This window comes from Talpa europaea (genome assembly GCF_964194135.1).
Source record: "Talpa europaea genome assembly, chromosome: 1".
Classification (NCBI taxonomy): Eukaryota; Metazoa; Chordata; class Mammalia; order Eulipotyphla; family Talpidae; genus Talpa; species Talpa europaea.
This window is the reverse complement of record NC_140073.1, coordinates 116,811,370-116,955,548: the sequence shown is the minus strand read 5'-3', so window position 1 is coordinate 116,955,548 and position 144,179 is coordinate 116,811,370. Positions and strand designations below refer to the sequence as shown.

Below are 144,179 nucleotides of genomic sequence, written 5' to 3'. Positions count from 1 at the left end.
GGCACTAACAATGCTTTGCAAGCAAGCAAAAACAAATCATTTTCTTTCCTATCTTCCAACCATGTCACCCAAGCCCGCATTCCTCAGTCTCAGTGTGTCATTGGGTTTGCTTTTACGTAATAACTAATTTGTACTACAAAATTTCAAATATGAAACACAGAGGTTTAACTCTATTTTAGGAATGGTTTCCAGATCCACTGTGAGTTGGTGTGTTGGGGGAGGGGCAGGCACACAGGAGGATAATGAATCCTAAGACTGCAAAGCTTTGTCTCCGAAAAACTCATAAATACACTACCAAAATTTGACAGTTTTTCAATGGATAAAAATTATTAGTTCATACATGACATTGATATCGCTAGAAAAACTCTTTCATTTTGTATTTAAACAAGGGCAATGAAAGATAATGCCCCCTTCAGTTCAAAAGAAAGTGATAACAGAATCCTATAACAAAGCAAACTCTACTGTCATAGATATACATGATCCTGCACTACAAATCAGTGAGTTTTGATCCCCCCTTTTTTTTTTTCAATTTGAAATGGTTACTTCACTTGGAGGCAAGTTCCACTGTGTAATATCTTGCAAAGAAATGTCTATCTTTCCCACAAAGGTAGAAATGAGAAAATAGCACCCAGATTGATCTTAACTTGAATGTATATTGAAGGAAGAAGTAATTCAGCCAGCTCAAGAAGGATAAATGACAAGATTTGCAAATGTTTTCACATTATGGGAATCTACATGAGTGAGGAAAGGAAGAACATTCGATTAGAATGATGATAGGTATAGAAGTTCTATATCCATATTCTATCAAAAGAATGATGTTTATTATCTCAGTAGGCAATTTCAAGCTATATTACTTTCACAATGAATTCTAAAATTTATAATTCACATTAAATGGAGACAAAAATTCTTCTCTCACAATAAAATGCATGCCCATAATAGGCCAATTTACTTGCATGGTGCAAAAATTTACCTTACATGTTCCTATATACATAAGCATGACCGCTAATCTTAAATTATTTTTTGAAGATTTATTTATTTTTATACAAGAGCTGGGGTACAGGCCAGAGGCATGAAAGGGTGAGAGGATTCACCAGAGCCAGAGCAGGGAACAGAACAGCCAGAGGACCGAAGACACTGATGAGGCAAGCAAAGGGCAAGGCAGTAGATGTTGGCCGCACCATGTGCGAATCTCCCTGGCCGGCCGGAAATCGATCCCGTGTTGTAGAGGCTGTGGACATCTTCACAATGCTGCGTTCAACCCGCTGCACCACTGGGGAGGCCCTATTCTTAAATTCTTTAAACCAAATTTTAAGGGAAAAAATGGCAATCATTTAGTCATTTAAAAACAAAGCGCAGGGCCTCCCCGGTGGTGCAGCAGTTGAGCGCTGCGTTGAAAAGCTGCCCACAGCCTCTGAAGCACCAGTTCGATCCCTGGCTGCTCCCAGGCCACCAGAGGAGGGTCCCACATGGTGGGCAGACCTCTCCTGCCGCCCGCTGCTCCCCTCAGCAGTGTACTTCGGTCCTTCTGCCTGCTCTGCTCCCCGCTCTGGCTCTGGTGAATTCTCTCACCCTCCAGTGCTTCTGACTGTACCCAGTGCTTGTATAAATAAATTAATAAAAATCTTAAAAAAACAAAACAAAACAAAAAACTAAGCACATAAACAACTTACTGTTGAAAAATTCTATTCTTGATTAAAGTAATAAGGCCATAAAGAAATAAAATACAGATGGTTCTCAACTATAGGAAGCAAAACATTTAATCGTCTCCTCTAGGGATTCTGTTACATTTATGGTAGATTCAACCATATTTCTATCCCACTGAACTCCTGGTGAATATATTTTAAAGAATAAAGAGATTACACTGTGGAGACAAATTCATTCATTTATTCATTTGACAAATATTTTTCAGACACCCTATTTTATGCCAAGCATCCAGTTATCTAGGCACTGGGCACCCATCTGTGATCAAGATATTCTCTAGTCTCATGGGGAAGCAAACTCTAAATGGAAAAATGAACAAAATAAAAGATAATTAGAAACTCTGCTAAGAACTATAAAGAAAATCAACAGGTAATGTAATCGAGAATAACTAGCTGAGGAGACCCATTTTTAATAGCTGAAGAGGTTTCTTTCCTGGTGTGAAAAGCATAATATCATTTACTTATGACATATTTAAAGACATACAAAGTCAGAAAAACAAACCTTTTCAAGCTAAAAAGGGCCTTAAAGATTATTCAATATTACTCCATCATTTCATATAATAAAAGCAAAGTTAAGATAGATTAAGTGGTTTACTCTCTCAGATTTAGCTTAACAATTACCATTCAGTGATAGATGTAAAGGAAAAAGTTTTGTTAGTATATATTCATTCACTAATTATTCCATGTTGGAGAGACATAAATCTGAATGGCATAACCAAATATGGTTACCAATCTACTTACATTGGGAAGAAACTAATGTTCTTCATCATATTAGATTATTTCATAATTCTTACATGGCATGTGAATCTGAATATATAACATCAATTTTCCACTTTCCTTTATGATTTTTTTTCTTTCTAGAATGATCTGGGATGACTTCAGAATGGTAATGAGAAGATTGTATTCCTTGGATTCTAAATACATAGCAGAAAATATTAGTAACAAACCATCCACTTGCCTGAACTTTGTGAGAAAAACCATCATAATATTAAAATCTATAGGGTTAGATCAAACTATAAAAGTTATTTAGTAACAATAAAAAGGAAGAGGAGGAGGAGGAGGAGGAGGAGATAAAACTATCAGGTTCCTAAAAAGCAATTTATTATTTTCATAATATAATTTGATTCTCAAACAAGCAAGAATGACACACGTAGAATGGATATTTTAATTCTTTTAGAGGCGATAAACTGAGATTTAGAAAGGATAAGTGTTTTATCCAAGTCACACAGTGAATAACAATCAAAGAGATCTGAAACCTAAACTTATGATCTCAAACTTCATATATTTTCACTTGAAGATCTAGTGCAAATATGCATTACAGAGTCATTGGGAACTTAACACATGCCAAGACACAGGCAAGAAACATAAAGCTTTTGCCCTTTAGCAACTTATAGTGTGTAAACACACACACACACACATGCACACACTCACACACACTGAAATGAATCAGCTTGCTAGAAGAATGAAAGTTTCAATGGTCCTAAGCAGCCAGCTCTTTCTGCAAGGTGTCTCATTCAAAAGCATTTTCCTTTTAAAATGTCCTATTTGTAAATTCCCAGGCATGAAGAAGATATTAATAGTTCCCAATGTTGAAGTACCATCCAGCTAGCTTGTTTTTTGCTTTTTAAGGGTCATTTTAAAGAATACACCAAAGAAGTATATGTAAATAATTATAATAAACACGTTTCCTTTTACCATTACCCTCAACACAGTATATTTACACTTTAATGGGCAAACAGAGGCAGCCTGAGTTAGGGAAGTGCCACAGGCATCAAAATGGTTTCATTAACTAGGAAATTTGTCCCACCAGACTAAAGAAATCCAGTACAGAAAGATCAATTATTCCATCATCTTGTGGCCAATATTGCTATTATGTGAGTCAACTAGGTACAACATCCCCTAACTGCAGTAGTTAGCCATTGGTATTTTTTTTTTTTAATAGAGGCATGTTTATTTATTATTTATTTGTTTGTTTGTTTTTTGGTTTTTGTTTTATACATGCACTGGGTACAGTCAGAAGCGCGGGAGGGTGAGAGAATTCACCAGAGCCAGAGCGGGGAGCAGAGCAGGCAGAAGGACCGAAGTACACTGCTGAGGGGAGCAGCGGGCGGCAGGAGAGGTCTGCGCGCCATGTGGGACCCTCCTCTGGTGGCCGGGGAGCAGCCGGGGATCGAACCGGCGCCGCAGAGGCTGCGGGCAGCTTCGCAACCCAGCGCTCAACCGCTGCGCCACCGGGGAGGCCCATAGCCATTGGTATTTTCAATGGCTCTCTTCAAGACTTGCAAGTAAAGCTCTAAAATAGCCCATTACATTAGGTGGTTTGGAGACATTTCATGATCCTGACTTCTAGAACAAGCACAGATAATTAATAACGCTGACAGAGCCTATTATTTTTACACTCAAGTGCATCACATTAAATGAACAGACAGAGGCCACATGATGTGTGACTTTTTTCCCACCAATAATCATTTCTGTGGTGCCACTATTGCTACTACATTTTTCTCTGTCAGGGGCTGAACTCCAATAGCCAGTTACTACACAGCCATTCCATCAGCACCCAATTTTTTATTTGGTTTTGTTTTTCCTTAACTGGAAAAGCTATTTTGAGTCATTCTCACTTATCAGATTCTGACATGGTAGTAAAAAAATATGAAAATAAAATATTAGCATAAAGAGAGACAAAATATAGAGCTGACACTGAGTCAATGGACATTCAAAGAAGACTGGGAAAATATGGCAGCAGGGTGTCTTTTAAAAAGTAATTTTGAAATGGTATTGTTGATCCTAATGAATTATCTCATAAAATACAGCTATCCTTTGAAGAATTACAGAAAATATTCTTGCCTACTCTGTGCTTTCCAATGATGTAATTTTATAAATTCTTTCTCCTATACATAAAAAAAAATCAAACTTAGAACTTCTACCATCAGTAATGATACAAATAGTGCACTTGTGTATTTAATGTGACTTTCATTACAGAAATCATTTTTGAAAAAGGTTGCTAAAACTAAGTAACCATAAACGTTAAATCTGCGGAACAATGAAACCTGACTAAACACAATGGAACATGTAAAGTCAAATGTTTGTTTCTGTCAAGGTCTCCTTGGAAGGAACTGTAAAGCCAACATGGTAGTAGTTGGAACTAAGGAGAGAATTTTCAATACATGTATGTAAAGTTGTTCCTACTTCATAGATACACGTTGTTTCTTCCTTTCCATCCTTTTCTTCTTTCCATCAATCCTTCCTTCCAACTATATTTTCACCTAAAACAGTTTCCTAGAAATTAACCATTTGACTTAACAAAAATGGCTCCAAATGATCTTCATAAGTAAACAACAAAAGCTACCCCCTTATAATTAAAGATTTGCAACCAGCTCTTTCCGCCATTTTTCCGTGCCGCCATAATGGTGCGCATGAATGTCCTGGCTGATGCCCTCAAGAGCATCAACAATGCCGAAAAGAGAGGCAAACGCCAGGTTCTTATTAGACCGTGCTCCAAAGTTATCGTCCGGTTTCTAACTGTGATGATGAAACATGGTTACATTGGCGAATTTGAAATCATTGATGATCACAGAGCTGAGAAATTGTTGTGAACCTCACAGGCAGGTTAAACAAGTGTGGAGTGATCAGCCCCAGATTTGATGTGCAACTCAAAGATCTAGAAAAATGGCAGAATAATTTGCTTCCATCTAGTCAGTTTGGTTTCATTGTACTGACAACCTCAGCTGGCATCATGGACCATGAAGAAGCAAGACGAAAACACAAAGGAGGGAAAATCCTGGGATTCTTTTTCTAGGGGTGTAAAACATATGTGGAAATAAAATGCCTCAATGGACAAAAAAAAAAATTTGCCACCAATAAAATATTCATCTGCCATATAACTCTTGCATGTATAACAGCTCTACCTTTGGAACTCAATCATGAGAAGTATTATACTTTAAACATGTACAAGTACTAGTATTCAAAAAATTACTAATTTGATAGATAAAAGGGCATTCTGTGGCTCTGTAGAAAAGGTTTATCCCAAAACATTGTCTAATTATAATTAAATAACTTAGTTTTGGAAATGCCTTTCCAAATTATTAGGTTAATTAATCTCCTCAGTCTGCTATTAAAATTTCACCTATAACCCTACTTCCAACTAGCAAACTCTTCCACAGCCCTACACATAGCCACACTTATGTCTCCAGCTTCCCATACTTACTAAGAAAATGAAATCCTGGATATATCAATCAAGTTTTTTTGAGATACTAAATTCAGAGAAAATAACACCCTCTCATGATCATGATAATACATTTGAAACTTTAGCATTGAAAGTTATCAGATGGTGTTCTCTGAGCTTTGTAAGGTAGGCTTGTCCTAGGCACTGCTCTAGGCCCCATGTCTCACTGATTAATTCTGTCACTTATTAGAGAGCTGCAGGCTTCTCCCTGTCAGCTCAGGTTTGTGTGCAGATAAGTCATGTGTGTAAACCACACAGAATGCCACACTAACAGATGCCCATTAGATATGAGATATAGATGTCATTTTTAAAAGCATCTCAGAAACTAAATCATTTGCTAAGGAAGTCTTAACGGTCTAATAAGCAGATGCAAATTTTGTATGATTGTCATAAGGTTGATTGGGTTACAGAGGACTGCCCCCTCCCACCCAAAGTTTTCAAACTTGAGAGTGGAAGTGTCCCTGTGTAGAGTACAGAACTCATAAGGGGACAGAAACTACTAGACACAGTGATTGAAAAAAACATATTTGAAGTTACAGTCCCACAACATTATCCTTATTGACTTTTACCATAATGGCATGTTAATTTGCGTGTTAAAGACTGCAAAAACAGAGGAGGGCAACAGAAGGATGAATGAAGTAGATAAAGGAACCACAGATAAAATTGATTTTCTCCTAATTTTATGTAGGGCCTCACTTGATTATAAAGACTTAACTCTGTAGATAAGATATAAACAGATTTTTCCCTCTATACTACATTCTCCTTTAATTTTGAAACAAGACTACTGATCCAGATTATGGGATTAGTCCTCTTCCCCCAAGTCTAAAGCTGATTAAATGTGTGTTGGAAAAATTGGTTTATATAAAATGCTATATTTGATTTGTATCCACTTGTTAACTTTGGCTCTTTTCCAAGAAGATTAAAAAAATATGAGTACTAAAAATTAATTTAAAAATCACTTTTGAGAATTTTAATATTATCTCCACACGCTCTAGATGAAACATTTCCACCTCCAGTCACTGCACTCTACCATTAGCACCCCATCCCTTCTAGCCTGGAGTCTAGCCTTTTCCTTCCTCAAACCTTTAAAATTCATATTATCATACTTTACCCATCATTACTCCTCCCTGTGGACCATCAACCAATTACTGGGTCATTTTCCATCATTTCTTAAAGAATCATACCCAAACTAATTTCCGTAAGCTTTACATCCTGGATCAGATTTCAAATAATATATAATCCTTGCTTACTATTAGATATAAATTATCTCTAATCCTTCCTACTAGATGTTTGTCTTTCCAAAAATTTCAAATGTCAAAACCTAACTCCCAGCGTGATGGAATTTGGAGGTGGTGTGGGTGCAGGTGATTAGGTCATGAGGGAGGAGTCCTCATGAATGGAATTAAGCACTTGGTAAGAGAGGCCCTAGGGATTCCTTTGCTCCTTCTGTCATGGGAGGTTATAGCAAGAAGACAGTCATCCATGAACCGTCTATGAACCAGGAATGGAAGACACCAAATCTGGTGGGCCTAGCCTCCAGAACACTAATATATTTCTGTTGTTTATGTCACACAGTCTATGAGATTCTGTTACAGCAGCCCAAACAGACTAAGAAAAGCCATTTAGCTTGCCCAAATTTGCCTTCCTTCATCTTTTAATGAAACTTGGCAACTCCTACTTATTTTATCTTCTCTATTAAACATTACATTATCCTTCTACTCCAATGCTTTTCAAACTTTGTTTTGAGTCACTTGGTGATCTTTTCAAAATGCAGATTCTGGTTCAAAAAATCTAGATGGGACCTGAGATTATGCATTTCTAACAAGTTCCTAGGTGAAATCTATTCAGATACATTTTGAATAACATGGTTTTGGCCTATGAGGAAACCTACACTACTAAATACATGTAAAGGAGGGACAAGCACCACAAACGAATAATTTACATTAGTTTTTAATATCTCCAGTAAATTTCAGAGTAGTTAATGCATTGCAACACTCAATATATATTTGTTGAGCAAATGACTGAGTGAATAAATGGATAATATTCACCCTGGCACTTAGAAAGTTCTGCTTAAAATAGAATTTTTATGAGCACTTTTTTCTTTGACTAAAGTTTAGTTGAGAGCAGGTATCATGCTGTACATCTTTGTATCCTTAAGGACTTTAAGGAAAATAGGCACTCAATATAAATATTATCTAAGCAATCAATTGACAAAAGAATTAAGTAAATGGAAAAGGAGGGACCTGCATATGATGTATCTAGAATGAAAAGGTCATTTGACAAACTGACCGTAGTTATAGATAGAAAGTTTCAAGTTCAGCTAAAGGTAGGATAAGGGGGGCAGCACTATTAAAATAAGCAACCAGGAAAAATGGTCCTTTGTAGACACACACATTCTAATGAGCAAAGTGCTTCAGTTAGTTAAAATGCCAAGCCAGTGGTTGATATGCTTGGGAATAAAACCAAGAATTATTACACAGGTAGGCAGATGGTGTCGTTTTTTTTTTCTTAATTCAAAGCTTCACTTTTGTAAATAACAATGGAAATTGAACAACTGGCACATACCAAGCTTTGCAGACAATGTTAAGTGTTTTCAAAAGTGAATTTCCTCAACAATCTCTGCCTTTGAAGACTTAAATATATGTATACCAACTGCAATTTTATTCAATATTTCACATCCCTGAGCTGTCTTCCTAACCAGACTGCAATCTCACATGGGTAGGAACCTATTAATGAACATGGTGGGCACCAGCCATAATTGCTGAATAAAATACATTGGCAAACTTGGATAGTACACCACTCTGGTTCCAGATACAGATTTGGCATAAAGCAGAGAAGAACAAGGAAGGATCAGGAAATGGAATTTGAGGTATGTAACTTGAGTGGATCCCCAGACTGGAGAGGGACTTCATATGTATTACATAGGAATTTTTTTTTCTTTTTAGTTAAATGCCCAAAAGCTAAACTAGCCTAGATTTCTGCCAATGACTAGTTCTTTTAAAATATCATGTCATATAAACAAATGAAAACAGTAGAGCTCTGAAGATTTCAGAATCACTTTATCAAACATTGACTCTGCCACCAGGATTTAAGTAAGCCAGATACAAATAACTTGTCAGTAGGAGTAAAGTAGTAATATCTTCTGCCTACATTAAATTTGTCAGAAAAGCAATAAAGGTGTTAATTCTTAGAAATATAGGGTCTATATATATATATATACACACATATATCTAATATATGTGTGTCTGTGTATATATCTATATGTGCATGTACATATATAAATGCAAGCATAGGTATGGTTTAGATAACTATATGGTTAAAATATACCTACAATGCCTAGCTAATCTATTATCTATTCTATAATTACTTAGACAAAATTCTACTTAAAAGAGAATTTTGTAAGAACGTAGGGACTTTTCGGGCCTCCCTGGTAGCGCAGGGAGTTGAGCACAGGGCTGTGAAGCTCTTCTTAGCCTCTGCAGTGTGGGTTCCATCCCTGGCAGTCGCGGAGCAAACCACATGGCACCACAGACCTCCCCTGTCTCCCCACTGCTCCCCTCAGCAGTGTATTTTGGTTATTCTGCCTGTTCTGTTCTCTGCTCTGTCTCTGGTGAATCCTCTCACCCTCCTGCATATCTGGCCTATACCCCGGTTCTTGTACAAATAAATCTTAAAAAAAAAAAAAAAGAAAGACCATAGGGACTTTTCATACATACAGTATTTAAAATAGAATAGAATTAGCAGTCTATAACTTAAAATTATACATAACATTTAGCTTCATTTACAATTAGAGCACCAGAAGAAGCAGATTTCCATGGCATTTTCATTATGCAGAGAGGTAAACAACAAATAAATAAGCCATACATGAATATGAAATTAACAGCATGATAATTGCTTTACTCCTAGAGTGTGTGCAATATTAAATCCTCAAATAAACACTTACTTAACCTCATTCTCACGTATGCCTATTGCTTTTATCAAAAGCAGCATACCTGGAACACTCAAGCTAAGACAGCTTCCACAGTGAGGTACAAAGTCCACAGAAATCACTGCCATCCCCCCAAAATTTCAGTGATTTGTTTGCCAGTTCTAGCATTTCAGGTATATTCAAACGTCAGTGAAGTGAGAGGAAATTTAGATGTCAATAAGAAATGCATTCTGCATATTATGATTATTTTGCATATGGCTTCATACTTCATTCCTCAGCTGGTTCTTTATAAACCCTCCTCAAGGTCATTATCACATCCATTCCAGGGAAGTGCAACCTCCCTGGTGAGTCCAAGTCCAAGCTCTTCCTCTCTCATATACAACCCTGCTGACTTATTTTACAACATTTGTGCAGGAAACTGTTAAACCTTATTTCTGCTGAATTCTTCCTTTTCTGCTGTGAGCAGAAATTCTCTTTTATAGATTTCTTATGGGTCTTAATGACAGCTAAGGTCTATCTTGTGCTCTGGCCCAACTTTGCCCTAAATTTAACCCCAAGTAATGGCTTCTCCATCTTACTCAAGCCTGAAACTGACTCATTTGTAGAGGTTTCTGGTACCAATGGAATATTCCAGTAAGCAAGGGTTAAAAGGTCAGTAATAATGTTATCTCTCTCCTTATGAGTATGAAACTGGTAGAGTTCAAGATTATTTACTATAACCTGTTAGAAATACCTTGAGTACATTGTGGGCAGTAAGGTAAGATTTTAAAGACATGCATGGCTTATATACACATGGCACTGTCTTCCCTAGCAGGAAATAGCAACTACTTCATTGGAAGCCAGTGACTAAAAATTAATTAATTAGATTAAAAGGAAAAAAAAAACATAATTATGAAGTCCAAAGGAAAGAAAATCTTGTCTCAAATCGGCATCTTTAAAAATTAAGTTCTATTGTTCCAGTGATGAAATTAGTATGTCTTTGTTGATCTAAACTTAAATTTGACACAATGGGTAAATTTAAGCCTCAGGCTTTTATGCCATTATCAGAAGCTCTGTCAGTGAGTGCTTTAACCTAATTACATTTGATGCAGCAAATCAACAAAACCACTGCTGGTTATGACCTCTGCCAAGAGCACTAGCAAGCTAGACAAATGGAGCTTAAGATGCTATTAGTTGTTCTGTTGCAAAGTTCCAGATACAACCCGACAGGAGGCTGTTGCATGACTTGGGCATGCATCCTCCAGATGGCATTCTGCATTGGCTTGTGGCAAAGCTCACAGGGATACTGGCACATTTTCTCTGTCAAAATGAAAGTTTTCCAATTACAAGGAGATAATGTGAGGAGATGCAAACTTAATCTCTTGAACAAAAGGTTGCAAGCTGTGTAATAGCTATTTCAGGGGAGAGATTTCACTATCGTTCAATTGATTTAAACGTTGCGGATCACAAAGTGGGCCCTTTTTCCTAATAAAACCAAGGAGTCAGTTGCTGTTTATTTGCATTCCTGGAGCAGCATTGTAATGGTATCATCATCAAAGGGAGGCTTCTTTTAAATTAGTCCTCTTGCACTGAGTTGAATCCTGTGATTATTTTGATTAGTAATGTGTGAACATTTACAAAGAAGCCTTTTCATTATTATTGTTTAAACAATAAGTGTCTTAAATGAAGGTTTCACGTGTGATACCACCATTAGACACCAAATCATAGAATTTCATTTGGAAGACTGCCTTTACACATTGAATGGTGAAAAAAGCACTATTATCATCAAAACCTATAAGACAATTTAGATGATGTTTGCTTCTTCATGTTCTAATTCAGTGAGCACTCATAGAGATGATGAAAATGAGGTGATATGCTTCAACACTTGTCCAAAAATAACTGACCCATCAAAGTGAGTTGGTGGGTGCTTTGTTGTTCAGAGACTTCTCAGGAAGATGTGGATTTGCACTTGACAAAAACATGCTGTGACAAAGTGGGAGAGCCAATGTATCTACTTCTACAGACCCAATAGGGCTAATACAAAGGGTGACAGCCTACACAGGCTGACTTTAAGCAGAATATTTCACAGGTAAATTATAACCATACCCTTGTACTGTCCATGATGTACAGAATTTTAGATAGGATTCAATGCAAACAATAATATTTGCATTTGCAAAAAAAAATCAATTCTAACGTAAGCAAAGATCTTTCCATATTTATGCTATGTTCCTTTCGGATGTCTGTGGCTGGAGAAGAATTAACCACACCTAAAAATCTAGGCACACATTTGGAGTATTGAAAAGGAAAAGAGAGACTTTTAAAATCTAATAAGTTACCCTAAAAACAGAAAATACTTTTACATCAAAGGCAAAATCATCTAAAATACATATTTCAGTCAGATGGCAATCACTGTGGCAAGATGCGTGAATTGCTGCAACGCAATCGACAGGGTAAAACCATACAAAGCAGAAGCCTTTTGTCATTTCCATAGGAAGTAGCTAGGAAACTGTCATTCCTTTACTGAAAATTCAGTCAGCTAAATAAAGCCGGATTATAAATTCTAAGTAGTCTCAGCTGTAACATTGTAAGATCTGTAAATCAGTCAGATATATAAGCAAGCCCTTCAAATCACTCAGAAAACTTAACAGATTCCTACTGAAGAGTTAACATTTTCAAGCAATGAGCATTTGGAAAAAGTCTCAACATCAACATACAGTGGTCTATAACAGCTGTGGTAAAGCTCAACATCAATTTTATGTCGGCTCAACTGCTAAACAGCAATCACAATGACATCCCTTAGGAGGCATTTAAGGGCCCAAGTGTATAGCAATTTAAAAACTGAGCAGGAAATCAAAACTAATTCCTAGTCTGTTTATGAAAATACTTCTCCTTATGTTCTTGTACCACCACCTAGTGGTTACATAGTTCTCAATTGGCCTACCAATAGAAACCAAACAGTAGCTATTGTGATATTTAAAAATGGAAAGGAGAAAGAAAGGAAGAAGAAAGAAGGGGATAAAGGGAGAATAAGTCAGAGAAGACAGAAAGGAAAAAAGAAAATGGGAAAAGAAAAAGAAAAGGAAGAAGGTGAAAACAAATACACATAATTTCCAGATCTTAAGATCTATTTTCTGATAAAACTCATTTATCCACGAAAACTAAAACATTATTTGAAACCATTTTGCCTGTGTTCTTATCAAATTTGAAAATTTGATAGCTGATATAATAAATTGCCTGTTTTAAAAATATATAAGGCTAAAAAATATATATAGGCATTTATCTTATGTAGACAGCTACCAGGAATTCTCCGGACAGGTCCTGCCCAGTCTGTGTGCCAATCTCCCAAGTGTTCCCATTTGTTCATTACTGCCTCTACTTTGCTGCCAATTGAACTGTATGCTGATATTATTGTTCTGTGGGTTCTCCCCAATAAATTTATATCTGCTTATCTACTTTGGCTTGCATTGTGAGTAAAACCTTCCCGCTTTGTGAAAGTTAGCACTGTAGAGGTCCAGATCTGATGAAAACACTGAACTAGAGGGTTTGGTTATTTAAAAGAATCTACCCCTTTCTTCATGTTTCTTACACACTTAGTACACACAAGTCAATTGGCTCTGCTCCTAAAAACCTCACCACCTGCCATCTACCCCATCAGGCCTTTATGCTTGATCAGGAAGGTCCTGTCCCTTCCATTCACCGATGGGTGACAAAGCGATGTCTCATACTCTCAAAATGTCACAATGTCTTTTATCATTCATTGTTGCACAGGCTTCCCCAGCTGAGTGACACATGGTGCTACAGTCAAAACTACAAAGCAATGCAGCTGGATTGCGCGCGATGACTGGAATGCCTTCCACATCTTAATCCTGCTGCAGGAGTTAATGTGTGACACAAACTCAGGGTAGAGTCCTGAAGATGGTTGCCATTCTCTGTGTCTATAGTGAAAACCTGCCCCTGCCTTTCTTGAGCCTCCTATGACCACCTGACCAAGAAAATCCCCACTGTCAGCTTGTGCCCCAGGGATATTACCCTCAGGAAAGCAAAGTGGATCACCTTTTACAGATAAATTAGGCCAGGTAAAGTGAAGCCAGTTGCAATTTGCCTAAAAGCTGTTGTGTGTTTTAACAAAGACAGTCAAGACACAAAGGACACCTATGCTCATTAGAAATGTAAAGGCCTAGAATAAAAGAAATCGAGACATTTTCAGAGAACAGTATTTCTCTATTAAGTAGAAAAACCTGATTTATGTAAATAAATTAAAAAATTCAAAATGACTAATCCTGAAGCATAACTACCCACTTCCCTATTCCTCCAAATCATTTCTGAAAGCTAAACAAGGATTAGAAAACCAATAAATATTAAATGATTTTCTGAAGTCAATATATCTATTGTAAATGATGGCCATAACTATTAACAAATAAAATTAGGAAAATAAAATGCAATGATCGAAGCGACAAAGAGTTTTGTAGACTTATTACTGCTGGTGCCAATTCCTAGGTCCAAGTTTTGAAGGCGTGAATATTTATCAATCATTGTGAGCACAGTTATAAACCCAGCAGTGGCAGAAAAAGAAATATGCTTTTTTTTTTTTTTTTTTTCAGTGCCAGGGACTGGTCCCTCATCCACACTCCAAGTAATCTATCCTCAATAGGATTAGACACATTTAAGAACTAAAAATGATTAAGAGATTAATTCCAACACTTGCATATATAAGTTTCTTAGGGTTAATACAAGTGTTCTCTAGGTTTGGGGCAGAGATCTTGGTCCTTCTGCAACAATATGAGCATGGAGGCTTCCCCATGACACAGTTACCTGCCACTTTATTCTTCTATAATCAATAGATGTTCCTTTATGATTAGAAATGCTCATGCCAAATAAATAAGACAGTGATCAGAAGGTAGAACAGGTGCAATTAACCATGAGATTAGAATTAGAAAAGGAATCAGGTTAGATTGTTTAGGAAATAGGATTCCTTTTCTGAATATAAAGACTGAAAGGGGCTGTTTAATATTGTGTACCTCAGAAAAATATATGGCTAACATTGATGAAATTCCTAATACGTGTCAGGCTACACTCTTTATAATCCTTATCTCATTTGAACCTTACAGCAACCCCATGAAATAAGGGCCATTGCTATTTATATTTTAAAGATGAAAACTTTAAATCCCAGAGAGGTTAAGTAACTTACCCTAGGTTAAACAGTTAGCATGAGGTAGAGATTCCTTGCTGTTAACTGCCACACTCTACCCATTGGTTGTTACACCTGATCATATTTTGTCTTTCTCATAAATTGGAAAAACAAAACAACACTTTGTTAAAAATTCTAAGTAATTATCAAATCATTCTTCCTCTTTACTGAGCACAAAACTAAAAATTTCATTAATCGGTAAATGGATTATACTGTAAATAGAGATAGAAATATGCCATAAAACATAAAGGAATAAGAGGAAGGAAAGGTGTTTTCTTGATGAAAATCAAGGTGGGGAAAAGTCAACAATGTTCTTAAGGTCTGAAAGTTGTCCTATTAAAAACAAAAATAGACACTGCACAGATAGCCCAAGATAATATGAATGCAAGAACTAGTTAACATAGTTCTTCAAAACATAAAGCTCTTTACACATTTAATATCTTCAATACCCCTCCAAACAGCAGGAATAGTAAAGGCAGAAATAAACCTGTCGATCATTTGCTTCTACATCTTTCCTTGATGACATATTTTAAGATATGAATGAACACTGTCATAGTAAAAAATTCCCTTCCTATCCCAAGGAAATATCAAAAAGTGGGAACAGTGGCAGAGATGGGCAAAGAGGATTTGCAACATAGTTAGATAGGCATGGTCCTTGTGCTCATGTGCCTCGGAAGTCCAGGTAGGGAAGAAACACAATCAAATAGAACACAGAGGAGAAAATAACCTAATTACAGTAGAAATCATTTCTACTAAGAAATCTACTGTTCAGTAGATTTCACAGTATGTGATGTAACTCAACTATTAACTTTAAAAGTTATCAAAGATAGCAGTCCACAATGGTAGATGACCTAGAGTTTTCTATAAAGAAGGAAAAGAAATATGCTTTGGGTAGATCTGTTCAGATTAGCATTGCTAAGCAGACCAGCCTCTAACACGCAGTATTTGATTATTAAAATTTTCACAGAGTACGTCATGAAACCAAAAAAAAATTTTTTTCAACTAATTCCAGTGTGCTATCCAGCTGTTCCAAAGGGCACTTTATTAGTTGTTAGTCTCTCACAAATCCCCAATATAAGAAGCCATTGTTATTTAGCACATGCCCACTGGGAGATATGTTATAAATCACAGAACACTATTGGTCATTAGGATAGCTACTATTAATGAAAGGAATAAAGTGTATTAAAAACAAAAAAACTATATTCCATGTCCTAAAATATATTTTTAAACATAAGATTTAACATTTTTATTCTTTGAAACAAATGTGTCATTTTCAAGTACAACTTACTGTGTGAAGATCAAGAAACTGTAATCATTTTTTTATAATATAATGATAACAACATATTCAATGTATTGAATTCTTAAATTCAAAAAAAATTAAGAATTTCCAAGTTCTTAAATATTTCTGCCAAAGTCCTGAAGAGATTTTGCCAAGAAAAGCCTACATTTAAAACAGTATCGTTTTAACTCTCAAGCAATTTAATCCACCACAATCAGGAATTGCTCTAAATGATTTTAAAGTCTCATACTAAATTTCTAATCTGTATCCTCATGCTAACTTAGTATGTAAGCCATCAAAACACCATCTTGACCTTCCTGTGCATGGCTAAGATGATGAAGATAAGAAAACACCACCTTGGAAGTGCAAACAGGGAGATATTTTTTGGCAAAAATGAGGATTCTGGGCTCACCTTTGCAGCTTGCCAGGAAGCGCAAGTACAACCTTGAACTTCACCATTTGTTGGGACTTCAGGTAGCAAGAGTTGCAGATAGGGCCTGGGGACATGCTGTCTAAAACAATGATACTGTGTCGCAGGCATTCTGCACTTAGAAATGCAAATTTGTGGCCCTCTTCTACGTGATCAGAATCTCTGAGCCAAGGCCCAGGAATGCTTTTACAAGCTCTCCAGCTGATTCCTAAGTCTCACAGCAGTAATTTCTGGTAGGAAGGTCCTCTAGGTGCTGAATTGTAAGACATTCTATAAGACGGGTGAAAGAGATTACATTCCTCATACCATTACATTAGCACGACATCACCTGGGAGCTTATTAGAAATGCACAATCTCCTGCCCAAACCCTATGGAATTAAAATCTGCGTTTTGGTTGGAAATGGATCACATCTATTCTAGTGGCGGGTACCCTTAGGCAGTCTGCCCCTGCCCTCTCCAACCTCATCCTCTCAAACTCTAACTAGAGTGCTCCAGAATTCTTTATTTTTTTCCCGCATATCTGGCCTGTACCAGTTTTTTTTTAATATTTTATATAATTCTTACATTATTTTTCATCTTTGCACAATGTATGCATTTTCATTTTGATTATATTCCCCATACAATTGCAGCCCTCCCCACATTATTTTCACTCTAGTTTTCCTCTCCCCAACCCACCCTCTTCCCCTACCCCCCCCCTCCCCGTAGTGTGTCTCTGGTTTATAGTTGCTTGTTGATTTTGATTATTAGTTTGTATTGATTAGTCTTTTTCCTGGTCTCTTATTTAGGTTTTCTAAATTCCTGCTATGAGTGAGACCCCTGTCAAAATTCTGACTTCTGCAACAACTTGTTTCAGATAGGTTGGGGGATGGGGATGGGAAAGGAGAGTGACTTTTCTGAGCTAATAAGCTTTAGACTATAGTCACTGATAAAACTCAATGTATTACTGATTTCTATAATATCAGCATTAATAGGATTTCTGGAAAGGACTATATTTTAAGCCAAAGGAATGAGTATCTAATAATGAGATTCCCTGGACAGTGAGAAACTGGTAGAGGAAAATAAAGGCTTTATGGGAGCTGTAGTTTTTGATGGCTACAAATCAGACATGAGGTAGCTCAGCTGATCTTGGTCTCCCAACTAGGACTCGTTTCTCTATTTAGCAAGGATTGATTGAACAAACCTATCAGAGGAACTTGTTTCAACTATCTGGTAACTTGGTAACTCTCAAACAGGGTGAATCCAGTGTTCGAGGTGTTTCAGGTCAGCAACGTGTCAGTGGTTCCAGGAATCCAAGTAGCAGTTGAAATCGTGTATACAGATGGGGGTGGGGTGATTCTGAAGGTCCTGTATGTGCCAATACTTTGCAGCATCCTGAAAAATCCTGGAATCACACTCTTGCCTCCTCTGTCCACCCACCCCACTGCCAAACCTGGAAATGCAACTTTCCAATTATGATTATATCACGGGAATGGTGGAAACATGCATGGCTTTAAAGATTTTTAGGGAATTTTGATACGTGTCCAATTTCTCAGATGATAATCACTGATCACAAAACCACTATCCATGAAGTTTACTTCATAATTCAGTGGTAGCTAATTATTACCTGGAATGAGAGGTTATACAATTTTTCTTTCATCTGTGAATGTTATTTTATACCTCAATTTTATCCATGCACGATTTATACAAGTTCTGAATCAAAACCTAAGTCCAAGCATGTAAAACCAAGAGCTGATTTAATTTTTAACTTTGAAAATCTCTTGAACTTTGCTAACTCTTTTAATCTCGCACCATTTAAAATAAAAACACAAATTGAAGAGGGTTACATTTATTAAACACTTCATCAATATTTATTCAACATCAACAATGCACTAAACACTACAGCAAAGAGCCTGCTGGGACTTGAGCAATCATTTATCTCACTAAAAAATTCACAGTAAAGTTGTAAAATACAACCCTGCATGCTTCTGCTAGTATAACCTTGATTTCTGTGATTTAACCGAAACACTTGAAGCAAACAAACCAAACCAAATCATCCATTTCAATTGTTTTCCATGTACTTGTATCTCATTGATGTATGAACAGGTCTTTCCAAAATTGAGATTGTGACATCTTTTTACAAGATAGACAATAAAGAAACCTTTTTTCCATTTTTATAATAAAAACATAACAATTTTTCCACAGAGGAAAATTAAACTTACCCATCTCACCACCTACCATCTTTGTTTTTTAATCTTTATCCACAAACATAATTTCTACATAGTTGTCACCTATGCATTAAACAATTTAAAGAAAATAATTATTTAAATCCTTATACAAGGTTACATAGACTCTTTAAGAAAATTAGTGTAAAAGCCTACAGTGTATAACATGCCTTATGACCCCCAAATATCCAGAGCATCAACCTTCCAGATCAAATTACAAATGCCCTTTTTTGCTTTTATACTTGAGTACATGAATTAAGATGAGGATCACCTTAGTCTGAGTTCACCATCTCCAAAATATTATGTAAAATAGTTCGTCTTGTTTAGCACATTGTCCTTGTCATTTCAATAATTTTTATAAAATATTAAAATTGCATCTAAAACATCCCCATACTAAGTTAACCAGTTACTTCAGTCCCTCTTATCATTTTGCTCAGGTGTTTGATTTATAGGAAAAGTTAATAAAAATGACCAAAAGAAAGACACCACATCTAAATATACTGAGGACACTAACAGCATATTTAGGCTGTTCTGTGATTGCAAAAATATCAGCCTGGAGCAATCAAATATAGATTGTGTAATCTTGTGCCAATTTGTCCACTTAAAAATTCAGTTTACTTTATTGTAAAATGTAAAATGAATATTTTCATTCTAGGTCTTTGGGTGTATTATAGCAAAAATCAAGAATACAGGTATTTTTAAATTTCAGATGAAATGAACTTCATTTTTTAATAGTACATTTCATTTTTTTATTAATATCCATAAGGACAAGTACAACTTGTTACTAATCTGTGCAACTGAAACTTTTCTATCTCATTCGATTATTTCATGAGTTCACCTTCCCTGTGTTTTAAGAACCGGTCTGGAGAGCATGCTGAATGGGTCTCATTTAGTGACACACTGACACCTAGTGGAGATTTATGGTGTGCTATGGGATACAGTACACCCAAAAAATTAAAACCACAGTTCTGATGGGGGCAAAGTCGCAAAAGCTCCTTTTCCTCTTTATGTACAGCATCAAGGTAGATATAAATGATTTCTAAAGTGTACACTTCCTGTATATTTAAGTTCTTCTTGTTCAATTAAAAAATACTGGACAATTCTCAAGACATTTAATCAAATGTTATGCCAGTGGGGTGACATAAGCTGTTTAGGTATTACAGTTGCAGGAAACCTGAGATTCAGAATTTAAAGGAGTGGTGGCTCTTTTATTTCTCCAGGAACAGCAGCAGGCCTAGGGAGAGGGTGGTGGGGAGAGAATGAGGAGGGGAGCTAAAGGATAGATAGGAAAAGTAAGAGAGACTTTCCAGATTTCTTATTACATTTTTTGAATTAATTTACCTTTTATTGTAGTTAGAATTTTATTAAAATTTAGAAATTTCCTTTGAATAAATGTACACTTGAAAAGCTTTTATTTAATGAGCTTTTATGCTCATTTAATAAACTGCATTTACTTTGGAATAAAAGTAACCAAATGTTTCTATCACCCTTGGTTTTCACGAATGCCTAGCAATATCAGTATGTGGCTTTAGGTTTTCTCTCATCCCTTCCAAGATTACAAGAAGAAATAGAGAGTGACCTTGGGAGGAAGTTAGCTTGACACCTGCATTCTTTAACATGTGAATATTTAAGTTTCTCATTGGAGGACTGTCACAATTACATTACATTTGCTGTAGTACAAATTAAATTGTGGTCCCCTCTTCCCCATTTTAGTGAAAATGGGGAGGGCTGAGTGAGTACAGATGGTCTATTTGATCTACCCCAGTGCACTTCCTTTTTCTACTAGATGGGGCTGTTTAATGGCTTCATTATTCCAATGAACAGGATAGGTTGAAGAGAAGGAATTCTGGAGGCTGGAATAAAGAACTCTTTTATGCTGCTATGTGCTTATTAGCCTCCAGTTAGAAGACCCTTCACCACACTTCTGGAACAAAAGAAAAAAAAGGAAAAGACAGAAAAGTAAAAACATCTTACTGTTGTTCTGGAGGAAACATGTTTTTCCCTTGAGAAAAATGTGCATGAGTTTGTCCCCACCACAACCAGAATGCTTCTAAATTCTTTAATTCCTCACTCCTTCATTGATGTCTGGGAATCAAAAGAATCATCTAGAAGTGCTTAGACCAGACCAGTTCTCAAGTATAAAATACTAGAAAAATTTTATGGCAGTTACAATGATTAACAATAACCAAATGAGTTAAATATGTATCCATTGTTGAGGTTAAATTCAAAAAAAGAAATATACTCACTTATGTCCTTCTTGGTAATTAATAGTAAACTTCAATCTTCAGAGCCCAGAGACAAAAAAAAACAAACAAACAAAAAACAACGAAAAAAGATGCAACACAACCTATTAGCACAAGCAAAAAACAACGTTCTCAAAGAGTGAAGTTTCATGCTGCACTCAAACATATAATTACCTATATAATTCACAATTGCATCATCTTACTGATTAAGAAGTCTTTCGAGATACTTTATACACTGCCCAGTATTTTATCTCCCATAATTTTTCCCATCTCTACATTTCTGCATTGTTGCTATTTTTGTTCAATTATACAATTGAGAAAATTCAGGCCCGTAGAATTTTAAAAAAGAATCTTATAGAACAAGACAGTAAAAAAGAAATTTGAAAGTTTACTCTTTTACAGGCTGATGGTCAAATTAATTGAGCTACTTTGGCTCAGAATTCGCTATCCTAAAGACCAAGAAGTCAGAGCTAAAATGTCAATTAATGGAATGTTTAACTCACCAAAAATACTGTCATAAATCAATGATCCCGAATTATTCTAGATGATAACACAACTAAAATTTGAAAGTTGTGATCTTTATATTCATGTCTTTCAAGAGAAAGTGTCAGAATGTCAGGCCATAACCCTTCATAATGAGTTTTCATATATATGTAATATATTATTTGACGAAATGTTCTGTTTTAGAAATGGTGATTTTAAAGATTCCTGGGCAGGGCCCTGCCTGTGGAGTTATAGTACTACCCCTATTATAGAAAATATGCAAAATCATGTGACAGTCAGAAAAGCATTCCGTTATTTTGGTGTATACATGTGTTACGTAGCTTCCTAAAACATTCTTCTATGTATTCAGTAGGCAGGAACTGAGTCTGTCATACACACTCAAAGTTGTAAATGATAAAGAAGAGGTGACTATTAAAAAATCAGTGATGGATATGTTATATGAATTTACAGTGTATCTGTGGACAATGTATTTAATGTCAAAGAATATACATACATGATAGAATCAATACTATATTCCCACCACCAGAATCCACCAGCCTTTGCAATCTTGGCTTCCCTGGAAATGTAGAGAAAATAGAGACAACACTGACTTACAGAATCTGAGGAAACTTTATTGATCTCTTTATCCTTCCAGCATTATGAGAGCGTCAATACAATATTTTTAACCCAAGCTCAAAGGAGTAAATCTTTTCCCAAAGTTTAAATGGGTTAGATGTTTTCTCCACATTATAGTATCCTCTCCTAAATTAACCATCATCATCATCATCATTCAAAGAACATCATAATCCACAACTAGTTTCTCTTCAGAGAAATGATCTTATCTTCTTGTGGGCTTTTGACATCCTATTTAACAATAAGTGTTCCCAAAATGACAACCACAGAGTTACACAAATTCCACTTTGAAAATACATCAAGAGAAAAAAATACATTTCTAATCACTAAGAAAGCTCTAACAAGTTGCAAGTCAAAAGGAAAATGAAATGATTTCTGATTTTTAGTAACAAAATACAGGGCTTTAGAGATGCTACTTATTGTAATCTTCCAGTCAAACCTTAAATAAAAAAATGTTGCTTTAGCAAGGTACCTGAAAAGAGTTGTTAACCATGGCAATAAAATGAAAGTAAGCAGGGATAAACATTTTATTTAAAAACCTCTGCTTTTTAAGTTCACTTCAATAACATCTGAAGAGACTCTCCCTTTTGATCTTAACCAACATTAGCCTAGCTTAGCAGTTAACTTTAAACCCAAGAAGTTTTTGTGGCCAAGTTTAAATGTGGCCAAATACTTGTTAATCTTCCTAGAAACATATCACTATAGTGAAAATAAAAACAATGCCATATGCCAAAATGATATATGGTGCTTATCCACTGATTATGTACTTGACTGTGCCTGTAATGCCATTTTATGAAGGCACTTACATATAGTTAATATGTAAGCCAAATTACTTCCAAATATTCAAATCCAGCAAAAGAAAAAAAGTGTACAAAGTTGCCCACTCATCACTGAATTATTCTGAACAGAAGGCTCAATTTCAGCATTGCCAAATGCTCTTAGGCACAGAAGCAATGCACCATCTGTCTTGAAGTACCGAGTATATCAATTCAGATTTCAAATACTGGTGTGCCTAGCAAAGCATATTAAGTAATTCATTTTCTGCTACTTGAAACTTAACATGGCCAGCAACATGGTTACATGCATCAATATTTTGAACTGCTGGTAGTAAAAGAAATTATTAAAATGTCAGAGCATCAAAGGGTTGTAGTCCTGAGCAGGAAGCCTTGAGGAAGAGTCCAAGGATTAAGGAAGAATTCTCAGTGAGTCACTATTGCTATTTCTCTGAGAAAATATTTTTAAGTGATAGATGGAACTGCTGTCATTGGCAAGAATCACTGGTATTTCACTAAAAAACAAGTGCTTTTGAACTTGCTACTGAAATAGATGCTGCTTCGTCTTGGGCGCACACTGATGTCATGACAGAAATCTAGGCTTCCAAGGAGTTTGGACTTCATTCTGCAAACAATGGGCAACCACTCAAATCTTCTGAGCAAGAACTTACTCTGGGAAGATTAATGTGTTTGACAGTGGTGTGAAGAGACTGGAGTCTTTTGTATAGACAAGGAGAAAATCCTGTAGGTAAGGGGATAACCAAGGGCCAGAATAAAACCAGGACCAGAAAAGAGAGAAAAGAATCAAAACATGAAGGCCTTCCCAACTATCAGCCTATGTGCGCAAAATATTCTAAATAATACTGTGATTAAGAAGAGACATACCTTATTTAAGTTTAGATAGTAAGTATAGTTGGTTTTAAACATGTAATAATTTCAGCAAAGTTCAATAAGACTCAATCAGAAAAGTTACTCTAGGTATTAGTTAATGCTGAACTCTCTAAGCAAAATTGAACAATTAAATCAACTATGATTTTGGTCTGTCTCTGTGTAGGTTTTCACAGAAAGTAAGCTAAGAAGTTACATCCTATTTCTTATGTATGAGCTTTGGGAAGCAGAAGGAAAGTAGCAGGAAAAAGGAAACACAGTAGAACTAGGAGCCCTCGTCATAAGCTGACTGTTTCATGGGTTCTCTGGAAATGAAACCTAGTTTTCAAATTCTTTAATTCCTCAGTAAGGTCCAATAAGTCCAATGGGACCAGGGGCCTGGAACTGATTATCATGGGTATCAGGCTAGAAGTCAAGGTAAAAGAAACTGGTGTCACCATGTCCTCTTCTGACCACCAATGCAGGCTCAATATTGTAGAATCATCCAAGTGGCAAGAAAGGATATTCGATGAGCCATATTCTTTAGACGAAGGAGAGAACTCATCTGCCTGATAGCATCTAATAGGTATTTCCTAAGATATCTCTTTTAGTGACTATGATGAGAGATTTTGGAAAAAAGTCTAAGTTTATTCTGTTTCCAGCATTTAAGCAGTATTAGCTCTTCAGAAATTATTAAATTCAGTACCAAGGTAGATTCTTCAGTGACATAAGGAAAACCATTTGAGAAGGAAAGAAAATACTAAGGTGTTTAAGATTCAAACCAACTAACAGTTGCTAATGATAGCCGAAAAAGAAGTCATTCCTTCCTTACTACTCAGCTATAAAAAAAAAAAAAAAAAAGAAAACTCTTGCCATTTCAACCTGGATGGAACTAGAGAGTAGGCTAAGTGAAGCCAGAAGGAGAAAGATAAGTACCTGATGATTTCACTCATGTGGAATATAAACAAACAAAACAAAGATACAGACAAAACAAATCCAAGAATTATCACTGCAGAACTGTGCTTCAGAGAGGCAGGGGAACTAATGGGGGAGAGGGCCCAAAGGACTAAGGTGGAGATCATTGGAGCTTTAATGATGAGTGGGTTGTGGTAATAACTGCAGAGGTATGAACCTATACCCCTAAATCACAGTGTTGTAAATCAACTTTACCTCAATTAAAAAAAAAAATCAGAAAAAGTTCCAGATGCAAAGGGAATTCTAATTATTTGTTCATTAAGATGTAACTGTGATATTAAAGGCCCATCTAAATAGATAATCCCCTTAATTTCTTCTCTGAACAACAAATGACTATTAAGTACGGGGAAGTTACAGGCACAGGAGCGTTGGTCCCTTTAGCCCTTAAAGGGCTTCTCTTTCAGCCAATAACTACTTTCTATTTCACAGAGAAGCAGCAGTTTCCCACTACCACATCTACCTCCCTGTCTGGACTTTTCCCCATTATTTTCTGCCTCTTCTCCAGTTAACTGTGGATGGAATGATATGTCTGAGGTCCCAGCAAAGATCAACCACTTCACTTGTCTACTACATCTTCTATCTGTTCCTGTCTAACTAGGAGAATTCAAGAATTTGATGTAGAACAACTGCTTCAAGTGCTATATACTTCATTTCCAAAGTTCCTAGTCTAGTCACAAAGACACAAATGTCCAAAGTGCATGCAGAGAGATTTGAAAACACCCTCAGTAAATGGTGGAGCAGATGTCTTTCTCCAGGACATTCCTCTCTGCCCAGGACATTCATCTATTCCCCCATACTTTCCCACCACCATAAAAATACACTACTATTTTCCCCATCTTAAATAGCAGAACACATGCCAACTATTTCCCACTTCTCTACTGCAAAATTGTTAGGAGTCTCCAATTTCCTTGCATTGTTTGTGGCACCTAATTCAAGTGAGCTTTTGACTTCACCACTCCAACAAAACTGTGCTTATAAAAGTCACCAGTGACCACCATTCATTCCTTGCTTTAAAAAAAAGGACATTTTAGTCCTCATTTGATTTATCTATTCTAATAGCATTTGCCACCATTCCCACTACCTTTCCAGATCCCCGTACTCTCCTAGGGCTTCCCTTTGTATTCCTTTGACCATTCCTTCCTGGGTTCCTTTGCTAATTTCTCATCTCTTAGGCTTGTTAACAGTACTTCAACTCCTTTCTTTTTTAGCAGCATTCATTTCTTTGATAATCTCATAATGTCTCATAAGTCTAAATATCACATACATATATATATATATATATATATATATATATATATATATATATATATATATTACTCACGAGTCCCAAATGTACAAGGTTGGCCCTGAACTAATTCCTGAATTCTATCCACTGACATTTCCACTTGGATATTTAACAGGCACTTCAAACTTACTCTGTTCAAAACTAAGCTCTTCATCTTTCCTTACTCATTTAGCTCATCTTGGTTAATTGGCTAGTCCAGTCTTCTAATTCTACTTTGACTTCTTTTTTATATCACATAGTCAAAACTATCACTGAATTGTGTTAAAAAGAATCTGATCATTTCTGATAAACAGCTTTCATTTTACATCAAATGAAAGAGCTTCTGTATAGCAAAAGAGACAGTAACCAAAACAAAGAGACACCCCACAGATTGGGAGAAAATTTTTGCACACAACACTAATGATAAAGGACTCATCACAAAAATCTACAAAGAGCTGACGAGACTCAAAAAAACAAAGTAAACTACCCAGTCAAAAAATGGGCAGAAGAGTTAAAAAGAAAATTCTTCAAAGAGGAAATGCAAATGGCCAACAGGCATATGAAAAAATGTTGAACATCACTTGTAATCAGGGAAATGCAAATCAAAACTACAATGAGATAAAATCTTATACCAGTGAGAATGGCACATATTAAAAAAAACTAGCAACAACAAATGTTGGCAAGGATGTGAAGAAAAAGGAACTCTCCTGCACTGTTGGTGGGAGTGCAAGCTGGTCCAACCACTATGGAGAGCTGTGTGGAGATTCCTCAACCTGCTAAAGATGTAGCTTCCATATGATCCAGCAATTTCACTCCTAGGTATTTACCCAAAGGACACAGAAACATTAATTCAAAAGGGCACCTGCACCCCTATGTTTATAGCAGCACTATTTACAGTAGCTAAGCTTTGGAAACAACCCAAATGCCCAAAAATAGATGCCTGGATCAAGAAGATGTGGTACATATACACAACGGAATATTACTCAGCAATCAAAAAAGATAAATTCATGCAATTTGCAGCAACATGGATGTAGCTGGAAGGGATCATGCTCAGTGAAATAAGCCAGAAAGAAAAAGAAAAATACCAGATAGTCTCACTCATACCAGGAATTTAGAAAACCTAAATAAGGGACCAGGAAAAAGACTAATTATTATAAAGTAAAAATCAAAATCAACAAGCAACTATAAACCAGAGACACACTAAGGGGGGTGGGTACAGGAAAAGGGATTAGGGTCAAAACAAGGGTGGTGGGAATGATATGGAGACTATAAACAAGATGAAAATGCATACATTGTCAAAAATGAAAAATGATGTAAAAAATATATAAAATTTAAAAATGTATTAACAATTAAAAAAAAATCTGATCACTTCTTATACCAACACTGATGCCCACAGGCTGAAGTCACCAGCATTCCTTATTTGATTTATTATGCATTAGTCTCCTGACTGTCCTGCTCCCTATGTTTCTCCCCCCTCCAATACAAGTGTTTTCCCTAGCGGTAGAGAGTCTAATAAAACATGTCATATCCTATTGCTTTATTGCCAAAATACCCTCCAGTGGTCTCAAGTCTTCTTGAGACAATCACCCAAACTCCTTACAATGGACTACAAGATCCTATATGATCTTAGTTGTCATATTGTCTTACCTCCTTTTCTCCTCCTACCTGCTCTGCTTGTCTCTTCCCTGACCCCTCAATGTTTTTAGCATAATGGGGCATGCTCTTGCTATGACGTCTTTTTATTTGCCAATTCCTGATAAACTCTTCCCCCATGTCTCGTTTATTCATCATCTTCAGTTATTGACTCATCTTTTTGGAAAGTCTCCTCTGACCACCCTTTTTATAACTGTACTGCAAACTCATCTTTTTCCTTCCCAGCACACACCATTTTCCTTCCTTGTGGCACTTACCATCAGATAAATTTTTTTTTAGTTTTTTGGGTCTATCTTTCTATACTGGAAAGTAAATGCCATAAAGATTTGGATTTTCATGTGCTATGTTTACTGCCAGTCCTAAACCCTTAAAACAACATTTTCAGGGTTTAAACTAATAACTTATTTAGTAAAATGAATTGGATCCCTGGGTTCTAGGGTTTCAGTCAAGTAAGGAAGACATACAAAGTTAAAACGTATCTTTTTTTTTAAACTAAGACAAAAACACGGATTCACATGTAGATTTAAAATAGCCTTTTCTATTTGAAATCTAAGTGGCTAGAAAAAGACTAGCAGAGGACTAAAAGAGCCAAGAAGAACAATATAACAATCAGGCAAGGGGTGCCAGAGATACACTTACATAGAGCTCTGTCCCTCAATCTCTTGTGTTCCTCATAAATTATTACTTTTCATCATTTTATAGATGAAAAAATAAAACACCTGTGTAAAGCCTTGTCATAAATACTCCAGTTTCAGTCACTAAAGAATCTTCAATTTTCCTTACACGCTTGCCCTTTAATTGTCAGGACTTCTCTTGGTGCCCAACACAGAGTCTCAGTAAGGCATTCCTCTACAGATTCACACGTCTCCCATCTTGGTTTGAGGTGGGCCTGGAGCAACACACAGCCAACATCTTGAGCTTGCTTGTCTGACTTATAAAATATTTGTGTTACAATGAGTAACATTAAGTGAGAAAGTTGTTGTAATTAACACTCCTGGAACTAGGGAGTTCTACCTTGTCACTTTCCAGTTACACCTACAGGTACTGTTAGGACATGGGGCGATCAATAAAAAAAAGTGGCCCAGTTTGATTCTTCATCTTATGTCATTTCCCTGTTTCACAGAAGCCAGAAGTGGGAAAAGAGACTTAAATATTTCAGTAAACAACATTCATTACTCAAGGACTGATCCCTCTCCATACTATGTGGTGTACTAGTACCTTGTTCGTAAAATATCGCTCACAGAAGAAAAAAAATTGAAAGCCTTCACTTTTCATTTTTCCTAGTAGATTTCCTAATCTTATAATCAGATACATTATTCCTTTGTCATTTCCCCCACAGTATTGAGAAATAATTGATATATATCATTGTGTAAGCTGAAGGCATAAAACAGGATGGCTGATAAAACACATTGTGAAAATCACAATAGGTTCAGCTAAACATCTACCTTATAAAGATACAATAGAGAAAAAAGGGGAAAACATTCTCCTTGTGATGAGAATTCTTAGGATTTACTCTTAATAACTTTCCCATATATCACACAGCAGTGTTAACTATAGTTATCTTGTCATACATTTTTACATCTCTAATACTTATTTTTTGCCAAAAAGAGAGTATAGAAATTAAAGAAGAAAGTAATGATAAAAGTAAATCATGTAACTTCTGTAGGATAGTGATTTGGTATGTATTAAGGATGTTCAACATTATAAAACTAATTCAGTCTCCATTTTAAACAGTTAGCCATTAAGTAGATTATGGAAATAACTCACTGCTACATATCATATTTGAAGTTAAGAGGAATATATCCAACACCTACTACACAGATCAGATTGATGAGGAATTAGGTGACACGACTAATATGCTTCACAGGCTCTTGGGTCACTTATGGAGAAGACTTACACCCATGATACATTATTTACACATTCAGCAAATATCTATCATGTTAAAAACAGGCTGTAATGCAGACAGGGAATAATAGATATTATCTTCTAAAAAGCTCACTAGCCAGAAATATGTATAAGGTATTAAACAGAATATAATAAAATACCAAAATGTATGCCAGAGACATAGGGTACTAAGACTAGTTTGAAAGAGAAATCATTTGAAAAACATCAAATAGCATTTCTATGTTTCATATCATATAGCTTGGGTAAAACTTACCAAATTATTATACCAATATTTTCATAGCTTAATCAGCAAGGACAGTTGCTCAATTTCCCATTAAACAGAAAATGTATGTATGAGTAAATACAGTATTCCCCTTTGCTACAAAGAGGGAAAATTGTATCTGAAGAGGAAAAGAAACTATTTTAGGGATATGACAATCTATTCACCTCTGCATGCACTGTGCTGCCTCAAAGAATCTTTCAATTAGCAAGCACTTAATTAAAATTTGTAGAATAAACTTACAAATTAAAGGGTTATATAGTAAAACTACATTTCACCCTCTTCCGTGAAAGGAAAAAAAAAAAAAAAAAGGAATAAAGCTTCTAAAAAGGTTGTTGCCAAAGAGGGCACATTACTATTGTTGGCACTTGGAAATAGGTGCATGTTTGAAGTTTTTTTTCTTTTTATCATTTCTTAAGCTTTGCAGATGCTATATGAGACAAACTAAAAGATACATGAGAAATAAAATGGAAAAGTTTCATCACAGGAGTAGACTTGAGATAAACTTTAGAGACTGGAAATTTGGAGCCAAAATTGCTTTTAATGTTTTATGTTGGGTAAACTTGAATGATTGGCTTTAGCCTTACTGGATTTCAACAACGTAACCTATGGAGATAGAAGACTTAAGATAAATTTAAATTACTCTAAATATATTTCATTGGCATTATCTAGTTTTGGTAGATTAATAATACCTTTGGCTATTCCATAGTTCTATTTCCAACCACATCCTAGGCTAAGCCCAAGATCTGCTACCTAATCATGATCAAATCACTTTTTCCCCTATACATAATAACAACAGGTACTAAAGATTGTTTCCACTGTCTTTACATGCCCAAGTCCAGGTAATCTACTGCTCCCCTCCCTTTTTTTTTCCTTTTTCAAAACTTAGCTTCTTAATGTTTGGCCTTACAGAATACTGTCACTTAAAAATCACATTGGGCTTCTAGTCACATGAGCTACTAGAACCATATGAAGTTGGAAGCACAGAACGTGCTGCTGGAAATCTAGAACACTCACTTCAAAGAAGTACTTATCATTTTAATGGAGTCAGGTGAAAAAAGACAAAAAGTGAGGCAAGGTATGGACATATGCATGTCCTTAGACTGTCACTTCTTATTTCAATTAACAAGGCTGACTGTGACAAAGCATTAACACTATCTACCAGTGCTAGCTATGCTGTTTAAAGCCCACTCCCAGCAATTCATTTTATTACCATTTTAAAAGGATTATCAGTGGGGACTATCTCCCATTACACTGGAGTGGTACACATTTAAATCATTTAAAAAATTTACAGAAAAGTTGACAGTCACAAAAAATTAGTTTCAAATAATGCATATCTACCAAAATGTAATTACAAATTATATTTTATTTGGGAATTGCTTGAAAAATCCTAGTATAAATCCATGAAACAAATGCATTTATTTATATATTCTATTTCTCTAAAATAAGAAATATTAACTAAAATATAAATGGATAATGTAATAATTGTATTATCATTATCTCAGACTCTGAAAATAATTTCAGTGGTTTTATAAAAAATAATTAATGTTTGTATCATGCTATAATTCTGTCCAAAGACTACAATATAAATATCAACTAAAATTATGGTAATATATTAACATGACTACATATTAAGTTAATATATGAAATCATAGGACTAAAATTGAGTTAAACTTTATGGTACATTCTTGCAAGAATATATTTGGACAAGTTTGTGGGCTGATCCCAAGTACACAACATCTCAAAGTTCTATTAGAGTATATACATGAGTCAATCAAATGCAAATCGCAAAAGAATTTTATCCCTGTGATTACTCTCCTTGCTTAAAAAAAAAAAAGGTAATTTCTACATCTCATTATTTTGGAAAAGTAGTCAATTAAATGCTTGTCATATTTATCAATATATACTTCCTGTGATGGTTATGTGAGTTGTGGGTAAATGTGAAATAATATCATTTATCTCATTTTTAAGAAAAGGAAATCAGTAATGTGAAAAGTATTCCTAAGATACCTGCGTAAGGAAGAAGATAAATAAGTATATCCTGACATTCATGGGAAAAAATTAATAAAGCCTTGTCTTTGCAAAGTTCCATCTGAGACTTTAAAGTAAGGATTTACTAAAATGTAAATTTGTACTGTTACCATATAGAATACTTTTCAGAAGTTACCAATTAACCTATACAAAATCCACTTTCACATATACTTAGTCAGTATTAACTTATTATAAACAAAAACCCTTAGCCTACTGTAAAAAAAAAATGGCATTGTATCTCCATACCATATAGGTTGAATATCTGGGGCAAGCTATTTAACCTATTTATCAGTTTCACTCTGTCAACTGAGGATCACCAGGGTATTTCCTCTCCTATAGGTCTTTAGGGGTTATTACATGAAATAAGGCACATAAGTGATTAAACAGTGCCTGGCATGTATTGGTGCACTGTAGAGCTCCTTTGTGGACACATGATTATAATTACAATATTATGGGTTCATTTGAGTGCATGGTACCACAGTTACTCTTGAACACTTATCAAATTACATTTGGACTTTTAAAATTTGTTCTTTATAGGTGAGAAAAAGGGCTTTAAATCTCACAATTTACATCTAAAGCAGATTCATGGAGGAAAAAAAATCATATTTAAAGCATACAAAGATGAAACCTAGGTACCTGGGAAACAAACCTATAGATTTTTAGAAACAAAGAATGAGACTTTTTAAAAAATCAGAATTTAAGGAAATCTAATAATAGAAAATGATAATTGCTATTTTTCAGTCCATTTGAAATTACAGCATATTCCCTGAAAGAGAAAGCAGGACAAACAGAATAAAATTCTGCAACATTAGAATTACTGAGTTTGGTAATAGGGAAGTAATCAAATTCAACTCTTTTGTTTCATATATGAATAAACTGAAACTCAAAGTTTTGAAGTGTTATTATTCAAGGCCACAAAGGTAGTATTTAGAGAGCTGCAGCAGCCCCACATATCCTAATATTCAGTATGATGAATATTTTCTAGCACCAAGAGAAGTTTATTATTCTAGGATGTAGAAAACAATATTGGAAGGGAAAAACTACTTTGTATAGATGGCCTGCATAAAAATCCGTGTAGATTATGTAAGGGGCTGCCATTCTGATCACAATGACTTGAATTTCTTAAACAAATTATAAGTTACTGCTTAAAATGCTTAAAATAGTTAAGGCTCAGTTTATCAAAGGCCTAAGTCTGAATTCCTCAAGATACTACCTTGTTGTTTAGTGTTTCTTAGCAATATGGAAAGATTTTAGGGAGAGGAGTTTAAATGAAAACTAGATCTACAGATGTAATTTTATTTTTACCCTGATTTCAGACGTCTACTGACAGACTCAGTAGGAATCCACTATTATTTGTGATACTATATGCAAATATACATATTTTTCTTTTGTTATCGTGAAGCAATAAATGTTATGCTATTAATTCCACTCTATAAATTTTAAGATGGTACTCCATTTCCATACTTACAAATGGAAAAGACATTTGCCCCATATTCCACAACTGTGGCTACATAACTAGAGAATTACCTCAATAATTATTCAGCTCACAGGGAAAAAAAAATAACAATTTAATCTGTTTACCAAATATGAACATTACAAAGTAATTCTAACTCCTGTAAGAAATTTATTTTTAATAATTATAACAAGAAAAAAGGAATTGAACCTGTAAAGCATTAAAATTTTGTTATTCTTCCCATTGAGAAATAATAATCACATCTGCACACTATAGAACCAGAGTTCTATTCTACCTTCAGGGCAGAAAAGGGTTTCTGTACTCAGCTCTGTATTCTGACTCTGGCTGTATCTCTGGCCTAGTACCATAATAAGAATGGCAATGCACATCATGGAAATTCAAGATCTGGATTGAAGTAAAAATAAACGAAGTTTAAAAATAAATGCACCGAAGACAAAGAATAGCTACCAAATTAGTTACTGACAATGTTGTCCAATGCTGGACAGAATCACCAATTTTGAAAAAAAAAAGTGTTCCATAAGACACTATCAGACTCCTGAGTGAGCCAGGATTTTATATTGTTATTAGCGCAATATCATGTTATCAAAGTAAAGCTTTATGTGCTTTTGAGACCAATAGTTTAAAATTCAGCTTTGCATATTTAAGCTTATATTCATTTTCTCATTAAGTCTTAAAGGAAAAAAATCTACACATTTAATTATATTTGAAATGTTTTCAATTTAATAATTCATTTATTTGTACTAGTCCTTAGTAGTCAATCTTCATGGTCACATTTTTATTTCATCAACAATCATCTCAGACACACCTTATAACAAGATTGACTTAAAATATTACGACAGGAAACTATGCCTTCAGGAGCATGTTTATTGTGTTTGAGATGATACATCAGGTGCTCTCTGAGCTACAAAGGGTAAAAGGAAATCCGCTCATTACAAACTGACAAAGGTAAAAGGTAAAACATTTTTCACAACAGCATGAACCACATACTCAGAAATAGATCTGGTTTAATACAAATGACATAATTCCTAGTCATCTACGGCTACTTTTATAAGTTCATACAGATAATGAATTAGGCTAAAATGCACTATAATATTTGGTAGACCTCAGGACCAGTATCCTTAGTACATCATCACAAAATACATCTTGATATTCCAAAGAAGCAAGACTTGCAAGTAGGCATTTTGAACATAACTAATCTACAGCTACAAAGTTCTACTCTTGATAGCATTTACCTTTTTGGGGAGTCTCCCAGTCTCCAAAGGATAAAAGCAGAGAGTAGAATCAGTATAACATATACACAGAAGTCCGTATTGTAAAGGCTATAAAGATTTGCAGCACAGTGAGAAGATGCCTTCTGCTCCTTCACACTGCAAACAAATGATCTCAATTATGTTGCGTATCTCTTGGTCCACTGTCTGGCTATCCTGTCATGTTCTGCTCTGTTGGTCAAATACTGAGTGGCTATGCTTCCAACCAGAGGATCCGCTAAAAAAAGTGGAAAGAACATTAAAAGATATTATATGGTATCTTATAGGTAAATTTTTTATATTCTATTAAACTGAAATACTGATTTGTCAATAGCATCTTGATATATATGACTATATTTTCAAAAGAAAATGTCTAAAGTAACAATCATTTTAATATCCAAATTAGAAAGGTCCCATTTACTAAAAATATGACAGTTGAGTTAATAAATTTTATTTTTATAAAAGTTGCATGCCTTTAATACATCAGAACTATTTTTTACTTGGTTATTTTATTCCAAAAGAAAGTGTACTAGATGATTATATTTCTGCGTTTTAATGGATATTAAAAAAATTTTAATGAATTTTTAAATAACCCCAGATCTTACAATTCAATGCAACTGGGAAATGAATGACTTTCTTCAGCCTGTGAAACACATGATTCAAATTATCATCCTTACCTCCACTTGAAAACTTGTCATTTGTTTTCTATATCATTCCGAACTAGAAATTAAATCTGAAAAACTTTTATTTTTAATTTCTTTTTTAAAAAGGCAAAACAGGGCCTCCCTGGTGGCACAGCGGGTTGAGCGCAGCGCTGTGAAGCTGTGTGCAGTCTCTGTAGCACGGGTTTGATTTCCAGCGGGCCAGGGAGATTCCCACATGGCATGGCAGACCTCTCCGGTCGTGCCTGCTGCTTCCCTCAGCAGTGTATTTTGGTCTGTCTGCCTGTTCTGTTCCTGGCTCTGTCTCTGGAGAATCCTCTCACCCTCCCACACCTCTAGCCTATACCCCAGCTCTTGTATAAAAATAAATAAATCTTTAAAAAAATAAAATAAAAAAATAAAAAGGCAAAACATATACATGCTATGATACTGAAGTGCCCCAAATGATAGCCAGTGAAAAGTAAAGCTCTCTTCCTTCCCCACTCCCAACTACTCAGAAATTTCTCTGCCAATGGATTATTACCAAAGATATTAAACACATTTACAAACATTTAGAATATTAATGTTATGCATATTTACTTTTTTTTTGGCAGTACGTTGCCTTTTTACTTACTACATTAGAGGCCTTTCCCTATTAGTTCATTTAGAGCTACCATATCCTTTTTATTTTTCTTTTTAAGATTAATTTATTTATTCATACAAGTGCTGGGGTACAGGCCAGAGGTGTGGGGAGTGAGAGGATTCACCAGAGACAGAGTGGGGAACAGAACAGGCAGACTGATGGAAATACACTGCTGAGGGGAGCAGTGGGGGAGACAGGAGAGGTCTACTGTGCCATGTGGGTTGCTCCCTGGCCAGCTGGGGCTCAAACTCATGCTGCAGAGGCTGCGGATTGCTACACAGTGCTGTGCTTAACCCCTTGCACCACCAAGGAGGCCCCGACCTTATTCTTTTTAATAGCTGCAACAACAATTAGTGGACATTCAGGTCGTTTCCAATATTTTGTTTTAATAAATAACAGTACAGTGAATATTGTTCCATAAATAGATTTCTACACATCTGAATATATGTCTATATGTCTGCCTGTATCTATTCATCTATTAGCCTACCTATGTACATGCCTATCTACTGACTTTGGCACATTTGTACTGCTCAGCCTGAGATAATGCTAATAACTTTTATTGATTTATCAAATATTTTAAAAAGTTAACTTCTTTAAAAAATGACCACTGACCTCATAGTAAGATAACAAGTAAAATCCTAGGCCTAAACATCACTTTAAGTCAGCTACCCATGTTAAAGATCATTTTTGGTAGTTCTGTCCTTCTTAAAAATGTTATGAATTAATTATGCACTAGTGACTTACCTCAGTTTATCTAATCATAATCTAGTCCACTTTTCTCATCAGCTATCATTTTAATATCCATTACATCTAATATAAATAACTACAATCCATAAGTAAAGGAGAACAAGAAGTCCTTCATTATTAAGTAGCTGTTTTAAAGTACATGGCAGCATGCAAGGAGCAAGAAAAAAAGCAACTGGTGTTGGAGACTGCTCTACTCCTCTGCAAAGTGGTTTGTACAAATACATAGTTTAGAAGCAAGTCCACTGATGATACGAAGACAAAAATTACAAGGTAGAATGCTATCAATAAACAACAGGAAGTTTCTATGGAACTTTGAGTCTATTCTAACTGAAATGGCATGGATAATTTCCTAAAAAATGTTTTATGCATAACTATCAATTACATTTACTTCTCAATTCATTGTCAAATTTAACCAGGAAAATGCATTGGGTTTTTTAGCCTTACAGTATGTACTGATAAAGATTTACTTACCAGGGTTGCAGTCTGTCAAAAGAGAACAAATGGACAGCAAAACCTTTGAAATAGTCAAAGCAGGACTCCAGTTGTCTTTAAGGATGTCCAGACAGATGACTCCCTGACTATTGATGTTGCAATGATAGATTCTGGTGCGGAAAGTAACCTAAGAGAAGTTACATTAAAAAAGAAGAAAATGAACACTAATTTAATAATTAAAACTATTACCAGCAAAAATGAAGGTTACAGTAAAGAGCAAATAATTTAACTGAAGAACTAAAAATTTATTTAAATAACAAAATTAAGTGGTTCTGATTCAGTTGAAAGAAATTTTCATTTTACCAATATAGCCAAGAACTATATTGATTTAAAACCTCATGTGTGTAATTGCTTGGATTAGTTTAAGTGAATGGTAGTTACTTCTATGTATGCATGTGTGTACATGGGTACCTGCACATACAATCATATACACATGAATGCAACACACACATACCCTAAGTTTTAAAGGGGTACAACAGAAATGTTTGAAGCCAAACATCAGAGAAACTGGTGAAAATAAAATTTCTATACACTAAAGTAACATTATTGGTAAAATACTCCCTTTACTTTCAGTCTTCCATTTTCACAAGTGGCTCACTACTTTGTTAGACTGAGACAGTAAAATAAAAACAAGCGAAATCTTAAGCTACTGAAAATGGAATCTAATATACCCTTGAGATGTATGAAAAAAGAAGACAAGTAATAGAAACAAATACTGGCCAAGTTTCAAAACAATCATAGATACTAATTGGGCAGTTAACTATTAATTTGTAGTTGCAAAGGGGAAAAAAAAAGTTTCTGATCTCTTGGAACCATACACTGTTATCTTACAAATGGAGTTTAGGAAGTTTATATTAAAAATCCGCAGAGAGTGTACTTCTTTGAAGTAAGTCTAGCAGTCTAGCAGGGAAGGGGAAAGAGATTATATACCTCTAAACTGCTCTGTCCAGTGGAGTACATTCTAGTTAGATGTGAATACAGAGCTCTTAAAATGTGGCTAATAAAGCTGAGATGGGTTAAAAATGTAAAATACATACCAGATTTCAAAGGCTACTACCAAAAAGAAAATGTAAAAATCTCATTATTAATTCTCTAACATTGATTACATGTTGAAATGACAGTATGTTAGAGATACTGGTTTAAATTAATTACATTATTTAAAAATTTCACTTTTTCTTTCTACCTTTTTTAATGTAGCTACTAAAAAATTAAAATTACAAATGCATTCTATTTCTAATAGGCAGTTCTGCTTTGAATATGGAAATACTATATATTTAGATCACTGACAGCTAACCACTCAATGAGTGGTTTACAATCATAATAGAATATTTTGAATCCGTTCAAGCATTAGCAATCAGTGAACAGAATAAGAACAGAATTAAATTTTAATTATTCTTCAAGAAGTTCAACACCTTATCTAGACTGCAAAAAAAAAATCAGTACTCTAGATAAAGAATTATATCTAACACAAGATTAAAATAAAATTGTTTATTTTTCCACTTGTATGACTACAGAGCTAAAGGATACTTCACAATACCATATATAAGATCTCAAGCAAGAGGAATGACTCAAGAGAAATGGTTAAATATTAAAAATATTTCAACCAAAACAAAAAAATTAACATGAGAAATCATTATATTAATCAAACTTATGATAAATCACATGCAAAACTATCATTTGAAACCCTTATGTTAATCAATAATTTCCACTAAAAGATGCTAAGAAAAATGTAAAAATAATTTAAGAAATTTCCCCTTACATACAAATAATTTTTAAGAAATAAATCTTGTAAATGTTTTTTTCCCCGCAAATTTTGCACCCACATAAAAACTGATTACCACAATGTAAAACAAAGCATGGAGAAATACCATTACTTATAGTACAGTCATGAAATATTTTGCTAAGATTTCATGTGTTTTCTATAATATAGCAAACCTATTATTATAGACTAGCACTTAACATGTCATTTATAATGTGAATACAATCAGCTGCCCCTTTTTTTTATCTAACAAAATAGACTTGTACATACTTGGAAACATTAAATAAAATCATTTAAAGGTCACTAGGTTAGATTCTTACATTCTTAAGATTCTGATGGGACCATCCAGTAAAGCACTCAATATAATGACAGCTTATACACCTAAATAATATATAGTGTTATAAACTGTTACCTAACACTAAAAAATAATACAATTTGAAAAACAACAAAAACCTGATAGCTGTAGTTGAAGGCAAATACCTCCAAGGTCAGAAACCTCAGTATCTGCAATTTGAGGTAAATACCACTAGGTGGAACTCTTGCTAATTTATTAGATAATGGAGAATGGATCTTGTTTTTTTAAAAGAAACCCTTTCTTTATAAATGCATATGAACGGACAGTAAATCACTATATTAAACAGTATAAGGAACATAAGGAAGTATGCTAAAAAGATACATTTCATTAAAATTTAAGTCTATCATCTTGATAACACTTTTCCTTGACATGTCAGAACTTTGTAATTATAGCATAATTATGCTAGGTTTTACTGTTGGCTTGACTATTATAAAATGAAAAGTCAGAGGAAGAAACTATTCAAATAACTGTTACATTTAAGCTTTGCAAAATAACTGCCAGTCATTATAAGACACAACTTGTCCCTGTTTGTTATTTAATTCATATTCAGATGATAGAGGCAGAAGTAGCCTAGTTCCCATTACTACCAAGGGCCCAAAGTAAGTTAATTAAATAATGTTAGTTTCCTCCTACTTTATGGTTTTGCTCATCTTTAAATATAATGTATTTAGCACAAAACTGAAGTTATTTACCCTTATTTCTAAAAACTGTCAGGTTTCTTTTTTATCTCAATGATTCCAAAGGGAAGTTCATAGGATATTTTCTCTCATAAGTCTACAATTTATCTGGTTTTATTAATGTGAACATGGCATACTTCTACTTACATTTAACAACCCCTCTTATTATGTTATTTGTAGAAAATGAAGTAATTTCCATAGTTTTAAAATTCCCAGTTACATGGCAGTTTCCTTATCAATCCTTGGAAATCAAATAAAAATCATTTTATCAATACATATTTTGCCTCCAGAATAAACTGATGTCAGAGGAAGATAAATATTAAAGAATGCACTTCTAGGCTCTTACCTTTGGTGGCTTAAACGGATAATCGGATGAAAATGTGATATCCAGAAAAAACACACCACCTTCGTATACAGAACCTGGTGGACCAAGTATAGTCGACCTCCATTCATAAATGTTATCTCCTTTAGGCCCAGCACTATTTAAAAGAAATTTTAAAAAATCAGTGTGTGTATCTGTAAGCAATGCATGTTAACATCTTAAACCAATTAATTAGAGGTAAATTAGCAACCTAGTACAATAAGAGATAGTATAAAAGAAATCAGTCCCAATGTGTGCATACATGTCTGCATAAAATTATTTGAGGTTATCTTAATTTTTATAGAAAAATAGCAAAAACAAGGTACACCTGTATAATTTCATACAGAATCTCCCCCTGTTAATTTTGCCCCATTTACCTTATCACCTCTCTCTCTTCTTTACACATACAGAGTGCCTTTTCTGTGCCAGGTAAGAATAATTAGAATATGTTGTGGCCCTTCATAAAAACTTCAGCATACATTTCTAAAATAACCTCCAGTACAGACATCACAATATAACTACAATTTTAGTAAATATACTACCAATAAAATACTCTAACCTACAATCTGCAATACTGACCCAATAATGCCCTTTAAAATTTTCCTCCAGATATATGAAAAAACCTTACGATCATGTATGTCCTGTGGCTAATGTCCTATAACAGGATGACTTCCCAGCCTTTCTTTGGCTTTTACATTAATATTTTTAAAGAATATAGTTCTTTTCTTCTTTTAAAAATAGAACGCTTACTATTTTGAACTTGTCAGATGTTTCCTCGTGATTAGATGTTGGTGTTGCATCCCTGGTCAGAAAAGTATGTAAATTATGCTGTGTTCCTCTGAGGGTATCACATTAGGGGTACATAGGGTTCACCTGCTCCTAATTGGTGACGCAAATTTTCATTACTCAAAGGGCTATCCAATTTTCCTACTACTTAGTTACTATCTTTCCTACAACCAAGAAGCAAACTTTTAACACACCATGCAAATGCAAACTTTAAGATCATGCAAATACATGCTCCTCAAAATTTCTCCAGCCAGATTTAACACTCATTTGCGATTCTTGGTTAAACTGAACTATTACGATGGTGGTAAAATCATGACTTTCCAACTTCTTCCACATTTACCATGTGGCTGATGAGTCCTCTTCTTTCTTTATGTATGTGTATTACTGATGAGGTATCATGGATTTCTACTTTTTTCTCAAATAGTTATAATTCACTACTGCCTTTCATTATTTTGATGTTCAAATAATCCCAGATTTGGTCAGTGGAAGCCCCTTCAAAACAGTCCCTAGATATTCTTAAGAAGGGGCACTTTTTTTTTTTGCACATTTCCTTACTTTCTGCCATAACATGATTTTCCAGGCTCTCGGCCCTGGAATCAGTCAAAGAGCCCTGGTTTCTTCCAGTGGAAATTACAAGTCAAGGTCTAGGTGTTACTAAGTCCTATGTAGATTGCATTGTGCTCAACAACATACTTGTAAAATACAAAGAAGAGAGACAATTCAAATAAAATCTAAGCGTAATTCTTACTTGTGGGAAAGGCACATCCTATACTACTAAAAACTCTTCAAATCTGCCTTATGACTTCCATTTTACTTTAACTCTTACATCATAAATTATCTTGACAATCATGAATTAACAAATACATGTAACTTTTCTTCTCCTAAAGTTACTATTAGTTTAAAGATGAATGAACATTTGCACACCAGCAATGAAAATCAGCCATATTAATTACAGTAGGACATTGAGATGTAGCTAAGATGATTTATCTACATTTTATGAATTCTATAAAACTGACAACTAAACATCAGCTAAGTGATACTATCAATAATCAAATGTGTGCTCTGAAACAGTTCATACAGAAAGGGTGTATAAATTGGATGGTGTAATCAAAATGTTTAGAGGCTACTTCTCTATCACTATTAAGGCAGATATATAAGCACAATAACATCTTACTATTTATTTTGACCTAATTAGGGAAAGCTATCTTTGAAAATAAATACCATTTTATAAGTTTTAAGTATACATAGCAACTGGAACTAATTACAGCAAGAGCTCATTTGTTCTGTCATCATCTGAGAACCAAGTATATTCCCTAAGTTAACTTTTACTGTAACTCAAAACATACAAAATTGAGTACTGATTTTGTAAATGTGAAAATAGGGAAAAAGTGTTTAAAACTTGATTCAACAGCATTTCCTTTTCCAAGTTAATTTTCCCCTTGGTGATTCAAGGTTATTATAATATAGTGTCAGATTTTAGTAATAAAATTGTTCCTAAACTATGTCATACTCGTAATAATAACAATAATGTTAGCTAAGGTTTATTGCATCCTTACTATCAAGTCAGGAAGTATTCAAAGCACCACAGTGTGTAACTCATGTAAGTTTTCTTACAAATCTATGAAGTAGGTAATATTATTATTGCATTTCTATATTTAGGCGAGAAAACCAAGTCTCAGAGAACTAAATAACCTTCCACATATACCCACAGTGACAAAATGACACATAGAATTTCAACAGTTGATTAGTGTATACTGTCCACAATGGCTTTGATATCTTTACTCTCCTACTTTTTCTCTGCAAATATTCACTTCCTAATTTAAATGCCATTTTCCCCATGAACTATTAAATCTTTTATGACAAATAAATAAAGTAAAAAGCTGAGAGAATAATTACATAGTAGAGTGACAAACTTGAACCTGGGAATCTTCCATTACTAGCAGCTTTTCTGGTTAACAAGTGGCATTATTTTAAACATTAGCAGCATGAGAACTATTATTCTTAGCAAAATCCATTCTCTCGTTGTTTGAACATTAATTTATAATTACTGTTACTGCAAGAGTCATAACTATTCTTTTCCAGAAATGGAGTGACTTCCTATAAGAACTTCAAAAGCCTAACATTATACTTTTCTAAACACAATGTTTTTTATTCACCCAACTTTCCGATCCTATACTAAAAGTCAAATGCAAAAGTTTATACTAAATTCTACATAGTTTTATCCCAACAGTAAAATGTCTTAGCCTAAAATGAACTAAACTAAATTCAAGAAAACTTAGGTAATAATGATTTAAGATTTGATATAACTATGTAAACTGTGATGTAATGCAGAGTATCCCATTTAAACTGTCAAATTGTTAAGATGAATAACTCTATGTGTGTAATTTGCACCTGAAATGAAAAAATAATATTAATACAAAGTTATTTAAACATGGACTTGATTTTATAACTACAAAATCTAGAGTTTAAACTAGTATGTTGTACTGGTAACACTTCAACAGACTGCTACCTTCACCAAATTTTATAGCACTAGATAGTAGTAAAAAAAAATTCTATTAAGTCCCAATGGCACGCTGAGAGAAAAAAAAAAAAAAATTCTATTAAGATACAAATAAAATTAAAGATCTATACACATGTAAAGATACTCTGTGCTCACTGGTAAGAAGACTCAATATGTCCAAATGTCAGATCTTCTCAACAGATTTAGAGCAATCCCAAACAAAATTCCAGCGACTAATGTGAATATCAACAGATTGATCAAGTGTATATGAGAAGGCAAAAAACCTAATACAGCCAGTCAGTATTGAAGGAGAACAAAGTTGCAGAACTAAAACTACTCAACTTCAAGACTTACTAAAAAACAACAGTAATCATGACAGTGTGGGATTGACAAAGTAATATACAAACAGGCCTACAGAACAAAATAGAGTTTAGAAACAGACTCACAAAAAGTAAAGTCAAGTGACCGCTAACAAAGTAATACATGGAGCAAAAATAGACTTGTCAACAAACGATGCTAAAACCACTAGATAGCCACACATTAAAAAAATGAAATTTATACACAGATTATATACAATTCACAAACATTAACTCAAAATGAACCACACATCTAACAAAAATGCAAAACTATAGAACTCCTAGGCGATAACAAAGCAGAAAACTTAGATGACCTTGGACATTGCAATAACATTTTAATACAACACCAAAGGCATCTAATCTGTGAGGTAAATAATTCATAATCTGGCCTTAATTAAAATTAAAATCTTCTACTCTAAAAAATACAACGTCAAAAGAAAAAGACAGTCACACACTGAAAAAAATTTTGCAAAAGACACACGTGGTAAAAGGCTGTTTTCCAAGACATACAAAGAAATTCTTAAACTCAACAATAAGAAAATTAGTCACATTAAAAAACAGACAAAATACCTGAACAGATACTCATCAAAAATGATTTACAGATTGCAAATAAACAGAGATGTTTAGTATCATGTTGTTGTTACAGACTGAATATTTATATCCTCCCAAAATTCATGCTGAAGTCCTAACCCCCAGTGTAATGGAGTTAGGAGATGAGGGTCTTTGGAAGATGATTAGGTAATGAGGACACAGCCCTCATGAATGAGGTAATTGCTATTATTAAAAGAAAACCCCAAGCTCCCCTGCTTCCTTTCTGCTATGAAAGAACAACACTGGAGGGCCTCCCTGGTGGCGCAGGCGGTTGAGCGCCGCACTGTGAAGCTGTCTGCAGCCTCTGCAGCACGGGTTCGATCCCGGCCCGCCCGCAAGAATCCCACATGGTGAAGCAGACCTCTCCTGTCTCGCCTGCTGCTCCCCTCAGCAGTGTAGTTCTTCAGTCTGCCTGCTCTGTTCCACGCTCTGTCTCTGGTGAACCCTCTCACCCTCCTGTGCATCTGGCCTGTATAAAAATAAATAAATCTTAAAAAAAAAAAACACTGAAAAAGTTATTTATAACCCAGGAAATGGGTGCTCACCAGACCCAAATCTTCAACTTTCATCCTCCAGAACTGTGAGAAATAAATTTCTATTATTTATAAGCTACTCACTCTATGATATTCTGTTATAGCAACCCAAACAAACAGAAATGTAAATTAAAACAATAATGAGATACCATCGATTAGAGTGGCCAAAATCCAAAAACAAATGTTGGTGAGAATATACAGCAATAGAAACTCTCATTTACTTCTGATGGAAAAACTTACCTCCACATGAAACATGCATAGATATGTGTAACTAATTTGTTTATAATGGCCCAAATTTAGAAAGAACCAATATCATCAGTAAGTAAATAGAAAATAAAATTGTGGTACATTCAGACAATGGATATAGACACTTTAAGTGAATCAAAGAAATGAGCTATCAAAGCCATGAAAAGACAAGAAGGAAACTTAGATGCACATCACTAAGTTAAAGAAGTTAACACAGTCACACTACATTAATTCCATTATATGCCATTTCAGGCAGAACTATGGCAAGAGTGAAAAAACCAGAGGTTGCTAGGGTTTAGTGGGGAGGGAGGAATGTACAGAGGAGATTTAGGACAAAATCCATAGGATGCAGAAGACCAAAAGTGAACCTTAATGTAAACTATGGACTCTGAGTGATAATGATGTCAATGTAATTCATCGGTGATAACAAGTGTACTGGAGGACTGTGCATGTGGGGACAGCAGGCAAATGGGATCTCTGCACTTTCTGCTCAATTTTGCTGTGAACTTAAAACCACCCCACTCACCAAAGTTTATTAATTAGAATAAATATGAAAGTATAAAACACACGTTTCTGTATTAAAGCAAGTAGCGCATGACTCTTTAAATGACGATTCATAAAAATTCCCAACTTACGAGATGTTCCAAAATTTGTTTTTAAAATCAATTAATTTGGAACTTGGAGTACATGTTATCCAGTTGTATAAATGATTGTTTCAATGCAGGCTCAAAAATGTCAGTTAAAACCATCTCTATGCTGACTTTAACTGGGGCACTGTGTATTTGCAATAAAAAGTACTGAAAAGCAAGGATGTAATTTGGGTATCAGGTTAAACACTTTTAGAGCATATAATCTATAATTTTCTCAGTTTTACAGAGTGGCCCCAAGTTCATATAGTTAGCATTTATTAACTCTAGTCTCGGATGGTTTCCTAATCTTTCAAGTGGGGCAAAAATAAGGAGATTTTTCACACCAAACAAATGAAGGGCACAGAAAGATTATTTTGGAAAAATCAGAGAACTGAGATGACTGAATGATGGCATACAAAGGGAACAAGATTGTGAAAGTGAAGAACTGGTTATGCTGTGGATAGGGAGGCAAACAGATATCCACAAATTAACATAACAGGAGGAAGAAAGGAATAAAAAGGCAAAGTAGCAAAGTAAGAAGCAAGCATATTATAGAGGTTATTAAAATTAAAAAAGGGATTCTCCTGGTGCAGTATAGTCAGAAGGAAGAGGCAAAAGAACTGCGAGCCCAGAAGTAAACCCACATTAATATGGACAGTTAATCTATAGCAAAGGAGTCAAGAGTATACAACAGAAAAACGAAAGTCTCTTCAACAAATGGTTGTTGGGAAAACTAGACAGCCATATAGAAAAGAATGAAACTAGATCACTATTGCAAATCACAAACAAAAATTAATTCAAAATGGATCAAGACTTAGATATAAGTCATGAAACCATAAAATATATAGAAGAAAGCATAGGCAAGACACTTCCTTGATATTTGCTTCAGTGATGTGTTTGGGGATTGGACTTCAAATGACAAGGGAAACAAAAGCAAAATTAAACAGTACTACATCAAATGAAAAAGCTTCTGCACAATGAAAGAAATTATCATTAAAACAAAAGACACTCTACAGAATAGGAGAAAATCTATTTGCACATTTGACAAAAGCTAATATCAGAGCTCTACAAAGAATCATACAACTCAACAAAACGAAAACAATCCGATCAAAAGATGGGCAGCAGAGCTCAATAGACTTCTTCTCCAAAGATATACAGATTGTTAACAGGCGCAGAAGAAAATGCTCACAACACTTATGAGCAAATCAAAATAATGAGATACCAGCTCACACCTGTGAGAATGGCCCATCTCAAAAAGACCAAAACAACAAATATTGGCAAGGATTTGAGGAAAAAAAGAAACTTGTACACTGTCCGTGGGAATGTAGACTGGTCTAGTCCCTAGGAAAACAATATAGAGATTTTTCTCATCAAATTAAAAATAGAGCTACCATATAACTCTACAATCTCACTCCTAGGAAGAAGAATGCCAAAACACTAACTCAAAGTACTATATGCACTCTGATGTTCATTACAGCACTACTTACAACAGTCAAGATAAAGAAACAACCTAAGTGCCTAGTGACAGGTGGGTGGATAAACATATACAACAAAATGGAATATACTCAACCATAAAGAGAGATAAAATCTTGCTATTTATGACAGCATGGATCAAACTGAAGGAACTATGCTAAGTGAAATACATCAAGATAAAGACAAGTCATTTCACTCATATGCATGATAGAGAAACAAAGCAAAGGAACAGATAAAACCAAGCCAAAACTAACTGTAGAAATCTGATTGCAGAACTGAGGCTACTAGAAGTGAAGGGAGCAAAGTGTGGAGGCCCAGCCCAATGGACTATGTTAGAGGACTATGAGTGCATTGGTTATGGGTGTGGTGTGGTAACATACATCTGAAAAGGTATATGCTATATACCTCTGAATCACATATGGTATTGTATACTAATATTATCTTAATAAAAATAATACATTTTTAAAAAGAAAATTGTGTTCTTATCATCGAATGCTGACAATGTTAACTTTGAACACATGTCATTCCAAATGTTTTTTAAATTCTAAGTTAAAAAAAGCAATCAGCATATATAGTAAACAGTTGGTGAAATAAAAATTGCTATATGGAGTATACATGTCTTAATTAATTCTTGACACACCAAGAGTTTTACTAGTTATACTTAAAATCACATTTCTGCAAGGTAATTCAATTTAAAAAAAGTTACCTTAACAATTATTTTACAGTGTGAGCATTACATTAATATTCTTATGGGATGTGGCTGTGTCTGCTACCTTTATTTTCTATTTCAATCAGATTAACAAAACAGTGGATAAAACAAGAAATATTTTAGCACTACAGATTAGTCATAATTAAGTACATAATTTTCACAATATACCACCCTATATGGAAATCTCAGTGATTCACAAATATATTTAAGTGTCTGTGAGATTTATACAAAAAGTTTTCATTTGGAAAATGCACTCTTAACTTGAAAACAGTAACAGAAATTTTAGGTAAGGTACTAGTCCCACAACAAGCATTCTAAAAAACAAAAACTGTTTCTACAAAGCTTGCTATTCTCTACGAATATTTTTAACTCTACCTATTAAAGATTACTTCACAACGCTGCACTAATTATTGCAATATTTATAATTTTTACACACCTTTGGTTGTAAAAAGAATACTTCAAGAATTGGTGTATTTTATTTAAAAATGCCTAATAATGGAAATTAAGGCCAACCACGATTAATATCACTAAAATAAACAGTAACTGTGTGATCAACTCCAATATCCATGCAACCTAATGTTCATCATTGTCAGCGGGTGCTTCCAACTTAAGATCTCTCTTGGAGTACATCATTCAAGAAACCACCTCCATCTAGATGGAAAACAGAGTGCATCAAGAAAATGTGCTGTCTATACTCAAGTCATCAGTAATCCATGTCACCAAGAGCTTAGAATACCAGAGATACCGGAGATTTGACATTTTTCACAAACCCAAGTAACTCAATCCACAGGAAGGTGAGATATACAAAGTGTACTCTCTACTTTAAAATATTACAATTGGCCATCTATTAAATATTTTAGAGCTAACATTGTGGGTCAGACTTCTTAAGAGAATTGGTTTGGAGATTAGGAATACTTAGTCTTTCCACTGACTACCTATAGTCTTGGATAATGTACTTAACTTTTCTGAGTCTTAAAATTCCTCGACTATTAAACTGACTGAACATCATTGTTTCATGTGTTCAGAACATAAACACTCATTATATGTGCTCTACTGTGTAGTGATTGTTATTAGGGATAACAAAGAAAATATTTAGGAGAGAATAATAAGTAAAATAGCAGAAACTATTCCTAATGTTGATACGGCTCTTCCCACAATGAAGCTGTCATTTTAGAATCTTAGGATGAGTTTCATTTATTTGGGTGAAGGACGGAATGGTAAGAGCAAGACTTATTAGCCCAATCTTCAGGCAAGATTACAATTTGTTAGGCATACATTTAAGGGATTAAGATAGGACTCAATAGGCAGTTTCTAATGGGATCTAAGGAGAATATTAAAAATACTAAGATATTCAACTAATCATTGTTTTAAGATAATGATAAATGACCAACAACTTAGATGCCCATCAATAAGGAAATAAATATATCATATGCCAATTAAAATGAATTAGATTTTTCAGCAAGCGATCTCAAAAAGAATGCTAAGTGAAAAAGCTAAGTTGTAGGATTACCATTTGTGCAAGTTTTATTTTTTTTAAAAATGTGCTCAAAATATATGTGAAGATTATCAGGTTAATACTGAAATTGTTTTTACTTTTATGTTTTACATTAAAACAAACAAAATAGAGGAAGGAAAGCTTTGCGGGATAAACTGTTCTTGGTTGGCACTTGTTGCCTTAGAATTTGTTGACCTGCATACCCCCAATGTTTATAGCAGCACTATTTATAACAGGTAAGCTATGCAAACAAACCAAATGCACCAAAACGGATGACTGGATCAAGAAGATGTGGTACATATACACAATGGAGTATTACTCAGCAATCAAAAAATAGATAAACTCATGCAATTTGCAGCAACATGGATGGAGCACAAAGGGACCACGCTCAGCAAAAAAAGCCAGAAAGAAAAAGAAAAATAACAGATGGTCTCACTCATAGCAGGAATTTTAAAAACCTAAATAAGGGACCAGGTAAAAGACTAATTATAATAAGTAAAAATCAAAATTGACAAGCAACTATAAACCAGAGACACACTACAGTGGGGGAGATGGCCAGTAGGAACAAAACAAAGGGGTGGGAAGTGTATGAGGATTATAACCAAAATGAAAATGCACACATTGTGCAAAAATGAAAAATTATGTAAAAATATATAAAATAAATTAAAACCCGCAATCCTGACTATATTATAATAAAGACAGTACTCATATATTGTTGGTAGCAATGTAAAATATTAATAAACTTTTGGAAAGCAAAAATAAACAAACAAACCAGAAATGTTTCAAAATGTACCAGAGGTCTATTAAAATAAGTAAACGAAAAACGGTATTTTTATGTAGTATCCAGTCTCTGCCAGCTTGATTCTAATCTAAATAATAAGGGTGAAGAAAGTTAACTCACTTATTTGTCTAGAGTCATATAAAGCAAAATGAGATTTTCAAGGGCCTCCCTGTGGTGCAGGGGTTAAAGTCTCAGCACTATCAAGTAATCACCAGTCACTGCAGCCTGAGTTCCATCCCCAGCCAGGGAGCCAATCCTCATGGTGCAGTCTTGCCCACTGCTCCCCTTAGCAGTGTGTTTCGGTAGATCTTCCTATAACTGCCCACACCTCTGGCCTACACCTCAGTTCTTGCATGCATAAATAAAAATAAATCTTTAAAAAAATAAAATGTCTTCTTCACAAATTTTAAAGTCAAAAAATCCATACAATATTTTAAATTACCAAGCTTTCTGCAAAAAACAATCAGATCCATCATCTGATACATGTTAAAGGTGATTCTGTGGCAGCTTCTAGCACTGAATACTTAAAAATAGTATATTTAATACTTCATGTAACTGTGATTGTTAACCTTCCTGTTTCATTTCTGTTTTGCTTACATGTCTAATACAGTAATTTCTCCACAAAGTTAAGTTATGTTACTGAAGGAAACCGGTGAACAAAATAGTAGGTGACAAGGTAAACTTTAGGGTCTTTTTCTCTTAGATCCACTTACATCACATCACATCACTTAAAATTTGTGGATCACAATACATGGAATGTGGAGATGGAAGGAAAACAAAATGACATTAAAATCAAGTTTTTAAAAGAAAATACATAAAGGTATCACTTTCAAATAAATTAGAATTCATTTTTTTGAAAAACTGTTAATATTTAACTATTTTTTAGAAACACCTTCATAATAATTCAGATTATAATCAAGGGGCCTCCCTGGGTGGCGCAGGGGTTACAGACACAGCATCATTAAGCAGTGCCAGCCACTGCAACGTGAGTTCGATCCCCAGTCAGCGAGCTAACCCACATGGCGCAGTGGACCTCTCCTGTCTCACACGCTGCTCACCATAGCAGTGAATTTCAGTCAATCTGTCTGTTTTGCTCCCCACTCTGTCTCTGGTGAATCCTCTCACTTCCCCTCACCTCTGACTTAAACCCAGTTCCCGTATGCATAAGTAAATAAATCTTAAAAAAAGAAAATTATAATCATAAAATTATAATTACTTCTGTAAAGAAGTAAATTCTTTTTATAAGATTTATATGAAGTAGATTCTGAGTCTTAAAATGCTTGCAGTCTTAAACTGCAAAATGCTTGTGTAATTCTCCTCACCTTTTGTAAATCATGATGCTCCTCGAAAGCATGACTTTTGAAACCCAGACTTATGCTGAAAGTGATATAAAACCAATTTTCTTTCTCTGCAGCCCTGACCACTTTACCACATGTTGTTTTGTTTAGAAGGATTAGACCGAGTATTTCCAAAATAACCGTGTCTGTATCATTCAATTACAAATAAATGTGCAGCTTGCAAAACCAAGTTCATTAAAGAATTAACAAATATTTCTGGTAGTCAGGTGAACATATATAAAATAGATGACTCAAGAAATATTTAAGGCAATTCTCTAAGGTCTTCTGACCATACAATTATTGCAATGCTTTGTTGATAAAGTAGTTACCATGTAGTCTTTCTTTAAAACCACTACTAAAAAGTTTGTTTTGTCTATCTTAAGACCTATTATGACACCCAGATGCAGTGATGTATACTGTGTATAATTATGAGAAATTCTTTGTAAGATAGTATAAATCCTATTCCAAATATTCTTTAATGCAAAGACACATATAAATAGGAGTGAAAACATGTTTAAAAGTACAATCATACAGAAGGTGAAATAATTTCTGAGTCAGTTAAGTTCAGTCAATTCAACAATATTCTGAACAACTATTATGGCACTGGTGCTACAAGCATAAATTGTGATAATAATGAAATTAAACATGACCATCTAGAAGTATACTGCCCTTTGGTACTTTAATACTGTGGTAACCACCTCATAATTAAGTTCCCCATTTTTTATATTCATATTCATTGTGGAGTATAATACCGGACTTAGGCTAAAACACACTAAAAAAAAAAAATTATTCTTCAGTGATGTCAGCATCACTTCACAAGTAAATACCATCATTCTTCCATTTTAAACTATAACCAAGAGAACATTTAAAACAAACACAGCACTACTTAGGCATCAGGCCAGGATGCCAAAGAGACCCTAATGTCTACAGTATTAAAGGTGGATGAACAGGGATCACGGAGGCAGTGGAGTAGAAGCAAGGGAGCCAGTGAGGCCATCAGACATATCCACAGGTGACAGGAAGAATAACTAGATGGAGAGAGATGTAACAAAGATCTATGTGGCAAATCCACAGCTAGCATTATACTCAAAGGTGGAAAAACTGAAAGCTTTTCCCTCTGAGACCAAAAACAAAACAAGGATGATCACTATTATCAACAAAGTAGTAAAAGTCCTAGCCAGAGCAATCAAACAACAAAAAGAAAAAGCATCCAAATCAGAAAGGAAAAAGTTACTATCTGCATATTGAAAACCCAAAAGATCCCATGAACAAACTATTAGAAATAAATACAGTAAAGTTTCAGGTTAAAAAAAATCAATATACAAAAGGGGTTTCATTTCTATGCACAAAAAAAATAAACCATCAGAAATAGAAATTAAGAAGACAATCTCACAACTAAACTAAAAAGAATATATCTAGAAATAAATTTAACCATGATACTGAAAACTACAAAACACTACTGAAGAAGGGAAAAAAAAAAAGAAGAAGATACTCCAGAATGGAAAGCTATCCCACTCTCATGGATTAGAAGAATTAATGTTGATAAAATCCCTTTTACTTAAAACAGATAAATTCAATGCACTCCCCTTCAAAATTCCAACGGCACTCTTCACACAAATAGAATGGAAAAAACTCATAAATTTGGATACACAAAAGACCCAGAACTACCTCAAGAATCCTGAGGAAAAAAAGAACAAAGCATCACACTTCTGGTTTTAAATTATACTAGAAAATGACGGTAATGAAACAGCATGGCACTGAAATTAAAAAAACCACCCAATCAATGGGACAAGTGAGTGTGGAAATAAATGCCCGCCATGTATGGACAACTAATTTATAACAAAGGAGCCAAGAGCATAAAACAAAGTAAGGAAAATCTCTTCCATAAAATGCTGCTGGGAAAACTGAACAGCCAAATGTAGAAGAATAAACATAGACTACTATCTTATACCATACATAACAATTAACTCAAAATGAACTAAAGGGTTGAATATAAGACCTGGTATCATTAAATACATAGAAGAAAATATAGGTAATATAACTCCTTGACATTGGCCTTACTGCTATTTTTGTAGTTATGGTTCCCACTGCAAGACAAACAAAGGCAAAAGTAAGTAAATGAGACCACATCAAACTAAAAAGCTTCAGTGCCACAAAAGAAACCATCATTAAAATGAAAAGGCAACCTACTGAATGGGAAAAGTTATTGCAAATTATGTATCAGACAAGGGGTTAACATCCAAAATATAAAATTTAACAACAAAATATTAAAAAGCAGGCAGAGGATCTGAATAAACAGTTCGCCAAAGAAGACATACAGATGGCCAACAGGCAAATTAAAAGAGGTTCATCATGGGGCCTACCCTGGTGGCGCAGTGGTTGAGCGCTGGGCTGTGAAGCTGCCTGCAGCCTCTGCAGTGCCGGTTCGATCCCCGGCCCCAGTGAGGGTCCCATATGTCACGCAGACCCCTCCTGCCAACCACTGCTCTTCGTCAGTCTGCCTGTTCTGTTCCCTGCTCTGGCTCTGGTGAATTCTCTCACCCTCCCGGGCTTCTGACTGTACCCAGTGCTTGTATAAATAAATAAATCTTAAAAAAAAAGAAGACAGATTCATCATCTCTTATTATTAGGGAAATGCAAATCAAAACTACAATGAGATTATCACCTTACATTTCTATCCCAGTTTTTAAAAAGATTTATTTATTTATGCATACAAGAGCTGGGGTGCAGGCTCTCTGGGGCCTCCTTGGTGGTGCATGGGGTTAAGCACAGCACTGTGAAGCTATCAGCAGCCTCTGCAGCACAAGAGTTCGATCCCTGGCCAGCAAAGGAGTTGACCCACATGGTGTAGCAGACCTCTCCTGTCTCACAGGCTGCTCCCCTCAGCAGTGTATTTCAGTCAGTCTGCCTGTTCTATTTCCCACACATCTCTGGTGAATCCTCTGACCACCCCCCACCTCTGTCCTGTACCCCAGTTCTTGTATGCATACATAAAATATTTTTTTTTTAAAAACAAGCTGCTCTGCCGAGGAGATTCCTGACTTTTCTCCTATGAGCAGAGACATCAACAATGTGTTTTCCAATCCAATTTGCTAATTCAAACACCCTTTTTTCCTTTCCTCCCTGTACTTCCTTCTCTCCTTCAGTTGAACTCCATCAAGTTCTAATTTCTCTAGAACACTGGAAGCAGGGAAAGGCAATCTTAGTTTCAATGAGTGGTTTGCTCAAACAAAGTTACCAGTGATGGCTGAGGGTTCTGGAATATTCCTGTTATATAAAACAAATGTAATTACATTATGTGTATCAAATCCTAAATGGACATGTACAAACTAGACCAGAAACTTAAGCAACCTTTGAATCAGAAAAATGTGTTGTAACATGAATAGCAGTTGCAACAGCAACCATTTGCATTGACTACTTACATGATGCCAGGAGATACTATGCTAAACAACGCATATCTCATTTAATCCTCACAGTAATATTATGAGATAGACACTAACTAGTCTAGTCTCACAGATGAGAAATCCAGGGGTCTCAGCAGTTAAGGAGCTTCCCTTTAAGTTTCGGGCTAAAAAGCAGGCAGACATAGTCATTTATCTAGAGAGAACGTAATCTACTATACAACTGTCTTCTAAGTGAAGAACTGCCATTATGAGTGCTTCGGAAAAAGTTGTATTTCTCCAGGTTGGCAGCAATTAGGACTTTGCAATTTATTGGGGAGAGATATAAGGCAACAGAGGAGGAGAAATGGCATAGGAAACAATACCAAAGAAATAATTCTACTAAAAAGATAGACCTAGACATCTGCTAACAGTGTTCAATGATCTTATCTTCCTGACCCACATGGCGCAGCAGACCTCTCCTGACTCGCCCGCTGCTCCCCACAGCAGTGAATTTCAGTAGATCTGCCTGTTCTGCTCCCCACTCTACCTCTGGTGAATCCTCTCACCCCCCAGAACTCTGGCCTGTACCCCAGTTCATGTATGCATACATAAAATAAATGTTTTAAAAAAATAGAATAGGTTAAACTACAAAAGCTATCTGCATGTGTGTGTTGGTAATATGAACTGACTTTAGAAATACACGTAAGAAAATGCTGCTAGTTATTTTCTCTAAAAAGAATTTAGTGCTCTAGAGTAAAAAGGAAATCTACTTTGTACTGTGTATGTTTCTATTCTGAAGTGCTTACTATGTACACAAAAGTGTGGGTTTTTTTTTTTTTCCTTTCATTTTCTGTTCCCAATTTAAAAAAAAAAAAACAGGCAGGGAAAAAAAAAAAAAAAAACCCTGATTTTTAAATGACTGCAGCAAAAGGGTGTTGTGTAGACAACACAAAAGAAAATCTAAACCATAAAGGGTTTTAAACAGGTAATACCATTTGTATAATTTGCTTTCTTACCCTCGATCCTAAAACTTGAGAGCAGTAACACAGATTTAGTAAAAACTTTTAGATAGCTAGAGCAACTTATCCTTTCTTTGCTTCCTTCCCCCATTTTTTGTATACTATAAAGGGTTCATCTAAACTTTAAGTCATTTTGCCAATATTTTGTGAACCATATTTGAGAATCATCTTTTTCATTTTCTACCTTCTGCTTTAAGACAGACTATGAATGGGTAAAGTACAACTAGCAAGCTGATAAATAGGCCAACCCCTAATGTTTATCAAGATCAACTATATGCACAGACTCTAAAAGTACCTGATTGTCCATTAGATTTTTTGTGCTTTGTTTGGTTTGACTTTGAAATTTTGATATGAGGGTCTTATTTGGAAAAGTAGCTTCTAACAGGAATTGTTTGTGTCATGATGCTGCCTCTTCATTCAAAACTTAATGATGTCCAAAAAGAATCCCTGACGTGCAAAAGACTTTCAAAATTCAATAAATCTAGTTCCTGCTTATGTTCTCCTTTATGAAAGATCTTTTTCCCCCTATGGATAATGCAATTATAAAGCTTAATAATATATGCAGTTCATAAATACAACAGTGAGGGACTTCCAAACTCAGAGTTCAAGATTCCTTTTTTTTTTTTAAAGAGGTACGGGGGGTGAGAGGATTCACCAGAGACAGAGTGCGGAACAGAACAGGCAGACTGACTGAAGTACACTGCTGAGGGGAGCTGCGTGTGAGTCAGGAAAGGTCTGCTGTGCCATGTGGGTAGCTTCCTGGCCTGGAATCGAACTTGTGCTGCAGTGGCCGTGGAGAGCTTCACAGGTTGCATCTTAACCCCCTGCGTCACCGGGAGGCCCTCAAGATTCATTTTAGTTTTATTTACTGAGTATCTACCATATGGTGGGCACTGTCTAGTATTGAAAATAGAGTGAAAAACAGATTATGCACAATCTCTACCCTCAGACAGTTTTAAATATTGAACAAATGACACAAAATTATTAACATAAAATACTGGAATTCTGCAAAGTCACTCATAGGGGATATCTCCCCAAACAGTACAGGAAAAAGGGCACCTAATAAATTGATTCTTCGTGTTTTTGTTGTCCTAACACATTTAAGGTATGGACAATACTCCCAAACTAGTTAACACTGGTTCACTTAAGTAGAAAGAAGAGAGAGGGAAAGAACAAGATGATAAAATTTCCCGGGAGATTTTAACAAGCAAGCCTCTTAACTACAAATTCACTGATGATATTATTATATCTCTGATGCTATCTATAGGCTGTGGCCTCAGCTGCCAAATGGAATCATCTGTGGAGTTTTAAAAATTACTGATTCCAAGGTCCTAAGCCCACCCCCAGATTCTGATTTAATCATAGAGTGTCGTCTGACATTTGAAAACTTACCAAGTGATATGATATGCAGCCAAGATTTAAAAGACACAGGGGCAGGGGGGGAGGAGGGGCGGGGGGAGGGGCGGGGGGGGCAAAAAGGAGTTCTGATATACATAAAGAATGGGAATGAAAGAAAAGAAATAAAATATTCCAATGCTTAGATATGACATAATTACCTAGACTCCACAATTGTTATTCATATTATGCAGATAAATGTTAACATGGTATGATAATATAACTTTTTGTTAAAAGTCATTATCAACTTTGGATTATAGTGAATTTATCAAGATAGTGTTGCCTTGCTGGGCCCAGCCCTGCTGGGTTTAGGCATAAACATTCGAGCTTCCCTATTACCATCACCACTTCAAAAACAGAATTTGTATATATACATTTTTTTGGGGGGAGGAATCGCCACACTGTTCTCCACAGAGGTTGCACCAATTTACACTTTGGGCTCCTTTTTCCCCCACACCTCTGCCAAAACAACTTTATGACCTTTTTACGTAGAGGCCTTTCTCACAGGTTTGAGATGCTATCTCAAGGTGGTTTTGATTTGCAACCCCTAATAAGTGACAATGAACATTTTTCTCTGTGCCTCTTGGCCATCTGTATAGCTTCTTTAGGAAAGTGTCTATTCAGTTCTTCTGCCCATTTTCAATTATTTGAGGGTTTTTTTTTAACCTGTTGCTTAGTTGTATGAATTCTTTATATATCATGGATATTAACCCCTTGTCATATGTATGCTGTGCAAGTATTTTCTCCCATTCAATAGGATGACTTCTCAGTTTGATGATAGTTTCTTTAACTGTACAGAAGCTTTTCTAAAGTCTTCCCAGATAAACCTCTACTATGTAATGGTGGAGATGAGGCTTTCTGCCTCTGCCAATGCTCTCCTAGACTACACTGCAACAGCTTGGCTGTCATTTAATTCACCAAGGCAAAGAACCAGCCCATGAATATGATTCTATTCAATAAAACTTTACTACAATCTGCAATATTAAAAAACTTTGTTGCAAAGCACTCACTGAAAACCCTGATACTCATTTTAACAATTAGTATTGAGCTAGACTGATCGTCTATAAAATGATATTTCAAGCTTCTACTGCTGTTCAACACACACCTACAAGAAGAGGGTAAAGGGCATTGTCTCAAGTGCTACATGACATAATACGGGGACTCAAATCTACCTTAAAAATGAAAAAAAAAAGTGTATCTTTGAAGCATTCCTCTTCATTGTACTTCTTTAGAGAAAGGAAATGTGTTAAAGCATCATAAAGTACCTCTAAGAGCCTACTTATGAAAATTCAGGTCTTCCGTTCTTCTAAGGTAGTATATTTCACTCACTGCATAGTCCAACTCTTTGGACCAACCTAACAATGTGATAGTAAGGAGAATGTCTGAGTATGAAAATCTCAGAACTCATTTGTTAAATGACATTTAAACCATAATTATTTTGATTATTATAACTGCTGAAGTGACTTATTGTCATCAAACTAATCAGTTCTTCCAGTATTTTTAACTTATGATCCACCTGAAAGCTGTAGTGATTAAACATCCTCATCCACCAAGACAGTGTTCCTAATACTAAATGCACTGTTTTATTCTAACTTTTAAAATGTAGATATAATGGCATTGTTATATGTCCCGAAGCAGCTACTATAATGATTTCTACACAACACTTACTATTTGATAAATACATGTTGAATAAACATCAAGCATGATAAAAGGCTTTATGTACCAAGGCTGATTCTTTATAAAGTCTCTTCCTAACCACTTATTCGTAATTTTATGTACATCAGAAGTCAGGTTCAGTAGACCATGATAGGGAGAAAGGACAAAAACAAGAAGCCAACTAACTTAATTTACAGACATGAAAATGGTTAAATACAAAACAAAGTGACATATGCAGAACCAATAACAATTCAATTTTCCATGGAAGGATAAAAAAATGCATTAATTTTGCCTAACTGGGTATAACAGAAAGTTCTATATATGCCTGAATATAAAGCAATCCCCCATTTTCCCAGCAAACAGAGGGGAAAAAATCCTCCCAATTTTAAGTAATTGCTTTTTAAGAATGTTAAGCAAGCAGTCAAGTGGCCATTTAAAATATTTACCCATTTATCTACAGATATTTTAAATCTTCCAATGTAATAAAAAATTAACTTGCAAATAATGCCTTTCTCCAGGCTCACATTTCATTAAATTTTTCTTCAACTCCTTTACATCTGTGTCTTTAATTTTACAGCCAAAAAGTATCATTTGTATATGCTTAATACAAGTATTTTTTTCAACCTAAAAGTATATTCAGTATATATTCAATGCAATCATTTATTAGATTCCTTTTAAAAGGTTTTAACAAGCTTTGTCACAGTATAATTTTTTTTTAAGATTTATTTATGCATACAAGAGCTGCGGTACAGGCCAGAGACACAAGGGGTGAGAGGATCCACCAGAGACAGAGTGGGGAGTAGAACAGGCAGACTGACTGAAATACACTGCTGAGGGGAGCAGCAGGCGAGACAGGAGAGGTCTGTCTCATCATGTGGGTTTCTCCCTTGCCGGCTGGGGATCGAACTCGTGCTGCAGAGGCTATGGATTGCTTCACAGTGCGGTCGGTGCTTAACCCCTTGCGCCACCAGAGAGGCCCTGTCACAGTATAATTTATAAAATTCACCATTTTGAACTAAATAATTAAGTTTTGATAAATGTATTCAATCCTGTAACATTACCACAATCATGATATAGAACATTTCCACTACCCCCAAAAAGAATGTCCTTGTGTTCCTTTGCATTTAACCTTTCCTACCTCTTGCTCTGGGAACTACTGATGTGCTGTCACTAAACTTTTGCCTTTTCTACAATGTCTACCTGTCTGGTTGGTAGAAGCACACGTACATCATGTAGAATTTTCTAACTAGGTTTGTTCTCATTTAGCATCCCTTTAGACTTGTCTGTGCTGTGATGTCTATCATGTGGATACATCTATTATGTGGCTACATCTATTACATGGATATATCCATCAGTTTATTCTATTATAGAAATATATCAGAATTTGCTTATTCATTCACCAACTCGGTAGACAATGGACAGCTTTCAACTATCAGGACCAGAACTGCTGCTATAAATATTCAAATACATCTTTGAAAATGTTTTTCATTTTTCTGAAGCAAATGCCCATAAATGATATTGCTAAGTATATTAGTTTCCTAAGATTGCCATAATTTTGGGCTGCTGGAAAAGTCATGACGTGTTTTTTTTCTGTGTTGTTGTGGCAAAGATGTGCAACAGCTTTTCTGACAACTCAGTAAGTCTGGTGGCTTAACAGAAATGCATTCGCCTATAGTACTGAGGCTGGAGTGTGAAATCGAAGTGTTGGCAGACCCATGTTCTCTCTTGTAGCCTCCAGGAATGCTTTTCCTGAGTTTCAGGTATTGTCAGTAATCCCTGCCAATCCTTGGTTTACAGCTGCACAATCCCAAACTTAATAGTGTTCAATCTTAACAGAGTTCTCCCTTTATGTCTTTGTCTTCATACAGCTGTCCCTTGTCTGTCTCTCTTGTAAGAAACACAAATCATGTTAGAGACCTCCCTACCTCAGTATGACCTTATCTTAACTGCAATAACCCTATTTCCAAATAAGGTTTCATTCTGATGACGTACTGAGGCTTAGGACTTTAACATACTTTTTGAAGGACAAAATTCAGACCCTAACACTGGGTCATGCGGTAAGTGTATGTTTATAATAACAAAATGCCAAAGCATTATTCAAAGTGGCTTAACCATTTTGCCTTGTCGCCAACAATGTACTGATAGTCTCAACTGTTCTACATCCTTTGCAACCCAGAGCATAATTGTTTGTTTTAATTAATGTTTTGACCATTCTAGTCAGTGTGTATTTTTCTCACTGGTTTTATTTTATATTTCCTCATGACTAACGATGTAAAGTGTCAATGGAATTTATATAACTTTGTAGGTGACATATACTCAATTTTTTAGCCCATTATAACTCGGTTTTTCTTACAAGTAAGAAGGGGTTTTTTTATGCTCTGGAAACAAACTTTTACTGAACACAGGTTTTGCAAATATTTTATCCCTCTTTGTGGCATAATTTTTAATTCTCTTAATAGTCTTTTTAGTTTGATGAAGTCAAATTTATCCTTTTTTTTTTTTACTTCCTACTTTTGTGTTCTAGGAAATCTTTGTCCCTATCATTAACCTCTTTTGAAGCTTCAATTTAAATAATTCAATGTGCATACTAAATTTTAAGTTAGGTATAAAACAATACAGCCCCAGGAAATTTCAGATTCTATCTGATAATCTTAAAATTATATCAAACGCTTGCTCATAAACATCAGTGATTCTGAATCATGGTTGGGAATAAGAAAGCATATTTTAAATTTTTTTTTCCCAATCTCATTTTCTTTTCACATCCAAGTTATGGTGAAACACTTAATCTGTTTTTTTATTCTTTGAAAGAGACAATACATTTTTCTAATTTAGAAAGAAAAGAAATGCCAGATGTAAAAGACTTAGCTAACAATAAAAAATGCATAGAAATGACAAAGGGCTAAAACACAAAGAACATAATCAAAAACACTGAATGATTCACTCTAATAATTTTTGAAATTTCATTATCTTATCTACACTATCTACTATAGAGGTTCCCTTAGGTCAGGGCTATTTGAGTAAGTAAGCCAAATAATACACATTATTATCATATAGTAAAAGCTAACTCCCCAGAGAAATGTCACCAATTAATGCTGAATGTGTTATTTCAGAAAACTGCTACCAGATCATGTTCATTTTAGCTTTTGAGAGACATTACTTCCATATGAAAGTTCACTGTGTCAGAGACATCCCAAGGAAAGCTGGATATACAATCTGTTCCAAGGAGCACTAGGAGCTCTTGCTTTTTTTGAGAAGTGCATCTGGCCTGTACCCCAGTTCTTGTATAGATAAATAAATAAATCTTTTAAAATATATATATATATATATTAACCATACAATTAATGAGCTCGTTATAATGGAGACATATAGAACCCTGTATGTCACAATTAAAGACAAGCATTTTTCTCAAGCATACTGGAAAGACTTACAAACATAACATATTAGGTCAAAATTCAAGCCTCAAAAACCCGTGTTAAATCACAGTACCAGAGGAATCACAAAAGCAGTAATTTATAGTAAAATTTTTTACGTTAAAGAAAAGCTGAAGATTACTAAGCTAGAGCTAAGAATGCAACCGAAAAAACTATTAAAAGATCAACAGAAAAGCTCAAATAAATATGGAAGTAACAAGAATATAAATTAATGAACTAAAACACAAACTGAAAATAGAAATCAACAATGGTAAAAAATATTTTTCTGTGCTTTTGGTATTTGGCCAACACTAGTAAAACATACAAACCTTGGCTAAGACTGAAAGAAGGCACAAATATACACGAAACTATCTTAGGCAAACGGTTCAATTCCTAGAAAGACTACAATTTAGCAAAAGGAAAAGATAAGCATACTCCCACAAATCAATAAAAAAAAAATGGAATGTGGTTAATCTCTACCTTTTCCCTACCCCGTTCCACCCCATTCCAAACATAAAACCAACAGGTCCAAATACTTATCCCTGCAAGCTAAGAGTTTGAAACCCATGTCTAGTAACAACTTTTAAAACCTGCACCTTGGACAGGCCCTCAAAACTGACTTTGAAAGCCAATATAGCTTACCACCCACAAGACCCAAGAGGCTATAGCAAACTGAGAAACAGTTCTTAAAGGACTTAAAAAGACTCACTGAAACTATACCCAAGTCCTAGTGCAGACAGCCTACCTCTCTTTCCACAAGAGAGGCCTTTTTGTTCATCATAAAAGCTTCTGATTGAGGGGCATACATATAATTTTAAAACATATCCCAGAGTCAACTGAAACACTCTCCTCTCCACAGGCCATGGAGGCTAGCTAGCTATTGTCACATTTGCCTCTTCCCCTGCCTCACTACAGGTTGCCACCTACATGCCAGAAAGAAACTTGTTGCACACATCTGTTACCTCATTCCTTGAGAGCTGTGGGGCTCATGTGCACAGGTTTAATAGGCCAGTAGCAAGCAAGAAAAGTTCTGAACTATCACACAGGGCTCTGTGCAGAGAGCCTACTGAAACATACATCTCCATCTTCCCAGGAAAGAAGTAAATTTGTACACTTACGCGATTGGTAGCTGCCTGAAGGTAGCTACCAGTTAGCACTAATCAAGATATTGAATGAGAAACTGAGAGGTAATGACAAATTCTCAATTACTAAGAATCACTAAAAAAAATCAGTTGCATGGATAATCATAAGGTCAGACAACAAAAAAGTAGGACAGGGTTAAATGGTAAGGTTCTTCTCTTAAGTGAAGTCAGTCATTTAAAACCTAGAGAGTTAGCTGTTTAATTAAATGCATACACACCAAATACAGTTTAAGAAAGTTGAACAAAGAAGTATTTCCAAGAGAAAAAAACAAAATATAACCTTAGGAAAAGCACACAAAGAAAAGGATATAAGTGATTTACCCGATAAAGTTAAAAATAACAGTTATAACGATGCTCACTAGAAGGAGGCTTGAACAAAGTGAGAACTTCAACAGAAAGAAAATGCAAGTACCAGGCCTCCCTGGTGGCGCAGCAGTTGAGTGCTGGGTTGAGAAGCTGCCCGCAGCCTTTGCAGCACCAGTTAGATTCCCGGCCACCGGGTGAGGGTCCCACAAGGTGCGCAGACCTCTCCTGACGCCCGCTGCGCCCCGCAGCAGTGTATTTCTTCCATAAGCCTGTTCTGTTCCCCACTCTGTCTCTGGTGAATCCTCTCACCCTCCCATGCATCTGGCCTATACCCCGGTTCTTGTATAAAAAATAAATAAGTCTTTAAAAAAAAATGTCCAGGGCATCCCTTGGCGGCACAGCAGTTGAGCGCTGGACTGCGAAGCTGCCTGCAGCCTCTGCAGCGCCAGTTTGATCCCTGGCCGCCAGCAAGGGTCCCACATGGCTAGACAGACCTCTCCTGTCGCGCCCACAGCTCCCCTCAGCAGTGTATTTCGTCAGTCTGCCTGTTCTGCTCCCTGCTCTGGCTCTGGTGAATTCTCTCACCCTCCCGCGCTTCTGACTGTATCCAGTGCGTGTATAAATAAATAAATAAATCTTAAAAAAAAAAAAAGGAAAAAAGAATGTCCAAACTATCCAAAGTAAGCTACAAATTCATTGCAATCCTTTTCAAAAATCCCAATAGCATTTTTCACAGAAACAGAAACAAGCAAAGAATGAGGAAGCCTAAAATTTCTGGAAAAAGAAAATACCAGTGCCGTTTGTCAAACTGCTACATTCAGTACCTTTATAAAAATAAATGACTCTGATACAATATAGGGTAGTAAGAATATAGGGAGTCACTGTAAAATTTTCAGCTTTGCTCTATGTTTAAACATTTTCAATAATAAAGGGTTAAGAGAAAAAATTATTAGACCACTACTATATGTGTATGTATATATTTATATGAATGAAGAGCACATCACAATCACAGCTTAACTATATTATTACATGTATTAATATGAAATGGTCCCCAAGCATAGTGCTCAAGTGCTATCCCTACCTGAAAGGAAGCTGTGATAAGTCTAATGAGAAAATGTATGTTAGATAAACTTCATTCATCCTTAGGTTCAATGTTAAGAAATTAATAATAATATATATTAAATAAAATATCATTACATAGAAATCCAAACAAGGATATGTATTGATTTGATAAAGGAAACACTGTGAGCAGAAGCTTGCAGGAACCTAACTCTGCATTTCCCCTAGGAGCAGTTTCAGTAGGATTAACTTCTGTTGGTTTTACTGGTTGCTAGTAAAATCACCACAAACCTGACAGGGTGGTTGTTTTTATTTTCCCCAGTTTATCATTTGTTTATTTTGTTTAAACTGTTTTCTTTGTTTTTATTTTTTATTTCACTTTTACTCACCTTTCAGAGAGCTGACACTGGTTTACAAGGCTGTATTATGATTTAGGAGAATAGGTCCACACCTCCTCAATATACCACCACACACACCTACCACCAAAGCACCCACAGCCCCTTACCATAGAACACTGAACCTCCTTCCCCCTTTGTTCCCACTCCTACCCTCCCTCCTCCTCTAGTAGACCTAATTCTGCAGTCATTACTTCTAGGATTTGTTTTGGTTTAGTTGTGAATCCTGACTGTTTTTTATTTGCTAATATGTCATTACATATGTAAGCCTACAAAGACTGGTATACTGCTGAAACAATTACCTGCTCCATATTTCTGTACTGGCTAAACTACCTTTGCTGAAATAATTACTTCTTTTATGCACAGTAGTATATAAAATTATTGGCAAAGTATACAATAACCCTTTTATTAGTTTCATATAGTTTACTGCATATGTATAGCAGTAAAATATTTCCAAATAAAGTATTATAAAACAGGAAAGATAAAATTCTCCCTTTCCTTTTCATTTTCATTCCCTAGATCTAAAAATTTATTAAAAATTAAATTTCACTCAACAGCTCTATCACTGGGATTTAAAGTTTTTTACTTCCTACGACTTACTGATTTTTTTTTACGCATTATATATGAAACCCATTTTTAACTAATTCATCTTTCTCTTATCTTCATACATGACTAGTTTGAGCATTTCCTCTCAGTCTACACTATGGCTTTTATTTGATCTTAGAAAACAGAAATGAAGGAGAATTTAAAAACTGTTGTTCAGCAGATGGAAAAGTGGAAGTGGCAGTGTGCAAAGAATTCCAAAGGAGAGAGAGAACAATAATCTAGCTGTATCAGATTTACATTATTATAATCTTTCCATCAACTGTTAAGGGCTAAACTGTACCTCCTACCAAAAAATATGATAAAGTCCTAAACTACAGTATCTCACAATGTGGCCTATTTGGGAACAGATGTGATGATGGAGGTAGAGACCAGACTGATGAATGTACAAGGATTGCATGCAAACACCAGAAGGCAGAAGAGGCAAGGGAGGACCGCTCACCGCCCCTCCCCACCCCAGCAATGGTTTCAGAGAGCATGGCCCTGCCTCCACCTTGATTTTCATAACTTGGAGTCCAGAACTAAGTCACAATAAATGCATATTTAAAGACACCCAGTTTGTAGTACTTTTTTAGAGCAGGCCAAGTGACTAATATATGAATCTTGCAAAACAAACAAAAACTCCCAACAATTTATAGTAAATAGACTTTTAAAAACTCACTGGTACACTGTGCTTTCCAATGAAAGTAAGTTTTTGATATGATTACTAGTGAAGATCCCAACTCCTAAGAGTTCTGTAGTTGCTATTATTCTTTCAATCACAACACAGAAACAACATCCATGCTGTGTTTTCAAGTAACAAATCTGAAGCAACAAGTTAAAAATGCTGCTGCATGCTGCATTTTGAAAGTTTATATGGGGGGGAGCGGAGAGATTCAAGCAAAGTTATTATGTTTATGAATGACATTTATGGGCAGAAAGGTTTGAGTACTGCCTAAACGAGCACCAATGATTTAATGCCTGTCAACTAAGAATTTCAATAACTCATTGTAGAGTTGCAAGGGAACTTCTGGGTTTCAGAATTTTCAACTTCCTCATTTTACAATGAAAAATCTACAAAAGAACCCAGATTTCTTCTGACTTCTACCCTAGATAATTGCTATCAGGAAAATAACTCTCGCCTATATAAAAGCTGTGGGCTTTTTTAGATCCCCCAAATACTGAAAATAATTTACATATTATATATATATAAAATCACTATACTATGGCCATTTATTTAGATATTATAAATGTTTTGAGTAAAAGATAGAGTCCTGGCAGAATGGAAAGCCCTTAACTCTTAAAATTAAAATGATTTCTTCAAACTCTTCACAACCTGCTTATTAAAAGATCTAGTTAAAAAACAATCATAAGAAATTGAGACAAATTACAGAGATGTCAGCAAATAGGAAGGGCACACAGTTTTAAGGACTTATACTCCCTGGGTCCTATGGCACAAAAGCTAACAATGAACAGATTTTCAATGAAATACATGTTATATTTACTGTATTTGTTAAAATAGGTGCACATGTGTGTATGTGTGTTTTACATATCCATGTATGTGTCACCAGAATGCATTCCTCAAAGAAGGTTAAAATCTTTAAATATAAATAGTGTCTTTGGCTTTCACCGGCATAAAGTGTTACTGTAACAGGACTTTTAATTAGTTATAAAGATAATTCATCTTAGAAGTGATGGTCAACAAAGTACCAAGAACAAGTGTAGTAAAACAGGCATGAATGAAGCCAAAGCACAGTGACAATCTCATAATGTAGAGCAAGGATGACAACAAAATTAACTAGAGTGATCTTCTAAGTAGAAAGAGAAGAGCAGTAAGTAAAGATACTGTCAAAAGGAAATGGAGAAAAATGTAAACCAAGCTGAGAAGGAGTTGGTTGACAAGATGAGAGATGGCAGTTCTCTAAGAATGAAAACTTGAAAATTTGATTCTTACCCTCAGTCAATCACTCAAGGCAACCTAAGCCCCATATTCCCTAGACATGGTGCCCCCTTTTTAGATGGGAGCTAAAAAACAAGCAAAGGCAAAGTAGTCTAGAGATAAATATTATTTAAATTTAAAAACATTTTAAGACTTTTAAAATAAGCAACATGACACAACAGTGATAAGCACTTCTACACAAAATAGAGGAGGAAAAAACCCAGACCTGGAAGAACCAATAGATCAAACCTAGAAATAGTTGTATACACATAAAGGGCAGTGTACACACTATGACATGTACAATAGATGATTTTAGACAATGCTCATATAAATTGTCTTCACATGGAGTAAACTGCTCAAAACTGCAGCACTCATGGTACAGCCTTGAAAAACTGTTGGTTTAACACAGAAAAGAACCATACTTTGTTCCCTTTCCCATGACCCCAAGGCAGCCTATCAGGGTCCCAACCTCACATGTGCTTGCAACTCCATGACAAGTTTTCATATTAAAGTTTCCCTCACTAATCTTTCTTATTTGTCCCAGTGGTCCCTCTTGGTCATCAGCCTTCATCTGTGTACCCTTTAAAATCTAGAGAGTCCCGTCCAATGCCCTGCTTTAATTTTAGCTCCCAGCGCTTCGCTTTTTCCAGACTACGCCACTCCTATTCCCTTTGTTTAGGCTCTTTATCCGATACCCTTCTCCCAGGGAATGTTCCAACCTCAGTCCTAAATCCTTCTAAAATATAGAATATTGCAAGCCTAACTCTGTCTCCCACCTCACAGTTTTCTCTTTTAAATCAGATCCTGCTACTCCTCACTCTGCTCCATCATCATCTCTGATATCTATTTCTTAAATGCGATCCAAACTGCAAGTCCCAAACCCACTTCTCTGAAATATTCTGGCATTTCCAAACTGACCTCTAATCCAAACACAGTTCTTTCTCTCTCAGCCCTTCTTGCTTCTTTCTTACACTTCATAGATCTTTTCCTGCCCCTGGGAAGAGAAAAGCTTGTCTCTCTCCAATCTTGTTAACTTTTGCTTTTATTTTAACCTTCAGTGGAAATTTACTCTAACTTTATTCTCACTACTAATATATTCCATCATACAGCATACAGAAGTCCCTCACCCCCAATTCATGTTCTCACTTTCCATGGTTTCAGTTAACACTGGTCAACCACAGGCAGAGAACATTAAGTACAATAAGGGCCTCCCTGGTGGCACAAGGGGTTAAGACACAGCCACTGTGGCTATCCACAGCTACTGTAGCTCAAGTTCGATCCCCCACCAGGGAGCCACCCACATGGCACAGCAGACCTCTCCTGACTCACCTATTACTAAAACTGCTTTATTGCGATTGTTGTTAATTTCATACTATACCTAATATACATATAAATGAAACTTTAGTACATCTATGTTTAAAAAAAAAGTATATAAAGGGTTCAATAGTAGCCATGGTTTCAGCCATCCACTAGGAGTTCTGGGACATATTCCCCATAAATAAGGTGGTACTACTGCATTACAGAACAAAACACATTAGCTCTTAAGATTATGACTCAATTTCTAGTTTGGGTTCTTCTAGTACAGTTTGTTATTAATTATTGAGTTGGTGACTTAACCTTTTTAAGTCTCATGTCTAGCATATGGAACAAGGATCAAGTGATTACACTTATTTCAAATTTCCCTGTGTTCTTTTATGTATATCCCAATTTTTTATTTCATTCAGTTTTGATGGAATTTGTAGGATTTGTATTTTAAATGAACTACTATTTCTTGGAGACTTCAGTCAATTACTTTGCGTTTAATCCTCTTATCTATTGAAATTAATTCAAATCTAAAATAGCTGTATTTATCATCTAATAAAATTTTTCATTTTTTCAGTGCTGACATTGTCTTTTAACGCTGCCACTGGTTTGTTTCCTCAAGACTATATAGTATCGGGCCTCCCCGGTGGCGCAGTGGTTGAGCGTTGGGTTGCGAAGCTGCCCGCGGCCTCTGCGCCGCCGGTTCGATCCCCGGCTGCTCCCCGGCCACCGGAGGAGGGTCCCACATGGTGCGCAGACCTCTCCTGCCGCCCGCTGCTCCCCTCAGCAGTGTACTTCGGTCCTTCTGCCTGTTCTGCTCCCTGCTCTGGCTCTGGTGAATTCTCTCACCCTCCCGCGCTTCTGACTGTACCCAGTGCATGTATAAAACAAACAAACAAACAAACAAACTAAATAAATAAAGCATGCCTCTATTAAAAAAAAAAAGTATATATTAAAAAAAAAAGACTATATAGTATCATTTATTTCAGCACTTTGTGATTTTTTTGTAAGTAGAATCACTGAATGTGGCTCATCTTTATTGCAAAAATCTGTCAAGTACTATCTCTGCTTTATCTCAATAAATACTGTAGTTATTGACAAAAGTTCTAGCTTTATTAAATCCAAAAAAATTAGTTGGCAAAGAACACAAATAAAGTTAAATGATAAAATAAAGCTTAGTCAAAGTTTGTATTTTCTAAATAGCCTAAAATGGGTATATATAGGAATGGCTTAATATATTGGACCATAAACATCTTATTTCAATTTCTAAGTATCTTTTTATGTGCCTGGTCTTTTTTTTTTTTAAGATTTATTTATTTATTTATACAAGAACCGGGGTACAGGCCAGATGTGCGGGAGCGTGAGAGGATTCACCAGAGACAGAGCAGGGAACAGAGGAGGCAGACTGACTAAATACACTGCTGAGGGGAGCAGTGGGTGAGACAGGAGAGGTCTGCCGCACCATGTGGGACCCTCGCCGGCCGCCGGGATCGATCAAACCAACACTGAAGAGGCTGCGGACAGCTTTATAGCATGGCGCTCAACCGCCTGAGCCACCAGGGGAGGCCATTAAGTGCCCAGTCTTTTAAACTAACCTGAGAACAGATATGGAGTTCTACCCTATTTCTCTCTCTTTCTTGATCCCAAAGTAAATATGTAAAGTGTCAAGTCCCTCCTAACATTTCAACAAGGAAAAAAGTTTAAAAGTTTCTTCTATATGTTATTTTCCTCTATAGCTATTGGCCTCAATTCTTCTCTTCCGCACCTTGACCAAACTTCTTAAAGAGTTGCCTCAGGAGGCTCTCCATGCCTCCTCACAACCCCAACTTGTTTTTACCTTCACTCCTCTGCAAAAACTATTTTGCTGAAGGCACATCTGAGAGAACAAAATCACACATTACTTAATCCTCAACTTACTTGACTTTAATAAACCCTTAAAAAACTATCTTCCTTGTGTTCCCTTGGAAGGATTAGAGATGAAGGAGGGAAGAGGATGGGGGGGGAGGGAGAGAAGAGAGGTCAGTCTGAGTCCAAGGACAAATAATCTGTGGAAGACAGATAATCTATAATAGATAATTATATGCCTAACAGATAATTACAAATATATTTTAGGTAGGTAGGTAAATGGACAAATATCATAAAGATATCCTTCCTTTCCTATCTTCAATCCTTTGGTCTATTTGTTCACATAGCCTCCTCAAACTAACCATTAAAAGTTGACATTCCTCAGTGTTTTACCCCCTTTATATTTTTAGTCTACATTCACCTACATGAACTTTGTGTAAACTACTACCATCTATACATCTAAAAATCTCAAATAATTACCAGTAGCCTTGACAACTTCTCTGACATAGACAAGCAACATTCCATTCTGGTAAATGTCCTTAAATTAATTCAAAATCAGCTTTTTGCAAAAATGAATTTAGTTAGAATCTTCCACCAAATTTAACCTTATCTACTCAAGCACTGAGAACAAAAACAAAAATTCCATCTCCACTTTGGTATTCATCTAGATTTTCCTACCCCAGAATATGGTAAAACACATCTACTTAATTGCTCATGTCAGAAACATGAGTGTCATCCCTAACATTCCATCTCCTTTACCTTGCACACCTTTTCAATCACCATATGTTGTCCATTTTCTGGTGTATCTCTTATATGTATCAATTCCTCCCATCTCTATACTGCCCACCAACATAACCTCCTTCCTGCAATTCTAGAAGCATTCTAACTGATCTGCCACATTCCATCCGCAACAGATTATATTTTGAAAAATGACATCAATACTTGTTAATCAAACACTCCTCCAGAAAGGATGCTGCCTTTCCCTATTAAGAAACAAGATCTGTTTCTCCTCTCTTGAATTAGGGTGGGACTGTGTAACTACCTTGAGAACAGAATGAGTGATTTCCAAGGTTAGGTCAGAAAAGGCAGTGCAGCTCATCTGGGGTCTCTCTCTCTCTCTCTCTCTCTCTCTCTCTCTCTCTCTCTCTCATCACATGGAGAAGACTTGCTTCCCCTACTCCCCCAACTCCCCATCACTTACTCTGGAATAAGTTTGCAATGATGTTATGGGAACATTTAAGCAACCTATGGAGAAGTTTACTTACTGACAACAGTGTGAGTGAGCCACGTAAAAATGGATTTGCCCATCTAATCAAGTCAGCAGATCACTATAGCCTGTTGATGTCTTGATTGCAACTGCATGGAAGATCCTGAACCAAAACAACTCAGCTAATCCTTTCCCAAATTCTTGACTCACAGAAAGTAAGAGACAATAATGTTTGTTATTTTAAGTCACTAAGTTGTGGGGTAATTTGCTAAGTAGCAATATACCTAACAAATCTCATGGTATACTACTGTAATACTTAGTATTTTTCCTTTATTACACTTAACATATTTGCAGTTCTAAAAACTTAAATATGGGAAGGTAAAGTCTAACTTGTTCAGTGACACAGTCTCAACACCAAGCAGGAACTCTATAAATATTTAATATGAGAAATGTCAATATCAGTATCTCCAAACTCATGGCTACACATGTTAATAGATAATAAAACTTTAGACTAACGCATGAGGCTGCCAAACGGTTTAATACCTTAATAATCCAAAACCTAGCTGTTAATTACAAATAAATACAGACATAAAATATTCAGAATAGGTACAGGGGTGTGTGTTTTTGTATATCCAATTATTACTGTACATAGAATTACTGTATTCACTTTAGTCATCATATTCCAAACTGACTTTAGGCATAGCAAAGATGTACCATTAAATGTTAAGCCTCGGTGTGCTTAGCTGAGTATGTTATCGTCAAGTAAATAACTTAAAATCAAACACACACACACACAAACATGAATTCAAGGGAATATACATAAGCTCACAAATATACCCCTTGGCCATATTGGGGTTTTTTTTGTTTTGCTTTAAGAGCTAGTAAAGTAGTTGAAATACACAGTTAACATCTTAGGCAAAATATCTTAAGACAACAGTGATTCAAGTAACAATTGTAACTAACAAACGTTTCTGACTATCTACTAAGACAACTATCTGCCTGAGTTATTTGAATATTTATAGAATACACCATTATGGGCAATACATTTGTTCACACTAATCAGTCAGGCTAATCCAAATACCACTGCTATATCAAAAAAGAAAAACATTATTCAAAAATGTCATTCTTGGCAAGAGAAAAAACAAATCTATAGCTTGTGACCAATTACACTGCCTTCTCTCAAAAGAAGACGATAATTATTTTTTCCCATTCCACCTAGTAACTGAGTCTTCTGCCATGTCATGAAGCAAAGTACATCAATGTGACAGGAAAACAATGTATTCTTTGAAGTCCACTTGGTCTAATAAACTTCACACAGGAAATTTAAGTCATTGTCCATAATGTGAAATTAAATGATTAGACAAAATAATAGTCAATCTTTATAATTTATTCTTTCCTAAAAGAAGGACATACGGCACATTCCTTTCAAAAGCTAAAATAAAAACAATAAAATGGTATGATCCAATTTTTATATACTACTTGCCAAAAGACCTCAGTGATTAATCTGTGATAGCTCACACAAAATTGTTATTAGTATGAGAGCTGAAGAATGGACAAACATTACCTGGGAACTAACATAGAACTGACACTTCTCTATCATGTTTCCATTGCAGTCACTGGGTTATTTACCTCACAAAAAAATTGGTTTTGGTGCACAAAAAGAACACTGGACTAGAGCCTAGAGATCTGGACTTTTGTTCTGATTAAAGAGAGAGAGACAGACAGACACCTGATCACTAAATTACTCCTTGATTTTACTAACAAAGTGGGAGGCCCATAGTAGCTAGGTCCACAATGATCCTTCTTTTATATGATATTCAGATGTAGCTGAACAGTCCTCATAGTAAATTTTAACTCAAGACACTCACTAAAGAATCAATGAATTTATTTTTGCAGAAGTACTCAAAGAACACATAAAAGACTGAAGAGTATTAGAATACTGCCAATAAATGTATCCATAAGAATAAAAAACAAAGAGAGAAGAGGACATAACAAACCACAAGCAGGAGATAAATATATTCAGTACTCTATATCGTACATTTCATTGAAAAGGGTTTTTCTCCCTATAAATTTGTTTTATCATCGGCTGTTCTATTCTTAAGTCCTACTAGAAAACACTTTATCCAAACATAAAAAAAGAATGTTGAGGAAAACTCTAGCTACTTTTCTTTTATATCTAACTATACAACCAAGTTCACATGTAATTTCTGAACCCACTTTTGACAGTCACAAAACAATTACCAAAATCTAAAATGATACCAATTCTGCTAGAATTTTGACACCATAGTGAGCATAATTTTCAATCTGACAGAGATATTAAAAACCTGCTGTTTCTGCACACAACCTCCCTCTATTAACAGGGAGCACAGCAAAAAATATGGACAACAGACTAAACCTAGAAATACATGAATATCCTTTCACTTCTACAGTGAAGTATAAAAATCAGCTAAAAGCTACTACTCAAAAAAAAAAAAAAGAAATCCTTCAATATTATAAAAGAACAAGAAATAGTAGTTCAATAACAAGTTATTAATACTATAATCATGTCTCATGCACCTGAGATAAGTCTTCTACCAATATTCTGGGATGAAAATGAGACACATGGGCCTCCCTGGTGGCGCAAAGGATTAAGCACAGTCCTATGAAACTATCCACAGCCTCTGCAGCATGAGTTCAATCCCTGGCCAGCTAGGGAGATACCCAGATGGCACAGCAGACCTCTCCTGTCCCGCCTGCTGCTCCCCTCAGCACTGTTTTCAGTCCATCTGCCTGTTCTGCTCCCCACTCTCTCTGGTGAATCCTCTCACACCCCCTCCACACCCCTGGCCTGTACCCCAGTTCTTGATTGCATAAATAAATAAATCTTTTATATATATAAAAGAAAATGAGATCCAGAGAAGCACTATTAATAACACAAAAGAATACAGTCTATCCCAAATATCCATCTTACTATGTTTCTAGATGGTAAACATTACCATAAGCCAGAAAAGGTAAGATGGGTATAATTGGAATATTATACACTCATGTATCTGGCTAGAATGTAAAAGAAAACATTTACACTATCAAAATACAACTACATTAGGCAACAATCAATAAGGGCAAAAATTGTACCAAACTGAAAAAGTTTATCAATAAAAATAATAGACTACGCTTTCACGATAAAAAAAAAATGTATAAAGTAGCAATGTACCAATGTGCTTTTAACAATGCCACTTGCAATTCTAGGTATTAATAAAATTTTAAAATCTTACACTTCCTGGACTAAATCGAGCTAATATTAATATGTACTTTAGAGTATAGGAGTCAGAAGAAATTTTTTTACAGGAAAACATTTTACTAGGGAAAAAAATACTGAAAGGAAGAAAACTGCATTTGGTCATTACTTCAAATTGGTGTATGCACTACAATAAATGAAACTATTAAGAAAATTTAATCATAAGTGGCTTTATAGATAACTAGTAAAAATGATCATTTGCTTTTCAGTAACTTGTTTGATTATATACCCAGTGTCTCAACATCAACGATAGTACATGCCTGGGGAAAATGTGACACTAGCATTAAACTAATAATAACTAAGAAAAATCAGAGACTAAATAAGGGCATTCTTCTAAAAGATATAAATGTGACAAAATGGTGACATTTTGCCAGAGTTGGCTCAAAGAAATCATTACTTCCTTTACCTTTTAAATTAGTTTATAAAAATAGGGCCTCCCTGGTGGCACAGGCGGCTGAGCGCTGCGCTGTTAAGTTGTCCGCAGCCTCTGCAGTGTGGGTTCCATCCTGGCCTGCCTGGAAGATACCCATATGGTACAGCAGACCTCTCCTGTCTTGCCCGCTGCTCCCCTCAGCAGACCTCTCCTGTCTTGCCCGCTGCTCCCCTCAGCAGTGTTTCAGTCAGTCTGCCTATTTGGTTCCCTGCTCTGTCTCTGGTGAGTCCTCTCACCCTTCCACACATCTGGCCTGTACCCCAGTTCTTATAGCATGAATAAATAAATCTTTATAAAAAAATTATTTTATAAAAATAACATAAAATATGCTCTTTTTTCAGAATACCCAAATTAACACTGCTGTAGTATTTAATGCATTCAAGAAACAATGTTATTTTATTCAACTAATTTTACATTCCCACTGGAAATAATTTATAGTGCAGTCTGATGAGGAAAAAGTGATGAGATGGAATGATTTTGTGAAAGTACGTAAGTGAGAATCATGGTCATAATTATTAGGTTACTGTTTCAAACTCAGCTCAAAAGAAATTAAGCAGCCACCTCTCAATAACTGTTCAATGTTTACTTGTGGAAAGGTGCCCTGCCTTAAACATGTCAGTGCTTTCTGACCCACTTTAAGTATGCTCTTTTCCCAATCACAAATCACCGAGGAATTCCTTCTCTCTCCACTATACTCCTCGCCACTAGAGAATGCCATACCAAAATCAATCTCTCACTTCACTAAGTCCTGAAGTTGCCCAAGCTCCACGCTCTGGGACATGAAATTGGGAAGCCTTTCCCTACACAAGCAGGGTTCCAGCACATATCCCTAGACCCCAGCTGAATTCAGGATGCCTTTTCCACCAGCAGTCAGCTTCTTCGCAAACAAAATTTCTACAGCCACTTAAAATGCTTACAAGATCACTGCATTGTAGCAGATTTGAACTCAGTTGCCTGAGTTCAAATCTTGGTACCACTGTTTACTAAATATGTGAGCGTGGGCAATTACTTTCTCTCTGTACCTCAGTTTTCTCATCTTAACAGTAGGATAACATTTATAGGGCTGCTATGAGACTTGGAATTTATGTCTGGCACTGAATAATTGCTCACTAAATATCAGCAGAATTACTTACAAAGTTTCCAGCCAAACCTCATGTAAAACACAAAACACATATGCAAAATAACCACCCAAGTGGCAGGCCAATCCTATTTGTCTATACTGTAGATACCCCGTGTCACAATGGGTAATGCTAGCAATAAGGCCAAAGTTATAAACTGATTAAACTTTGTCTAATTAAATCTGATATAAGGCCCAGTAAAAAAAGTTAGACTAGAGACTGTAGAGAATACAAAATATTTTCTTTTTGGCTTTAATGTCAGTGTATGCTTGGGGAATAAGTCCAAATTAGTTTTTCTATTCCCATAGAAAGTTGGATAAATGTTCAAGACACCATTTGGTATGTTAGCCACTAGCCAAATGGAGCTATTAAAATTTTAAATAAGTAAAATTAAATTATAAATTCAATTCTTCATTCATACTAGACACATTTGAAGTGCTCAGTTCCTACATGGGGTAGATATCACCAGTTCTTCTGGACAGAACTGGTGTAGACAGAGCCCTGCAGCAGCACCCTTTGCTATAATGACCTCCAGTGACAGTTTTCCCTCCAGTGAGTGGGTGGCAGAAAAAATATGTTGATGCATGCAGGGCTCTACTAGAGGAGGGAAAGCTGGAGACCAAACTGATCCAATGGAAAGACAAATTAACTAATTCCGGGCCTCCCCGGTGGCGCAGCAGTTGAGCGCTGGGTTGCAAAGCTGCCCGCAGCCTCTGCAGCACCGGTTCGATCCCTGCTGCTCCCCGGCCACTGGAGGAGGGTCCCGCATGGCGCGCAGACCTCTCCTGCCACCCGCTGCTCCCCTCAGCAGTGTATTTCGTCTGCCTGTTCTGTTCCCTACTCTGTCTCTGGTGAATCCTCCCGCGCATCTGGCCTGTACCCCAGTTCTTGTGTAAGTTACTAAATCTTTAAAAAAAAAAAGGCAAAAGAAAACAGTGTCCTATAGCTATTTGTCCAGGTATCTCAAGCATAAAGGAAAAAAGGTGTCACTCTTTACTTAGTCTTACTTCCTCTCTTTTCCCCTAAAACCAATCTATTATCTTTGTGAAACATCAAAGGTATTAGAAAGGTTGTTTACCAATGCAGAATTAACAGCTGAGATTATATTAAGCAGTTGTATGGGAAACAAGCAAACCATGTTTCTCAGCATGCCAAACCACTTACTGCCCAGATGCAGAAGAATAAAGAAGTAAGCTGATTCAGTTAGACTCAAGAACTCTGAAAACCTGAAGGATCACTTTTTTTTCCCTCCTCTTGTTCAAAGAAATGGCGAACATACAGGATCTGATTTATCCAAGCTATAATTTGACAGTTATAAATCACTAAGGAAGTCACCACAAACAACTACAAGAAATAGGATTATACTGTCTTGCCAAATCTGGGTTGAGGGAGGTAGAATAATTTTGAAGGACCAAAAGATTAGAAGAGACCCAATACCACCTAGCTCAATGTATTATCTGCACAGGGATACCTCAAGCTAAGTAAGTTCACAATATGTTTAATACTGCCAATGTACTATCTTGCTGGAACAAAGATTAGATTATCTAATAGTTTAAAATCTGCATTAGCTTCTAAAGTGATTTTATCCTAAAGTTTTTAAAATGTTGAAGTAATCTTAGCAATATCTTACCTCAAAATTTATTCTTTCAAAAATCAGCCCTCTCTGAAATATTACAGGGACCCCCCCAAAAAAATATTTAATATCTGTAAAACACAAAAATTTGAGGTTGGGTTGCCTTATGATGAAAAGATCCAGAGAGGGTGGCCAGATTTAGCAAATAAAAATATAGGATGATTGCTTTGGATTATTTTTACAACTGCATAGGAGTCTTCTCCAATGATCTCAAAATAAAGTTTAAAATTCTGCTAAATTTGAATTTCTGATAAATAAGGAACGTTTAGTATATGTTATATATTATGGGAAATACAAAACAAATTATTTGTTGTTTATATGAAATTCAAATGTAATTGTGTCTTGTATTTTATTCTGCTATACTAGACCCAAAAGTATTAGTCTTCAAGAAATCTGAAAAGGCCAAAGTGGAAATTGACAAAATCTGGTATCACAATCAGTTAAGTACAGATGCAGGATAGAGATGTATGCCGTTAAAATAAGCACAGGGCCTCCTTGGTGGTGCAAGGGGTTAAGCATAGCACTCTGTTGCAATCCGCAGCCTCTGTAGCACCGAGTTTGATCCCCAGCTGACCAGGGAGCAGCCCACATGGTGCAAGCAGACCTCTCCTGTCTTGCCCACTGCTCCCCTCAGTTGTGTATTTCTATCAGTCTGCCTGTTCTGTTCCCCACTCTGTTTCTGGTGAATCCTCTCACTCCCCGTATCTGAGGCCTGTGCCCTGGCTCTTGTAAGTATAAATCAATAAATCTTAAAAAAAAAAGATAAAATAAGCACAGATGTGTCTATGAGAGAAAACCCTAAGTCTCTGACTCTAACGCCAATGGCAAGAGAATCTTTTTGCAAGAATTTTCTATATTAGTTAGGCTCCCACTTAGCTCCCATTCTGTTACTTTTATCCTGACACAAATTCCAAATAATTCCAGACTTGACTTTCCACCCCCTCAAGGGGACTCAAAGTAAGGGACACCGGAAATGCCTCCTGATTCTGTTCCTGCAGAAGGACCAGGCAGTCATGTAGCCCCTGGCCCATCTACTGGTGTTCAGATCAAGTTTTTTGGTTTAGTGGTACCTATGTATGTATACAAGCTAATATCCTGACTACAGTTCTTCTAAGAAACTTCTAGAAACAGTTCAAAATTATCTAACTGGGGTTTAACCAACAAGTAAACTTGTTTGGTAAAGTCACTGAAAAAAACTAACCCAATCCCTTATAAACATCTTTGCCATTACACAACTCAAATAAATGTAATCTCATACTCATAAAAACCTTTGAGGCATGGATAGCTATAAGATTTAAGCTATAAAAATATATCTGTTATATAACCACAACAAATTCAACAGTTTTGATAACAGGAAGCTACATACCAGGCAAATCAAACCCAAATGCCTCTAAAGTGCCAATGTCAATTAGATAAACCAGTACACTGCGAGGAAAGAGAACTATGGTAAAATAGAGAACACTTGACATCCCAAAAGAAATACAGCATATTCTCACTTAACATCATTAATAGCTTCTTGGAAACTGTGACTTTAAACAAAATGAAGTACATAATTCATCACATCAGTAAATGACAATAAAAAAATATTCGATGAGAAGTCATAGAAAATAGTCTCGTTATAGTGCTTTCTATTTGTCAACAAATTTTGTTTTATAAAGTTTTTTAATATTCAAATTTAATGTTCAAAAACAACAAATTGACTTATGACATTAGGGTACTAAGTGAAGATCACAATACAAAAATCAGGGAACTAAACCACATCTTAAAGTTTATATCAAGTACAATCCAACTTTAATTACAGTAAGTCAACTTTACACTTTGAGATAATATCTCTCCTGAAAGTAAGTTTTTAGAAAGAAAATATAATTTGAATTAAAAGTAATTCACCTTAATTTACAAAATACTACTTTAAATGCCCAGAGAGAGGAAATCATATTTGCTTATTAGAAGTTTGTCTTACAGTATTGCTAATGTAAGATAACCTATAGTAAAAGTTACAAATATGTTATCCCACATTTGCTTAAAAGGTGTTAATAGAAATATCAAGCTCATAGCAAATGGAATTTCATCCTAGAAAACCAATGAATATATATTTAAATCCAAAATAAGCACCTTACTAAAATAACGCCTCCATTTAACCAATTTCCTGTCACAAAAGTGATACTCAAGATCTGTCCGTTCTCATAAAGAATAAAAGTATTCATGTACTACCATAAAACATCAATAACGAGGCCTCCCTAGTGGCGCGCAGGGGGTTGAGACACAACCTATGAGGCTGTCAGCAGCCACTGCAGTGAGAGTTCCATCCCCGGCCAGCCAGGGAGCAACCCACATGGCGCAGCAGCCTCTCCTGACTGGCCCACTGCTCCCCTCAGCAGTGTATTTCAGTCAGTCTACCTATTCTGTTCCCCACTCTGTCTCTGGTGAATCCTCTCACCCCCTATACCTGGTCTGTACCCCAGTTCTTCTATGCATAAATAAATAAATCTTTTTAAAGAAAAATCAATAATGATGAATTATAGGTAGAAAGACATGCAATTCAAATCCAAATCCTCTGGAAAGCACCTGCATATTTGTACTGGGTGTTGAGCTTTCTTTTAGAACTTTCACATCTAATTACCACTAGCTAAGAAGGGTTATTATCTTCCTTTTACAACTGGGGTGTGCATCAGTTCTTAAAATCCATACACAATAAAAAGTGATGAGAGGGAGAAAAAGACAAGTTAATCTATAATAGATGACAGGTGGAAGAACACAGTGCAAACATTCTAAGTGCATGCTGTCCAATACAGTAGCCATTACCTATTGTGGATATGAAGCACTTACAAAGTGGCTATTCAGAATTGAAATGTTCTAAGTATAAAACACACAACAGATTTCAAGATAATGTACCCCAAAAAAGGAAAAACAGGTCATTAATAATTTACACTATTTACAAATTTAAATAATTTGAATGAGTAAATGAAAATATATTAAAATTAATTTCACTTATTTCCTTTTAATTTTTAACGTGGTCACTCGAAATGTGAAAATTACATTTGTGGCTTGCATTTTTTTTCATATGACAACACTGTTCCAAATAATAAATGATTTTCCTAACAATGAGGCTTTTATGAATATGTATCTTTCAGTTTAAACAATCTACATTTCCTGTCATTCTTCCATACCTTGCCTTACAACCTCTTAAGATACCTTGCTAACAACAGTAAACAATACAAAATAAACATAGTAACACAAAACAGATTATACCTGAAAACAGATCAGAAGACATCGGTATACTGTTACCTAATATAATAGTGGCTTTATCACGCAGTCAACAACTGATACATTTTCTTCAAAACAGAAATCGGATAAAACAAATTCATTCCCAAGAGGACATTGGTAGGTTAACTTACAATCACCAGAGTCCCTAGAATTTTATTTGCCTGCTGGGTGTGTAAGGCCACTTCCAGCTAATGTGAACTTGGCTTCCGTGATATTGTATTACCTGTTGCTTGTGATATTTAAGTCCTTGAATCTCATCGTGCAATATATTAGGAAAGCACAACTTGTTTCTCCATACTAATTTACATTAAATCTAAAATTTTAGAACTTGGAAAAACTCTGAGATCCCCTAAACCAAAAATTCTCAATATCATAGTCTGTAAAACTCTGGAAAAGTTACACTAACAGGTATTTTTCAGAGTTGCTTTCAATAGGTTCAATCTTGGTATTTTTATTATTGCTGTGAGCTAACTCTTGATGTGTAATACACATCCTTTGCAGATGAAAACATTTTTTCCTGTGTATTAAAATTTTGTTGCTTTTCACAGCACAAGAGTTCTTATTTTACATAAAGGAATTTTAATCCTCTCCTTTATGATTTTGCTCATAGATTCGAAATTAAAGTTAGTCTTCAGGGTTTAATCTTGGCCACCACACTGCACAACTCCATAAGCTGTCATTTACGGTACTCTGTGTGCTGCGCTTGTTGAACATGCACTACAATATGAATGGTACCCTCTAGAGCTGTGCATTGTGAATATTCTGGATCAACCTAAAATATATATATGCCCATTTTCCAAGATTTTCCAACAATATGTCTTTTTACAATATAGTTAGGATTTTTATTCACCTAAATCTTAATATTGTAAAAGCTGTGAGATTCACAACTTTTAAATTATCACTCATTCATCACAGTATTATTTTGTAAGGAGTGCTAATTCCATGTTTTAGAAAGTTAATTTAATAGATTGTTCTTAAAAGTGTTACTTAGTATACTGAGTTTCCACTTGAAGATACCACTATGAACAAAACTTTAAAAAAAAATGTATTTGTGACTTACTCAAAGTCTCACAGTTACTTTGTGGGGGTGAATCTTGACCCCTATTTGTCTACTCCAAGTGCTTTAGATGTATAGAAAAGCAGTCTGAGAAGTATATTTTTCAGAGGAAGGGATAGCGCTGACTCTGCCTTCCCAATACTTATGCTTTTTCTTTTTTAAATTTTATATTATAGTCACACAGTCATTATGTAACAGGGTGGTCCCCAGGAAAGGGGGAGGTTCCCTGCCCCACCCAAGGGAGGGTGGAGCTGAGCAGGAAGAAGGAGAAGCTGAAGAAGAGACTGAGGAAGGAAGGAGCAGGATGGAGCCAGAAGGAGACCTGGAGGAGGCACATGGAGTCTAGAGACACGTAAAGAAACTGTGCTTGTCTTTTGGTCGTGGACTGGGTGACACAGATGTGGGTGAGACCCGTGGGGAGGTGACAATGGCAGCTTTTATCTTGATGTTGATTTTGCTCTTTTCCTTCCGGGCTTGTCTGGTTGTTTGTGACCCTTTTCTGTGGGTCCCCACTGGAAGATGCTTTAGACTTGTAGCAGGCTTTGGGGCCTTGTTCTGGGCCGATCCCATATGGATGGAGTTTTACCCACGAGGGGACGGGTAACTTTGGGTGCTTCATTTAGAAACTAGACTCTTTGCCTTACCTGTATTGTTTCCTAGTTTTATTAAAGTCCCTTCCCATTAAAGTCCCATGTGTTTTGTGTTGATGCGGCGGATGGCAGAACCCATTTAGAATAGGCAGGTTTGCGGGGTTTGGGCTGCCCCTCTCCCTGTCCTATAACAATTACACAACTATAGCTGGCTCTCCCCCAACCCAAATTTAAAAAAAAAAAAAAAAAAAACTGTTCAGTAGTATTTTCAATAAATAGATGATTGGCTTTTTATTAAAGAGAAGCATATTGTTAATACCTTAAGGAAAAAAATTCTCTTCTATGTTTAAATTAATAGTTGAAATATACCAAATGATGCTCAACATCACAAATACTTAGGGAAATGCAAATCCAAACCACAATGATATGTAACATCAAACCTATCAGGATGATTATAATAAAAAAAAATTAAAATTAAGAAACAGAAAATAAGTATGGCAAGGATGTGGAAAAACTGGAATTTTCATAGGTTGATGTTGGGCAAGTAAAATGGTATATAGCCTTTGTAAAAAGCAGTTTGGAAGTTTCTCAAATAGTTTTTTTAAAAGATTTATTTATTTATGCAATCAAGAACTGGGGTACAGGCCAGAGGGGTGTTGGGGGTGGTGAGAGGATTCACCAGAGACAGAGCAGGGAACAGAACAGGCAGACTGACTGAAATACACTGCTGAGGGAAGCAGCAGGCAAGTCAGGAGAGGTACCCATGTGGGTAACTCCCTGGCCGGGGATCGAATTGATGCTGCAGTGGCTGCGAATAGCTTCATAGATTGTGCCTTAATCCCTTGAGCCACCAGGGAGGCCCTCTCAAATAGTTTAAACAGAGAATTATCTTGTAACACAAAAATTCCACTCCTAAGAATATAACCCCTAACAAACTGAGAGTCACAGGAATTAAATGACTTGCTCAAAGTCTCACAGTTACTTTGCGGGCTGAATCTTGAACATTTGTCTACTCCAAAAAGCAGGTACTCAAACAAATACTTACAAATAATTCAAACAGGTATTCAAACAAATGCTTGTATATAAATATTTATAGCCACTATTCACAGTAGCCATAAGGTGGGAAAAATCCAAATGTCCATAACTGATGAATAGATAAATATACTTATGCCTTTTTTTGTACTGTGTAGTTTTTGAGAGGCTGAGCAATTTTCTTCTTTAGCTTACTGCTCTGTTATTGTCAGGGCGGACTGGGAACTGCCATTCTTGGCAGTCTAATAAAAAACTTCCTTTGAGGAATATTATTCTCTCCTAATAAATGAACACTATTGGTTTTTACAACTGTAATGCTCCTATCCACTATTGAGATTAAATACTTATCATTTTAGTGTATTGTTGTAATGTTTAAGGATTTAAATAACACTTGTCTCAAAACATGCTTAAGAGTTTTCTGTGCTTATTCTCTAAAATAAAAGATAACTACCATTGAGAATAAGCATCTGTACAAACTGAACAAAAGTAAAAAGTATAAATTTTAAGTTACTTTACAAATAATTTAATTTGTCCTTTCAAATGAACCATCCTCTGCTCATCCTCTGCTCATTATCTGAACATTAAAAGCATTTTTTATTTGTTTTTTAGATAAAAACATATACTAGTGAGATTAAGGGATATCTCTGGTGTTTTTGGCTTGTTTTCTTCATCCAAAGTAGCATTTTATTAGAAGTTTTGATTTACTTCTATTTTTAGCTGTTTGCACTAAAATTTTCACACCCATACTTAGTCATTACCTGCACACATACACACACATACAAGGCCTTAACATTCAGAAGACTCCTCTCTCCCACATACTTCTACCAACCATTTTGTATTACAACACATGCAAAATATGAGAGGTGCTTAAATTAATTAGAAATAGCCCACTATTAAAATCAAGTAAGAGGGCCTCCCTGGTGGCACAAGGGGTTAAGCACAGCACTATGAAGCTATCCGCAGCCTCTGCAGCAGAAGTTTAATTCCTGGCCAGCCAGGGAGCTACCCATATGGTGCAACAGACCTCTTCAGTCTCCCTGGCTGCTTCCCTCAGCAGTGTATTTCAGTCAGTTTACTATCTCTGGTGAATCCTCTCACCACCTGCACCTCTGGCCTGCTTCCCAGTTCTTGTACGCATAAATAAAAAAATCTTTAAAATAAAGAAACATGATCTTAATTGTCCTTCTCTAGCTTCATAGAGAATACATAGCATTATATTAATTTCTTCAGTCTTCCCCATCCCAATTAAAGCCTCAGTCTCCAGAGTAATATAACCCACAAGATGATTAGGGGACTGAGAACCTGAATCTGAAAATAAACATTCTCAGACCACCACTGGTCCTACTAAAGTAGAATCTACACTGTGGATAAATGTTGATTACCAGAATTTCTTGATTCACCAAACCCGACCAGTACTCCCCACATATAGCATGAGCATAAGGTAGCGTTATAATTTATCATACTAACTAGAGCATTTCTGAGCATGAAAAGAAATGCTATTACTGATAATTACACCAAAACAATAAGATATAAACTTGAATATATAGTCAAAGGAGAGTGGCTGTGGTGCTCTTAAGTATTTGGCTAGTTTCAAAGCAAATTTCAACTGATAAGTTAATTAAAATTATTCTAAAATGTAGTGCAAGGGAATAATACTAAGAGCTCAAGGCATGTGTGTGTTTGTGTGTGTGTATATATGTATATAAAGTATAAGTATATATAAACAAACACAAAATCCATAACCGGGTTCTGGCACCTAGTTCAGTTGGGAAGAAAGGGCACATGGCAAAAGACAGCAAGTAGCAGAGAATAAATAAATGCAAATTTCTCAAAAAAAAAAAAAAAGATGTGTGCAGTCAAATTTTAACAGAAAGATGTGCCAATAGGACATGAAATGGGTCTTAACAATCAGGGCAATTTGGAGGATGACAGTCCTTCTTAGCAGTGAGAGAAGGGAAACAAAGACAGAGAGTCCAGAAAACCCATGTTATGCCCAGGGGATAAGAAACAGAACACTTTCGTTTGATTTTCTGAGTTTTTATACAGAAAGGAAGATAAAAATAAAGGTAAGTTAGGAGACAAATGCAGAAAATTTGAAGGACCACCACTGAGATTTATAAGGAAATTCAATAATCAAAAAGCAGCTACACAAAATGTAGGGTGAGAATCCAGAGGAACTGAGAAGGTATAAAAGACACAAAGGTGACAAGAAATATCACTTCTATAAGATAATATTCAATACTAATGACCAAAAAAGGCATTTTAGGAAAGTCAGGAAAGTAGTCGTAAGTTAAAAGTCATAAGGTGAGCACTTAAAACCAAAAAAAATAAAAAGTTAAGAATAAGTCATGAGAAGGAAACATTGACAGCTGAGATTACCAAATGACTTTTTTTTAAGTAGAAGTAGAAAAGACAGATTACAAAATGGGGGAGGGGAGACAAGACAGGAAAGTGGAGAAGTGGCCTAGTTAACTAAAGATAATTGGGAAGCTAGACAGTAGCTTCAAATCTCAATTAGAGATTTATAAAAAGAAAAAGCTCAGTTTGAGGCAATGGATTAGCAGAAAAATCCTGTTAAGAACAGATTTTCCTGTAAATAAAATTCACCAATAATTAAAAGATCAAAGGACTAGGCAATGATACATACATGTAAGTTGATTCATGTTGCAAGTTACAACTGAAGTTCATAAATAAAGTTCTAATTTACTATACTATTTCATTTCAGAGTTTGGGGAAGTATAAAAAAGAAAAATGCCAGGAAAGACCTATTTTTTTCCACAGGAAATTAAATATGTAGTAAAATCATATACATTTATACACAGGATAAATTTTACATAAGAAATCTATCTCACTAAGCATTTGGAGATAAGACCTGAAACTGTAAAATACATAAAAGAAAACTCCAATGATGCATTGGGCACTAAAATGGCAAGAGAACAAAAGCAAACATAAACAAATAGGGCCACATCAAACTAAAAAGCTCTTACAGGGTGAAAGAAACTATCATTAAATGAAAATACGAGTTACTCAATGGGTGCAAGTATCTGCATAACTTGTATTCAACAAGGACCTAATATCCAAGATTTATAAAGAACTATACAACTTAACAAGAAAACAATTCAATCAAAAAATGGGCAGATCCTAATCTTACTTCTCCAAAGATATACATAATCAGATACCACTTTACACCTGTGAGAATATTCTATATTAAAAAGACCATACATAATCAGATACCACTTTACACCTGTGAGAATATTCTATATCAAAAAGACCAGAAACAAGTGTTGGAGAGTGAGGGTATAGAGAAAAATGAACCCTCTATACTACTGGTGGAAATTTAAACTGGTACAGTCCCTAAAAATAGTAGGGAGGTTTTTCAAGATATTATGAAGAGATCTACCATATGATCCAGCAATTCCAATCCTAGGTATCTATTCAAAGACTATTAAAACACTAATTCAAAGAGATATGTGCACACCTATGTTTATTAAGCATAATTTACAACAGCCAAACTAAGTGCCCAACAAAGGTGTGTGTATACATACTATACACACTATAATATGTATACACATATATAGTATACATATATACTATATAGTATGTATACACATACAGTATGTGTATACATACTATACATATGTGTATACATACTATACACAAACACACACACACACAACTACTCAGCTACCAAAAAAAGATGAAATCTTGCCACTTGAGACAATATAGAAAGAAAGAGAAGAGATTATGCTAAGCAAAGTAAGGAGGAGAAAGAAAAATATAGGAAGATTTCACTCATATATGGAATAGAAAGGAAAAGACAAAACCAAACCAAAATAAGTCCACAGACTCTTGACTGAGGAACTGACCCAACAGAAGAGAGGTGGGGGGTAGGCAAAGGGGAAAGGGTATTCAATGGACTGAAGTGGAGAATTAAATTGGTCCTCTGGTACCAAGGGGTGGCATAAATACATTTGAGGAAATGTGAAACTATACCCCTAAAACATATGCAATGTTGTAAAAGCAATGTTACCGCAATAAAAAAAAAAAAACTATCAAAATTAGTAAACCAAAATCTATCACAATTATACAAAGTTTTTTTTTTAATTATATGTGATTTAGTTTGTTACTGGAAGTAATGCCACAGACATTTGGAAATGGAGAAAAGTGTGGTTTCTGATGGTCATAATACTGGGAAAAGTCTTACCAGTCAACAGAGCCCAATAATGTTCAATGTCTTCCAAGGTAAGGCACAACTAAACCCAAAATAACATGAGGGTCTCTTTTTGTGTATTTAGATAACAATATGGTTCATTTTCAAAATCAATTCTTTTGATAAATTGATTCTCCTAAAGATCTTTGTAATCCACTGTGATCTAGTGCCTCAGTTTAATTCAGAACTTAAAAACTGACCCATAGTTCTAATAAAGATACTCAGTTTATACTGATAGGAAGACTTGTTAGTTATCCCTTGACAAATAATGAAGCAGTAGCTAGGAGAATGTTTTATGTTTTTTAAACAACAGCTTCAGTAAGTATTCAGTTTTCAAAATAGTACCTGAGGCAATGTTTAAGCTGAATGCATGCATTTGCATTTTTTACCACCAAATATGCCCATGCAATATTTATACATACAAAGTTTCCTAAGGCAAAGCAATTTATGTTGAAGTTATTTAAAATTAAAAAGGTCTATAGGATTATAATGGCAATACACAGAGAAGTATGGCAGTACAGAAAAGTACGACAATGGGCTGAAACAAATATGAGCTCACAATGATTCTGAAAAGGACACTAGGAAAACAATTCATTACACTGGGAAAAAGAAGAAAAAGCAAAACCAGTAAGCAAGGAATAAACATCTATTTGCTTCACTTAACGTGGATGACCAAATAGAAAACATGTTTACAGTATCTCTTTAAAAAATGTATTCCAATAGGGCCTCCCTGGTGGTGCAGCAGTTGAACACTGGGCTGCGAAGCTGCCCGCAGCCTCTGCAGCACCAGTTCGATCCCCGGCCACCGGCGAGGGTCCCACATGGCACGCAGACCTCTCCTGCCATGCCGGCTGCTCCCCACAGCAGTGTGTTTTGTCAGTCTGCCTGTTCTGCTCCCCGCTCTGGTGAATTCTCTCACCCTCCTGCACTTCTGACTGTACCCAGTGCTTGTATAAATAAATAAATCTTCAAAAAAAAAAATGTATTCCAATAGCACTTAACATCCAGGTCTCCTGTCTTCTCACAAGAAGACACACCAAAACTGAAACAGTTTTGTCAAAATAAAAAAGAAAAGAACAATGAAACCTAAATTTGATCAAGTCTCCTGACCAGTTCCCAAATTACAGGAAATAATGAACACAAAGATATTAAACTATGCCAGAAGGATGCAATAAGCAAAATCCAGACTCTAAGAAACTCAGCACAGTTTCTTCATTAAATAAGTTACAAAAAAAAATTATTTTGGAAAATAAGAGGGAATTCACAAATTAGAAGCGATAAAAAGATACATCACAATGTGTCTAATTTATTTGGATACTGATTCAATTAAGTTGATGGGGGAGGGAGGGTGTCTGGGACATCCATGAGTCATTTGCAAATCTGAACAATGGTTAAGAAATTAAAAAATAAAGTTTAAGTATGGTAATGACATTGTGGTTAAATGGCTTAAAAAGTTAATATGAGTACTTATCGTTTGAAAATGCACAGTGAAATATCATTATTAAAAATAAAAATGAAATGATTTGCTTCAATATAATATGGGAGGGTGAAAATGATGGGGTTATAGATAAAACAAGGTTGCTCATGGGTTAGTAACCACTGAAACTGGGTGAAGGCCACCCGATAGATCGTCATATTAGTCGATCTGCTTCAAATTCTCCATAGTAAAAAGTTAATTTAAAAATACCAAACAACTGGGCCTCCCTAGTGGTTCAAGGGGTTAATCATCGCACTATGAAGCAATCCACAGCCTCTGCAGCACGAGTTCAATCCCCAAGCCAGCCAGGGAGCAACCCTATATATGGTGCAGCAGAACTCTCCTGTCTCGCCCCACTGCTCCCCTTAGCAGTGTATTTCAGTCCTTCTGCCTGTTCTGCTCCCCACTCTGTCTCTGGAGAATCCTCTCACCCTCCACACATCTGGCCTGTACCCCAGTTCTTGTATGTATAAATATATAAAAATATTTTTTAAAAAATATATCAAACAACCTCAGCAGGAAGGAAATCTGATCATTTGCAACATGTTTATTTGAGGGTTTAAAAGAGAACAAAATAAATACTTCGCAAAGTCATCTAATGGATATGGGGATATTAAGCATCTGGGAAGATATAGCAGAAATGTCTTTAAAATTTTAAATAAACACTGGTGTAAATAAGGAAATCTAAAGGTAAACTAAACCTGCCACTGAATCCCACACCCATGAAACCTTTTAAATGACAGATTTTTCCTCATTGTGATAGCAGGTAAATTTACTACAAGTATCTGTATCACAAACCACAAACATTACCAAATACCCTTAAAACAAAGTATGAAGCAAAAATAAAACCATAAAGCCAAGGCCTTATGTTACCTTCTATATTTGTTGTTGCTGTTTAAATTGAGAAGACTACAGGAAAGCAATAGGAAGTCATAAAAATATGTAGCCACAATTTTCTGTGATCAATTCTCCTGGGGACCCTGAATAAATGGATTCTTGACCTACTAAAATTTAATGTGAAAAAATGATCCATTTGTAAAAGACCTACAAGATCATCAATGGCAAAATGAACTATAAATAACCACCCTCAGAAAGGGAATGAATGGTGTTTAGAGAAAGTGAGACACATCAATGTAAAAGGGGGATACCATCATGATGATTTACAAGTAAAGGAAAATAAAATAAAAAGGTAGCAAAATTCATGTTTCCCTAGGCCATTCATTTAGACCAAAATATGTGGGGCTATACTCCCCAAAGCAATTTCAGACTAGAGATATCTTTATCTTTCCCCAGACAAGGAAGAAGTTAAACAGAATGACAAAGTATATTTGCTCTAGGACAATGAAGCAGCAAAGAAACTTTGGAATGACATAACTGGTCCAAATCCAAAGACAAGCAAACTAAACACTGAACAATGAATGAATGCTGCAATACTGTGATTCCTCTCAAAGTTTTGCCTATTGCAAATAACCATAAAATTAAAACAATATATACACCAAGGAGCAAACAGCAGGGGTACCAGGATTTTAAAAAAATCCAAAGACCTGGAAATTTGATCCAAACTATTGATATTATTCCTAAAGTCAATCCCTCCCTACTGACCATCACACCCAAAACAGGGACTATAAACAAGCTTGAGCTTGTTTGCCTACACACCTTTAAAAAAAAAAAAAAAAAAAAAAAAGGTGGCACAGAGGTTAAAGTACCAACGCTATCAAGCTATCACCAGCCACTGCAGCCAGCATTAGTTCGATCCTTGGCCAGGGAGCTAACCCACATGGCAAAGCAGACCTCTCCCGTCTCACCAGCTCCTCCCCTCAGCAGTGTATTTCAGTCAATCAGCCTGTTCTGCTCCCCACTGTTTCTGGTGAATCCTCTCACCCCCTGCACTTTTGGCCTACACCCCAGTTCTTTTATGCATAAATAAGTAAAAAAAAAAAAATCTTAAAAAAAAAAAAAGAATATCGCTTTACTACTGCATTACACAAGCAAAGATTCATGAAACTCATTAATCAATATAAAATGAATTATATACTGGCAGGTCACCCTCAGAACATTAGGCCTGATTTGCTAAGTGAACCAGCTACTCTTTCAAAGAGACTAATAAGAAAAAAGCAAATCCCCAAACTTATAGTCTGGGAATAACTTTTGAATAAATTCATAAGTATATGAAAAACACTGATTAAATAAACTATGAAACTATATAAAACAAGACAAAATTAAGAGGGATCTAATAGCCAAATTTCTGAAAAAAAGACAGTTCTGGTACCAGTATTTGAATATAAAAAAATGCACATTTTCCTTAGAAATCAGCATTACAATTCTAAAATCCTATGTGACTGGTACTTTTCTCCATAAGCTAGAAGTTCTTATCTGCAGAGAGATATTTTTCCAACTTCAAAGCAATTCATAAACAAGGACAGCTTCACAATACCCCAGAGGAAAAAAATAGAGGTAGATTTAAAGTTATTTCTTTGCCCACAGGAAAGCCATACACAAAGAACTACAAGGCAGAGAACAAAGATAGGCCTTTTTCGTTGTGATCATATTCAATTCTTGACCTTCTTGCTTATAAGAAAGAAGAACAGGGCAAGAAAGCAACTTGCAGAATGCCCCCTGAAAAGAAAATGCAAGTAAATGATTTTAAAACTCAGGAAAAGGAGCCTAGCACGCCAAAGTCAAAGAAGGAAACTGTCTCGTCTCCAATTCATCATCTGGACATTACTTACAAGTTCTAAAACCCTACAGGGATAGGGTTTTGGATACCTCAAGAAACTATAGCATATAAATGAGATATAGTTAGACTAATAAGCATGCACCTACAGACCAAACTCAATATTTTTACCAGATTTCTCAAGTAGTGCAGTACAAAACCCAAAGTATTTACTTTCATGTAAAAAGTAAGCCTAGATTCTTGCCCTGGATATGTTACATATATATGCACTACATATGTGATATTCTGCAGTTTTCTCAACTCTCAAATTCCGTTTTGAAGTCTAAATAAGAAGGACAACAACTTTACAGGACTGTTTTGGGAATCAAATAAGATACAGAAATGGTTACTCTATGGTGTAATCCATTACAGTGCCTGGCTGGGTGCCTACTTATTTCCTCTTTCTTCTTTTGAAGTGGGAGTGAAAAGTCACCCATTCATAGAAGACATACATAACTTTTGTGAAAGAGAAATTGATTTCTCCCTGAATATGAATATGCTTCCCCACATTTTCCAGTCACCTTGCAGTTAAGGTGAGCCATATGATTTATGCCTTACCTCCAAACCAAAGCATTTAAAAGCTGGCACATGACCTGCAAGCTCTCTTGTCTGGACACATGTCCCAAATAACAGAACTACAGATGCAAGGAGCATGAACTATGGATGAACTATCCAGTAGAGTCCCTGAACCTAAAGTGGACTTTAAGTGGATACAAAGAAATAAGCATTTTCATTTACGTCATAAACTTTCTAGGTTGTTTGATAATGCAACACAGCAGAATACACAATTTTTACAGCCTATTTGCAACTCAAATACCACAAGACAGAATGCATACATAAAAAGGCAAGTCTTATGTTAAGTGTTAAAGGGTATCTTCCCTTCTGTGCGATTTTGTATATTTAGAATGAATGGGATGATTAAAACACACTATTTGATGGCAAGGTGGAAAACAATTCAACATATACAGAAAAACCTAAAAAAAACTGGTACTTACAGTTTCACCTCAAGGAGAAAGAAATCTAAAATTAAGATTTTCAATTTTTTTCTAGTTACGCATACAAATTATACAACAAAGAAAAGCAGTGATCAAAAATAACTGAGGAACTAAAAACAGCTATTAGGAAACAAGTTAAAGAAAGGAAAGCGCAAGACTTTAAAACACCCTTTCATCATTAGTAAGTAGCTGTAGTCATTTGTCATCGTAATAGAGGTAGCGTAGGAGCACAATTGCTTACCCACCATTCTGGAATACCAGAAATTCTAAAAATCAAAGGTTTTGAAAATAAGTTTGGGACAAAATAATTTGGCAGCAACATCATACAGGTACTAACTTGAAACTCTCTGTAATCTCTATTACCCCACTCAGTATGAATATACATTTTTCATGTAGCAATAATGCATTTGATTATGTAGTGCGATCCCCAGATTCTGCTGGAAGCATTACATAAAATACAATCAAACATCATATTCCCTTTGTAAAATCTGAAAACGTCTGCATTTGAAAACATACCTGATACTAAGGATTTGAAAGAAAGGACAGTGTACTTGTAATATTAATAGAATAATCTGCATTGTCTTGATGACAAAAATAAAAGTGAAGAGTATGGCTTTCTAACTTGCTGCAATTCAATCAATGTGAAACAGAATTCTGATGATTTTCCAAGGGTAAAATACCTCCTTGATATTTCTAGTAGAACACAGACTAAAGCTAGATCATATGGGGGCCTAATAATCTAAATTTCTAAAAGAAGTGAAACACTACTATAAGCATTTCTGGGTTTAATAGGCCGTAATTTAGCACATTCTCAAGAAAGCCGTTCTTGTGGTTTCAAGTAAAAAATAACACACACGTTTGTCAGGTAACAGAAGAAAAATGTAAACTATAGCATGAAGAGGAGTGGGTGCTGGGGACACCAGCTCTGAGGAATGTTTAAAAGATATTATTAAGCAAGCATCACTAAAAATGCAGGAAATGTTAAACAGCAAACTATGCAAAAATTCAAAAGGCAAGGTACTGGGATAAATAAATATCTGCACCAAGGTTTCTCAACCGCAACACTACTGACACTTCAGTCCAGATAATTCTTCATTGTGGAGGTTTGTCCTACACATTGTAGTGTATTTAGCAGTATCCCTGACCTCCACTCTCTAAATGTCAGTACAGCCCCTCCCCACCTTCCCAAGCTGTGAAAAGCGGAAAAAAAAAAATCTCCAGGCACTGACCCCTAAGCTGGTCAAAAAAAAAAATGAAAAGTTTAAAGACTTTTCTTCTTCTAGATTCAAATAAAATGCCAAATATACTTCCCTGTTAAAAGTGGTAAGGGAAGAAAAACAAATCATTTTTATTTCTCTAGATCTACAAGTGGTTTTCTCATGATTTTAATCTCAGTTTTGTAGTAAAGTTTTCCATTCTCAAATCTGAATGCCTTTACACGCAAGCAAAAAAAAAAAAAAAAATGTTGATTTTCTTATAACAAAACATAATCATCTGTTGTTATAGCAACTCACTCAAGGAGGGAATAAGGTACCAATTGGTTACCTAAAGAAAAAAATGAAACAATCTTGCGTATAGCTGCAATATAACCATACTTTAAATGTACATACTTTTTACCCACTTTCCAATTCTATTACTGCACTGAAATTTAATAGATCCCTAATAAAAATGTGACCTTTTTAGGGAAAATATCATTTTCAATTACTGCATTCATTTTGGAAAAAGTTATTAGTCACAACAGTACTGAATCCTCCACTTAAATTGTCATATATGAGAAAAATAACTAAGCTTATTGTGATTATCAATTTCTCTTTATAATAAAAACAGTAGCTAAATCCCACTGGAAAAATCACATTTAAATTACAATTAAGGAAAAAAGTTAAATGTACATGGAATTTTTAATAAATTTTCGCCAATCCAAAGTCACTGTTTTGCCTGGAATTTCTAGTCCTGCCAACTGAACAAACTTAAATTTATGTATTAATTTAATAAATCTTCAAAGCACTATATGAAAAGCTACAAAATGTGTAAGACAATCCATCTTTCAAAGAAACTCTATTCAACAGGAGGTAAACAAGTGAATACAGCATCAGCATTAACAAACTATGAGTTAGTGATGTCAAGGCAATTATAATACTAGCTTACTGAAAAATACAACATATAAAATTACCAGCAATGCTCAAGTCCCCGGAAAATTCCTCATGATTTTTGAGGTTTATGCTGATGACAAAGTTTAACTAATTGATAATAAAACAAGATCTACCAGTAGATGACCACAGCAGGTTAAGACAGAAAAACACCATCAATAAGAGTAGTTATTTTACAAATCAAGTTCCCAATTAAAATTTAATCTTTCTAAAAAGGGAGGTCTGTGGAATTTTTTTAAAGAGTTGAAAATAAGTATTGTATGATACAATTTCATTTTATAAAATACGGTTCTTGGTCTCCCTGGTGGCAAAGGAGTTAAGTCTCAGCACAATGAAGCCATGGGCAGCCACTGAAGCAAGAGTTCAATCCCCTGCCAGGGAGCAAATCCACATGGTGCAGCAGACCTCTCCTGCCTGGCCTGATGCTCCCCTCGCAGTGTATCTTAGTCAATTTGCCTGTTCTGCTCCCCACTCTGTCTCTGGTGAATCCTCTCAGCCCCTCCTTCCCCACCTCTGGCCTATATCCCAGTTCTTGGATGCATAAATAAAATAAATCCTTAAAAAAATAGGGTTATTTTACACTGCACACCCTGTCTCATACAAATAAAAATAAACACAGAATCTATGTATATGTGTGGGAAGGACTAAAAAATCAAGTTATCCATAAGCAGCCAACAATGTTATAATAGAGGCATCACATGTTATTTTGATCATTAACTGCCTTCACACATCAATTAGGAAAAAACTTGCAAAATCCCTCCTTATAGCATCAACAAGGGATGAATGCTATGTTTAGATAACTGGTAACCTGTATCAACCATTGAAATTTCACAAATATCATCACATTCTCAGTAAAACTGCAAACTCCTATAATGGGATATTTAAAAGGGAAAGCATAGAGATAGACTTTCTTCTAAACATTTTCACTGTAACTTTTTGCTAGCCAGAGCATTACCTATGGAAGTAAGCATCACTAAAAAGGATATAGTATTTTTATACTATCGTATATTATTACTATAAATCTTTGCCCAAGGTTCTTGGGCTAATTTTCTCTTATACTCAAGTTTCCAAGATTTGTTATTACTAACATCAAAAAATAATTGCTTGATATGTCCTTAATAAATAGGAGCTGCAATAAAAAGAAATTATTTCTGTAGTATGTTTTGCACTGGAGAAGGTGCTAGCAAGGGTGAGGGCATGCTGCAAAACTGCAGCTCCTATTTTAACCATGTTATGACCACTTTATTGACCCAATTCACAGTGTTACAAAACTCTAAAACATATTTTAATCCTCTTAACAAACCCATAATGTGAGTGGGGTATCATTTTTATCTCCATTTGACAGTTAAGGAAACTAAAACAGAATTATTCCATCTTAGGTCCACTTAGCTAACAAGTGGCAGCACAAGAGTCTGAACTCGACAGTCTAGTTCTAGTACCAGTGCTTTTCAAATCTTAATATACAAACAATTTACCAGGGAATCTTACTGAAACTCAGATTTCAATTCAGTACTTCTACAGTGGGAGAAGCAAGATTCTACATTTCTAATAATCTCCCCTTTGATGCAGACGCTCTTGGTCTGAGTAATGGGAGGCAGAGTTCATCACAATGAGGTAATTAGGCTCAGAAGCAAATTAGTGTTGCCAACTTCTTAGAACTTAACTAATACTTTGTTTTTAAAAAGGAAGTTAGCAAAATCTGCAATATTGTATAGTACCTATTTCCAGACTTTGCAAGTGAACACTATTGACACTGTACTGCCTCTTCCAATAAGGTCTTTCCTGCACCCAAATACTACTTACAAATGATCCAAAATATCTAACATAGTTTCAATCTGTACATACTAAAGAATATTTAAGAATGTATCGCTGTACAGTCTCACTGATGGGAAGAATTAGAGCTTGAGTTTAAAATCCAGCAACTTTCTAAACTTCTGCAGTGGTATATACTATTGGTATATACCAGTGGTAACGAAGAAAACAAGGACACCCTATGGGAAAGATGGAACATAAATGTCTTAACAGCATAGCACTCAACAATTCTAGTCAATAAATTTAGCTAAAAACAAAGGGAAATGGCCAGGCAACAATTTTCCTTCATTTTCATTGGTGTACAATTGATAGCCTAATGTTGAATATAGTATGTAAAGAGTACACTGAAGGCACCAAATAAAAATTATATCCCTATGATTAGAATACTTTGGTCTAAGGTAACTCCAATACCTAAAAACTTAAATGGTACCAAATCAGTGGAAATATTTCATCCAAAAACTTTCATAAGAAAAAAGAAGATCAATGCTATCAAAATATATTCAAACACATTTAAAGCCACACACTTAGGTAAACACGTAAGTCTATCCTAGTAACACCCTGGGTGTATATACATTAGACATGGCTATGTCATAACTAAAAAGTATTTTATTAAACATAGAAGAGATTTAAGAGAAAGCTTAATCTAGTCTACTAAATTTAGTTTTTCTAACTTTTCTTGTATTTCATTCAACCTTTTCCTGAATGTACACAGATATATATTTCCTCCTTTAGGAGGAATTAAATCACATACTTTGACAAGCTTGTAAAAATCATGCAGAACCATAATGGAATTCTGATTAATTAACTACACCTGAAAGTCAAAAGTATTAGGTTTCACAGATTTCACACAATATGAATTCACAATCTAGAATTTGTTAATACAGAACCCCACTTTAATTATAACATAAATAAATTTAAATTATATAATTACCAGAAAGCTAAAATCTTCACCAATGCACCTGTGAACTACAAGAACATAACACCACAATCTGTCACGTATCTAACATGAAGGTAAAAATACAATACAAATCTGGACTTAGCTGTCAAAATTCTACAATACTTCCACAAATCTCTATATTCCAAACTTCTGACAAGGACTAGATCTTCCACCCAAAAGAGTCTCAAGACACAATAAAACTCAGAAAAGTATCTGGATATTTTACATGTCAGGCTATATCCAAACTAGTCCAAAGACTATATCCAAACTAGTAAGAAACAGCTTCTCCCAGTTCCCTTCTAAAACTCGTATTTTTATTTTTTCCTTCAATCATCCACACAACCACAAAGCAGCTCACATACTAAAAGAACCAGAAAGCTGAAAGATGTCATTTGCAACAGCTGACAGTTATCACAAGTTGTGATAAGGGAAAAATATCAATATGTATTTCACATTATTGTTCATAAGCAAGCCCAAAGGTTCATTCTTCACTAGTCTACAATCGGTGAATGTGAAGTATTATTTCATGGACTTGAATGAAATCTGGTATTTAAAAAGAAAGACAAATTTATACTTTTCTATTTCCTAGAAAGATTCTACTTGCTCTAAAATAATTCTCAGTGGCCTTGTGGAACCATTCCTGGTCAACTACATAAAACATGTTTCTCCAACAACGGCAACACTTATTCTGTTGAACTGATGTCTCTAAGGGCATTCAACATGTATACTGGGTTCTCTAATTTATGCACATACACTGGTTTGTGCCATTTTCCGAAAATCAAAAGAACCCATGAAGAGTTTGACCTCGTATGCAATTTAAAAATATTTCAGAATTTTGAACTCTTAGATCTTTTTATCTTCCACAATGGCAAATATCACAATACACTCTGTAAGTTAAATGATTCTTCAAGAGAGCAAATTTAACCTAACTTCCCTAAATGGCTACAGATTTGACACACCACTTACAAGCCTGGAAAGAAACATTTTCATTTATTCATTCTCTAAAGCAGCACCATTCAATGGGAACACAATGCAATCCACATGTATAATTTTAAATTTTCTAAAAGTCATATTCAAATAGTAAAAAACAGAAGTGCAATTAATTTGAAAACATTTTATATAACCCACCATATCCAAAATTTATCATTTCAACACAGGATAAACATTTTAAAAATCAATGAGACATTTTATATTCTTTTCTTCATATTAAGTTTCAAAAATCCACCGTGTTATTTACACTTAACGCGCATCTCACTGAAATGGTGCATAGCCACATGTGGCTATTAGCTATATTACTGGATAGAGCAGTTCTGTGTTTAAAATTAGTTTACAATCATGTTTCCTTTTTGAATTGAAATGGCTGATTACAAATAAGAGCAAAGCTACTAATGCAGTGGATAAAGCAGTATAAGATCACTGTATCAGAGCATCCAGTTAACACACACTGTAAGAAGCAATTAGATTTTACCTTGTTATATCTCAGACTTTGGAGATAGGTCTGATCATCACAAGTGAACACAATTTATAGAAAAAATACAGATATGACACAAAAACATTTTCACAACAAACCATAACAGTGCCTTACTTCTGGTAGCCACTCTCCTTGAGTACATATCTCTATGCAAATTTCCTACAACACTATTTTTCTACCTTTGATGAATTCTGGAAGTCATACAGACACTGTTGAAAAATACAGCACTAAATAAGATGAATTAAAAAAAATTTTTCAGAGAAAACATTACCTATCACCAGTTACTTTTAACGCACCTTACTAACCAATAATCTTATATTATTCCATTTGAATTCCACTGAAATGAATTGTCCCCACACACATTCCAATTCAATTACTTCTTTTCATACACATATTTCGAGTAGCAAAATTACTAAGAATTTCCCCAAGTAATTAGGACATCTGATTAAAATGTAAGTAAGTCTAACAATGCATTCTAAAAAAAACAACTAAAACCATTACCTTAAAATAAAATAAAATTTGTTCTTAAGGCAAGTTACTGAATAAATCAAGGAGAAACAACTATACTCTTGTTTACTGCATTTACATTTTGTAACACCACATTCAGCAATTTCTAAATTTGGAAGGTCAGTTCAGATTGCGCACAAGCAGTAACTTTAAAGCTTAGCAAAATTTTAGAAGTTTCTGCAATATACTTCTGAATAAACACTGTACAGAAATGTTACAACAGAACAAAATCAGCAGTATTCATCCTAGTCTCAGTAAGCACAAAATCAGTGTATGCATAAGTCCAAAATACTAAAAAGCATCTTTTCCTCCCAAATTTATTTAATTCGCCTTAGATATTTTGTTTTAATACACTAGCAAAGCTGGAGAAAAAAGCAACTGTAGCCTCTTCTGCAGTACACATATCCAGAGTAGATAATCTTTTAACATTTTTCTACAATTTGAAATGAAAACAACAAAATTTACTTCTTACCTGCAGTTAGGAGGAGGATCAAGGGTTATTTCAGCTAGCTCCTTCTGAATTCTGTTAGTGAAATGAGAACAGACAAAAAGGATTTGAGAGAGTCTACAGAACAACCGGGGAATTACACTGCCCTCTACCACCATGCAGTTAAATGCAAGGCTGGCTTTGCCTTCAGTAATGCTAACATGGCTGCTTCCTCTTTGTTCTCAGAGGCATAACCCAAATCCCTTAACAGAAACTTTGCAGCTTTCTTTCTCACTTGCTACTGTAAATAAGTAAGACATTTACACCTGATTTGAGAAATAGTCCTCCACTAGTACTCAGTAAAGGATATAAAACCTATTTTAAAACACTTTTTACCAAAGAAATTCTCTTTTCAAGCTAATATGCAAATGAGACAAGAGAGAGGGAGAAGGGAAAGCACTAGAATATTTGACAATGACTTCAAGTCACTCTAACCCAGGTAAGAACTTACAAGCTACTATAAGAGCATATTAATAGTTTTGGCAATATCTTACCTGTCAAAAAAAGAAAGTTTAAAATTTATAAATACCTTTACCAGTGAAAAACTTCCAAAGGACACTGGCACTCTTATTTAACCAAATCTGTTTTCCTTGCTTGTAAGTACAGAATTTATAAATTTAGGGGAAAGGAACATAAGATGCTATAGTATACAGCTTGAGTTAGGGGGACAGCAGTTCTCAGATTTCATTCAAATTTAAAATGCTTTCAAAATTTAAGTGTTTACCATATTCCTCAACAAGATAAACTATACAAGTTATTAATACCTGATTATTAATACAACTGAGGTGATAACCTATCAAATAAGATTATTTCTGAGTATTTGACTATCTTTTCCTTTTTTCTTTTTCTGTTAGTTGTGATCAATAAGAATAAACAAAATGTCAATATTGGCTAAAGCTGAAACAGAGTTGATGAATTGCTAGAAGTCATGGATATTCCAATACCACTACCACTGATGGAATCCCACTGACAGATCTTTTTTTCACCATCACAGATAATATAAAACAGAAAACAAATGATCTTTCACTTAAATCCAACAAAATATGTTTCTCCTGCTGTTGAGTATTAACGTGTCATGCATATCCTCAAGTTTCAGAGCGAAGAAGCACAAGGACAATTAAAGTTTTCAACTGCCAACTACCACCTAATACAGTAAATAGTTACTTTCCTGTTATGCCCTCACCAGAACAGAGGGGCAACCATGAATTTAACTGTAAAAAGTAATACCTGGGATGCTTAATTTCAAATCATGTTTATAAAAAGTGAGAGATCTAATGCACAATTTAAAATCTGTTTTCGAATATACGAATGGCCTTAAATTTTCTAGCTAACCTGATCGTTTCTGATCGTGGTTTCATGGAGAGAGGAACTGCTGATCTTTAGAAGTGTCTGTTTCAACTAATGGGAATATGATTCACAAAAGGGAAACAGCCTCAACATCCTCAATGTACCAACTAATTTGGGTTGACCAAATTTTCCTTGCCAACCCCTTAAACAATCTGTCAGAACACTAGTCCAATCTCTACTTAACTGAAGTTACCAAAGTACAGAGTAAGTCTGCTTAAAAGTGTAATTCTAGGAAGGTGGCTTATATGCCACCAAAAGAATGACAACTCACTCAAGTACCAAAAAAACCCAACATAAAGTAAATATTTTTGAACTATCGTTGCTAACAAAAAAGTCCAACCACTTGGAAGGCACCGTGACAATTGCTTAATGTGTCCTTCACAAATTACCTTTTAGCACTAGTGGATAACTTAGCAGTGGTTTTGCTAGAGAGTTTGGTGTTCTTCTTCTGCTGGGTGGCAGAAGATTTTCTTTCTTCTTGTTCTTCAGGCTCTGGAGCGGCTGGGTCTCTCTGATCCGCATCTGAACTACCACTGCTGGTGCTGGGACTCTCATCATCAGACCTTTGCCTATCACTGGACATCTTGGTGAAGTTATTTCTTGGAAAACTTTTCAAAAGACAGGAGAAAAGAACAGAAATGTTAAGCCTAAAATCCACGAAAGGCATTTTCTTCTCTTACTAAGCACCTAAAATCATATTTAATGGAAAAGCTTCAAAAGTGATCACACTTAACAACACAGCAAGGTTACAGAAGAGGTGATGTGTCTCACAACGCCAGCGTTCAAGGACCGAACTCAACTTAGAAAACCCACTCACATTTTTTCCATCCCTTGGACAATCTATCAATTGTCTACTTTCTGAGAAGGCATGAAACAGATTTGCCAGGGAACTTAGGCAATGAGCATTAATAACATATGACACACTGTAAATAACAGACCTCGCTGAAAAATGTTAAAAAGTCACTAATACCGTCCAAATATTTACACACTGACATTGGTCAAAGCCACCAAATTCCCTTTCCGAGAGGACAACATACCCTGTTAATCGCCCATATGCTTATTTAAGGTGGCGATTCCTCCTCCGTGCACGTAAGCCTTTAAACACACCACTTAGGAATTTAAAAATCTACTAACAAGCTGCTCTAGCCATTTCCACGGCCAGCAGCGAAGATTCACCCGGCCACGACCGAGCTGCCACCCTGGGAAAAGCAGAATCCCAACTGCACCTTCTGCAAAGCTCCCAATGCCATCCAGGTTCCTCGCTCAATTTTTACATCACGGACCGACATTTTGTCCAAAATAGGAAAAAAAAAAAAAAAACACAACCAAAAAAAAAAACCCCCCACAGGCAAAACAAACAAACAAACAAAGCCCCAAGAAGTGCAACAAATTTCCGCGCCGCCGAGGCGAGCCGCGGCCGGTGGCGGCGGCCACGCAGCTCCGCGGCCCTTTGTGGGGAGGGCCGTGCGGGGGCCGCGGGCAGCGCTCGCCGCGCCGGGCGCCAAGTGATGCGAGCGGCCGGGCCGGCCCCGCCGCGGCTCGCGGACCCCGCGGCGCGGACCCCGTTGCGAACAAAGCTGCCCGCCCCCGCCCCCTCCCCCACCGCCGCCGCCCCGGCTGCCCCCCACGAGGCCCCCCGGCCCCGCGCCTTACCTCGGCCGCCCGCCCGGCCCGCTCGCACGCCGCTATGGTGTGGGGGAGGGAGAGAGAAAAAAACCCTTCCTTAAGGAAATGGAGGCAGCTGGGGGGGGGGAAGGGGGGGGAGGGAAAAAAAGAAGCCGAGGAGGCTCTGGCCGGGGAGTGTGGAACATTGAAAGTCGGAGGGGGTTGTGCAGTGCCGGGCTCCGGCCGGAGGGTGGCGCCGCCCAGCGCCTTCGGAAAAAAAGGGGGGGGTGGGCGCTCGGCTGGGCGAGGGCGCAAGCTCCCGGCGAGGCGGAGGGGACGCGGGAGACCCCCGCGCGCTGTGGCCTCCCGCCGCCGCCGCCGCCCGGCTCGGCTCCTCCCGGCCGCGCAGTCAGCAAGTTCCGAGGCGAGCCGGGGGGAGGGGCGGGCGCGGCGATGGCGCGCGTGCTCGCCGCTCGCTCGCCTGGCGGAGGGGCGCGCGCCACCGTGGGTCGGCGGGCGCGAGCCGTCCCGCGCGCGCCCGCGCGCTCTCTCCCCGCGCTTACCTTCACCCGGGAGGCGCACGCGTCCGCCCGCGCGCGGCCAGGACAAAGAGCGCGGCGGGGACCCGGCGGGCTGGCCCCTGCCGCCCTTTGCCGCGGAGCCCGGGTCGGAGAGGGCGGGGGCGAGGGCGCCGTCTCGCGGGGCCGCTGTGCCGCGGGGTGGCTTCCGGCCTGCGCCCGCCTCCAGAACGAGGCTGCCCATTGGGCTACCCGTCCGGCTGGCCGGGACCGGGGTGCCTGTGGGGCGGGCGGGCTGAAGTCATCCCCAGGGCTGGCGGCGTGCCCTCCAACCGCACAGGGGCTGGCGTGCACCCCTGGCCCCCCTCCCCTCTGGGCAAGGGGCCTGGGCGCGTGGTTGGGAGTCCCCACTGTCCTGAAGACTGGGACTAATGGGTGTTGGTGAGGAGGCCAGGCAGAGGAAAGCAGCCTCTTGCTCCTCTTGTGATCCAAACGGGGCAAGATAGGACACTGAGGAAAAGGGATTTCCAGACCAGGGGGCCGAATCAGCCTTTCTTTGACTCTCAGCCTTCCAAAGGGGACAGTCCTTGGAATGCTTTAGAAACTTAAAAATTCAAAACAGTCAAATGTCCCGCTCAAGAATTGTTTTTTTTTTTTTTTTTTTTTAATGAAGGAAAGGAGTTAAAAGAGTGCTCAAAGCTGACACTTTTCAGCGGGGCTATTCTCTGCTAACTCCCATTTTGGAAAGAAGACCTGAGCGATACTGGGTCAGAAGGCCCACATGGAAAAGCTTCAGATAAGGGTGGTAAAGGTTAGTTTTGTTCTGTCATTCTCAACCAGTCTCCAGATGGAAGCCAAAGTTTTTGCCCCCGGCACAAAGTAGATACCAGTACAGATACTTCCTGTTTGCAGGCCAGACCTTCTCCAGCTACTGAGAACTTGCCCCAGTGATGGAGCCCCAGAGGAATTTGCGGATTCCTCTCCTACAAGTGCCCAGGGACAGGAGTGTTAGAATATGGAGTTCAGAGAGGGAGTGAGAATGGCAATCATAACAGATGAACTAAAGTTAAAGGGAAAGGCTACAAACAACAATAAAAAACTGAATCAACCAATTTTTCCCCCAAAGAGAAAAGTTCTTGGTAAAGGTTTTTTACCACTCTGAATGGTAAGTTACATTTCTGTAATTTTCCAAGCTCACCGTCATTCGGTGAACTTTGTTTAAGGCTTTGCTGCTAGGTGCTGGTCACACAAATTTCTCTCCTTCGATTACTGTGTGACTAAATCTAGGTTTCTCTTCTGTGCTAGAAGCTCCCAGTCCATTAAAGACAATGGTGTTGATAGGAGCAAGGCTACTCAGAATGAACAGGATGGCTCAAGAAATGGTGAAGAAAGAGTATGGCGTGTGTATTGACAAGCAATTTTGATTTAGCTGGATGAAAAAGTACACGTAGAAAACGCTTGTTAGTGAAAATATAGAGAAGGGTTCCTCCAACTTTTACCCAAGAGCCAGCGAGTTTGGAATTTGTGTATTGCTTTGTTTGAAAGGGGAGTTGTGAAACAAAAGCCATAGTTTGCTCTTGGGAAATTCAAAATCACTGAAATAACTTAAATGCCAAAGGCCAATTGCTGATAGGATTTGGGTGGGGTCAGGAGATTTAGAGATCAAGATATTTAGATGCATTTTTGGTAACATCTCTGTTGGGGAAATAATATTGGGCTGAAAAACAAGGGAACTGGATTCTAATCTCATTCTACCAAATTTAGGTGACCTCAAGTAAGTTACTTGATTCAACTTAATTTTTCTTATGTAAAAGAAGTTTGTATAAAGGTTTTAAGGGGCCTCTCTGGTGTTGCAGCGGGTTGAGCGCAGTGCTGTGAAGCTGTCTTCAGCCTCTGCAGTGCCGGTTAGATTCCTGGCTGGCCAGGGAGAGTCCCACATGGCAGGCAGACCTCTCCTGTCATGCCTGCTGCTCCCCTCAGCAGTGTTCTGTCATCTGCCTGTTCTGCTCCCCATTCTGTCTCTGGTGAATCCTCTCACCCTCCTGCGCCTCTGGCCTGTACCCCAGCTCTTGCATAAAAATAAATAAATCTTTAAAAAAGAATCTGAGGAAAAGACGTTTATCTTTAAAAAAAAAAAAAAAGGTTTTAAGTCCTCTCTTGCTCAAAATTCTGATTCTTCAATGGATTTGAAGTCATGGATTTCCGAGCAGTATTTACTCAACAGAATACTTAAGAACTACCAAATACTGAGAAATTGGAGTGAAACACAGGTGCTGCTCTTACTGAACTCAACAGATAGTGTGACAGCCAGAGATCTAGGCTACAGAAGTATTACATATAAGAAGTGAACAGAATGAAAATGGAGCATTATTAATTATCAAATGATAATTAGTAATGGAATTGTTCATTCAGCTTAGGGTTATGAGTTATGGAATATGGGATCAAAAGAAGTAATGACCTGGATCTGAAGGGATCAATAGGTGATAATATGGGCAATGCCCTTGGGAAAGTACCTGGGACATAATATGTACTCAATACATTGTACTTACTTTGGTAAAGCCATCATAAAGAGAATGAATGGCTCCATAGGTTAGAGAAAGTAGTGGCCTGCCCCCAAACCATTAGGTGCCCAGCATTCACCTAAGAGGGAAATCCTTTCCAGCTCACAGTTCTCCTCCAAGGCAACATGACATCACCACCTTTACCAGAAACGACTTGTAAGTTATGAATCATTTCTAATGTGAAGTTCCTCTATTAGTGTGATTAACTGAAGGGTACCCAGGGACCCCTAAACTTGGACACTCTAAAGGGGTCCAGCTCTCCTTGTGCACAAAAGCAAAGCAGACTCTTAATGTGAAAGAATTTTAATAGAATTAATGTGCATAGAGAGAATAAAGGATATTATTCCTACAAAACACCCAAAATTACCCATCTCCTTGTGGGTAAGTGTCCAGACAAACAGGGTCAGCCAGAAATGGGGCCACTGATGCCTGAAATCTTGCCACAAATCGAAGGCACCTTCTGGCAGAGAACAATAAGAAAGGGGTTCTGAAGCAGGTCCCAGTAAGCTGGGATAAAAGAAAAGACCACATCAAGATAAGGAGTGTCATCATGAGACTTTGTACATATCTCTTCCAAGTGTCTTTACATGTCTCTCCTCTACTTGTCTCCTCCCAGATCTCCTTCCAGCAGTATCAGGTTGTAAGTCTGGCCTCAAAATCAAGAGAAATTCCCCTTTTTTTCCTTCACTGAGCCCACCTGCCTTGTGTTACATATCTACACCTGGCAGCTCAGCTCCACAACTTGTTAAGTGGGGGCAGGGAACATAGTACCTCCCCTTTTTTATAGAGGTTTCTGTAATACTTCCGCACAGGACACTCTTTTTAAAATAAGGTTCTCTTTCGGGTTTTTTTGTTTGTTTGTTTTTTGTCTATTCTTGAAATTAGGGGTCATGTTTTATAGGTACTCCTGAGTACATACAAATTTGACTAATGCAAATTATCCCATAAAGTATGTAATCGAAAATTTTCCCATAATAGTACCTTAAAATAGTACCACAGTAGACACTAGGTATGATGAGAGTGTCCTCTCTCAATCTTCTGTATTTCTCCTATTGGAATAGAGGCCTCTGAGCTTCTCACTCAAAACCCTGAGGGAGATAGAAGAGGAAAGATACTAAATCAAATTGCCACAATTACCTACTGCCTACTTCCCTTAAACGCTGTAACCAAAAGGGACCTGTTACAAGGCCAGACAAGTCAGGCCCAGAATCCTGAAGACCTCTCTGCTTTGGCAAGTGCTTCTTCTGAGCCTCTCCATGGGTCTGTGTGCTGTATATGTACATAAGTACATGTGTATAGAAGCAAGAATAAATAGGAATATATCACTTGAGTTCCCTAATAAGATTCTGTGATTTTACAAAAACTAAACTAGGATGAGGCTCAGATCTTTTTAAATTACCCACCACAGCCAGCACACACCATAGATTTGTTGATTTCAAAGTGCTTTTGTTTCCTTCCACTCAATACCTTTACTCAGTATCTTCATTTAATCCCTTCCCCATCTCCACCCCGGCCTTTTAAACGTTTTCCACACGCTGCCCAGTTACTTGTATCCTCTTGTGTTCTGACTATAAGATGTTCTCTTTCTACTCATAAAAACAGGAGGGCTTACTAGTAAGTTATTTCTTGGCCCAACCTTGGTTTAGGAAGCCATTGTTGCCATTGTTAGACTCAATGGTTCTAGAACCCCAAAGTTCCCTGCACTGTTGAGGGGTGTTATGTGCTCCTTCTGCATTGTGTCATGCATGGAAAGCCCACAGGTGTCAGACCTACAGCTGGGCTCTGGAGGTGGGAGGTGTGTGCACTGCCTCTTGACTTCCAGAACTACAAGGCACACAACTCAGTGATCAATTGCTGCTTTTCTCTTCTGAGATAACTCTGAGGAAAGATAAATACCAAAAAGGATGTTTCCATAAAGAGCTCCTACACATGAAACAAACAAGCACCTATGCAGGATAAAAGACATGAGGGAAAAATGCAAAGAAACACATTTATTTTGCTTGTAAAGAAATCTTAGCCTTGTTAGCTCTCCTCCCCCCCAAAAAAGGAAAATTAAATAAATACCTATCAAATTTACAAAAACAATTTTGAATGATTAAAATCTTTGCTGGCAAATTGGTTTTAAAAATTTTTCTTTTTCCATTTCCAGTGGCAGGGAAAGTTGATACCAGAAGTTGCCTTTTGGAAAGCAATGTGGAAGTTTTGTTAAGAGTCTTGAATGTGTTCATATCCTTTTGATCAAATTTCTCCATTTCAAGAAATATATCTTAAAGAAACATTTTAAATGAAGAAAAAATAACATTGAAAAATTGGAAATGTCCAGAGTAGAAAAATGATTACACAAACTAATATATACATGGTAAAATTTGTAGCTATTGATATGTAGGAGTGTGCAAAAACACAAAAATGGGATATGATAAAATGTTAATGAGGACAGGATATGTCTAACTCAAAGCCTAGTAAAGAAGCTGGGCCAAAGTAAAAGCACAATAAACAGCCATGAAATGACCATACATCATATCTTTACAACTAGAAGACAAGAATATCTGAAAGGAACATACTCCAAAAGGTTAACTATGCTTATATTTTACAGCAACTGTGAATAACCTTTTTCTTCCTTTCTCTAGTCAGTATTTTTCTAAAATATAAGCTGGTATCACTTTTATAATGGGGGGAAAAGACATGAATAAATTCATGTTCTTTCATAAATTAAAACAAATGATGAAAATTCAAACAGACTATTTTTAGAATTTGTCGAAATCTTAAGGTTAATATAAGAAAACAATAGGTGAGACTGTTTTTAAAATCCTAAAACAGACCATGTGTATTCCACATTGAATAAAAAGTAAGTTTTGCCTCAAGGACAGATCACTGAAATAGAAGTGACCAAATATTAGAAGATCTGATATATATATAAAAGACTCTAAATCACAGAAAAATAAAGGATCATGCAATTAATGATATTGAGGTAACCTTACCAATATGGAAAAAGATCACTTAAACACACCTTATACATCAACATAAATTATAGATGAGTTCCAAAGTCAAGGTTGTTAAAAGTTCACTCAGAAAAATTAGAATTTGAATACTTACATAGAGAGGATTTATAATAAGCCTGTATTTGACCGGATATTGAATCCTCAACATGCTTCCTAACACTGAGACCTGCGCCAAACTGAAACAATAAAATAGACAAAAAAGTTTATACTATGGGAAAGGATTGATATGTATCATATATAATTCTTTTCAGACATAATAATATCAAATCATCACAGAGAGTTAAAGGACATGCAAGAAATTAGAGATTTTTAATGGTATGTTGCCTTCAAAAAAAAAAAAAAAAAAAGTAACACTAAGAAAAGTCCACTCCTGGGTATCTACCCAAAGAACACAAAGACACTAATTCACAGGGAGACCTGCACTCATATATTTACAACAGCACTATTTACAATATCAAGATATGGAAACAACCTAAATGCCCCAGAACAGATATGAGTGGATCAAGAAAATGTGGTGGGCCTTCCTGGTAGCGCAAGGGGTTAAGATGCAACCTATGAAGCCACCCACAGCCACTGCAGCACAAGTTTGATGCCCGGCCAGGGAGCTACCCACATGGCACAGCAGACCCCTCCTATCTCGCCTGCTGCTCCCCTCAGCAGTGTATTTCAGTCAGTCTGCCTGTTCTGTTCCCCACTCTTTCTCCAATGAACCCTCTCACCTCCCGCAACTCTGGCCTATACCCCAGTTCTGGCACGCATTAATAAATAAAATCTTTAGAAAAAAAAAATAAAATGTGGTATATAGATACAGTGGAATACTACTCAGTGATCAAAAAGATAAACTCATGCCATATGCTGCAACATGGATGGAACTGGAAGGGAAGTAATAGGATAAATATCAAACAGCTTCATTTATATGTGGAATGGAGAGAAGCCAAACAAAAGATCAGAAAAAGACAAACCTTAAAATCCATCCTTGAAGCTGACCATAGATATGAGGCATCCAATGGAAGAGAGGAGGGGAAAGAATGGGGGGAGGGGGAAGAGTACAATGGACTATGGTGGAGGACTATGGGTGCTTAGGTGGTGGGAGAACTATGATGACCATACCTGAGGGCAGAACTCCTACATTCTGAAATAATTAACAATGTTGTAAAATAACAGTATTTCATTTAAAAAAAAATCTAAGAAACATATTAAAATGAGGTACTACATTCTTGTCCAGAAAATTTACAAATCTAAAAACTGTGATTCCAAATACATGTAAGAATATTATGAGAATGGCACTTTCCTATACTGCTGGTGGCATTGTAAATTGATATAACCTTTTTTTGGAAAGCAATTTGGCAATGTGATTCAAGAGTCATAAAATGTTCATACCCTTTAACCTGGTAATTCTGCTTCTGGGAATCTATCCTAAGGAAGTAATCCAAAATATTAAAAAATGCCAATGTTTATCCCAGTGTAATTCATACTGTATAAAAATGAAAACCACTCACTGTCCAACATAAAGGCATAGCTTTAGTAAATTATGATCCATTCACTCAAAGGAATATATGTGAATACAAAATGGTGAGTATTATAATTATCATTTTTGCCATGAATTCCTCCTCATGGTAAATCCTTTTCTATAAGATTAGCTTATATCCGGCTTAGTAGTAACAATTGAGATGCTGTACATCATCTTTTTAACTGATATTTTTATTTAGCATTTTATCACTTCAACTTTTCTGAGGTGCTTTACAGTACCTCATGTGTAAAATCAGGTTAAGTGTATTCTGAAGGTTTGCTTCAGAAAATAAAATTGTATGTACAATATGATTATCTGGGAAAATGTGTAAAAGAGATTTGGAATAAATACACAAAAAATCATTTTTGGTTAAGGATCTGTGTACTTATGTTTCTGGCTGTCTTTTTTATATTGCATAGTTATCTAATTAGAAGAGATTCAGTAAGAAACAATATGCTTTAATTTGGGACTGTAAAAAAGGTAGCTTAAAATAAATAAGCTTACCTTTAACATAATTCAAGAAATAAAGCTATTTTTAATGAGAATATTAAATATGTTGAGAGTTATAATTTAGTTTTTGTTCAGGTCCCAAATCTAGAAGTTTGTCATAAATTGTAAAAGATTTCAAAGGCATGCCTAGTAAAATGTCAGAATACAAATGATTTTAACTTCTGTGGATTATAATATTTGAAAATAACTCAGATAAAGTAAAAATCACAGTGATATGAATGGGTTTTTAAACAGTGAGAAATAATTTTTCAGTAATATCTATTCAGTGTTTGATGGGATTAAGGAGCATACCAATTTGGACTCACCAAATAATGACTACTTAATACCAGTACTTATAATCCAAGAAAGGGATATTGAAGTACTGGTCTTTTTTGGCCAAGAAGATTGAGTCTCAGAGACCTTGAATGACTTCCTTAAAGTTTTAAATAAAACCTTGGAATTCTCAGAACTGGAGAATTTGGGATTCTGTCCCAATTCCATTATATATTATATTTAGCAGGGCACATAGTCCAATTCACCAAGTCACCAGCTTCTATAGAGACTGTCAAAAGATGTCATCAGAAAGTTCTTATAAGTGTAAAAAATTTTCCTTATCCTGTTCTGATATGGTAATATATAAATTTAGTAATCTTAATCACACATAATAGTCAACATATTTTTCTAACCTTTATCATAATACGTAATATTTATACGTAAATATTTGCCTGATTATTTCCTTAATATTTTTCTCCCCCTACTAAAATAAAGGTTGGACCCACATGTGGTTTTGTGCTTAACATAGTGCCTGACCTGTAATATTTAATAAATAATTTCTGAATAAATGAATGGATGGCCAAGTTACCTTCATACTTAAAGTCAGTTGAAGGGAACATTACAGAATAGCAACAACAAAAAGGCAATCTTTTTATGCTGCCTAATACACTAAAGGACCTCATTTTCATGAAAAGTAGCACAGACCAAGCATATGGAGTCCAAAAGTATTTAAAGGAATTAAAGCATTTAATAGCTTCAGTTTTTTTCAAATAAACTAAAGGCATTTGCTATGTGATCTTAATTCTGAAATGTGTGTAAGGAGAACAATGACCACATTTTCTCAGCAAACTTCTAACAGAACCATGGACAGAAAAATGCACAGTAGGGCAGCAAAGTTTTTCTAATCTGCTTAATAAATTGTCTACACATCTGAGACCAAATTATATGTTCTATAAAGCTAGCAATTAAGATGAAAATCAATCAACCTAAATCAATCTCACGTCAATCGGCAAAAGTATTTAAAAGGAAGGATAGAAAATTAACACTGTTATATATTTGTTCCAACAGATAGCAGAATATCATAGTCATTGACCCAGAAATTGGGCTTCTTGGGTTCTCGTTCTGATAACATTGCTTTACCTTCTAGATGCCAGTTTCGTCATCAGCAAAATGAGCCTGGAGATTCTTTGCACTTCTGGGGTCTGCATAATTTATGCCATTGTATAAGTAATGCTGTTGAACAAACTGAATTATCTAACATGCTTTTTAAGACACTAACAGTGCCTACTGTGAGGCTCATGCCAGCAATGACTGAAGACCGTATGTATCCACACAAGTTGATTAACTGTAAAAATTCAATTTAATTTTTAAAAATTTGAATGCCTTCCTTACATAAAGGCTACCAAAAAAACCAAAGTACCACCACCATGCCCATTTAGTTTGGATAAATGAAAAAATATACCTATGTATGTGTGTGTGTCTACATATATTAACACACACACACCAAACTAGCTCTCTGTATGTGTGTGTATATATATATATATATATATAGTCTGTGTGTGTATGTACATATATATATATATAATCTCCAAATATAAGTGGGGGGAAACCAGTAATTTTAGTTTTAATTTTGCAAAGAAAATAATGTTATTTTAAATAAGGTTGTTTACATCAAGTGAATTTCTACTCCCTGGTCAGATTAATTCTAAACTTCTATAATTAGTAAGTTATAGAAGTCCATAACTTACTATTTCTATCAGACACACAAAAATTCTACAAAATCGAACTTAGTAAGTACAATTATTTGTATATCTGAGACTTTATTTACTCATTTAATAGATGTATCAAATGCCTTTTTTTAAAAGATTGATTTATACAAGAACCAGGGTACAGGCTAATGTGCATGAGGATGAGAGGATTCACCAGTGACAAAGCGGGGAATAGAACAGGCAGACTGACTGAAATACACTGCTGTGGGGAGCAGCGGGTGAGACAGGAGAGGTCTCATAGAAAAATATGCACCATGTGGGTATCTCGCCACCTGAGCTGGCTGGGATCCCACACTGCAGAGGCTGCAGACAGCTTCACAGCACTGCGCTCAACTACCTAATTACCTGCGCCACCAGGGAGGCCTTCAAATGCCTTTTAAGGGACATAGCACAGTGCTAGAAGATATGTACCAAATAAAATAGAATACCACCTTCCTCTAAAGAGTTGATAATCTAGCTGCAAGTTCAAGAGGGAGAGCTCTGGATCCAAGAACAAGAGTACCCTGCCTCAAAAACACTAACAGGGCTTTCCTGGTGGTGCAGGGGGTTGAGCGTAGTGCTGTGAAGCTGTAAGTGGACTTTGTGGCGCAAGTTCAATCCCCCCCGCCCCATGGCGCGCAGACCTCTCTGGTCTTGCCCACTGCTCCCCTCAGCAGTGTGTGTTGGTCCATCTGCCTGTTCTGCTCCCCACTCTCTCTGGTGAATCTTCTCACTCCCGCCCCGACTCTGGCCTGTACCCCACTTATTAAAAAAAAAAAAAAACACTAACAGAATTTCATTCATCTTTGTTCATGTAATAAGAAGTCCTGTAAGAATTGTGCTTTTACCACCTTAAATATTCTAAAGAGGAAGTAGAGGCTATAAATGAGAGATTTACCTGCTTATTCAATAAACAAACATTTTGCGCATACTCAACAAATCAAAAAACTGCATTTTTGAAGGTAAATTATATGTCTTTCAATATGCATACACCCTTCCCCCCCTACACACAACTCGGGGTTGAGGAAGTAGGCATTTAGAATAACTCTGTGGTTAAAAAAGCAGCAGCAGTTGACCTCTAAACATGCAGTGTTGTAACCCAACCTAACCTCAATAAATATAATTCTTTAAAAACAATCAGCCATTGAAATATTTTATGCACTGTAACAAGTTATCTTTTTTTTTTAGAAGAATATAGTTCAGAGTTCAACTTTCTAATTAAGATAAAAACTTCAGATGTTGGTCTCTTTCACCCATTCCTTACCATCAAAACTGTATCAACAGTGCTGAGTGTCCCGCAGAGCCCAGGAAACATTTATTGAATAAATGTAGTAAACACCTTGTGCACTTGTGTTCTATACTTTATTTTATATTAATTAACTCACTTAATACTGTCAGTAGTCCCAGTGAAAACAGACAGCCAAATCTTAAATACTAGGCTTTTCACTTGAACTTTTACTTTTTCTTTCAAATTTTGAAAATATTGTTTAGTCTTTATTTTGTAATAGGAGCAAGTGTTCACATATACATGTCAGCTAAGGGATAGTTTATTGAATGCTTATATTTCTGGGTTTCTAAAAACAACATTAATACACTGATTAGTTCTATTTGTGTATTTAACTATTGAGCATATAAAAATAACACTAAGTCATTTATAAGAGTTGTCGGGAGAAAATTCTCAGCATCACCAGGCAATTTGTGTCTAGTCTATTACGGTTTTATGTTAATGACTTCAGTTGAGTATTCTTTCTCTAATGAGTAAAATACTATAAATATATATTTACATATATGCAGTATATATGTGTGCATGCAAATAGTCAACTTACTACAAGAATATGCATATGTACAGTAAAGACATTGAAAATAATTGTCTTTACTACACATTGCAGCATTCACAATCACATCACTTGATAAACCATGTAACTTAGGTGCTGCAAATGTGGAATAAGTAAAAGCCACTATCAGGGACTGACTTCAGGAGCATATGTATAGGTTCTGTGTTTCCTGAGCTAAGTAGCTGTAATGTGTTTTCGTGCGGTGTGTGTAATGTAAAATCTCAACAAAAGGAATCTCATTTCAAAGAGATTGATTTGGGGTGAGAGAAGGTGATGCGATATTCATCTCTATATAGCTTCTTAAAACTGATTTACTGCAGTGGCTTGTGAAAGTAACAGATGTTTATTTGAATGAATATTCATTCATTGACATCAAGTTCCAGTAGATGACACTTTCCTCTTAAGAGGTCATATTTTCCTCTTACAAAGTGTTTGCTATTGGAGGTTGCCAATTGTCTATTTAGAAGACATAACACTAAGGAGCAACGGAAAGTGGAGTATTGATGTATAAAGATGTAGAGTCTGAGCCAGAGGTAAATATGCTAATTAGAAACAGCATTAATGCAAGATATAAAAGTCATAGTGACTTACCTTATCCTTCTTTTTTTTTATTTAATAGAGGCATGTTTATTTATTTATTTGTTTGTTTGTTTTTTATACATGCACTGGGTACAGTCAGAAGCGCGGGAGGGTGAGAGAATTCACCAGAGCCAGAGCGGGGAGCAGAGCAGGCAGAAGGACCTAAGTACACTGCTGAGGGGGCAGGAGTGTACAGCGGGCGGCAGGAGAGGTCTGCGCGCCATGTGGGACCCTCCTCTGGCGGCCTGGGAGCAGCCGGGGATCGAACCGGCGCCGCAGAGGCCGCGGGCAGCTTCGCAACCCAGCGCTCAACCGCTGCGCCACCGGGGAGGCCCACCTTATCCTTCTTGACAGTATCATGATACCTTCTCATTAAATAAACGTGGATTTTCTTTTAAATTACCTATTTAGTATAATGCTTTAACTATAAAAATATTTATTTAAGAAAGAATACTACCAAGAAGTGAGGTAACTTTATTTATTTATTTATTTTTTTTTGTGGGACCCTCGCTGGTGGCCAGGAAACGAACTGGCGCTGCAGAGGCTGCGGGCAGCCTCGCAGCCCAGCAGCGCTCAACTGCTGCGCCACCAGGGAAGACCCAAGTGAAGTAACTTTAAATAACCATAGAAACCAAATAAAAAACTTTACTATGAGGCTTTAAAAAAATCATAAATTTCTGTATGAATATAAATAATAAATATTTAGGACCAAGCTACAGCTCTATCACTTGCTATGCAAAATCTTGCTTTCTTCGATGTGTGTTTTTAGAGAAAACAGCAATATCGAAGTACAGATAGCTTGTTATAATTATTTCATAAATTCATGCATTTGGGCCAGGTTAGCATACCTAGTTTCTTTGGTTTGGCAAAAGGATATTTTGGCAAAAATTTTAGTAGTGTGTCAAATAGTCTTTTAAGGATCTTGGCCAGGATTACTGTCCAAGATGGTGAAGTTATAAATTTTAAACCTTATTATTATGAACTCCAATTCCCCTCCCCCAAGACCATAGTTCTATTTGATTCTGCCAAGCTATGATCCAAACACAAATTTGTTAGAGAATTCCAGAAACAAATAAGATCATTTTAGGAGTAAAATTATGTGAAATAATGATCTTGTTATATTCCTCTTTATATATATATTTTGTCCTTCACTTATTTATTTATTAGATTTATTTATTTATTTATACAAGCACTGGGTATAGTCAGAAGCGCGGGAGGGTGAGAGAATTCACCAGAGCCGGAGCGGGGAGCAGAGCAGGCAGAAAGACGGAAGTACACTGCTGAGGGGAGCAGCGGGTGGCAGGAGAGGTCTGCTCATCATGCTGCGGGACCCTCCTCCAGTGGCCAGGGAGCAGCCGGGGATCGAACCGGCACTGCAGAGACTGCAGGCAGCTTTGCAACCCAGCACTCAACCGCTGCGCCACTGGGGAAGGCCCTGGTTATATTCTTGATCCATGAAATGCCTAGTGTATTTAGCAACATAACTAAGTCTCCATAATCATTGCTATCAGAAACAGGTATTACATAGACAACAAAATCTGTAGCTAATTTTTATATATATATATATATATATATATCATGCTAAACCATTAAAATCAGCCTTCTTTCTCAAACTCATGGATGTGTTTTCTGTGACCTACTCTTTACATGAGAGGTTCTCAATTTTGCCTGCACATTGGAATCATCTGGTGATGTTTGGGGAGCTGTTAAAAAGCGTGATGCACAGGCCACCACTCCGGATCAACTAAATCATAAGCTCAGGGGTGAGACACAGACATTAGCTTAAAGTTCCCCCAGGTGATTCCTGGAGTTGAGAACTACTTAGTGGTAGGGATGATGGAAATCAGTGAGGAGGAGAAACAGTAAGAAAACAACACCTATTCATTAAGGAGTAAATATCAGTGACTGTTCATATTGCTTTAGCCCTATAATACATAGAAAAGATTATTAGGTTGTAATATGTAATAATTATGTAATAATTTTTAATTTGTGGAGTTCTTTTTTCAAAGAAGTGGTATTGAATAGTTACAACAATATCTTATGAGATAAAAATATTTAAAGAATATATTACTTTGTAAACATGACACAGAGTGAATAACTCAAACATAGTTGGAGGCAGCAGAGATGTTCTTGGGAAGTGAATTTTATTCATTCTCATTTGGGGAAAAATGATAAATCTATATTTTGTGTTGTTATTCCTGAAGTTTGCTCATTTTCATAAAATATGTTTTTCTGAGGTATCTGATAAGCATTATCCAACAAGAAAGATGCAGGGGAGGTAGAAAAATTCCCCCTAACTTTAAAGTAAGTTGGAAGGAGTGATTTATTTACTTGGTTATAATCAGTTTGATTAACATAGAAGACAGTATAGTCCAGTGATTAGATTCAAATAAACCAGGGCTCAAAACCTAGCTAGGTTACTCCTGCCCATGTTTCTGGCAAATAGTCAGGACTCACTTTTTTCATCTTTAAAAGGGGCATATTTTATCTTCTATGTAAGCTTGTCAGTTTTGGGAGATTAAATGGGTGGGAGGGAAGAAATGCTGACAGAGCCCTTGGCATTGTGTATGGCACATAATAAGTCCTGAATAAAAAGTAATTATTTTAAATGTTCATGCCGTTTTTTTTTTTTTTAAGACTATTTTTCCTTCTGGTAATATATGCTGCTTCATTTTAACTGTCCACTGCAGACTTTTGACATTCATGAAGGTTCCAGTAAAACTTTTCACATTCTTAAATTTAGGTACAGAGTAGCGAGGAGACTGAGTTGCTGCCCAAGTGCACTCATAGCCATGTGATTTGAGTGCATAATCCCCACACTCACTCATTAACCGAGGAACCTGTTCTGGAACCAGACTGGAAATGTGCAATATGTGCCTCAAGGAAGCTGAAATTGCCTCCCTGATGGACCATCTCAGGTGTCACTTGAAGAGAGGGAATCAAGAGTATTGAATCATCACAGTCTAAGGATATTCTGATTTTCTAAATATTGCATTTCATTGATCACAACATGCACATTTTAACAACTCTGAAATCAAAACGTACTATCCAATCAACAATGTCTTAAATCACTCTCAGCCAGGCAACACTTGTGAAGTAGTTGGCATTGCCTGTGACTGCATAAACTTGGCCACAGCACTTCGTATTATTGTGATGCATGATACCATCCCAAAGCCAAGAAAGTTTAAGAACATTCTTTAAATAAATATAAAATAAAAATTCTAAATGCTGTCAGTCATTTAACTGACAGTAATTTTCCTTATGTAACATCACATAAAATAGTAACACATTAAAATTAAATCTTTAATTTGAATAACATTTTGTGTCATTGTTTACTTGGTAATAATTTTTCTTAAGGTTCACAAAATGTTGCTTTTATAATTGAATTTTCAATTTCACAAAATTTGGTAGAAGCATATACTAATTTTAAGATTAGTCATATTTATCCAACTATGATAGTTCAAGTATTAATACATCTAAATGTATTTATGTATAAAAGAAGAAATATTTAATAGGCTAAGTACTATGTTCACATATTCTAAATACTAGGTTTGCAAAGATAATTATAGTTAATAGTTATTGAGTACTTACTGCATGTTCAAGCACTATTTTGTATTCTTTACATGTCTTAGACTTGATTTTCACATGACCCAATAAGATAACTACTATCACCATTGTATAGATTAGAAAATTAAGGAGGTGAAGAACTTTCAAAGAACACAAAATAAGTGTGTCGCCAGGATGCAAAACCAGGTATGTTGATTTCAAAGCCCCTGATCTCATTTAGATACTATAGAACTGAATGATTACCCCCTGTCCTCAGGTAACTAACCCTGTAGTGAGAAGAAATAACAATAAGCAAATAATTAAAATATAGCAGAGCAATAGACATAGTGGAACTTGATGGAAAGTACAACGGACACATAGTAGAGGAATCACCTCAGTCAGCATGTAATAATACACTTTGTATCATTATCTAGTTAGTGTATGGTTTACTAAGTCTATAAGCTCACTGAAAGGCAGGAACCTTATCTGTTGGCTGGCTGTTGTATCATTAGCGCCTGGCAGAGAACCTGGCCCTTAATTGTGGTCTGCACTTCGCTTCAGGGAGTAGGGAAAGTTAAGAAGAGGTATTATTTGAGTAGATACTCAATTATTATGTTGTACAGTTTTTGTAAAGCCATTTGACTATATACTTCAAAAACTTTTAGAATGTGCATATGCCTGGCAATGCAAGATTCAATGCTTATAGGTCATTCTAAATAAAAAATAATCCACATGAACTATAATACTTTGTCTCAGTTGTTGTTTAGGCTGTTTGTTCATTTGGTAGACAGAAAAATGCCCATTCCCTCAAATAGATGTCCCAGTCCTATTTCCTGTAACCTATGAATATGTAGGATTACAAGGCAAAGGGAAATTCAAGGTGCAGATGAATTAAGTAGCTAATAGCTTATCTCAAAATAGGGAGATTATCCTGGCTTGTTCAGGTAGGCCAAATGTAATCACAAGGACATTAAAAGCAAAAAAGTAAGGCGGTAGGAAAGAGCAGGAGGAAGAGATGTAATGAAGCCAGAGGTGGAATAATACGATATTTTGTGAGGACTCAATCCATTGTTGCTGACTTTGAAGGTGGAGGAAAGAGCTACAAAGCAAAGAATGCAGGAGGCTTCCAGAAGTCAGGCTCGGGAAAAGACAGGACCTGCTTCCCCATGTAGAACTGTGCCAGGAGAACAATGCAGACCTCACATTAGACCAGTGACCTCTATGTCAAATTTCTAACCAAAGAACAGCAAGATAATGACTTTTTTGTTGCTGTGAGCCTCTAAACTTGCAGTAATTTGTTATATCAGTAATAAGTAACTAATATAGTTGATAAAGTAGAAACATTTTTATGATTTATTGTCCTCACTAAGGAAGTGATTGCTAGAGTTGTGAATTTAATAGACCAGTAAAATTCTAAAAATTTGCTCCTGAGGTTGGGCCAGTTATAAGCTTTTAATTTTGTTACCTTATTCTAAACTTATTGTTTAAGATTGTAACACAATATTAGCATATCACAAGGTAGTTTTATAAGGGAATAATAATGTAAATGTAACAGCAAATATTTAGAAATTGTTAATAAAAAAACTCATCACATTATCTTTATTTTTCTTACTTCATCCAAGGACCAATAGAAATAGCCCATACCAGCACTATTTGATCATCAGCATTGGGAATCCCTGTATTAGCTGCATTTTGATGCCCTTAGTGTGTAGATTTGATAGTTTCCTAAACAGAGGGAGATTGGCATAACAACAACAACAAAAATCCCTAGATTATAAGTTTTTAGAGGTTTGAAGTTAAGACATCTATGATTATTTTGCTGTGTTTTTTTAAAAAAGATTTATTTATTTATGCATACACTGGGTACAAGCCATAGGTGCAAGAGTGTGAGAGGATTCACCAGAGACAGAGTGGTGAACAGAACAGGCAGACTAACTGAAATATACTGCTGGGGGAAACAGTGGGTGAGACAGGAAAGGTCTACTGTGCCATGTGGGTTGCTCCCTGGACGGCAGGGGATTGAACTCATGCTGTAGAGGCTGTAGACAGCCTCATAGTGCTGTGCTCAACCCCTTGCACCACCAGGGAGGCCCTGTGGTTTTTATTTCTTGTCTTACTGTATATCCAGACCATGCCATACTAGTTTCCCAAAGCTACTGTAACAAATTGCCACAAACACGGTATCATAAAACAACAAACATTTATTCTCTTGCAGTTCTGGAGGGCAGAAGCCCAAAATCACTTTCTCTGGGATGAAATCAGATGGCAGCAAGGCCATGTTCCCTCATGAGCCTCTAGGGGGCTTTCCTTGCCTTTCTCAGTTCCCACGTTGTACTCCTTAGTTCATGGTCCTTTCCTCCTTTCAGAACAGTAGTGCTACTTCCCCAAATGTCTCTCTGCTCGGGTAATCACATGGCCTTTCTCTTCTGTGTCAAATCTCTCTCTGCTTCCCCCTTACAGGGATATTTGCAAATACATTTAGCACCTACCCAGGTAAACAGGCTCCCATTTCAAGAGCCTTAATTTAATCACATCCTAAATCTCTCATCCGATAAATAACACAGGTTCCAGGGTTTAGAAGTTGGATACATTTGGGAGGCATTATTCAGCTTGCCACGTGTGCTTGGTTTCCATATACATTGCATAGCTGCTATAGTTATTTTAAGTAGGAAAATTTTGTAAGAATCAATTAAGTTACTCATTAAAGTTGTGACACATTCTAGGAAATGTAGATTCTAGAAAACTATTCCTATTTGACTACCAAAGAAAGGAAGGGGGAGAGGGTCAAAATACGATGAAGCAGATTAGGTTAATAACTGATTTCTTGTGTAGAATGTCCTCTACAAGCTTCTCCCAGGTAGGAAAGTATAAAGTGCTCATGAGTATTTCACATTCATTTTGGAACATTTTCTGAAAATCTGGGTGCAGAAATGACACTCAGACTGCTTGTGCAGAACAGCCTACTGAGCATCTCTCAACAGATGCTTAGGAACCCCCATTCCAGCAATGTTTTCCTGAGATCAGCTGGTGCAAAAGAATTAAAAAAATGTAATTTAAGAGAGTTCTAAGGGCTTCTTCTTCTCCCTACTGAATCTCTGCTAGACAACTGGAAGATCAGTTGTACCATCAGGGAAAATAACACAACAAAACCAGCTGGCAAGCAGAGTCCTGGACGTGACACCAGCTGTCCTGTTCCGGCCCGTCCTGCTGCTGCTGAGGTTGGCTAAACAGTGTCTGAGTGAGTCCAACCCACCCAAAGCCCAGCTGACAGCCAGGAACTTGGATATAGGAAAGATTTTTCTCCATAAGGGTCTGTTCCTAATGGATATGACACACCTCTTGTGTGCCTGGAAAAGGAAAGACATTCTAAATCAGGGATGTAAAATTCAGTTCCGAGCATTACAGGATTTCACAGGTAGCACAAAGGGAACTGCAGGTAGGGGTAGATGAAGCAGCAGACTGTGTTATCCACCACAGGCTGACATAGAACAATCTCATTTCCACCTGTGTTTCCTATTGGGGTGAGTTTGAGGTTTTTTTTTTTCCTTTTTAAAATGATTTAACTTTTAAAAAAAATACAAAGGAATTATAAGAACACACTGTCTTTATTTACTCAGGCTTCTATAACAGAAGGTCATACATTGAGTGGCTTCTCATCAACAGAAATCTATTTCTCACAGTTCTGGAAATTGCAAGTTCAAGAGCAAAGTGCTGGCAGATTTGGTGTCTGGTAAAAGTCAGCTTTCTTGTTCTTAGATGGTTGTTTTCTTATGGCATGTTCACATGGTGAAGGGCAAGTAGCTCTCTTCAGATTTCCTTTATAAGAGCACTAAGCCCTTTCATGAAGGATCTGACCTTGGGTCCTAATCACCATCCAAAGGGTCAATGTCCTAATACAATAACCCTGGGGGTCAGGATTTGAACATATGGATTTGGCAGATAAATTCATTCTATAGAAAGCCATTATTTTAGTTTTTGACTTTATAAACACACTCTCACTCAGGCACACAGTGAAGGCATATTGAAGATATAGTGGTAAGGAATACAGGCTTTAGAATCAAATGGACCGGGATTATAAATCTAGCTCTAAACTTGAATGTGTGGCATTGTGTCTCTTGATTTCAACTGTTAGATACAGACTAATTCCTGTATCTATAAAATGGAGATAATTGCTTTCTTTCTGTAGGTATTGTATGAGGGCTAAAAGAGACTTTATGAGTAAAACTTTGGTCCATTTAAAATCAGACATAGGAAAAGGTTACCCATCATCATGACATGTTCTGTAATGAATTACAGGTGCTAACAGCACAAGAACAGGGATATAAGAGGGGGAGGAAGAGCATTATAGTTGTCTACAGGTAATTATCACCATCAAACTGCCAGGAAACGCTACATAGGAGCATGATAACTTGTAATCATAAGCATAGACTCTGGAACCAGTTAGCTCAGGTTCAAATATTCATGCCTCCACTTTACTTCCTTTTTGACTTTGGACAAGTTTCTTAAATTACCTATGCCTATGCACATTGAAAATGAGACTATTAATATCAACATCATGGTCACTGGGTAGTTACAGGGTCTAAATGAGTTTATAAATACTTTTAGTGTTTGTTCCATATAAATGTTTGTTCCAAATATTAATATCTTTTTTTAAAGGTTTATTTATTTATGCATACAAGAGCTGGGGTACAGGCCAGAGGTGTGGGGAGGTGAGAGGATTCACCAGAGACAGAGTGGGGAACAGAACAGGCAGATTGACCGAAGTACACTGCTGAGGGGAGCAATGGGCGAGATAGGAGAGGTCTAGAGTTCTGCTCCCTGGCTGGCCGGGAATTGAACTCATGCTACAAAGGCTGTGGACAACTTCATAGGTTGCGTCTTAATTCCTTGCACCACCAGGGAAGCCCGTCCCAATATTAATATCTTAGTCAAAGTATTAGAGTTAGGATAAAAGTAAACTATAATCCTATATATGGGCAAAAAACAGTTACAAAAATAATTATCAGAAGAATTGACTTACAATTACAACAAAAACTATGTATAAACATGTTCAACAAAATATGTGCAAGATATTTAAGGAGAATATTAAAAATGTTTTAGAAACAACAAATAAGACCTAAATAAATGAAGTGAATCACCTTATTTATAGATATATAGATTCAGTAGTATGAGAATACTAACTTATCCCAAATTATTTTAGAAATTCTCTGTAATTCCATCTGACCTAACCTTGGATCCTAATCACCACTTTGCTGTTGTTGTGTGTGTCACATCACAAACCAACATGCACTCTCATGTTCATTATATGATTATTCACAATAACCAAGCCATGGAAGCAATCTATGTGTTTGTTGACAGACAAATGAAGAAAATCCATAATGGAATATTATGGATTAAAAAAAGAATAAAAAGTACTATGAAATTTGAACAGATAATCCACAACTATTTATAACATAAAATAACCTGATAATCAAAAAGGCAAAGGATTTGACTATATAAGTCTCAAAACAAAAAGACATAGAAATGGTCAACAGGTATATGAAAAAAATGTATCAGTAATCATCAGTAAAATGCAAATCAAAACCACAATCAGATATCATCTTATACCTGTTAAAATGGTTATTTCCAAAAAGACAAAAAATAATAAGCATTGGAAAAGATGTGGATTAAAGTGAAACTTTGTACACTTAGTTGGACAGTAAATTGGCATAACCATTATGGAAAACTATGGAGGTTCTTCCAAAAATTAAAAAATAAAATTATCATATGACCCAGCAATCCTACTTCTAGGTATATATTCAAAAAAATATGAAATCTGGATTGAGAAGAGATATCTATGCCCCATGTTCATAGCAGCATTGTTCACAGTAGTCAAGGTGTGGAAACAAACCAAATGTCTGTTGATAGAGGAGTAGATTAAGAAACACACAGATACACAAACACACAGGGATATCACTCGGCTTTCAAAAAAGGAAATCTTGCCCATTGTAACAACATGGTTGAACTTGGAGGATATTCTGCTAAGTAAAATAAGCTATCACAGAAGTACAAATATTCCTACATTTCATTTATATGTGAAATCTCTAATAGACTCATAGAAGGAGAAAACAAAGTGGTTACTGGGACTGTGAGGTGTGGGGAATGGGAACATCAAGCTTAAAGAGTACAAAATATCATGCAAGATGAATAAGGTCTGGAGATCTAAGGGACAATATGGTGAATATGTTAAAAATACTGTATTATATACTTGAAGCCTACTAAGAGGGTAGATCTAAGGTATTCTCACTTAAAAAGAAAGAGAGAGAGAAAGATAACTATGGATGTAATCGATATTCCAATTAGAGTGTGATTGTTTTACAATGTACACATGTATCAAAATATTAATTTACACAATTTAAAAGTATATAATTTCTATTTGTCAGTTATACTTTAATAAAACTGGAGAAAATGGTATGAAAAAGCAAAGGGATGAAAGTTGTTAAGACAATTTTGAAGGTGCACAAGTGGAAAAGATGTGCTCTCTCTAACAAATATCAAGACTAAAAGCTACATTAAGGCAATGTGGTATCAGCACAGGGATAGACAAATAGCCCAGTTGGATATAAATAGAGCAAAGCATGAGCAAGTTGGCAGTTCACATCAGTGGGAAGAAGATAGACTTCAATATATACATTCAAAATATCCAGATTTCATTCAAAAGAATAAGCATCCACTCTATAAACAACAGACTCCTGTACTGCACAGTAGCAGTTCCCAACTTTTATATTTCATATGGGAAAATTTAGATTCCCTTGCAATTAATGCACACAATTAAGCTCTGGATGGATTAAAAACAAACCTTTAAAAATTTTAGGAGAATATTTATAAACTCAGAGTTATAGTAAAAAACATTTTCCATTAAAAGATAGCACAACAATTGAATAAGTACTGCACAACCATTTAGATGATATTTGCAATACTTATAATTAACAAATTATAACAGTGTAATCCCCACAAAAAGGGGAGTTTCCAGGTTCCCTGCCCAACCTTAAGAAGGGTGGAGCTGAACAGCAAGGGGAAGCTGAAAAGGACTGGGAAGAGAAGGCTGGAGGAAGCAGCAAACTTGGAGGCATGTGAAGTAGAAGCACACGTGAAGAAGAAATTGCACTTGCTTCTCAGCTTGGACTTACACTTGGGACTTGGGGGGACACGGAAGGAGACTCTTGAAAGAGACATAGGTGAAAGACATGTAGGGTAACTGACTTGTATTTTGATTTTGCTCTTTTCCTTTCAGATTTACCTGGCTCCTTCTGCCCTTTCTGAGAAGGAGCCTTAGACTTGTGACAAGTTTTCAGGCCTCAGTGGCCCTGCATTGGGCCAAACTTATTTGGCTGGGCATTCACCCATGTGGGGATAGGTAACCTCTGGTGCTTCATTTGGATACTATATTCTTTCTCTTCTTTCTGTTGCACACTAATTTTATTAAGGTTCTTTTCTATTGAAGCTCTTACACATGAAGAGTATGTTTTGTCAGGCCGCCCTGCTGGCGCAAGGGGTTAATCACCACAGTATGAAGCAATCTGCAGCCTCTGCAGTGCTAGTTCAATCCCCAACTGGCCAGGGAGCAACCCACATGGCTCAGCAGACCTCTAGACCTCTCCTGACTTGCCCACTGCTCCCCGCAGCAGTGTACTTTGGTCAATCTGCCTGTTTTATTTCCCATTCTGTCTCTGGTGAATCCTCTCACCCCCGCACCTCTGGCCTGTAACCCCACAATTCTTGTATGCATAAAATAAATAAATTTTTGAAAAAAGAAAAAAAAAAGAGTATGTTTTGTCTTTATCCAGTGGATGGCAGAACTTATTTAGTATGTGAAAGTTTTTTTTGGGGGGTGGTCCTCAGAGTGCCTCACATTCTTCCCACTAACAAAATTATTTTTTTTAAATACTATTTATACCATCTAAAAGAACTCACTAAAAAGTTAAAAAAAAATGACATACAACTTCATAGAACAGTGGGCAAAGTGATGAGCAGGCAATTCACAAAAAAGGAAACAAATGACAAGGGAAAATTCTATAGTCTCACTGATAATCATGTCTAACATTACAGTTAGACAATTTATTAACTCTGAAATTTGTGCTAGCCTAACTCATAAGACATATTTTATAAAAAGACACAACACACCATTAGAAAAAGGTCTTAAAAGTACAACCTTCCTCATTTTATCTATTTCATGGAGACATTGAGAAGTGAGAGTGAGATAATAGATATAAAACCATTTTAAAAGACTTAAAAGCACCATGCAAATCCCTTATTACAATCTACTTCACAAAGGAAATGAAATTCATGCTTGACTCCAGGCTTAAAGAAACGCATCTTGTAGTAAATTCAGAAGTTCCTGGACTCATGGCTACCAGAAAATTCCAGAGTAAGAGACCCTCAAACAAGACACAGGAGGGCTTTTTCAGACAGACATCTAACCCTGACCTACTGTTCATGGGACTAAACGATTTTAAAATGGACTAATCTAAATTAACGTCTGGAAATAATATTAGCAAGAGATTAGAGGTAAAATCTTTACTCCTAGGGCCTCCCTGGTGGCGCAGTGGTTGAGCGCTGGGTTGCGAAGCTGCCTGCGGCCTCTGCAGCAACGGTTCAATACCCAGCTGCTCCCCGGCCACTGGAGGAGGGTCCCGCATGGTGCGCAGACCTCTCCTGCTGCCCGCTGCTCCCCTCAGCAGTGTATTTCGGTCCTTCTGCCTGCTCTGCTCCCTGCTCTGGCTCTGGTGAATTCTCTCACCCTCCCACGCTTCTGACTGTACCCAGTGCTTGTATAAACAAAACAAATAAATAAATAAAACAATAAAGTCAATCATTCAATCTAAAAAAAAAAAAATAAATAAAATAAAATCTTTACTCCTATTTTAAAAGGTTGGGGCCCTCCCTGGTGGTGTAGGGGTTAAGTCTCAGTGCTGTCACGCTATCACCATAACTGTTGAGGTCTGAATTCAATCCCTGGACAGGAAGCTAACCCACATATGGCTCAGCAGACCTCTCCTGTCTCCCCAGATGCTCCCCTCAGCAGTGCATTTCAGTACATCTGCCTGTTCTGCTCCCTGCTCTGTCTCTGGTGAATCTTCTCACTGCCCTCCTCACTTCCCCACCTTGGCCTACACTCTAGTTCTTGTATGCGTAAATAAATAAAAACAAATCTTTAAAAAAAAAAGTTGGGCAGAGAAGAGAATACTATCTATATTCTTTATCAGATAAAACTTCTAAGATTTTATAAGAGTCATGTATTGTCATATTATAATCAAAATTCTTTTTCCTGTTTCATAGCTTTTGTGTGTAACTTAAGAAATTTGTAAAACTATATTTTAAATTATAAAAGTACTGCATTTTACAGTAAAAACATCTAAATAGAATGAAGGAGAAAGGCAAACATTAATTGAAGTTGTAGGTCACATCTTCAGCTCCAATACAGTCTCAATAATTAAGAAAACTTAATAAATTTCTCCCATTAAAATAACAGTATAATAAATAATAATCCCACATTTTTTCCAAATGAAAAATCATCAAATTCCTTAGCAATAATAGCAAGCTACTTAGGTATCAGGAGCAAATGGGGAACTTGAAAAATCCTGAGATTTTGAGTTCTTACAGCAAAAGGTATGTCTCCCATTATCTGATCTTAGGTCTTACTGTTCCACATTCCTTTCTTGTTCCAATGTCTCTACCACAAACACAGAAAAAATTCTATCTTTTGTGGTAATACAAAACAAATAACATCAACAAGATCTGAATATTAATAACTCTATAACTCCAAATATCCCACAGATTTTCAGAAAGTTCTCACCAAATATTCACTACTATTGTTATTGTACTACTACTACAACTACTGAGTCTCTCAGTAATAAGAGTAAGAATATATAGAGGAGTTATTTTTTAATTGAGCTCTAACAGTGGGCCACAGGTTTTCCCTGCATTTTTTTTTTTCATTTTTTCTCACTATAAAGTACAAGATTTCACACTATTTCAGAGGGAAGCAAACTGAGATGAAAGATTTTAAGTAACTAACCTATACTCACATAGAGCTGAAGTCTCCATTTGAACTAGGCAACACTCAAACCTGTGCTTTTTAAACATTAAGCCTAGCTGCCTCAGTCTTATACACTTATCAAATGGCACTTCTGAAAGTACATTGAACCTCCATTAGCAAGAATTTTTGTGGTTACTAATAAGATAATTTAATGAAACTTATTTGAAATTATTTAAAACCCTGTACTGATATGAAAAATAACATTCAGAATAAAATCAATCAGTTGTAAATTCTTTGAAAATCTAACCTCAAAAAGCATTTTTTCTGGAAATAATTGACAATTTGATGACCTTGCACATTAGCTCTTGGTGGTTTAATTGAAATCCATGGTTTTAAGTAATGTCAAAACACTGACAAACTTCAATCTTTAATCCCAAGGTCAGCTTCTCCTCAGAGTTCATTCTCTGTACACAACTGCACTGCGACTTTTCCAAGAAGATAACCCCCAATCATCTTAAAAAATCACTATAGGGGCCTCCCCTAGTGGCACAAGCAGTTGAAGTGGTGCAGCGCTGTGAAGCTGTCCGCAGCCTCTGCAGTGTGGGTTCGATCCTGGCCCGTGGTGGAGATACCCACATGGTGCGGCAGACCTCTCCTATCTCGCCCACTGCTCCCCTCAGCAGTGTATTTCAGTCAGTCTGCCTGTTCTGTTTCCCCCTCTGTCTCTGGTGAATCCTCTAACCCTCCCGCCCATCTGGCCTGTAACCCAGTTCTTGTATGCATGCATAAATCTTAAAAAAATAAAAATAACTAAAATGAGAGCAATTTTCCCATACTATTATACAGTTCTCACTTGACTGACTCTTAGTACTCTAGTTTTTCCCTTCATTCTTTTTACCACAATTTGTAATTCAATATTAATTGCTCATTACTAGAGCGTTCGTTTCAAGAGGGCAGGGATCAAGTTTATTTTGTTCACACCATATTTCTAGTATGTAGAACAGTGTGTGACTTCTTATCACTGAAACTTAAAAATGCATTTGGTAAGTGAATGAGACAAAGAATAAATGACATTTGTATCTCCTCTTGTATTCAATGACTTGATAAATAAGAAAAACAGGAAGGGTGATAGTTTTCTTGCGGGCCTTAGAGAAACAGTTCAGTTTATCTCAAATGGAAAAAAAAAAAACAAACAACTTTAAAAGCTCGTATTAAATTTCTAAGGTTGCTGTAACAAAATATCACAAACTGGTTTAAACAATAGAAATTGCTTGTCTCACAGGGAGTCCAGAAGTCTGAGTTCAAAGTATAGACAGGTTCATGCTCTCCCTGAAGGAACTGACCTGGGATTCTCTCCAGTTTCTGGTAACAACTTGGCTTGTGACAGCATAACTCCAGTCTTCACATGGTATTCTTCCTAGGTCTGTGTCCAAATATCCCCTTTTTACAAATATATTAGTCATATTTACAAATATATTAGTCACCCTACTCCAAAATGACCTGAGCTAATTATAATTGCAATGACCTTGTTTGGAAATAAGGGCACACTGCGTTCTTGAGGGTAGAGACTTCGACTCAGGAATGGGGCAGTAGGAGAGTTAGAGGTGGGGACATAATCTGACCCATAGGAAAGTCATAGGCAGGGGTGAGCTTTTATTTTTCTGTTTTCTTTTTATCAGGAAACAGATGTGTTCCAGCAGCAGACCTTTTAGAAAAATATATCTATTTGTAGCAAGCAATGCAAATAGAAGGAGCTATAACCTGGAGGCAGAGAGGCTAATTTTAGCTTGTTTAAGGGCTACAAGCTAGTACAGTCTGTAAGGGGCTGGGTGATCTGGTCACTGTCCTTGCCAGCCTCAGGGCAGATCATTCTCTCTTTGTCCTCCATCCAACCAGCTTTGCCCCAGTACTGAGAATGCCTGAGGTTCTTTCCTCATCAGTTTCTTTGAACTTGTTGTTCTTTATGCCTAGATTGCTCTCTTCCTGCCTACATTGTTAATGCCACCACTTGAGTGCTCAAAGAAAATAGCACTTCCTCAAGAAATCTTCACTTAAGCTCTCTCTACTGAATCTGTCTGTTGCTCCAATTACTAGCTCTTACAATTCTTTTTTTTGTCTGGGACGCCTTACCACAATTGTAATTATATGATTGACTTTGTAATCTGTTGTTTATGGTGTGGCCACCCTGTTGATTATAAATTCCATGATTATAAATTCCAGTCCTAATGTCATTGCTGTAGTTTTGTGTCTGGTGTGGAATAGGAGCTCAATATATATTGGTTGCATGAAAGATATACTAAGAACCTATGCCAGGGTGGGCATGGAAAAAACAGAACTTCTGCCACCGGCAAACTGGGGCGATCCCCATTGGTCTGAGGATATCGGATCTCAGTTCCCCATCACATCTCCCCTCCCTTCAAATACCTTAATAAAATGGTTGGACCCTAAAAAAAGGAAAGAAAGAGAACAGGTTTAGGAAAATTTATGATTTAATAACTGGAAATGGTAGGCAAGGAAGAAGTCAAAGAACTCAATGGTTTCAAGTGTGAGAGAAGGATGGTACCTCTGATAGAAATGAGGCTAGTGGGACTTATGTTAGGAGTCTCATTTCTGGCACTTTTAATGTAAGATGGATGATGAGACATTTAAGTAGAAACATTTACAAATTAGTTAAAGAAAGGAAGGTAGACAGATATTTGAGGTTGATGTATGGGCTTCATGCTGGTTTTAAGAAATCCTGAACAATTACTGTTGAGGGACAGTGTTCTATTTTACTTCTAATACTATACCTTCAGTCATTTTTCACATATGCACAAACATTTTTCATTATTAAAATATTCATTGTTAACATAAATTAGACAATAAAGAAAAATAAAGAACTAGTGAGCTAGGTACACAAAAGTAGAAACTGGCTTGCTTATAATGAAAATACAGAATGGTATAACACTTCTGTATGGCCATTTGAAAATGTGACCTAAAATATAAGAATATACCTCATGTTGGATCATTTTTATGTTTGAGAATTTTTCAGAGTAATTAGTCAGATTGTTAGGGGAAAAAGGATGTCCTAAAGCTAATTCCATACAGGCTTTGTGGACTCCACCCTCATCCCAGGCCAAAGCCAAAGACACTGGAAACTCCAAATCCCATCACCACCAAAGGGAAGGTAGCTGGGACCTCAGGGTGGGGTTAAGCAGCCAGGTGGATATAAAAGGCAGACACGTGGGCTTTGGGGCCCCCCATTTTGGCTCTCTGCCAGCTTGCAGTGTCCAGCCAGCTCTGAGGGTGACTTTGGGTTTCCAGGTTGTCGGATCGGGTAGGACGCATTAAAGACTTTATTTCCCTATTTTCTCCCTGAGTTGTACATTTTCGTTATTTCCTTTTCCCTTGTAAATAAACCTTTTATTAACCTTTTGTGTGTGTCTGTAGTGGAGTATTCATAAGTCCCTTTTAAGCGAGCGGGTGAGGACCCACAGCCAGGAACCTGTTTAATATTGGGGCTGCTCTATAACAAGATAACTATGAGGTTTGCATAGAAGGATGATATCTCCTTACTTAGATATAACTCCTGCATGGTTGAATTTATTTCCATGCTGGGTCTTAATAATTTTTAAAATTCAGAAAACATATTGCCTATATATAGAGTCTCTCTCTCTATGCGTATGTGTACATACTGTTTAAATTATATAGACTATTTACTTAAATAAGGGACCAGGAAAATGAATAACTATAAGAAAGTGAAAATCAAAATCAACAAAAAACTATGAACCAGAGACACTTTTAGGGGGGCGGGGGCGGGAGGGGAGGGATTGGGGTCAGAATGGGGGGCTGCAATTGTATGGGGAATATAACAATAAAATTTATTAAAAAAAAATAAAAAAAAATAAATTATATAGACTATTTCAAACTTTACCTTTCACGCGATCTTTGATCATAACCACTTGTCAAGTTATGCCCTAATAACCTAATATTTAGGTTGCTTACATTTTTACTTTTATAAATATGTTGTGATAAACATCCTTACACTGCTTTATCCGAAGACAGTGATGTGTAGTGAGTACAAAGTAGAATTGTCATACCGTTTTAAGACTCTTGATATATTACCAAATCATCTTCCAAAAAGTTGAGCCAACTTATATCCTCACTAGCAGGATCTGATATTTTATACTGACACCAAATTTAAAGCTATCTCTCTTTAGATCTAGGTGGCTCACTATGTCCATTTACGGTCAAACAGGCATTTGTTTGTGCTTTGAGAGGAAGAAAAGGAGGTTCCTATTACACATCAGTCATTAATGACATAAATTTAGGGTAAAGGGGCTTATGTAAATATGAAAAGTATTTTAGTCTATTTGCACCGAGTTAATTTGAATTGCATAGGAGAGCAGCTTAACTTTAGGACTAACTTCTATATTGAAACTGTCTTGTTACTGTCCACTTTCATTTTTCAGGGAAACATTCAGGTCTTTGAGACATTAAACACTGCATGTGCTATATGTGGGATGGCATCTTTTAAAAAAAATTATTTACCTATAAACTTTTTGTTGAGGTATTAACAACACTGTCTATGATTTAAGGGAATAGGTTCACACATTTCAGAAGGATGTTACCATACTATACTCACCACCGAAGCAGCCATAATCTTCTACCAGTGTCCATTTGGCTACCTCCCATCTTAGTTCTCCATCCCTCCCTCCCCCTCCCCCTACTCTCTCTCTAGTAGTTCATCTCTGCCATCAATATTTCTAGAGTTTATTTGGTTTAGTTTTTTCTGTTCTTTTGCTTTGTTTCTCTAGTTGTAGAAAGCAATACTAATTGAGGCAGCTATTACCTGGAGGCAGAGAGGCTAATTTTAGGTTGTTTGAGGGCTGCAATCTAGTACAAAGCCTGTAAGGGTGAGTGACATTATCTGGTATTTGTCCATCTCCTACTGACTTATTCACTTAGCACAATCCCCTCCAGTTCCATCCATGTTGTTGCAAATGGCAAGATTTCATCTCTTTCAATAGCTAAGTAATATTTCATTGTGTGTGTGTGTGTGTATAGAGGATCATTTTTATGTTTGAGAATTTTTCAGTGTAATTAGATAATTATGAGGTTTGCATAGAAGGTTGAAATCTCCTTATATATATGAAATCTCCATATATGTATATAAAATCTACACACACACACAGCTTCTTTATCCACTCGTCTGTCCTTGTGGCACTTAGGTTGTTTCCATAACTTGGCTATTGTAAGTAGTGAAGCCATGAACATACGTACGAGTGGGTAGTGATTTTTGCATTCATCATGTAGATACCTAATGGGCCATATAGTAGATCTATTTTCAATATTTTGAGGAACCATCATATTGTTTTCCATAGGGGCTGGGCCAATCTACATTCCCACCAACGGTGTATGATGCTTCTTTTTCCTGGTTTCTGGTACTGGGTAAATTGGACAATCTTGTGCAAAAAAAAAAAAAAAAAGACAACTCTCTCACCCAAACATAAAAATTAACTCAAAATGAATTAAAGACTTAGATATATGACTAAAAACAATAAAATAAATAGAAGAAAACACAGGCAAAAATTCCAAAACATTGGTTTTAGTGATTATTAGGGATTTGACACCAATGGTAAGAGAAACAAAAGCAACAATAAACAAATGGGACTACATCAAACTAAAAAGCTTTGGCACAGCAAAAGAAACTATTATTAAAATGAAAAGACGTCCGGGCCTCCCTGGTGGCGCAAGGTGTTAAGCACTGCAATATGAAAGAATTCACAGTCTCTGCAGCATGAGTTCGAACCCCGGCCAGCCAGGGAGCAAATCACATGGCGAAGCAGACCTCTCCTGTCTCGCCCACTGCTCCCCTCAGCAGTGTATTTCAGTCAGTCTGCCTGTTCTGTTCCCCACTCTGTCTCTGGTGAATCCTCTCACCCCCCCACATCTCTGGCCTGTACCCTAGCTCTTGTATGCATAAATAAATAAATCTTTAAAAAAAATGTTTAAAAAAAATAAAATGATAAGACATCCTACCAGATGGGTGAAAATACTTGCATATCATATATCCAATAATGGGATAATATCTAACATCTACAAAGAGCACATACAACTCAAGAAAAAGAGAGCAAAGAACCCTATCAAAAAATGGGCAAAAGAACTAAACAGATACTTCTCCAAAGACATACAGATGAGCACATGAAAAAAATGTTCAACATCGCTTATCTTCAGGGAAATGCAAATCAAAACCACAATGAGATACCATCTCACTCCTGTGAAATGGACCATAACCAAAAACAGGATTTATCAGTATTTTAACTGTGTGTTGGTCTCTGATTTGCCTCTATTTTCACTGCACTTGGAGGACAGGATTCAGCAGTATTTAGTCTCCAAAAGGATACTATTCTGAGATTTTCCTTCCCAAATGGATTCAAATTAAATAAGCCAATGCTCAAACATTATTTGCAAGGGTTATTCTCCAATGAACTCTTACATACTATTTCATCATAGATGTTTTTAAACTGGGAACATAATTTACTGCATTGCATTTGCTGCACTAGAAATTACGAAAAGCCTTTTTGCAGAGATAGATGAGAATCCCATTTACTAGAATAGAGATATACAACTTTAAGCAATTTGGAAAAACCTCTCCACTGCTCTTGAAAAATTTTGTTCTGAAATGGAGAAAAAATTAAGTCAAACAAAAATGAAGACAGAATGGAAACAGAAGGTCACCTTAGAAAAGAAGCAGAATCAGAAAAGCAAAATGTAATTACCTCAACATGGCAGGTAACTGAAATTAAAATGTTTTTAAGTAAAAATTCTTATATTTGATTATCTCAACTAAGGTAATTTTACAATTTTTAAATTACATCTTTTTCTCTCCTCAAATGTTCCAAAAAATTAACCTTACATTCACAAAAAGCTTTCTTGTGAACATCAATGAGGAATGCTTTTTTCTGCATGGATGAAGAAATTTGGCTTAGAAATCTGATTAGTTATACATGTTTGGAAACAGCTTATATGTAATACAACAGTTTCCTATTTAACATGAGGTTGTGATTATATACAGCTTTGCAGATGTGAAATTTAAATATAACAACATTTACTTTACTGAGTGACATAATACATTATTTTAAAACCCATAGAAGAATAAACTGTAATTTGCTATTTTAAGACTCCCCCCGCCCCAAATATTAAGAATTCATTGGTAGAATCAATCCTATCCAACTTCTTTTTTAAATTTATTTTTACTTATTTACACATATAAGAATTTGGGTATAGGCCCTAGAAGCAGGGAGTGAAGAGATTCACCAGAGACAGAGTGGGAAACAGAACAGGCAGACTAACTGAAATACACTGCTGAGAGAAGCAGCAGGCGAGACAGAAGAGATCTGCTGTGCCATGTGGGTTAGCTGCCTGGTGGGGATCGGAACTCATGTTGCAGTGGCTGGTGATAGCTTGATAGTGCTGAAACTTAACCCATATGCCACTAGGGAGGCCCTTATCCAATTTTTTAATGAAGATTTCAGATAAGCATGGAATACACTGCCTTTTACTCAATCAATATTTATTTTCCCCTTCATCTTTACTAATAATTTCTCATTTTGTTCAGGGTAGCACAGTGAATTGCTAAACACTGCTGTCTGGCATGGAGTGTTAATAATAGAACATATTTCTAGACAAGGGCAAGCCTACTGGGCATGTGTCAAGGCTTAGCTCTCCTTAGATGGTACTGCTGCTCATTCTTTTATCTTATTCTTTCCTGAAGCTTAGCTGTAACATATGGAGACACAAGAATCATCTAGCAACCTTAAGGCATGCTAAGCAGGATGGAGGAAGACAAAGATTCCACCTGGGTCCCTGGAGATGTACTATGCAGCTGTCCAAGTCCTAGACTGTTCATATCTAGTCTGTTTTTTCATGACATGAAATAATTCTGTTTAAGTTACTATGGTAGAGTTTTCTATTATTTGCAGCTATGAACATTCCTAACCCATACAGTGACCAATTCTTTTACAAATTCTTTGCCCTTTTCTGCATAGGTTAATTGTACCAAGCATATGTGTGTATGTGTGTGTGTGATGAGAAAAAGAGCGAGCGAGAGAGTACCTGTGACAGAGTGAAATGTATTAAAATTCTAAAATACTTCCATACAAGTTGTAAATAGTCACTTTGCCAAGCATTCCAAGTAGCAAAATCTTGCTCTAGTGGTCTTGGTTACTCCCCTGAGGCCCAACTGACTTCCCTTGATCCAACATGGATCTCAGATAAATGGCCAGATGAAACTATAAAACATGGGAGGCCAGGGGCTCTGGAGAGACATCAGGGAGACACAAGGAGAATGGCTTACTTTCTTCATGGCTTAGGGCTTGCACCAAGAACTTGAAGGAAACATGTGGAGGAGAGACATGTAGAGACACTTGGAAGAGACAAGTGGGTGACAGACATGTGGGGAGGCTGACTAAGGCAGATATTACCTTTGATTTGCACTTTGATTTTATTCCTTTTGTCCCAAACTTGCCTGGTCCCTTTCACCCCCTTCCTATGGCTCCCTGCCAGAAGGTACCTTAGACTTGTTACAACATTTTAGGCCTCAGTGGTCCTGCTTCAGGCCAACCTGGTTTGGCTGGACACTTACCCATAAAGGAATAGGTAATTTGGTGTATTTCATTGGGTAACCATTATCCTCTCTTCTCTCTATGCACATGAGTTCTAGTAAAGTTCTTACACACTAAGTGTGCTTTGTCTTTGTGTGTACAAAGGACCAGAACCCTTTAGGGTGCGTAAATTTGGGCGTCCCAGAATATCCCCATATCCCCTCAGTCTGCATGCTAACACTTCCAGACAGGCCATTCCCATGCCTTAAATTTGTTAAATACTTTGAAAGTTGTCTACATAAAACATTATTTATCCATCAGGACAGCATCAATTATATTTTATATACCCTAAATAGTAAGAATATATACCGTATATTTAATTCCTAACATTTACTTTTTTCTTATAGAAAACTTTCATAATCTCCCTTTTCAGTTTTAATCAGATATACATGAATTTCTTTTACTTTATGGCAGCTAATCTGGGTAACAGTCTTTTGTTTAATTCTGGCTCCAGCAATGTTTTTGTAACTTTCTGTGTCCAAGGTTATTTAATGTTATGCTCCAGGGACCTGCATCTTGGGCCGGTCTCCTTCTATCCTCTGTTTTACCTCCTTACTAGCTCACTAAGGGACAGAAAATCTGGATATTTAAGCTGGAAAAAATGGAATCCTACATTCATTGTCATAAAGCAGGTATTTCTTACTCTCTTCCCAAATACTCAATTTTATAAGGTCTCAGTTCTTTCCATGATTGCTTCAAGCCAAAAAACATGTATTTGGCTTCCTGCCTTTCTTTGGGCGGATGTCACAAAAACATTTACTTTTTCTCCTTTAAAAAAAAAAACAAAAAAAAACTTTACAGCCCTTTATTGGGAGGGGAACCTCCTTTTTACTTCATTTCTTTTTTTTTTTAAAGATTTATTTTTTTATGCATAACTGGGGTATAGGCCAGAGGGAGGGGTGGGGAAAGGTGAGAGGATTCACCAGAGACAGAGTGGGAAGCAGAATAGGCAGATATTTTTACTGAAATACACTGCTAAGGGGAGCATTGGGTGAGACAGGAGAGGTCTGCTGCACCAGATGTGGATTAGCTCCTTGGCTGGGGATAGAACTCAGGCCACAGCAGTAATAGTACTGAGACTTAACCCCTAGGTCACCAGGAAGGCCTCCTTTTTATTTCACTTCTATTTTAACTTTAGCCTCTATTTTCATCCTCCAAATCTTAGTTTCCTCAATTAGATTAAGTAAGTGGAGTCTTATGTTAGAAGTAAAATTCTCACCATCTCTGAAAATAAATACAAAATGAAATTCATGGTTGGACAGGATTAAGGAAAGATTTTTAATTCAGGGAGCTGCTCTATTAGGTAGCATTTTAAAAATTATATTTGTGGGTTAAAGGATCATTTTTAAGGATACACTCATGATTATCATACAAAGTGAAGATGTCAAAGATTTTATAACTCAGTAACTAATGAGGAACCAGTAGATGTTACAGCCAGTTCAAAAGACAATGTGGAATTAAATGAGGAATGCTGAAGTGAACACATAAATGAAAGGAGCACCTTTCAGGAGAACATATAAATGAAAGTCATTGTCTACAGGGCAATAATCAATAGCATTCCACCACACAATTTGCATTTCTAAGTACAGGGGTTATTTGCATCACAATCTATTTTTCACAAGTTAATTTTTATTTCTACAGAGTTGTAAAGTAGCCCAGTCAAAGACAAAGTCAATCACCAGATGTATGAACTAGCAAGACACCCCATAAATGTTGCAGACTTTCACCATTTTTCCCTACATATATAACCTGGTGAAGTGTAACCAAAAGATGGTTTTCTTGATTCTCATCCTGGGAACTGACTTAATCGGCTTTCACAGGAAGAAATGGAGTTGAGCAAGAGTGGGGAGAGAGGATAGTATTTTAGGAAGCTGAGTAAGAGTGAGATAAATTGTCTTTTCCTACTCAGCGTGGATCACCTTAAGATATTGGACCCTAGATCCATAGCACATGGTTCAAAAACTATTTTTTTAAAGATTTATTTATTTATTTATTTATTTATACAAGCACTGTGTAAAGTCAGAAGCGCGGGAGGGTGAAAGAATTCACCGAGCCAGAGCGGGGAACAGAGCAGGCAGAAGGACCGAAGTACACTGCCGAGGGGAGCAGTGGGCGGCAGGAGAGGTCTGAGTGCCATGTGGGACCCTCCTCTGGTGGCCGGGGAGCAGCTGGGGATCGAACCAGCGCTGCAGAGGCTGCGCATAGCTTCGCAGCCCAGCGCTCAACCACTGCGCCACTGGGGAGGCCCTCAAATACTAATTTTGCCATTTACCTCAGGTATTGTTTATTGGGCTAGTTACTTAGTCTTTTGAAGACTCAGTTTCTTTATCTAGATAATTGGGCTATTAGTAGCACCTAAATGATAAGATTATTGGATCAAGTAAAATCACCTAGGTAAAATGCTTGGCATACCTGCCTTGATAAACTGCATAAATGTTAGTCATCACTGTTAATATTTTTGTCACTATTATACTTTTGTTTTAAGTGAAAATATTTTGTCCAAGCTGTGTCCTACTCAGAGTATACAATAAGAAATTTTTTAAATATGCATGTCATGATATGACAACATTAAAATAAGCTTGTTTTCCCAAAGAAATACAAGAGGAAGGAATATTCATTACCAAGAATCATGTTCCCAGAAGCCCCCATTCAGGAAGTCAGGGGGTGGTGTTAGGAGTCTGGTTCTGAGGTGGTTCCTCTAACAATTCAAGTTCCTTTCTCATTCTTTCCAGAGAATGAGTACCAGCCAAAATTATGAATGGCCAAGAATATTAAGCTTGTTAACAACAATTAACTCTTTTCCTAAAACGCTTATCTTCCTCTTTTCTTCCCATTAAAACTCTTGACTTTGTCTCTCCTGTGGAGGAAGTACCAATTTAGTTTTTTATCTGAAACCATGTATACCAATTCTTTCATCCAAGTAAATGCATTTGTCTTTTAAATTAATTCCTGAGTTTTTAAGTTGACAGTATCTAGTGCCAAAACCATTAAGGTATTTTATGGTATAACAATATAATTTACAATAACATTAAACTTTATCATTCAAGTTTACTTGAAGAAAATTTTGGTCAAGTTAAACTGAAACAGGTCATTTTTTTTTTTGAAATCCAAGTCTCTTAAAATTTGACAAGTGGCCAGGACGGTGGTGGGGAAAGTCTCCTTGAAGCAAGTGTCAGCATATTGAACATGCTTTGTTTTTGCCAACCTTTCTTTTAGGACTCACCTCTCTCACATGAGACACAACTGGTCGGTGTCTACATCACAGAATCTCAATCCTAGCCCCAGCATGGCGACCAGGACATATGAACTCCAAATTGTTTTTTCACTCCCAGGCATTTTTTACTTAAGATAAATTTATCATAAAAACTTCACATCCTTGCATTGCTTACATAAAATGTAAGGATTCTTTGGTGACAGTAGCAGAAAAACCACCTGGGAAACCCACACAATCATGAGAAATAATAAATTGTTTGGGAAAGAAACTCATCATTTTGATCTAATCTTTCTTATGTGTGTTTTTTTTTTTTTTTTAGTTTGCTTAAGTTAGACATTTTTTCAAAACAGTGGCAGATAAAAAGCAAATTTAATGTCAGGAAAAAGGCTGTTTGAGATAGATGTAATAACAGTATTGAAAGACTGTTAGAAGAGAAAACTGGAAGACTTTAGAGACACTACTAGTCAAAACATATCAGTGGGATGCTAATGTAGGGATGTACATATATATACACACCCTTCCCCTCCCACATATATTTATATATCTGCTTCAGCAGAATCTCAGGGCATCAATATAAGTTGAATATATAGTGATAATTGTGTAGGTCATTAAGGCATTAACAAAATTGCTTTGTAGTCTGTTTAAAAAGGCAGTAAATTGGCAAATTTGTCTGCACATTTGCAAAATATTTCTATCAAAACAAAACTTTTATTGCTTAGAGAAAGAGACATTCATGTATAAAATTTATTCCATAAGGACATGAGATTTTATTCCATTAGCTAACATCTGACAGTTTAGAAATTTGTCAATATTTTTTATTTTATTCACTTTGTCATGTTCATGATTTTCTAAAATGCACTCTAGCATCCCATGATGCTAAAAATACAATGTTTTACTTTCCTTGATATGGTATGTGATGTTTTAGATTTTATTCAAGGGAAATTTCTCTTCTTCATGTATTTTGGAATAGATCTATTTTTCAAAAGGAATTACTGTGTCCTGTTAGGTTGTTCATATTGCATGTATTGACTACTGATTGTTCTGAATCACACAATGATCAGTGACTATTTTTCCTATTAGAAAATTTCGAGTACAGTTTTCCCCACATAATCTTCTTTAGACACTTTTGACTTATGTTAAAAAGTCTGCTCTATAAGGACTAATATATCATATTAGGAAATGAAAAGATGAAAGTCCAAGATTCCAAGTTAGTTTCCTACCCAGGTTGACTAACTTAGTTGACATTTGCACTATCTTTTTTTAAAAGTAGGATTGAATCTCTTGCACAAAACTCTAATGACAGTCATTCAATCTCTGATTAAATGCTTCCAGTTACAATGTGCTTATAACTTTACCAGGCACCCCATTTTACATTTAGACAACCCATATGATTTAAGTATTACTTTGCTTATATTGAAGCTAATTTGCCTCCCGGTAACTAATACCATTGAATTCAAAATAGTTCTTTTTGTATTTCTATAGGTAGGTTCTTAATAATGGTATTAATTCGCCTATCTGTTTTCTCTTGTATGAAATAAATTTCCCATTTCTTTTACATGGTCATCTTTTAAGAAGTAAATGAAAACTACATTTTCTTCCTCCCTTCCGCCTGCATATTCCTTCTTACCTCACATCTTTTCTTCCTTTTTT

At 36.2% G+C, this 144,179-nt stretch overlaps 1 protein-coding gene and 1 pseudogene across 2 annotated transcripts; one reads left to right on the top strand and one right to left on the bottom strand.

Moving 5' to 3' along the window:
• Positions 1 to 5,080: 5,080 nt before the first annotated feature.
• LOC311168078 (small ribosomal subunit protein uS8-like) lies at positions 5,081 to 5,496 on the top strand (annotated as a pseudogene). Its single transcript has one exon. The product of its transcript is annotated as a small ribosomal subunit protein uS8-like (transcript).
• Positions 5,497 to 34,874: 29,378 nt separating this feature from the next.
• Positions 34,875 to 104,247, bottom strand: UBE2E3 (ubiquitin conjugating enzyme E2 E3; the record flags this gene model as incomplete). Its single annotated transcript, XM_084254853.1, has 6 exons — positions 104,216 to 104,247; positions 103,379 to 103,597; positions 101,628 to 101,678; positions 40,395 to 40,527; positions 37,237 to 37,384; positions 34,875 to 34,972 (listed from the first exon to the last, which is right to left on the bottom strand). The coding sequence occupies exons 2-6, from the start codon at positions 103,570 to 103,572 to the stop codon at positions 34,875 to 34,877; spliced, it is 624 nt and encodes a 207-aa protein (XP_084110979.1). The 5' UTR covers positions 103,573 to 103,597; positions 104,216 to 104,247.
• Between the last annotated feature and the right edge of the window lie 39,932 nt (positions 104,248 to 144,179).